General features: G+C 42.3%; 3 protein-coding genes and 1 long non-coding RNA gene across 5 annotated transcripts; 2 read left to right on the top strand and 2 right to left on the bottom strand.

The window, feature by feature from the left end:
* Positions 1-25,042: 25,042 nt before the first annotated feature.
* Positions 25,043-28,204, top strand: CITED2 (Cbp/p300 interacting transactivator with Glu/Asp rich carboxy-terminal domain 2). The gene is made up of 2 exons (XM_050972990.1): positions 25,043-25,544; positions 26,181-28,204. The coding sequence occupies exon 2, from the start codon at positions 26,188-26,190 to the stop codon at positions 26,908-26,910; it is 723 nt and encodes a 240-aa protein (XP_050828947.1). The 5' UTR covers positions 25,043-25,544; positions 26,181-26,187; the 3' UTR covers positions 26,911-28,204.
* A 20,843-nt stretch (positions 28,205-49,047) lies between these two features.
* On the top strand, positions 49,048-77,449 carry TXLNB (taxilin beta). The gene is made up of 9 exons (XM_009092809.4): positions 49,048-49,450; positions 51,375-51,466; positions 55,217-55,387; positions 60,811-61,005; positions 62,560-62,679; positions 67,681-67,755; positions 72,930-73,022; positions 74,137-74,232; positions 75,352-77,449. The coding sequence occupies exons 1-9, from the start codon at positions 49,048-49,050 to the stop codon at positions 76,162-76,164; spliced, it is 2,058 nt and encodes a 685-aa protein (XP_009091057.3). The 3' UTR covers positions 76,165-77,449.
* Positions 53,567-75,448, bottom strand: LOC115484994 (uncharacterized). Of its 2 annotated transcripts, none has more exons than XR_003945717.2 (3): positions 75,327-75,448; positions 57,547-57,666; positions 53,567-54,796 (listed from the first exon to the last, which is right to left on the bottom strand). It is a non-coding gene; the product is annotated as an uncharacterized LOC115484994 (long non-coding RNA). The 2 variants fall into 2 exon arrangements; XR_003945718.2 differs by lacking the exon at positions 75,327-75,448 and adding an exon at positions 59,699-59,762.
* A 12,678-nt stretch (positions 77,450-90,127) lies between the features above and the next one.
* On the bottom strand, positions 90,128-115,904 carry HECA (hdc homolog, cell cycle regulator). The gene is made up of 4 exons (XM_030235920.2): positions 115,658-115,904; positions 100,363-101,403; positions 97,081-97,235; positions 90,128-94,447 (listed from the first exon to the last, which is right to left on the bottom strand). Exons 1-4 carry the CDS (start codon positions 115,887-115,889, stop codon positions 94,283-94,285), a joined length of 1,593 nt encoding a protein of 530 aa, XP_030091780.1. The 5' UTR covers positions 115,890-115,904; the 3' UTR covers positions 90,128-94,282.
* Positions 115,905-132,092: the final 16,188 nt, after the last annotated feature.

Here is a 132,092-nt window from a genome sequence, read left to right as displayed (position 1 = left end):
TAGTTGATGAGCTGTTTTCCAACTTACGCAACAGTTCCTGCACAAAGGAGAAATGAACATCACAAAGTTTTCTGAGTAATCAGAAAAAAATTAAGATAAATAATTCCAAAGAAATAAACCCCTTGCAAACTTGGCAGTTTCTGTTCAAGGCAGACAGAACCCACATAGGCACTGAATGTGGCAGCATTACAGGAATAACACCTTCCTAAGGATGAGCTAGTCTTGTAGCATTTTGCCTGTATGTTAGACACAGATACACTTCCTTCACATCAACTATCGAGTGCCATGCGTGGCTTCTTGTTCCACCTCATTCTTACTTAACCAATGTATTTGCAGTGAACAAGGAAAAACCTTGGGGGAGTTTTCTGTATGGCAAGCTATGAATCATATTTTTTGGCCCTTCTTTTATAATCACAGGGTACTGGCCACAGCTGGAAGCAGAACACAGCTCTCCCTAGATCAACGGTCTGCTCCGATATGACAAATTCTGTGTTTTCATTCTGTTCCCTTTGATGTCTCTCTCTTCTCAAGCCTCATCTTGTTTTCATTCTATACATTGTATTTGGTGAATTAGACTACAAAGTCTCGCAGAAGACATTGGTTTGAACAAGACTTCAAAAAATGGCTTAGTGCATCTGGATACCTCCAGTTGTCTGACACTTTAATATAACTGGATTTTTACAAAATGATGGACACCTGCTCTTTGAAAATCAGACTCCTCTTAAGCTGTGTGAAGATAAGCACCACAGAAGTGACGCACCTGAAACTAATAGACACTTCTGAAAAATCCTGTGCCTTTATTGTGATTGATAGAGAACTGTGTGCATTTACAGAATCCTTTTAAGAAAGAGCCACATATCTGGTTCAAGGGTAACAGCCCCACCAGTTTCATATGCAACAACCTATCATAGGGCACCACTATGTTAATCTATTCTGAATAAATGAGAAGAGTGCTAAATTTTTAATGAACAGTGTTTCTACCTGTCTCAAAATAATGAAAGAATGCAAAGCTGTTCTCAGAACTTTACAGACAGCAAGAGTAATTAGATGGTATTGGCACCTATAACCTTGGACTGATCACACCATCACATTTTGTGCAGAAAGAGGATTTTTTTTTTAATGGATCTATTTTCCTAAAAGAAAATGGTTCCTTGATGTTATATTACTCAGGGCTGCAGCAGGAGGGAAAATAAAGCTCTGTTCCACAGATCATTCTGTACTCCCACTGTTCTATAAGAATACTAGGGTCCTATGGGCAAGGGACAAAGACCTACAAAACCAGAACATAAGCTCACACTCACTCCCCACCTAAGAGAAAACCTCAGCCACAAAAGAAAGTGAATGACCAAGGAATTACCACTTGGAACTCTCTATCTTATAACATGAAGTTCTGGAATGTTTTTCCTACCATGGTGCTGTTACATTGGCAGGGAGATGACAGGCAGTACAGAGGCAAGAGCTTCATGCCCACCTTGGCAAAAGCAAACCATCCATTAACAAGCCTCTTGTTCTGCCTTATCATTTGAAACAGCTTGTGTGCATTATGGATGAAATGGTATCTCTTTGCTAAAAGATAAAGTAGAGCATCCAGTCCATGACAGAACACTTGTATGCTTCTCTCATCAAGTCAAAATGGTGTCAAATTTCTTTTGTCTGTGTTTGAAATGCAGCTTCCTCTCCCAAGAACGTTTTCAAGAACACTGATCATGTAACTCACACCAGACTGTGGCACTAGGCTAGTGCAACTTACATTTATGAAGCAGAATGATTGCTCATCGTCCTCCTGCTTAATGAAATCAACTACATGAATAAATCCAATGCTAATTAAGAACACTATTTATCAGAGTATGGATTACAAAAAGACAGTGTTTCCAGTTGACTGAGTTGTGAGAAAAGAACTACCTTGCAGGTCAGCATGTGGCCTGGGGCTACTTAACTGATCCTGCCGAGCTGCTGTGGATGCTGAAGTTTGAGGACCTGCTGGCAGCACCAGCACTGCTCATACAATGTGGCTCTCTGGCTGCTGAACAGACCAGACAGAACTCTTCAGATGTGAACTAAGAGCAAAGGTCTTATTCAACATACTCAAAATACTCAAAATTGGAAATGCAGTGCAGTATTTCAGTGGTAGAAAAATTTAGTTATGAGGGGACGTACTAACTTGGTTCTATGTATCACTCAGAGCAGTTTTGTCCTGGTTGTTAAGAACACAAGAAGGAACCCAAATCAGCTTATCAGAGAGGTTAAAATTATGTAATTAAAAAAAAAAAATCACTGTATAAAGTGGGAGAGTACTGAAAACGAGGAGAGAGAATTAAATGGAGACTGATTTTAGTGAGTTATGTAGGGCATGTATAAGAAGAATCACCGAGAAAAAAAATGTGTAAAGGGCATGGCAGTGCAAAATAATATGATGTAGGACTACTGAAAACTGAACTAGCAGAGACCTTGACAGAGGATATAAGAGTGTCTGAGGATCTGAAATAGATTTTTACAAAGGCCAGCATTAAAATAAGTAGATAATGAATATGTCCTAAAATATACTTTCAGTGTAGTGGAGAATAAGAGAAAAAGATGGTAGTATAGCAAAATGGTCAAAAAAAAGGCAAAAATGCATCTAAATGAATAAGAGCTTGGCCTTAAAGGTTTGATACCTGAAAATATTCAGTGATCAAATAAACAAGTTAGTGCAAATAAGAAACACATGCTATCACATAAGGCATTTATCAAAGAATGACTCCTATTTTTGCCTTACCTGTAAAAAAAAAAACAAAAACAAACAAACTCAAGGCAGTACAGGGAGATGTATCTTTGGCTGTTACCAATAGACATTAAAATCTTTTCTCTCTTTTTTTTTTTTTTGCATTACCGTGGTTGTGCAGTGGTTACACACTGATAAAAGTCCCTAATGTTTCAGCTGTCAGATTTTAAATATGAAGATTCAAGATAGTCCTAGAGAGAAAAGTTATGCACATGTTTTATTTGATTCAGAATGAAGTACTCTGCACATCAATCAACTGTTCTAATAAATGTGAGATCAGACAAATTATAGACAAGTAATTTCTACGTTCAGAAAATCTCCTTTACTGTGACGGCTGCCCTGGGAAAAATTGAATTCAACATATATTTCATAAGACACTTGACTCCAATCATATCATTCAGGCCAACTTGTATTATACAGGATAACTCTCGCCACACTACCTAAAGGAGATGTGCTACCTTAGTGAAAAAGGTGGCCCAGTGGTACAGTTTACTCTGGGGGTTGACTGCCTGGCTCAGTGCAGAACTAGAAGTCCACAGTAAAGATTACATGCGACTGCAAATGCATCAGTTAAAAATTCATTGTGAAGAGAGCCTAGATAAAACTGTGGAGTCTTTCACAAAGGCAAAAGTGATAGGCAGGTTTATAAATAAAACAAAGACACATTGTTTTACAAAAAATACTTCTTCTTAAGCTTTAGACAGGACACATTACCTTTGAAACATGCTGAATAGACTGTCTTAAAGAATCATGGGGAGCCTAGGTTCTAACAGTTTAGCATGGGTTAAAGTTGGTTGCACATGCTAACATCACACCTCTAAGTCTTTGTCTAGACAGAGCATTAGAATAGATAACTTGTTTATAGGGTGTAAGTGTACACAATTAGATAACAAACAGTTCCAATAGCAGTAAACAAAAAGTTAATGTGCTGACAGTGGATTGAAGAAGACAGAAGTAACAAGTTTTGCTCCTTGGGAATGCCTGCTTAGCTCTCTGTTGCTTATTAATAACCTTGAAATGAATGTGGCTAAAAATATGTAGTAACTGTAAATTACAGAAATGCCTCATTTACCTAGTGAATGTGACATAGCATTGAAGCATCTGCATTGACAGAAGTACTGCCATCAATAAATGCATCAGAAGGACTTTTGGGAGCTCATCCCCTTCACCATTAGCTGCTTTGCACATTCTTGTCCAGTGCTCAGTGAGAAAGCACAGGCAATTTGCCCAAGCATCTGTGGAAAAGGTAAGGGGATTGCACACTACACTGGAAGGACAGAGACACTGAGTATAGATGACCTGCAGGAAAGTTGCATTTATAGATTCAGCCTTTCCCCAGCCTTTCTCACTAGACAACTTGTCAATGCACCAAAGGGAATGGATTCCTAAATTAGGTCAACTAACCTCATCTTGCCAATCCAAGTTTCTAGTCAGGGAAGACTAGGTTTGAATGTTTACTTTCCTAATAGCTTTATATGGCAGAGATGTTCAGTGAAAAGCTTTTCAGGGGCAATAACCATAATCTGGCAATATCAAATCAACCAGTGCCAGATTTATACATAAAAGAAAGTTTATATAAAAGATAATGAGATGTTTTCAATTGCAAACACCATCACCTTGCTGTTCAAATTTCTAAATGGGTAATATTTCAATTAAAGCAACACCTAAACTCTGCCTCTTATATCTCAGGCACAGAATTGAACTAACCTGCTATCAGACTGCCATTAGGAAGATCTTTTCCCTGTGGTAATAGTTCACCAAAAGCCAAACCATGCTCAGTCCATTTCCTTTAATCTCAGAATTGTTATATTTTTTTTACTACAACTTTTGAGGGTTACTATAAATCTCCTGAATCTTTCCATGTTTCTATTCAACTGACCAGTTTGGGTGCTGAGTAGTTTAACCCCCCCAGAACACATCATAACAACATATTCCCCAGGTTTTCAAACTTCCATCTGTGTAATGTACCCGAGTGGTGTTGCCATAGCCATGGGATATAATAGGGTGGTTACCTGTTAGTTCAGTGTCCTTATGTCCTGCTGAAACAACGTGTGAGAGGAGAGATAAATGAATGGTGGAAGTCGATCATCAGGTTCTCATCATTTGTCACTGAACAAAAAAAAAAGTAAAAACTAAATATATGTATATACCTGTTACAGATGGAGAAGTGCACAGGTACTTTCTCACCAGGTAAAAATAGCCTGTGGTATTCTCTGTGGTTATAAGATGGGCAGGAAGGCCCAGAAGGATGTTAAAATACAGAGGGAGTTTCCTCAAAATGATCCATGCTTGATAGCTGGCTTATTAATTGCAGCATGTTTTATTTGACTATACCTCCCTCTGATTCTAAAAATAGGACTGTCAGAAGGCATCGCTGTATCAGCTGGTTCCTCTCTGCAAGTTAATCTATTATACAAGAAAAGGACTTTACAAATGGATACATTAAAGACATCTAATGAAGTCAAAGCAGCTGTTTTAAAACATATTCAAACAAAATCTAGTCAATGAGATTTGGCCTCTGAATTTCATGTTGTACTATTAGGTATGTAGAAATTGAGCTTTTCAGGGGAATGAATTCTTTAAATTAAGTGAAAAGTCAGGCTATTTGAGCACCTCATTATACTGTGTATTGAAGATCTTTCTCATCCATATTATCCTATTAAGGATTGCAGTGATACCACAACTGTATTCACGGGTGCAATAAAAGGACACACACAGCACTCAAACCAGTGCTTTTGATACTTCTGTCCTTATTCAAGCTTGGTTCCTATTTATCTCAACAGAAATTTTGTCACAGGATATGGAATTAAGCCGTGTGTTTTTAACCCAACAATATATTACATCCTGCAAAAATGTAATTTTCTGGGCCTTACAAAATATCAAAGCTTCAGATCATTATTAATTACTTATGCATGCATATTATTCCTCCTTCCTACAGACAGATCCTCTTTGAAGCAGAATGGGTGCATTTCCTTCGGGCTATTCTGCCTTAAAAGGGTCAGCTTGAAAACCACATTTTTGTTACGCCTCTCAAATGTGGTATCCACAACAGTGAAAATAACACTTAAGGCTACTGGAACTGAAAGAAACAACAAAGAAATATATATCTTTATCTCTGACATTTGATTATGTGCCCATCCTAAGTAAGCTCATATAGGCATGTTTTCCACGTTCAAACTCTCATTTCTCCCTTCCTCAATGATCTCCTGCATCTTACCAGTGAATTAAAACTTTTCATAATATTTTTAATAATACACAGCATATCAGTAAAGTGAATTTTTTACAGAACATGTCATTTCTAACCTAGAATTTTTAGGAGGGTCCCTTAATAAAATAAAAAGGTTCAGAATAAAAAGGCAGGTGGCTGTAGGTAGATTTTACACTAGAGTTTTAGTGACAAAATATGGGCAAATATTTTCCATTCTTAGCCATTAAATGGATGACCATTGCATCTAATAGAAAATTCAATGCTTAAGAAATCAGGGCTTTCGTGTAAAAGCACAATCCTACTTTATTATAAGTAATTTTGAAATCTGATATTAATATCAGGGGGAGGAAGTGCAAATTGTTATTTTTTCAGGAACCAGTTTAATTCATTGTGCTTTGTCAAATCTGATTCCAATCGATCACAAACTACACCACTAACTTTGTTAAACTCAGAAAATCAAATTAACAATTATTTCTTTGTGTTGCAGAAGCAATCAATAATTTCTGGAATACCTTCCACAGTAGCACTGTCATAATGTAAATATATAGATATATATAGTAGTCATTCTTCAAATGATAAGAAATTACATCAATTAATACACTTTTCTCTAATTTAGCTCTATAATCCCTTTCCTTCACATTCAGCTTTTTCTCTCATACTCCTCACATTTTCTTTTCTGTCCACTCCCAACCTGTCCACCTATCCTCTCTCATCATGACGTCCCCTCTTTAATGTCCCCTCTGTTCTCCCTGCCCTGCCTCCTGTGTGTTGAGCATCAGCAGTACCACTCTGTACAGCAGACATTACAGCTCATCCTTCAGCCATGGCATCCAGAGCCTTTCCTTCGCTGTTGATTTGCTTCCAGGAACTGCAAAGCAATGTGTGGGTCCATGTGCCAGTTGGGTTGTCTGCACACTAAGCTGGAGAATCTGAAAAACCTGCCATGGAACCTCTTGGAGGAGTAATTTACCCACCACCCTGGGGTGCCTTGCTTTCAGAAATATGGCCACGTGGGTTGCACATAGGACTGGGAGCCCAGAAACTCCTGAGTGCCAGCAGTAGCTTTAAGTAATGATTTTTTAAATGGATCCCAACAATTCATTAATCCTCTTTGTCTCAGATTATCCACAAAGATTGGTATCATAATGCTTTGCTCACCTTTCTCGCAGAATTTTGCAAAAAATATCTTTGAGTTCCATTTATTTCAAGGGGAATTATGCTTTTCTACCTGAAGGCAGAACTCAGCCCTTCTACACTCAAGACATTAACCTCAAGTTTTGTTATAGTCTTTAAGAGACACACACAAAGTCAAAAGTTGAACAGAAGGCTATTACTCCCATTAAGGAGAGATGTGACAGGAAAAAGCAAACAAGGAAAATGAAGAACAGTGTTCCCTTAAAATTAGAACAAATTTGGGTGCCAGAATAGAAGATGGAGCAAGAAGATTCCTGCTTTGAAGGGAAAGTATGTTAAGTGCTGAACACTGAAGTGTTCATGAACACTTCATGATTACTTAATGACTGATTACTCAGTAATGTTCACAAGGTCAGCAAAACCTTGGGTATCTGTCATCTGAATGCCACTTCCATGAATTTAAGTGAACAAGATTGCAGTAACTTTTAATATCTGACGTTTTTAAAGGCCATATCCCTTTATGATATAGTTTATTTATTTAAGCATAGTCAAAATGTAACAAGAAAAAGAACTATTCATACCAAATATGCTACTCCTAGAATTGCATTCAACTTACATGACATTACAATATATATTATAACACAGAATCAGAGAATCATTTAGTTGGGAAAAGACCTTCCCCACAAGAGTATTAGAAAAATGAGTAATTAAAAATGCCAAATATATACAAGCATGAAATATACATTTTTGATGCCAAAACAAAGTTCTTATTATAGAAGCCAAATATTGAGCTATACAACCCTTCAGATTTTATGAACTAAATCTACAAATTAATTGAGTGCCTAACTCCAAGTTTAGGTGCCTCAGGTTAACATTTCAGTAGTACTGCAACCCACAGGTCCTGGTTATATTTGAGGGCAGAGCAGGTGATAACAGGTAGGCACACACTAGGCTGTGAAGCTGCTCACAGTCCTACCTCATGCCCACCCTGATGGAAATGTCACATTCAGCATTTGGTGGGGAAGGTTAGGAGGGTGCAGCAGAGTCAGGGCACACATCTGTCAGGATTAGGTGTATTGGGAAATTCATTCTGATGTTTCCTCTCTGCCTGATTCATTGAAGGAACTTGAACCTATTCTCCTCTTTCTCCAGGAATTGGTCAAATGTCAAAACCATTCAGTGTTTCGAAAAAAAAATTAGTCTCAATCTGTCCCCCTACAGCTGCTTCACTTTGTACATTTCTTGGAACACACACATGAATCTGAGACCCCCATATGACCACCTTAACTATCAGGTTAGTTTCACAGGTTCTTATTTCCACTGAGGAAGAATAACTTCAATAGCAGGTACTTGCTCAAAAATGTGCTGTGGCCTCAGATATTGGAAACGTATGCTCATATATGGCTCCAAATCAGACCAAATACAAACACAGTCTGAATACTTCCCTGGTATTTTTTTAATTAAAAAAATAAAATAAAAAAATAAATTAATAAAATTAAATTAAATTTCTCTGTCCTAACATGTGACACCCTGGTTTTCAAAGGATTTCATATTGCTTCATGGGAAATTATATAAAGAGTGAACTCCACTAAATATTCTGAGGAGAAAGAGTAAATCATCCCAGTATTGTGGAACTGGGGTCTAACCAAACCGTTCACTGAACCAGAGAAGTGCCTTCTTGCTCTGAGCATCAAAAAGCAGGGGGAAAGAAAAGGACAAGGTACTGGTCAGACCTTGAGCAAGCTAAGCATGGGCAATTAGTTCTTCCCAAAATGGTACAGTAAAGAGCTTGCATACAAACAGTGTAACAGCCATTTTGGGAGCCATCTTAGGTTGGGTAAATATTCCCTGAGCACACCAACCCACCTCCAGAATAATCTTACTTCCTACCAGCCCCAGCTCAGGAAACTGCAGTGATTGCAACAAGAGGTTATCTTGTGGCACACTGAACCATCTCTGTCTTCAAAAGCTGCCCACACAAGAAGAACTTGTCAGCAGCCTTCCACTAGCAATAATTTGGTTGTAAACAAGAAAATTTAACCCAAGCTTGGCCTGAGTGACACAAACCATTTAGTGTGAAAGGCTTAGGTTCCCTGCACTTAACCTTCCCTAAGATAAAGGAATAAATGCACTTACACCTTTTGGCCCAGTGACTCCTCACACATGGAAAGCCTCATGCTGCACATACCAGGCAGCAATAGCAAGAGGTGCTTGCCTTCATGATCCATATTCCAGTGTTCATGGGACTGGGGATTGTTAACAGTGCTGTATGAGTGTGTACCTGGTCATAAAAAATTAAATCATTCTCAAATGCCTGTTCTTTCCCTGCCAAGAGCATGATAACTCACATGGAAGTGATGTCTGCTCTGAGGTCACTTTGGTGGAAAACACCATCTTGTGACCACCCTCACCTTAAATTTGGGCTTGTCTACACATGGAGTTGTTCCTGATTAATTGTTCTTGATTCATGTCCTGTGTGGCCACTGCACCCACATGCAGCACTGCTCAGAAATAGCTGGAAGTGTAAACAAGCCCTCATTCACAATAGGAGTGCTAACAAGATCAGGAGGAATGGCCCATGCCCAGCACCTCTTGGGACAAACACTTCTTAAGCAGCACAGTGTAAGACATTCCTCAGTCAATGGCTCCAGCCACAAGACACCCTCAGAATATGCACCTAACAGAATGTAAAGAAAAGTCACAGGTACTTTTTTAAAAGCTAGTGATGTTGGTGGATGCTCTCAACTAAATATTCACTGTTCTGACAGATATCTCTGCCCTCACAGAGCTGGAGGATCCATAGGAGATAGTCCCAAACTTTGTTCAAGCTTTGCTGATTTTGGCCAAGCAGCAGAGAAAGGGGCTTCAGCTGAGTGCCTCAAGCAGATGAGGCTGCACTTCCCTCAATACCAACCCACAAACTCCCTTCTTCCTCGGTAGCCACTGGATCTTGCAGACTCCTTCTTTCTTTGCTGTGGTTTTAAGCTCTCATTTTTGCTTGAATTATTTTCTATCCACATATTTCTGATGCACAGAGACATCCTTTTTCCTCAGCAAGTTTTGGTTTGGTTTGGTTTCCCCTCCAAGCTGGGTCAATTATATAGTATTATAGAGAGCCAAACCATTATTACTCCAAGTGCCACAATTCAAAAGTACTTTCTTGAACAATTATTTACTGGTTTTGTTTCTGCTGAGCACCTACACTCAGTTCTGTCATTGAACAGAATTTAAAGAATAATTCCCAGCAGAAGTTATTAAATTAAGGTCACCTAAGCACTTCAGTTTCCTTATTTATAGAAACAAAACTAAAGAAGTACTTATATTTTCTAACCCAGATAAAACATATTTTGTAAGAGATCATATCTGCTGAAACTTTATTTTCCAGGTTTTATCTTTAAATATTTCTGGCTTTTAGTTATACAAATCCTGAACATTTCATTTTACTGCCTTTAATAATCATAATAACAAACCTGCAAACAAAAACCAGTGTGATATTACCTACATTTTCTTCATTTTTTTAAAATCTTACTTGCTAAGTTTTGAGTGTTTAGCTTTTCTGGTTTCTAGGGAGGGGTGAGTGCAGATGGGGGTTTAACTGCCTGTTTATTTCATCTGGAAAATGATATGTCTGTTGTTAGATGTGGCTTTGGAATTCTCTTTTAACAGCATATCACTTGTTTTAGACCAGGTGTTGACTGGTCAAATTACAGGAACACGAGGTATAATTCGTACTTGTCACACAGGCTGCCTTTTCTTAAAGGCATTAAGTACTATCTTTTTCACCTGATCCAGTGAAAAGATATCTAAATGTGTGGTGGGCAGTTACACCCTCTCGATGTGCCTCCACCCACATCACCCTGCGGATGGTGCTTTGTTATCTCAGCCCTGGAATCATGCTGGACCCAGCTGGAAAAGAGGCAAAGAAAGTGATGTGGGAGGGGCAGAGCTCTTAGAAACCATTCCTGGTTTTGTAAATAGGAAAAAGCAATTTTAATTCAAGATGATGTAGTTTCCAAGTGATTAAGCCAGAGAGAAAGATGATTTATTTTTCCAGTGGAATTGGAAAAGGCATGTAGGGAGTCACTAATGCATTCATGGGTCCAAACTGCCAGACAGAGGGGCCTAACACTATATTCCTAAAATCTCAGGTTAAGTCTATAGTTAGCCACTAATTTGATATTATAAGCACAGATAAGTCAATCGAAAGTATTGGTATTGAGGCCCCTTCATTTCTAATTCGAGCAGTTTGGGGAAAATTCAGACTAAGTTTAGTCCAATCCCCTGAAGTGAGCATGTGTTGCCCCAGGCATTTCCAAATCGTTCAAGGGCTGCATTACAGGCTTGGACCATCACCAGCTGTCAAAGTGGTTTTGGTGTGCAAGCAGAGAGAAGCTTCTGGTTTAGTTTCTCTGAAAAGAAGCAAAATTTAGTTAGCTCATACCAAAAACACTTTGCAAACTAAACCAGAGGACTGTAAGTGGAGACAATTGGGGAAATAACTATAAAACTGCATTGCTGCTCCAACCTGGAATGCCATGCACAGCCTCAGGCACCTGAAAAAAGAATCTTGATTTCCAAAGAAGCCAAGTGCCAAGAATACCCATTTACTGTTTACTTTACAAAACAAAAACATAACATTAAGATACATAACAATGGACAATTAATTATTTTTTTAAAGTCCCACTCAATAGAAATATTAAAGTCTCATCTATTCTTTCTAATGCCTCGTATTGATAAATTACTGAATTAGAACTCCTAAGATGTGTTTAGAACAGGGAACGGGAAGCCAAATATTCAGGCCAAAAGCTACAAAGGTCTAAGGCACTAAGCAGCTGTGTATATGGCCAGCTCACATTGAAATCACTCAAGCACAGTGAGGTACCTAAATAACATTGTGCCTCCTGTCTCCTTCTCCACTAAATAAACTAGGGCAAATAATCTTTAGATTTCTGGGGTTAGATTAATGGATCTTTGCTCAGCCAGTTATATAATAATTTTGCTCTTCCCTTCAAATGCAAAAACAACTGAGAGATTTTCAGACTGTAGATAAACTAATAATACACTGCACTTCTAGTTTGTTATTCAAGGGATGTTACACAAAGGAAGATTGATTCTGCAGCTCTTGCACTTGAGCAGCTCCTATTTGGGGCAATGGGTGCTTGTGTGGGAAGAAATGCTGTGGAAGCAGTCCCCATAATACACTTATTGACAAGATTAATCCTCAGTTTTCCTTCAAAGGGACTGCAAGCTGCATCACCGTTCCAGTGATCTTAGATGATTTCTGTGTATTTTCCCATATGGTTTTAGCAAGAAGTTTTAAAAAGTTATATGGCAAAAGCTTGATTAAAAAGAAAATAAAATCTCTAAATTGGGTCATATGTAGGACATTCCTCTTGGTAATCTCTCTGTATTATAGAACAGCCTCACAATTTAAATAGAAGTCAACCCAATTTACAAAATTGGATTGGACAAAACACTAGAGAACATGTTACAGTATAGGGAGTCATCATGCATACACAGTGCAGATGCACTGCTGAATGACCTAACTTGCCCATTTGCATCTCTAATTTCTGTGATATAATCTCCATTCCACACTGCAATTATTAGAGAAAGAAATTAATTTCTTGGTTTCAAGGAAGTTGGTAGAGGAATAGAGGGGTGAAGAGAGGAAATGGAATTTTGCAGAGCCATGATTCCAAAAATAATTCAGAAAGGAAAAATCCTGTAGAAGAAGAAGGAAGAAAGTTATGGAAGAGAACTGACATTCAGCATGCTGTTAAAACTCTACATTGCTAGAATAGTGCCAACAAAGTCACTCCTTGTTTCTATTGCATTCCAACTGTTTTGTTCTCTTCCACTATTCTTTGCCATTTGTTTTTATATTTACTGTTCCATATACCAATTAAGAATTCTTAGCAGGTCTTCCAAGCAGTAGAAATTTAAATTAGATTACAAAAAGACCTCAAAAGCAGAATGAGATTTTAAATGGATCATTGAAACTAACTGCAAAATTCTTTTATCAGAAGGGGGGGGAAGGTAATACTTTTTAAGAGTGCCTTAAAATTAATCCAAAATGAGTGTCACTTATTTTCAGCATGTCAGATTTCGAAGGTCTACTCTGAGGTTAATGTGAAAGTGAATATAAAAATATTTTAAGTTTTTTATTTGCCAAACTAGAGTACCATGAAATGAAAACTTCAGGAAACCAAGGTGATATTAACAGCACCAGCCATAAGGGAAGTACAGTACCCTAAAGTATATTCCATTGAGGTAACTGAATTGAGGTGCAAGTTGATCAGGGTAAGAGTTGCTGCTTCTCCTTCTGCCCCATGGAATAGTAAAAAAGGTATCCAGCTGATACCTTTCACAGTTCTGCCATACAGTTACTCTGAGTTGTATAAGTTGGCAAAATAAGTGGTCCAGCCTTTGTCCCACACTACCAAACTCACATCTTTCTCTCCTGCCCTATGCTGGCCTGATGGTCATATGCTGACCAGAATCACAGCTCATCTCGACACATTTATGCCTGTTATTTTTCACCAGGAAAAGCCAACAAGTAGTAAGCAAGGCAATCTTCAAAAATTGCAGTGTCTGCTGCTTGGGACACAGTGGCCTTGTCTGCACCAGTGTTTTCTTCTGGAGTCTCTGAGGACTGACAAGGCTGGTCTAACCCCACCAGTATCAGGGATGCTCAGTGCACAGCTGCAGATGGAGCTCCCTAGACAATGACTGTTTCAACCCATCCACATGTCCAAAGGTTAAACAGGAGCTGTGCCCCACCCATTACCAGTGCTTCACAGCCAGTGAATTAAAAAAAAAAAAAAACCAAACCTAAAAGAAAAAAAAGAAACAAACACCCACATCAAATCCCCTTAAGGAAGAAAGTGTGTCCCTTCCTGTGAAAGGCCTCAATTTCTGCTCTTGGGTGCTGCACCACTTCCCACACACTGTCACAAGTCTCTAGTACTTGGTGCTGTTATTTTCTGGCACCAGGTGATCTCAAATCCTTTATTTTCTCTAAGTAATTTTCCATTCCTCACACCTATGAAGAAGAGTTTTATAAAGGTGATTCACCTAAAGCTAGGTGATCCCCACACACAGTTTTGGCTCCTTCCCTGGGCCCAGCCAAGAGATTCACCATGGAGGACCACAACTTTCCTCCAGGTTCACAGTTCCCAGCTCATGGGGACACCAAGACAAACCTGCTCCAAATCCCAAAATGTGCTCAGCCACCTGCCCAACAGGCATGGCAGAAGGGGCACTTGGGTGGGCGCTGCCAGCCGAGGTGGTGGCCAGGGAGAGGAGGGCGATCCACTTGAGGACTGAGGAGTAGTGAAGGCTGTTGTGTGAGGTCTGAGATGAGGCACCAAGGATGAACAAGGCTGGGGTGAGGCAGCTGTGGGGTGGCAGGCAGAGAGGAGCCCTGGAGGGGGAAGGAAGCCCAGGCTCACACACCTGCTAGACCTGGTGTCTGAGAGAAGCCTCTCCTCCTCTCCTCCAGGCAAAACAGAAACCTGAGGAATTTTCCTGAGGGACAAGGTGGCAGCTGCTGATCAGTCAGTACCAAATTTAGTCACACAAGCATGGGATCGTAGAGTTAAAAGTGAACCCTCAGCAAGCCCCAAACTGGGGTGTGTGTATGGGGATGCAACATTACTGAGAAAACTTCATTTCTCTGTCTTTTTCTCTTTAGCTCCCGAGTGGCTGAGAGAACTGCTTCTGCAGAGATTGTTACTTGTACAAAACACAACAGCCTGCTGAAATAGATTTAGTTTATAAAGTAGCTCCCCATCACAGCAGCACTGCAGAAGTACAGACCTGAAAGTCACCTGTACAGAACACCGAAAAAACACTCATAGCAACAAAATCTTCTGGGTCAACAAACAAAAGTTTGTGAAAAGAAAGAAGGCTTTGATGTCAGTTCTTTGGATTTTGAGCAATTTTGTGAAGTGGTAATGGGGAACCAGGGGATGTTACTTAAACAGTGCAAAGGCTTTGAATAAAGAGTGTTCACAAAAGGCTACTAAGGAAAGCCAGTTGTCAGGAAGAGAAGAGTGGGTAACACCCTGCCAGTCATGGATGCAAATCCAGTTAGGGGATAGCACACAGGGGCAGAGCAGGAATAATTGCTTGGTTCTCTTCACAGCATTTAAGTAGTGGGGTGCCTCTAGGATCAATACAAACAGTGGCATTGTTTAATGTACTTATTGAGGTCCTACTAGAAAAGCTGGATCCGTAAGAGCAGTGGGCAAGACAAGGCTGGTGATGCACCTTGGTAAGCCTTGACAACACTAAGTAACTGAGTAATGCATCAGCAAAGGGAATGCAGTGTAGATGAGTGCACAGTAATGAACCTTGGAAGGCATGATTTAAACTACTCATATACACAGATGAGTTCTGAATTAATTGTAACCTTTCAACAAAAAGATTGAGGCATCAGCGTGGACAGCTTAATGAAGATGTCTGCTCAGTGTGCTGCAGTGGTCAAACTCAGATAATAAGCTGTAATAAAAAAAATGGATGACAGAAGATATTGTAACGTGATTATATAAAAAATATTCATAGAAAATTTCAGTTATCCAACTTGAGAGGGATGCAGAAGAAAAACCCGCCTAGAGAATAAACCAAATGAACTTGTAGAGGTGAATCATGCCAAGTGCTGTTTATGTCCTGAATTACTGACTGCAGTGCATCCTAGAATCTCAGCACCCTAACTGAGCAGATTGATGACTTTTAAAGAAAGAGTACATGAATGGTTGTTCAGTGAAGGATGGAATGGATGTGGCACATGGCATGCTTATGTACCTAGCTCATAATAAGGAAACATGTGAAAGGACATAGTCTTTCAATGCAGCCTGTAACTAATCTGTAGAAAACTGGTCATAAACTGTTACTGTGGTAAATAGCTTTGTTTACCACCAAAGCCAGGAGACTTAAACATACATAAAAAAAGAAAAGAAACACAGCCTCTCTGCTCATGTAAACAGAGTCAGTCCATTAACTGTTGTAATCAGTAGAACTGATTATACAAGCCACGGAGGTACCATTTCATCAGTTGTACAGAAGATAAAAATGACAAGAGCCTTCAATTTCCAATGTTCCAGAGTCGGCAGGGTTAAGACAGAAATCCCTCAGACTTATGTCTCCACCAGTGATGATATAACTGGTGAGTTGCTGCATATTAAAGTTTTGCCCTCTCTGTTGTAGTCATGAGGGAATCCTTTCTCAGGTATTGTTGAATGCCAGATGCATCACAAGTTCTCTAGAAGACATTAATGTTGGCATTGCTAGTTAGGCAGATACAGAACTTAGTGTACCAGCAGCTTTTCCTGTGCTATGAATATCTGTCTTCAGGCAAAATACATGCAACTGAATTTCAGGTGTCCTTTTAGCTATTTGTTCTCTCTGAAATCAAGTTCCCTTGTGCTGTGAAAAAAAAAAAAAAAAAGAAAAAAAATTGAGCAAGGGATTGCTAGCCGTAATACATAAGAAGCAATATGACAGTTTAAAATAGCATTAATCAGAGCTATATACTGAATTTAAGTATTAGTCACAGAACATTTTGTTGTATTCTGCCAGACCTAATATAATATTCAAGACCATATAATATTCAAGATAATACTAATACTACTACTAATGCTAATACTAATAATATTGAGCAGTCAACTAGCCTGGAGAATTCATACAAGAAAGACAATGAATGAAATGTTCAAAACATTGCAAACTGTCAGGAGTTTTGCCCTTAAATGTGAAGACTTATAGAAAATCTGTAAATTAAAATACAGAGTGGTGGATATTTCTCGAATTCTTGGAGGAGTAAAAGCAATATGTATGTGTCCATTAGTAGTAATAATTCTCTTCCTACCCTGGCATGGGAATGGTGGAGGGGGAGGGAGATTGGAACTGCAGACAACCTCAGTGAAGTACAAGGGTAGGTCAGCCTTCACCCTTGGAGGAAATATTTTTCTTATGATCTTGAAGACAACTTCAGATGGATGCAAGAGCCCTAACACATATTCATGCTATCACTGAACACCTTCTATACCATGTTTATTGTGTATGGGCATTATAGTGAGAGAAGTTGTTGGTTTTAACATTTCCTAAATGAATGGAAATTGGTTATTGGGGTGTCAAGAGTCTGCAGGGAAGAAAGAGGCAGTGGATGTGGTTATGCAAAGAAGTTGTCAAAGAATGTAACTTCACTGTGATTGATAGAATGTTGTTGGACTGCTGCCATTCACCCTGTGAGAGATTTGGTTGGGGGGTGTTGCACATAGCTTCAGGAAATGGGCTATTTGGAAGGAAAATTGCAGTGATCTTTCTGGACAAGAGCTATGAGGATTGAAAGTTTGCAGGGAAAATTCATCCTGGAGCAGAAAGGAAGCAAGAGCCTCCAAAGAGTCTTGCAGAGGTAATTGGTAAGAGGCACTGGGAGTGGAATATTTAGGACACAGGGAAGGCAGAAAAGAGAGGGGAGAAATTTGTCCTGTTGTTTGGGTGGGACTGAACACAGGGTTATTGGAAGGGTTACCTTTTGGATGAGATTAAAAATGCCAGAGTGGATCTGCCTACACTGAAGTCAGTGATGGTAAAATGACTGTTTCTACTGACATTAAGGTGGCTGGAGCCCACTCATGATCTGAAATAAATGCAGAAAACTAGGATAGCTGTAAAATGCTTTGATGTCAAACATCCGTGGCCACAGTAGTGATTCTTAGGCATTAACCCAAAAAGATCTCTGCTAGGCATTTTCTAGGAGAAAGGTATCAATTTTTTCCACTTTACAGAGAGATAAAGTGAGGTCTATGTAGGCCTTTCAGAAGCAGAAAGGAATTTGGGTGCTTAAGTCTGATTTTAATTACACTGCTGGAGCTGGGAGAGAGGAGAGAACAAATACCCTGGCTCCTGGCCTTTTGATGAGACCACTGCACAGCTATTAAAGGACTTGTTTTCCTTTCTGATTACATTTGACCATTTAAATCCATTTAAGCTTCTACTCTAAAAGGAAAAGAGTGCATGCTCAATTCTGGAGTAATTAGGTAATGTTGGTATTATGCTCTGAAGCTGTGAAGTGGTAATTTATGTAAAAGGCAAGTAGTAGTATTATTAGTGCTTGAGTATGATATCATCAGGCTGACACATAAGAACAGCAAAGTGTGAAAAATTACATACATCTGCTGTGCTTTCCTAAAAACAACTGAAACCAAAAATAATCAATTGGAAAAAAATTTGATGTTGTAGTTCACAACACTCATAAAGATATGTCTGATAAGAAAACAGGGTGTGTGTTTCCAAATAAGGGGCTACCAAACTGGAGTTTTGAGCAGTTTTAGGAAATAGAAACTATTTTGAATATTTACATTTCTTTGTTTACATTTCATTATTTTTCATGGGTTTGACAGACTTACTGTACATATTTCAGAGCAAAACTCAAAACGTACTAGAATTGAGTCTGTCGTTTCCAAATCCTAGGGCCCACGAAACAGCTACTTACACAAATGGAAACAACATTTGCTGGTGCCAACCAAAATGAAAGGCTGAAGGAAAGCAGGAAGCAATCCACATAAAAAGTGTGTAACTAATCTTGAGAGGGATAGCAGCGAGGCTCCTCTGCAGCAAGCATTCAGGAAGGGAGAAGCACAGATAGGCATCTTCTACACTGAGAATGGCCTGTCTGAGCAAGCTTAACCCTTGCCACAGAAAACAAAGATAACCTATTGGTGTTACAGAGAACAGACAATGTGAAGTGCTGGATTGAGTTGAGACCAAATTTGGAATATAAAGCCTCAAAATACAGCTTGGCAGTAAAAAGGTTCTCAACTAAAGAAAGGCAGTGAAAATCCACTGATATGACAGGTCAGACTGGAATGATTCTCAGATTCTTCATCCTTGTAAAAAATAAACCCCTGGAGAAGGTGTATGCAAAGTAAGTTGCCTAAAATGACAAACTAGATGAGAAGGTTTATTGCTTACAAATTCTCCTGAACCCACAGCATATTTCTAAAGGCCTGGAATAGACAGTGCTGCCATTACCACACAGTACACACATTATAATTATTTCATTTAGGAGAAGAACATAATCAAATCAAAGGAGAAAATGTAACTGAAGCTGCAAATGTCTGCTGACAATGTATGACACGTGACACCAACACCACAGCTGCTTGTAACCCTTTATCATCAAGAGGAGGACTAAACTACTTCCCTATTTCTTTAAATAAAAATTTAAAGTGGCAAAGTTTCTGGAGAAGCCTAAATGACCATAGTGGTTATATGAAACAACTACTTTCCTACACACTACATAACCATATTTGCACACTTGTTTGCTGTACACAGAACTCTTGTAGTCCCACAAAAGTCAGTATTGCTCATGTGATTTAGAGAGAATTTGCTGCATATTATACCATTAGGTCCAATAAACACATCCAAAGTATGTGCTTATCCATATCTATATTGGTGTTCAGCATTGCAACAGAACATTTCTCTTCCATAATAACCATTATGTTAACTTTACTAACATTTTCTTCAAGTCAGAAATATTGAAATTGCAAAGACACAATCTGGACTTAATCAATGGAATAATATAATTATATTTTTAATTATGTATTATTAAATTCCAGGCCAGATACTTACACAGATCAGTGTCTCAAGTGGACTGTTGTGCTATAAAGATGTGATCACCTGAAAATCCAGTCTCAAGTACAGACAGTTGCTGGATATAAGTTGTGTCAATTTGAACTGTTGGTGGTCTGAGAAGTTAAGATTTTGTCAACCTTATTCATACTGAGAAGAATTTTACTTCCTGCATAGCCTCACCCACTTAAAATAGAATGTTTGTATGCAGATACAAGAGAGTAGGGTACTGTGTGAAATGATCTGTCCAAAAAACGTGACTGTTAACCATGTGTATAAATTTATCTGTACTGAGCCCTCTATTTGTAACCATAACTCTTTTTTTTTTAGCATTCCAGTTCATTCTAATAATAAATTTCAATTATTCAGTGGACTTCAAATAAATTACTTGTCAACTACCAGTCCAATTAATTACAGAATGTAGGCAACAAACTCTTTAGGTGTACTCATCCAGGTCTAATACATACTTAGAAGTATGCACACTGCTTTCTAATAATTTTTAATTAAATAAAGCATCTCATTCTAAAAAAAAAAAAAAAAACAAAAAAAAAATTGAAGTTTTTCTTGACCCAAATGAGTAGTATTAGTATGTGGCTTGGTCTCCAAATGAAAAAAAATATTTGTTCATACAGCCTAGCCCTGGTGACCGCTTTCCACCTCTGTGCTCTATTTGAAGCTTGTGTTATTCAGTTTACTACAGAAGCTGCCACTGCTTTGTCAAAAGCACCTGAATGTTTCCTTTTGTTATTTCTGGTTCCCACTGATACCAAAACACAAAGAGTAGTGAATAGGTCTGTGTTGGGGTTCTGTGTGACAACGTACAAATGGAATGATGCTTGATTCATTATTTGCTTATGTGTGTGGTTCTTTTATTATATTTACATCCTCTCACGCGTCTTCAAGAAATAATGTTCTAAATAAATTTTCCCATTTTTGCAGAGTTACTTTTTAAAAAAGATACCTTGCCGTGAAATTACACTTAAGGAACACTCTCAGTTGTGGTCACACGAGTTTGAAAGACTACACAAAAAGGGCATAAAGGTAAAAAATGGAGCTTGCCAAGACATCCTCACAGGAATAAGATCATGGAGATAAAGGGTGCAAAGCCACATTCATTGTTATCAAATATACTGGCACATTAGTATCTTGATCCATCTAACAAAACAAAAAAAAAATGTGTGTGGGAAGAGAGCAGCATGCTTTGCATAGCCTGTGTTCCTTAATGTTGACCACCAATTTGATGTGTACATCTTTGGTTCCTGGCATATCAACAAGAGATGCATGCACATGAAACCCTCTAACATGTCCCCTAATGCTTCAAGGAAGTCCCTTGCCCTGGGTAACTCCTTTCAGAATGATTTGCTGCTAATAAAGCACACCTGTAACCCCAATTTTCAGCACTGTAACCACTTGCAACCAGCACAGAGATGGTTTATCCTGTCAAACCTGTCAAAGAAAAAAATAATCCCATACAGACTAATTGAGATAGTACATTCTGTCTCTTTCTGCATTTCCACTGACTTTCTCCGACTAGCAACTCTTGGGAATACAATACAAATTTGCTTTGACATCACTCCTGTAACTCCTGGTAATACAGGCCACCACTGAAAGAAATCCCCAGTGGGTCATCTCATCCATACTTGGGCTGCCCACCTGTATGTCAGGTGCAGTACCCCTCTGAACAGTGGCCTTCCCTGGAATAGCAGACTGTTGAAACAGGAGTCTAGATGCTCAGCTCTGGGGAATGCCTGTCCAGTGTCTGGACCAACAGAGGGGAGCAGTGATGGATTTAGGAAACTCATGTCTATACTGACCTCAGTAAACTGAGTTAATCCTATGTGTTCTGCCATAGTCTGGACTTTGGGACTGTTCCAACACCCAAACTTGCCATGATAATTCCTTCCCACCTGAATACACAGAGATTCTCATGACTAGACCCGTGGTTAATCTTGTGTCCAGTCTTTCCCCTCAATCCCATAAGAATAACATTTCCCTCAGTAACCCAGAAAACAGTTCCCTGTTAATAAAAACTCCAACAGCAAAAAAAAAAAAAAAAAAAAAAAAACCAAAAAAAACCAAAAACAAAAAAAACCCTGCCCTTCTCACAGAGGGAATTCCAGGGGGTAATAAAAAGGCATGTTGAGACACCAAAACAGATTTCTCTGCTTCCTGGGTGCCCATCTGGAACAAACTCATCATTTTTCCTGAGGGTGGGCAGTGAAACTAGGGACAGCCATCCAGCAAAGAGCTAGGGACATCCTGCACCACAGTTCCCTCCTCTATCCCAACTGCTGAGTGCCTCTGAGAAAGTTGGGTAGCTCAGGTAAAGCTTTGAAGAGGTCAGATGTGAGAGCAGCCAGAAAATCATGGCTTCTCTTCTCAATAGCAGAGTGTGATTTCTACAGAAAGGGCATTTCTTCCAGGATATCATTCTAATATAAAATTTCCTATTAGATAACCCTAGCAGCTGTCCTGACCTGAATTTTCCTGACTGCTTCTTTGTCAGTGTGGGAGGGAACACACAGAAACTCACCTCCACCATCATCTGGGGCAGACATTACAGAGAGTTAGGGATTACAGTTTCAAAGTTGCAAAAAAAGGGCTTGAAGATCCAAGTCCGCCCTGAAATTTGTTGTCCTGGGTATCTTGTTCCAGGGATATATTACAGTACTCAGCAAGCCTAAACATTTCCAGTAGATATCTAAAAACACACCATCTGGGTTCTCCTTTGTGATTTTCCTTTCCTTCTTTTCACCACAATCAGCAGACATTCCACTCTGGAAGGAGTACGCAGGGCCGCATCTGCAAGCCAGCCTTCCAATCCAAAATGTTAACATTCAACTGAGGATCCACTTTTGTCTTTCTTTTCCATTGTGGTGTTTGATATTCCTCAGTGATTTGTCCTAGATGGGCCCTTCAGTCACATTCTGCTTTCAGCTCTACTCCGAGTCTTCACTTGAGAAGCAACTCTAAATCCTGCTGGTTTCATTCCCATCCCTGGCCATCGCTGGCTCTCTCCCGATATGCAGTGCCCTGCTTTCTTGCTGTTTGACTGAGGAACCAACTCATATGCAAAAGACTTTGAAGGAATCTAAAGAAGATTCCTTTAAATAACCATGGCTTAGATCAGGAGTAGCAAACAAATGAGATTCAGAGTTTCCTGAGAGCTCAGTGGTGATGGGCTTATGCTTTGTCCTGCATTCCCTAAGCTGCCAGTCACAAGTCTTCCAGCCAATTCCTGGAAAGCAACCAACTGACTGTGTTCCCACTTTGCTATGGCCATAAACAATGACAGACTTGCTTTGTCTGGCACTGCTCTGCTGAGCCCTATCTGGATCCCACTGTAGCCCCTGATGGAGAAAGCACCATTCCACCTAATTCTTTGTATGTGGACTGTAAATACATGAAGATATGTTTTGTATGAGTGAAGCATCATGGAGGCTGCGACTTTCCTGCTATTGCTTCTGGCAGTCTTGCACCAATTGTCCATAACTCACTTTGGCATGCTGGCAGCTTCCAGCACCTGAAAGCTGAAAATAGGAAAGGGCATTCACAGAGTAGTGATACGATGGCTTTAAAAAGGATCACAAATTTAAAGCAGCGGAGAGCAAAAAGGCATACCAGTATCACCATGGATATGTGACATTAAACAAACCACTTGTCATGATACACAGCTGACTACTTGCCAAATGGAACAGGATCTTCATATTATTCATTGTTTTGTCCTGCTAAACCTGCACACCAATGAGAAGGAAAAAACTCCAGAAAGGTACTGTCACTTTTCTGACCATCTCTGGCTGTGTTGGAGATCCTTGTTCAGTGGCAATTACCCCATCCATCTACTGACACGCATTTGAAGACCAAAATGTGAAATCATGGTGGGCACCCTACTTAACTGCTGCAGGAAAGGGAGCTCCAGGTTAAGATAACTTCATTGAAAGAACTCACACTTTTAAAGCTTCCTGTTCTCCCAGCGCTTTGATTTCACCCCTTTTGTCCCTCACAGCTGAGGTATTTTCCTGTTATCCCATGTCTGCCCAACCACTGCCATCTGCCCATGCGGCTTTGCCAAAGGATTGCACCAGCCACACAGAGACACTCATCGATCACCTCAGTGCATCCAGGAGCCCAGCTCTGCCTTGTCTCTCGCTGAGATGAAGGCAGAGCTAACCATCCTTTAGGTTTTATAAATCACTGCAGCCAAGTAAGAACCTGCCCTACCCAAAAGGGGGCAAGAGACTGCCACGTGGAGAGCCTCTTGAAGCATCCCATCTGCCTCACCTGAGACTCCCCAGGGAGGCCCTCCTGCACTGTGCTGCATCCTTGCAAAGCACGTGGAGGAGCAGAAACCCCATCTCAGCCTACACGATGGCCGTCTTGACCTCATAGTCACAATTCTTTGTGCCGAGGGAGTGTCCTGCCCATCACTGTCCTCTCTGTGTGTCCGTAGACGGCTCCAAGAAGAAAAACAAACACGGAAGCAGAAAGCCGGGCAAAGGCACTGTGGAAAAGTGGGCCACCATCCAGCAGTTCCCTGTGGCATACCTCCCCCAGCCCCTCAGCTCTTCCCTGCTACTTGAAGGACAGTATGGCTGCCCTTCAGAAGGGAGCTGGTGGATCTGGAGCAAAAGGCAGGAGCGACGGCCTCGGGGGTGGGGGGGGCAGCTTGGGTACGCGTGGTCCTTGCCGGGGCTGTGCAGCGAGGCATGGCTCTGCCGGGCAGGGGGAACGACAGGGGACGTGCCCAGCCAGGGCGATTGCCCGTGCAAAGCGTGTGCCCACCCGAAACCCGCACGTCTGGGGTTTTTTGCCATTCCAATGGAAACAATCGCAAATAACTGTAATAAACCCCACAACACCGACCAAGGGCAAGAGTGGGTGGGCACTCGCCCTGCACATCCCGGGGGGCAGCGGGCAAAAAACAGGAGATGGAGGGACATGGGAAGTGGGGAGCGTGCCGATATCCCCGCATACACCTCCCGCATACGGCTCCCGTGTTTGTGGAAAAAGGTGGATTTCGGATCTCGGCTCCGGGGGAGGGGCCGGCCCCGTGGACGCCCACGCGGGTTCTGGGGCCTCACGCCGGCGGATCCGGGCACCTGCACCACGGCGGCGCCGGAGGGACGGACCTCTCCCTGCCCGGGCAGCGGTACCGGAGCGCTAAGTCCCACGCGTGTCGGCGGCCGCCGCGCTGCAGCGACACGACCGGACGGGGCGCAAGGGGCAGCGGCGATGCCCGGGCGCGGGGCCGGACGGGGCCGTGGGCGGCGGGAGAGCGGCTGCGAGGTGCGGGGGGTGCGCGGGGTGCCGCTCCTGCCGCCCCGCCGCGGAGCCCCGCTTTGTTCCCGGGGGAGGTGCTGAGCGCGGGGTGCACGGTGTCTTCCCGAGCCGCCTTGGCCCCTTCCCGCGTGTCTCCGAACACGCGTGTGCCCCGCTGCCTGCGCCCGCGCGCTGGGTGTTGGGTGTTCGGGTTTTTTTTTTTTTTCCCTTTTCTTCCCCCCCTTTCCCTCCCCCCCCCGCCCCGCTTGCTCCAGGTTTTACTTCTGGTTGCCTGTAAGGGTTTTGCTCCTCCCTTCTGAAATCCTATATTAGCCGCGGCCAAAGCCGTGTAAGGAACACAGCTCATTGTTGGCAAGTGCCGATGCGCCTCGCGGAGGGGCGAGAACCAGCTCCGGGGCTGCGGCAGCGATCGCGGCGCCGGTCACGTCAGCGCCGGGGAGAGGGAGCCGGAGAAGCCCTCTCTATGCTGGGTGACTCTCGCTGACTGATTCCACCGCCACCTTTAAAGGAGAGGAAGAAAGAAGCCGGGAGGTGAGTGCGGCGGTTCTCGTGGCTGGTGCCGGGTGTCCCTTTTGTGTGCAACAGGAAAAACGTGACTGTATAAACACGCGAGGAAAGGTGTTTTTCAGCTGCTTGGCTTCATGTCCTTATCAGTTCATTACCGTATTTTCACCAAAATAATTGGGACTTAATTCCAAAAGTTGCTGACAGCGGCTAGGTGGGACTTGCCAATTCTTTGCTTGTTCCGCTCAAGTTAGCGAGAGTGCCGTGGGAATCCGCTGCCTTCGAGGGAGAAGCCGGGGGGCTTGGGCGGCTCCAGAGCGTGCGGGAGGCGGCGGCGGTGGCCGAATGCGACGCTCCCCGCCGATAGGTATGCGCGACTTGGAGTGGGAATGCGTGCTGCCCGCCGGATTAGCGGAGGGGACCGGGATTTTCGTTCCGCGGGCTCTCCTTTTATTTTTCCTTTTGTACTCCATGGTGGAGCCACTGTAGATTTTTGGGAGATTTTTTTTTTTTCTTATTCCCTCCACCGGGAAGGAGAGAGGACTGCAGGACCAGCGAAGTAATTTCTGCCAGGGCCAAGCAGATGCAGCTGGTCCGGGAGAGGGCGGCTGGATGTCCGAGGAGGGTGTATTTTCCTAATATATTCACACGCTAACTTTCCAGGTGAGCCATGGCAGACCACATGATGGCCATGAACCACGGGCGATTCCCCGACGGATCCGGCGGGCTCCACCACCACCCTGCGCATCGGATGGGCATGGGGCAGTTTCCCACCCCCCATCACCACCACCAGCAGCAGCAGCCGCCGCAGCAGCACGCCTTCAGCGCCCTGATGGGCGACCATATACATTACGGAGCTGGGAGTATGAACGCGAGCAGCGGGGTGAGGCACGCCATGGGGCCGGGCAGCGTGAGCGGAGGGGACCCGGCCGGCAGCATGCCGCCCCCCGCCCGCTTCAGCGGCTCCCAGTTCATGGCCCCCCCCGTCGCCAGCCCGGGAGGACAGCTGAGCGCCAGCATGCAGCTCCAGAAGCTGAACAACCAGTACTTCAGCCACCACCCCTACCCCCACAGCCACTACATGCCGGACTTGCACCCCGGTAGCCACCAGCTGAACGGTGGCAGCCAGCAGCATTTCAGGGACTGCAACCCCAAGCACGGCGGCGGCGGCGGCAGCGGCTTGCCGCCCGCCGTCCCCCACGTCCCCGCGGCAATGCTGCCGCCCAATGTCATAGACACGGACTTCATCGACGAGGAGGTCCTCATGTCCTTAGTCATCGAAATGGGGCTGGATCGCATCAAGGAGCTTCCCGAGCTGTGGTTGGGACAGAACGAGTTTGACTTCATGACAGACTTCGTTTGCAAACAGCAGCCCAGCAGGGTGAGCTGCTGATTCATTTAAAACAAACAAAGGACTTTTATCGGTGCGAATGAAAACATTCCCCTAGACACGGTGTCTCACTTTTCAGGGCTTGAAAAGGTGAGAATCTGGAAAGCAGAGTCAACTATGCGCTTGTATAATTTTTTTTTTTTTAATCGCTGCCACTTTTTTTTTTCTTTTTGTAGCTTTGTCACTCACCTCCCCTCCTGTAGTAATAATATCTAGCGAACTCTGCCTTTTTATGTTGGTTGCCCCCCTCCCAACCTCCCACTCTTAATTTTCTCACAGTAACATGCCCAGAATTCCCAGAGTGCCGGACTGTTAGATATTAATCTTGGCAAATTGCTTAATCTTGTGGATTTTGTAAACTATGATTTCCAGTGACTTGAACTGCATTCAAATTCTGAGTGAACAGGGAAAAAAATTGCATTAGTTGGTTGCATGAACTTTGAAGGGCAGATAGTACTGCACAAAAGCTGCCATCTTGCTTAATTTTTAACTATGCATTGCAGTGCAGACTAATTTTTTTTTTTTTTTTTTTTCTGAACATGCTAAACTGGAAGCTTAACAGATGTGGGCCAAACCTTTCCAGATCAGGAAAAGTAATACTGTTACTTAAAGTCTGCTACCCAGTCCCCCTCCCCCATATGTATAGACAATAATATGGTGTGGATGGAATGTTGACTAGTGGCAAACATTTCACAGATTTTTTTTTTTTTATTTTGTTTCTGTCTTCAGCGTTTTGACACTGTGCTAATATAGTTTATTCAGTACATGAAAAGATACTACTGTGTTGAAAGCTTTTCAGGAAATTTTGACAGTATTTTTGTACAAAACATTTTTTTGAGAAAATATTGTTAATTTATTCTATTTTAATTTGCCAATGTCAATAAAAAGTTAAGAAATGCTTTAGTTTTTCTAGAAGTCATTTACCAGTATTTTTCTTCAAAACTCTTCCCCACTGTCCCTGGTAAGTAGAACATAACATCTATCTGTACAACCTTGTTGGTGTGCAAAAAGACATTCCAAGATAGAAAGTACACTACACCCATATATATGTCATGGTGAACTCGGTAGGTGAGCGGGATTTGAACATACTTACAGCATAAAGCCTCATGCGTTACATTGTAATATGCCTGTCAGTGTGGTTTTCTGAAAAATAAAGTTGCCGAGGGCGCAACTTTTTTTGTGACTTGCCAACATACTTGCTTTAAATGTAGTTGTCCAGAGTTATGATGCATAAAGTATTTATTATATTTATCTATTAAACTTGTAATTTTATAAATCTGCTTTCATTTATACAGTAGACTTTGTTCTTTTGTATATTCGTTATCTCACCTGGAAGAGCTACGTAAAAGTGTTGGTAACATGGGAAGGGAGGGTGGTGGGTGTCACCCTCTGCCTTTCTCTTACAGGGTAACACAGGATATTGCTGCCTCAGTCCAGATCTGCGTGACACTGGAACCAGTTTCATTTCGTTTCCAGTGACTTTGGAGAAGGGGAATATATTGAAGTATTGAAGTATTCCACAGTGGGACATCTCTGACCCCCCTCCCCCAGAAATTGCTGCCAACTGAAGCCACTGACACAAATCCATACAGGTCTACTTAAAATATTTTGGAGGAAAATGCCCATTATTTTAAGGCAGCTGACATTTAGTGCCAACTGTTGCTGCCTTCTGCCCTCACTCGGCCTTTGGCAAAGCTCCTGCACAAGTTATTAGTTTGGTGAGGGCTGTGGGATCAGGACCTTAATAATACATGTAATCCTGTTTAGCCATGCTTCCCAAGTTTGACAGAGGAGCAGTACCACTGAGCCTTCTTTTTGCTTACATTTTAATCCTTGTCTTCTGAATTAGGAAGAAAAACAGCATGGTGGATGTAGTTAAATTTTAAACCTGGTCACGTAAACAGGAGGATATCACCACACAATGGGAGTGTAAATAGCAGTGTTTTGAATCAAGCTGGGAAATTAAAGTGATTACTATTTCTAAGATTGCCCCAGCTGGTGAGAAAAGTGATACTTGTCCTTCTTTGCCTTACAGACACAAAGCAGCTAACACATTTATGGATGAAAAAAAAAGTAAATATTAAAGTACTAGCAAAGGTAAAAAGAAGGAGGTGTATGCTTCTGGGAAAAACTGAGATGACAAAAACGCACTCTGCAGGCAGTGACAGTCCATTCCTAGAAAACTCAATACCAAGAATTTTAAAAAAGCAACCTTCTGGTTTCAGCCAGTGATTGCTAATGTTTTGTGACAGTAAATTTTACATCAAATGACAGTAAGTCATAACTTACCAACTCACCAATAATGTAAAAGAGTGTTTAGAAGAATACAGCTGTAGTTTTAAGAGCCATTGCCCAATTTGCCACTATATAAATCCTTTTTCCATTTTAAGGCTGTTTGATCTGCGCACATTTCATCATTTCATTGCCTTCTTCTGCGGGATTTAGGGAGGGTGATTTTTCTGATTCTAATCAACTTCTTGTAAAACAGACTATCAAATTATGTGCATACCAAATTGCATAGATGTTTAAAGCTTCAATGATCTTCTAAAACTAAAGGGAATACTCTCACTTTAATGATAGGCACTTTTGCTTCATAAAGTTGGTTAAACAACAGATTCTTCACAGTTGAGACATCACTACTTAAGTCTGTCAACATTAAATCCTTCCATGCAAGTTTTTCCAAGAGTAGGCAGTTCCATGGGCATACTGGTAGAGTCTATTTGTGTACAACTCCGTGCAAAACTGAGAGCTGCTGCCCCTGAGTAACAGCAGCTACGGAAAGCACTGGCTTTGGGCAAGGCATCGCTAAGGGGTTTTATGATTCCTTAAAAGTAGACCCTGGGGAAATTTGCCAAACAATCATATTGTCTGCCTTGTCCCTTAATTTTTAATGAAGAGTCAGATCCCAGTGGATACCACAAGTGTGTATTTTTTTTTATTCATTATATCATCTACTGAGCAATATTGGGGGCCTGACCCTCATCTTGCCTACATGAACCCCTTGGCAATGCTCCCACTGGCTCCCATGGCTGAGGCAGTAACAGGCTTTCAGGTAGATTCTCTCTCTCTCCTCCACACTGCTTCCAAATAGACTAAAGTAATTTATAATTGGAACCCAGCGATTAGTGAAGGACGCACAGTGACCCAGTTCTCCAGCTCCTCACGAAGGACACTGCCGTCTCGCATCCCGCTAAGTTGCTGTCAGTACAGGAAACTTGACCTCTGTACGTTGGCTGTTTTTCAAGAACTTCCAACATGGTACATGAGATCTGCTCCTCTTTAAGCCACGGCCATAAATAGACGCGCTGCTTTATTTGGACGGGAGATCAGCCCTAAGCCGGCCCGCCACTCAGCGCGCGCTCGGTGGGAAATTAGGCACAGATTGACGCCGTCCTCCTCCTTGTTCCCCGGGAGTCAAGAATTCACGGGTGGGCGCTGGCCTGGAGACCCCAGGAGGTGCAGCTGCCCGCTCACCGAAGGGCTCGGGCGCTGCCCGCCAGGGCCGTGAGCGCCGCGGGCGCCGCGGTAGGCCCGGCCCGGCCCGGCCCCTCAGCCACCTGCGCGGGGCGGCCGCGGCGCCAGCGCGCCCCCCGGCGGCGCCAGAGCGCTCTGCGCCGCCCGCTGAGGGCGGGGGCCGAGAGCCGCCCCCGAGCCGGGAACTTCCGTCCTCGCCTCGGCCGGGGGCTGTGCGGGGCCGGGGGCCCGCAACGAGGCCTGCCGGGACACAGGAGGGGCCCGGCTCTCAGCCAGGGCAGCCGGCCGAGTGCTCGTCACTGCCCTGCCCCAGGGACCCCCGGAGAGCCGTGGAGGGAGAGCCGTGCCGGTGACGGAGACCCTCCCCAGCACTCGGCCCGAGGGGGGTGCGGGCCCAGCGAAATTTCTCGATGCGGATTTGGAAAAGAAGCACACAAGCCTGGTGAAAACCTGCCTGTTGGTCTCAGTTTTTTTTTTGTTTTTTTGGTTTTTTTTTAAGTAAAAAAAGTTATATAAACAAGGATTATCCCCTGCTTATCTTGTCTTGCTAGGGGGATTGGAAAATTCCAACATCTGGATTTGTGGAGTTCCTTTCATTTGTTTCATTTTTTAGTCACTCTTTTTTTTTTTTTAACTTTTACCCCAGGGAGATGTTTTCCGTGCTCAGTTGGATACAAAGTCCTGTACATCGCTGGTGTTCAGCCAAAGGCTTGTGTCCATGGAGCCCCACAGAAGTAGTTCATCAGGTTCATAGGTGACTTCTGCTTCAGCATCTGGCCATAGGAGTCATCCTATTCTGACCTTGTTCCTGTCCTCTTCCTCCTGCCCTCTGCCTCCGTTTCCTCCTGACTGCGTGGCACACCAGGGCTTAACGTGTGAGCTGGTACCCAAGGGGACAATACACCCTTGTATCAGAAACCCCAGCAAAATCGTGGGTCACAAGCACTGAGAGGAGGGAAATGAAGTCCAAAAAAGCAGTTCTCGTCCTTGACCCTACAGCTGTCCCTTTTGAAACCTTCATTTCTTCAAAAATACTTTGGGTTTAGTGGAGACTGGAATAAGAAATGCCAATGTTACGGTTCTGGGCTATGCACACTGACCTTAGCCAGATCTATTTCTGTGTCATCACTCATAGGGATAGCAGTGTGAACAAGGACTAGGTAACATTGACAGGAGCTGTTTAAATAAGACAAAGTATTTTTTAAATAGTCTGGCAGATATATTTGTCAGATAACAGTGCACGTGCAATAAAACTCAGATGAGGAATCAGAGGAATTTGGAACCCAAGGCAGCAGCGTTTTCTCAGGATTTCATGTATTCTAAGTGCATCATTTTGTCAGTAAAGAGGAGGTGTTTTACATAGTTTATGAAAATATATTTACACATTTCAATATGGTGTCACTATTGTGCTCACGCTCAAGATAAAGCTGAGTCTCAGTAACTGCAACAATAAAGAGATACATCAAGTGACTGAACAGATGAGCTGCTGTTATGGTAGGTTCTCTGTTACTCTCTTTGCCTCATTTTAGAAAAAAATTGCAACACCAGGTTTTTAATAGAGTTGGTTCAGTCCCTTTCCATCTGCTGTGCCTTTCCCCCTCTTAAAAAATTACAGAGGGCCAATTTGATCACAGGCCTGAAACAGATTTTGAAAGACTTATTTACCATATTAAAACTAAGCAAAACATTTTCCACCTTATCAGTCTTCGTGAAATGCTAACCACTTTTCACACCTTTTTCTTTCACTGGACCATCTTGTTATCTCTCTCTATTGGAGCATTCATTTGGCAACACATGGCCTATAAGCAGTTAAGTAAAATAAAAGAAACTTTCAGAATTGTGAAGTTCCTAAAACTGTGTCTGAAGTTATCAGTGCCAGTACACAGCATTCTTAAGCTCAGAAGCTAATTATTGAGCAGATGCTCATTGTAAGATGTTGTAAGAGCATAAGATGCTGAGGGCAGTTTTGACCAAGAGCCTCCTAAGAATTGGCCTGTGAGTTTTCTGCTGCAGGCTTCTATGCAAGCACTTGTGCACTGTGCAGGAGATGGGGACATTTCTGAGAGTATATAAAATGTCTTATCTGCTGCTATTCAAACACAAGTAATGCAGAGTATTTCAGATTCCACTCTCTCTCTCTCTGTCAGGATAAGTATTTAAAGGCTTGATACTTCAAATATTTTCTATTTACTTCAAGTTACATTATTTGGTCTAATAAGTGATATTATCTCTGTCTACAAACCTCATACAGTTATATGCCCTCCACCAACTTTACATGAAGTAGAGCATGTATTTGAAGACAGAAATGAATTCTGAGGATTTCCCAATGATGGGAAAAGACACCAAGCTTCTGCACGCATCTGCTTGGTACAGAAACCAAATAGATCTATTTTAGGTTCCTTATAGGATTATAAGGGTTATATAGTTATATTTTGGGTTGCTTATCAGGAGGCTGCACTAAGGCTAGTGTGTGATCCAACAAGGAGATGAAGGGCAATGTTCAAATACAGGTATGGGAATGAATACAAAGTCTTTCTAAGTAGCAGACAGAAAAAAATTAGTGACCACCACACAGAAAGTTTTAGGGACAAGTTCTGAAGACCAGTAAAGCCTTAACCACATGCTGTGAACTGGTGCCTATCAGTGGAGTGGTCAGGACAGGTTGGTTTTGCTCATCATGTCTGAAAAGGCATAACACTGTATGCCAGAAAAGTGGAAAATTTGAGAAAACATGAGGTATTGACATGTTAACCTTCTTTGCAGACCATTATTTACATGAAAAACCTGAATTTTCTTAGGTGAATGTAAGTGAGCAAAGCTGCTGCTGGATGGAGCCAATGAAGCCTGAAGTTTTGAGCACCAGCTTCTCTGCTCTTGAAGGTGGACACAGGATGCATGTCCCGGCTGCTGGACTGTGAATAGGGAGTAGCCCTGTTCTCATCAGTTCTCCCATTCCCATCAGTTGTCATGATGGAAACTGTTGCAGCCAAAGGATGGGCTTGAAGCCTGTGCTCAGTGCTGCTTCTAAAAACGACCTCCTCTCTTCCTAAATCCCATGTAATACACTCTCTCAGCTTTGTTTGGTGGGACTCTTTCAGTGGCCAGGAAGCACCGCAGGTCTTGTGCTTGATCATGTCCTCACTCCGGTTTAATCAGGGCAAATGTAACCATTGAAAGGACTTGGGGCAGAAGTGTGTCTCTTTTGGGATGCATGGCCAGCCAGTGTAGTGCATTATTGCAGCAGTGCCCTGGGATGGTTGTGGGGGAACAACTGGTCTGTCACAAGGCACCTTGTGACTTTGCCCTATAAGGAAAAGAGCAGCCTCTGACAGGGATCTTGCCCCAACCCTGGCTCTGAAGAGAGGGACCTGCTGCAGAGCAGCCCACCATCCCATCGCCTCACTTCTTGGTCTCCGTCTGAGCTGTCGCCTTTTGAGACCTTGCCTGACATTTTTAATAAAGCACTTTATGTGAAAGATGCCAATGCACAGATAATCAGACAGATTTTTACATGGAGATGTTTAAATTGTTGATACTTACTTGGAGGTGTTTAGTTTCAATTCACAGTTTCTGAACCAGAGCAGTAGTCATTTACCACAACAGATACAGCCTCGCTGTGACAGTGCTGGTGAGAGGCTGCAGTACTGGGAGCTTGTAGCTAGGTGTAGCTGAAGTCCTGCCTTTCTTATTGATTAAAGTATTTAAAAGAGCAGTCTTTTAATTTGATTAATCGTATATATTTTAACTGAATGAATATTGTCAGAATGAGTAGTGATGGATGCTTATGGAGCAGAGCCTTTACCTAGTGCAAGAATTGCTTCTTGGCAATCCCACAAAGCCTTCACAAAAATTAGATTAATACACACAGTGACTTTACTAGACTGATTCCTTTAGCCCAAACTTCTTAGTCCAGGGGTCTTTTTGACATGGTTTTACATGTAAATATTGCAAGCAATGAAGTCCTTTATTAGAGGACTGTGTTGTTTTCCCCCAAGCTCTGTTACCAAGGTATGTGTTTAAAGGGCAAGATTGGCTCCACAGGAATTAGTGAAGCACAGCACTTCTAAATTCCAAAACTGAGCTCTCAGTATTTTGGCCTGAGGAAGGAACGGAGACTACTTTTCTTCCTTGCCTCTCTTTCAGGTCTCTCCAGCTCTTACTGTGCTTAACAGCTTTGCCCTGAATGGCATTCTCATAACTGTGATTGTAGATAAGGCAAAGTTCAGGAGTTACATTCTATTCTCTCTCTTTTTTTTGTTTGGGGGGTTTTGGGTTTTTGTTTTTTTTTTTGTTTGTTTTGTTTTTTTTTTTTTTAATTTGGTTGTGGGGGTTTTTTGTGTGGTTTTTTTTTTTTTTGTAGTTGATTTTGGTTTTGGGTTTTTATGCTTAGCTTTCAAAAGTGGTGTTAAATTGTGAAGATTAACAGGCCTTAACTTTATTATTCACCTGTGATTTTTTCCAGATATGCTTTATAACCAAAATACAGATTAGTGATCTTTGTGTCCAGTTCTGACCTAGGCAACTGCTTGGTCAGTGAAGTCCAAGCCAAAAATCAAGGCCTGACTGATGGCTTATCCAGTATAGCCATAGCCTTGGGATCCTTTTTGGAGAGCAGGCAGTACTTTATGCCAAAACTGTGTAGCGTATTCTTAGTCTAATGCAGTTACTTCAGCTCCCCCAAAGTCACCCCACCAGAATCAGTGGACCTTAAAGTGCTCAGAACATATTATTCATTTTAGGAGGACTATGTGTTGCTTGGTCAGGTTCTACCATAGTGGTGTAAATTAGTCTTGGGTCTTTTCAGTCCTTCTTCAGAGTCTGGAGTAGTGTTGCTGGAGACACTGCTGGATCAAGTTAAAATGTGGATTGAGCACAGCACTGCAGATGCAGACATGAACCATCCTCTCTAACTCCAACACCTCGTATAACAGTGGTAATTTCAGATTGGATTACATCAGAATTCACAATCACTATGATGACTGAGAGTCTATCTGATATTCTCATTAACTTAATTCAAATATAGTGTCACATATTTGAGTATAACCTTAAAGTGTTGTTTGGGTCAAGAATGGATTAGAGAATGTTCTGATCCATATTTTGCTCTGACATTAATTTACTGGGGTTTATTACTCTTAAAATCATTCTGATGAAGAACTACTGTGACCTTATGAATAGCTTTTTCCTCAGCCTAAAGTGAAAAAACTTGAAAATGTCTTCTTTCTTAGTTTTGAGGGTTTTTTATCATCCTGGTAGCAGGTAGTCTTTAACTACTGAAAAGGAAAGGAAAGTAGATGGAAATGTGATTGGCTAATATTTTCGTAATTTTTTTCCTCCTTCACCAAAATGAGCAGCTCCAAAGTGCTTGTCAGTGGCTTTGGTCAGCCTCTTTCATTGTGAGGAAATTGTATGTTGCTTTTTAAGGAAGCTTAACTACATTCATGAATTACTTTCATGTCACATCTACAGGGGTTTTTGGTTGTTCTGCTAAAAAAGTTAGGACATAGTTGTATATAAAACTTAACATCCAAAACAATTCCCACTGCCAGTAAAGCATCCATTGTTATCAGGGAGATTTTGTACTTTCCTTTAGAAAGGCAAGTTGCCAGCTTATGCCTGCTTGTGCCAAGAGTTACCAGATTCATGACTCCTCAGTGTTTGTTGCCTGAGGCAGGTGATCATGCTGAAATGCTGTATGACTTTCTTCTTCCACTTTGTTGATGAAAGTTATGTAGAAGATTGATGATCTGTGGGTATCCTTGACACCTGATGGTCTATGAATGAACTGGGTCATGGAACAGGATTTAGTGATAGAGCCTCACAAGGACCCAGCTAGTCAAACCTTAGTTGGTGACATAAAAGGAAAAAGAATACAGATAAAACGAGACTCAAAAGAACTCGTATTTTCTCCTTGCTTGCTGTTGGCTGGCACATAGGAGGTTTCTGGGGGCCTTACTGATCGGTGTGCCCTCCAAAATCTTTTCCTCTTTGTGACTGGCAAATAAGTGAGAAAGGATAGGACTAAAGACTGTTTTGTTTTTTTTGTTTTTTTTTTTTCTATTTTGTGGTTGGTAAAACAGTCCACAGTCATATGAATTGTGACTATCATTCTTGCCTGCTCTGCTAGCTGATCTAGAGAGAAAAGATTATGGCACAGAAGCCAACACTGAGAAGCCTGGAGGTGCAACCAGACAGTAGGAGCCTGCTGCACCAGGAAAGCACGATCATATAACAGAATGGTGGCTCTGGTGATTCACTCACCGTCTATCTTACAAGTCAGGGAAGACAAGAAAGATCAAATGATGGGGGGGAAGGAAAACAAACTGAAAAAAGGTAATATTTATTAGTCATTAGAATAATGATATTACAGTCCTGTGATTTTATTTGCATTCTCCTGTGTGGGTAGTCATAGTCACAGCCTCTGAAATTTCTCTGAGATCGCACAGATTTTTTTTTTTTTAATTTAATGAAAATCAAAATTACTCATTTTCCTGGTCATGTGTACTACAGTTCCTTCGTACAGGGATAGATTTGATTGGTTAACATTTAGGCCCTGCAGTCCTATATTTACCTGACAGCCCTGCTGTGTTAAAAGCAATGTGGGTTTCAGACCATTTTTGCTCAAACTGACTGGACAGGTCACATGAATTTTTCAACCTATGTAAACCCTTTGCAGAAAGTGAAGGCACATAAAGCACACAAAGACACAACATTTTTGTGAAGTGGACATCCCTTTCACTCTAAGTATGCAACTCTGGTCCTCCTGTATTAAGCAAGCATGCCGCAATTAAAGTAGAAAAGAATCTGAGCACATCTTGTTCCCATCTGCATGACCTTGGGTAAGTCCTTATTTATTGGGCATTAACGTGTAATGCTTTGTGTCAGTTTACCCTTTCAAATAATGAGTGCAGTGTGCTTTTTGCAGTTCACTGCTGCTTGATGTTGAAGTTACTTAATAGGTTATATTACAATCTTGCATGCAAGCTACTACGCAACTGGAAAACACTGGAAGCCACAGAAGCAAACAGTAATTAGTGATATATCTTGTAATGCTGTGGAAACACAGACAATATTGCAGATTGCCTGATGATGAGTTTCCAAGCCAACTAGAATTGTTCTCTCTGATTCCAGGTGGGGGGCTAAATAGTTAATTTTCTTCCCTTAGTTCAGCAATTCCCCGTACTCCAAATAGTTTGAGAGTCTCAAATTACATAACTGCTCTGAGGCTATTGAAAAGCACTGAGATCTGACCCATCCTCTCCTTTAGCAAGCTGTTAGAGGAAAAACAACTCTTTAAATTCATAGTAATAGAGTTTTGGAGACACATCTGAAGATACCTAAGGCTATATATTATGTATGTATCTCTTTGTATACTCCTATTCAAGTCCAGGATCTGAATTAGAGACCAAACTGCCTTTCCCAGTAAATATGACTTGCATAGGCTTTTTATGTACACAGAATGAAGATTTACTGTAGTCTAACAAGCTGGGGACATTGGTGCTACCTCCTGTCTTTCAGCTTAGTAAAATATGAAGTTCACTCTCACCTGCTCTTTTCTTTATTCATCCTTTCATCTCCTGGGTTCTCTTTTCTTCTTTATTAATTTGGTCCCACAAATGTCATGTTTAATAAGGTGCTTCTGCATAGCTAGAAAACCCTTATAAAAAGTCCAGTTGACACCGTTTCACAGTTCTGATCTGCCAGTGCCAATATACCTCTTGCATCCTTTTGCATTCTCCATGCAGTGATTCTCTTTCCATGCATGCCTTAAATAGGTCATTGGTGTTTACATCAGCAGCAGTTTTAGACAGGGTAGTGCTGCCAGTTCTGCTGATCACAGGATCATTCCTTCTGAACTAACAGTTCATTGTCCACCCTGTCATTATCCTATAAAATAAAATCCTCATGAGGACTTATTTCACCATCACTGTCTCTTATTTTCCCGCTTTGTTCTACAGATCTTTATCTTTCACCACAAATATTCCCCTGATTTCCAAGCCTCATTTATCTCAATCTGTGTCATTTTCATTGTGTCAGGCCCTAATCTTTCCTCCAGTATTCTCAGACAGGTTAGTCATAACCTCAGTGTTGTTCAGCCCCCTGCCCCTCTCAGTTTCCTTATGATTATCAACAGAATTTGGACTTTTCCAGAGAAAGATGCTTGGCTCCAATTATGAGATGCTTTCCTGCCCATATACAGCTCATACAGCTGAGAGATTCAAGCCTTCAATTTCTAATTTGCTTTATTCTCTCTGCTGCTCACAAGCAGGTGCTGTTTGGGAAATCAATGACAGCTTCACACATGAAGCAGCTGCCTGACTGAGCCTTTAATGAGTCTTTCCCATTTCTAATTTTTAAAAGCCAGTTCTAGCAGCAATCTAAAATAAACGATACATATTGATAATGGAACTGATGCAAGTGAACATTACTAGCAAATGGAAAGATTTAGAAAAGGGAGGAAAAGAAAAAGACAAGCCTTTTACAAAATAATTGTCTACATTATCATGCTGTAATAGATAATTTCTTCTCTATAACTCACCCTTGACCAACATACCAATGGCATTTAAAAGACTTCCCAATACATTTGATATGTGATTTACAACATCATCACATGTGAATTGGGCGCAGAGATTTCCCCTGGCAGGCTCAGAAAATGTCTGGGGTTGATGGTTGACTTGGCCCAACTCTGTTCCCATCGTGTGTTGGTAGGAGATGATTTCGAGCTGGAGGAGTATCATTTTAAAATGAAATTACATGACAAAATAGATTGTTTCAGGATTCAGTACCTTTTTGAAGCTTCATGCCAGATTTGTGCTCACTTATAATGGTGTAAATCAGCAGTAACTTTACTGCAGTACCAGAATAACTAAAAACAGCTAATACTGCTCTTTCCCTTCCCAATAAATTACCTTTATATATGGAGAAAAGTTATTTTCAAACTGCTGATATGCATTCAGGTGTGACTGCATGCCTCACCTGAGGGTTTTCTTTACCTTTTGTGTGATTTTTCAAGTGGAGCTATTCTTGACTCTGCCAAATTCTCCAAGTAGCACATAGCATAATGTATTTATGTAGAGTCTGTCTCTTGGGCAAGCTGAAGCAGTGGAAATTGCCCGGAGAAAACTGAAACCTTGATAATTGATTTTGCTAGCTCTTAAAGTTTCAAAAGACTTGAATCTTTCCAAGAATAAATCAAAAACTGTTCAGTAGCAGACCATGGGGATTCCCTCCAGATTCTTAGAGTGGTTTCCTTGCTACACTGCAGAAATTATATTCTTACTGATGTAGATTAAGAATTAAATTATTTGCTTAAAATAGTTAAGTCTGTTGCCTGTTGGGGTTTTCTGTGTCAGCTAATTTGGCTGCGTTGTTAAGTGCCATTGGTAGCCAGGATCTTTGAGCTCTGGAAGAAAAAAGCATGGCAAACATTAAGTATATGACAAACTCTTCAGGCCATAAAATCTTATTAGAAGGCAAATCACAACCTTCCAACCTTTTTGAGATTGATGTGGAGCTAGGAAATCTGTAGAAAATTGATACAGTGTGGAATGCAAATATATTATTCCCCCTCTCCTCCTTTTTTTCACATTAACAGAGGACTAAACAGGAGAGAAATGATTCCCAAGAGACCACTATAGAAAATGTCCTATTGGTCCTGGTGTTTACAATGTTTCTATCCAAGTAAATTAAACACAGTGGAGATTGGTCTTGAAAAGCTTTTCATTGGAAAATCATAGGACTCTCCCTATACTGGTTTAGTTGTAGGTGCCAATGGCAGAAAAACCTGCCAGATTGAGCAGCCTTCTGATTTCTAGACCATTCTTCACATGTCACCGTGCTTCTGTGTCTCAAGATCCATTATGAGGGCTCTTTCTAAATTCAAATTATCTGTTTTATGTTTATAGGCATTTCTAAACTCTTCATCAACACTATACTTTCATTACTTATTTTACATACCTGGTTGTTACTGTAGATTATCATGTTATAAATATATTATATTATTATATTATGACATAAGCATATTATAGTCATATTTAAACAGAACAGATCAATGTTATTTCACAGAATCACAGAATCATAGAATCATAGAATGGTTCAGGTCAGAAGGACCATCTAGTTCCAACCTCTCTGGCACAGGCAGGGACACCTTCCCCTAGACTAGGTTGCTGGGGAACCTTGACTGGCCTTGAGCACTTCCAGAAATGGGGCATTTACAACTTCTTTAGGCATCCTGTTCCAATGCCTCACCAACCTCACAGTAAAGAATTTCTTCCTCATATCTTATCTAAATCTACCATCTCTCAGTTCAAAGTAATTGCCCCCTGACATATCACAATCTGTCCATGTAAAAAGTCACTCTTTCTCATTTATAAGCTCCCTTTAAGTACTGGAAGGTTGCTATAAGGGTTCCCCAGATATTCCCTTCTCCAAGCTGAACAACCCCAATTCCCTTAATATTTTGTCATAGGAGAGGTCCTCCCACTTTTTTGTGGCCCTGCTCTGGACTTGCTCCAACAGGTCCACACCTTTTTTGTGCTGAGCTGAGCAGGTGGGGTCTCACGAGGGCAGAATAGAGGAGAATCACCTTCCTTGACCTGCTGGCCATTCTCCTTTTGATGCAGTCCACGATGTGTTTGGCCTTCTAATGATGTTTATAATATAATTGAAATAGTGGTATTACAGCAAGTGGTTCTGTCCCTGCGCACTATAATTTGAAAAACCTGTATCTGTCAAAAAATAAACCAAAACCTGTTCAGAAGGAAAGCCATGAAAAATTCATTCAGTTTCTTAGAGAAGTTCCTGCACAATAATAAAAAATTATACTCTCACTGATACAGAACTGGCACTGAAGTAGCAAACCATGGCAGTCCGCTGATGTCTGCATCCCTGCGTGTGACAGGACTGGAAATGCTAGTTTCCAAATTTCCTTCTGCTGCTGCCTAGCAGGGTATTAGGGAATGATTTCTTTCTCTTCCCCAAAACAGGGACATGAAATGCCTAAAACATTGCAAAACTGAGACCTCAGACACTGTGCAGGCTCTACAGAAAGCACTTTCAGTCCACTCTCTCCTGAGCTCCTCAGATGTAACCATCTCAGCATGCAGAGTCCAAGTGCCAGTCGGTTGGTTGTCCTCACACATGAATTGCCTGCATGACAGTTTCAACACACTCCTCTAAATTTCTCTGTCTGAGTTTCCCTTTCCATTTCAAAGACAATTATTTCAATTCACAGTCCAAAATCCAGCAGATTCCTTTAATCTTCTGAAAATATACCCACATACTCCCCACAAAAGTAATACTGATTTTATCTGTGCTTTTTTATTTTCTGACCTTACCACAGACTGCTTTATTTACTTGCATATTTAGGAACAACTCAGAATATGTGGCTTTGTACTACTTGTAGCTGATTTTGATAACGATGGCCCCAACTAATCAGCGCACTCTGATGTCTCAGGGACATGACCAAGTTCCCAGTGCCCAGTGAATCCCATAATTTCATTTGAGCTGTGATAAGGGTTCCCATACATGCTGTGAGGCTGTTACAAAAACGAGCTGACATGTAATATCTTTAACCCCAGTGACAGAGAGCAAAGCTGAACCTGTCTTGTCTTCTGTTTGCCAAGGAGTGAGACCATGCCAGAGTGAGTTTCTACAGCTCAGCTGTTACTTAGCTCCTTGGTAGCTCAGTTGTGCATTTTGATCTCAGAGCTGATTTTATTTCAAAAGAAAAATGAACAGGGACTGGAACAGGAAAATTCTTCAGTCAAATCAGGAGGAGCACAAAGAGCCCATACAAACACTTATTTTCACTGGTATTCTGATCTTGCACACTGCCCTGTCACAAACATCCCCAGAGTTTTATCTTCTCTCAAAACAGATCCAGCCAGTTTCCATCCCTCTCCAAAAGATTTTCTACAGAAGTCCCTGACCTTGCAAGCTCACTCCTTTTCATTACCCCTAAATCAATGACTTCCTTAGGAATACTACCAAGCCACCACCAGTGTCTGAAGAAAATTGGAAGAACTGATTTTCCCTAAAGCCACAATGCCCATGCATCCCCAGATTGTAGCTGCCCAAGCAAAGTAGACAAATAAGACTAATGAGAAACCACCTCAAGGGTGAATTTTTGCCCCACCATCTCCACAAATAAAGCAAGACCTTTAGTCCTCTCCAGTAAAAGTCTGAGATGCTGCTAAAAGTCTGAGATACAGACTATTTCGGAGCTGCTAGGTCTTGGTACTGAGCTGCCCAGTACTGCTTTCTCTGACATCCCTTGTAAATCAGGCACAAAGCATTTCTGGTTCTTCTGTTGCCATGGATCAGTCTGAAGCTTACTCCAAATCATTATAGTATACATTTGTTTTGCCACCTTTTGTTCTGAGCCTCTTTGTTTTTCACTGGAGACCAAGTCCCATTTCTCTTCTCATAGCCCCGGCTGCCACTTCAGTACCAGCCTATCATTCCTCCATTGTTTGCATATCTGTGCATTAAACTGACCTACATCTCAGTGGGCAGCAGATGGTGCTTAGGTGATATGGCATCTCAAGATGGTGCTTGAGTGGCTTGTGGGTCACAGAAGTGGGAAATGCTGGTTGCTACATAAGCCGTATGCAGCTGAGCTCCCTGGGTAGCTCTCTGCTTCCTTCTATCAACAACTTTGGGCCAAGGTGAGCCTGCATGGTCACGTGCAGAAAGTAGGTCAGGCAGGTTATCTTGGCTGCAATATTTGCTTGGGAGCTGCTGGGATCAGGGGCAACTACACCACTCACCTCTTTTAGCATCACTGCCTTAATGAAAAAGTTGATCAATTCAACAGAGGAGCACCATGGTGGCTGTCACTGGAGCAATTTTCCTGTCAGGAGAGATTGGAGTTCAGCCTGGAAAAGGGACAGCTTTGGATGAGATTATCAAGAAGATAGAGACAGTCTTTATACGAGTGTCTAGCAGGAAGACAAGAGGTAATAGGCACAAGTGGAACAAGGGAAGTTAAGGCTAGGTAGAAAGAGAAACTTTTTCAGTGCCATGACAGTCAAGCTAGATAACAGGCTTCCCAGGGAGGTCATACAGTCTCCATCCATGGAGGTTGTAAAGACTAATTTAAAGCCCTGAGAGACTTAGTCTGAGATCACAGCTGAGCTTCCTTCAAGCAAAAGCTTAAACTAAAGACGTCCTGTGGTTTCTTCCAGTCAGTGAGTCTATGATTAAGAATCAGTCTGTTTTTAACAAATCCTGCCCAAATCCCAGGCTGCAAAGGGCAGTCACAGCTGGGAGTTCACATTATGGAAACTCATCCCAGTCTTTGTTGTAGACACAGAAAAATTCCACCAAGTTTGACCAATCCATTGTCAATACAGACAAATTTCACACAGCACAACGCCTCAAGTCATTGAGGGATTAAGACTTAAATTTGAAGGGTAGCAGCTGTGCAAGTATCCTTCCTTCTTACTTTCTTTTCTCTTTCTGAGGGCCCAAGTCTCTAATCTCTTGTGCTATCTCTGTCAGAGCAGGGAATAGCCAACATAGCTGGCTCATGCTGCCAGGCAGCAGGCAGCTTCCCCTGCGCCTATCAGAGACGGTCCCTGCACACTGCACACTCAGTCCCTGCACTGTTTGCTCCTCCTGTGTCACTCTGTCCTTCCCACCTCACTCAGTCTTCCTGTCTCTCTTTCCTCAGTGGCAGGATTACAGAACCTGTTGCTGGAGTGCCCTTGTCTGAGCTTTCTGCCAGGCTTTTTTCCTCTGCTCAGATCTTCTCTTTGCTGCGGTAAGTCTGATGAACAGCTTCCTTGCTGTCACTGCTTGGTGACATGGCACAAGGGCTTTAATTTAAGTACTTCCTTTTGGGAGCGTCAACCTGCATTTTCTAGGAACTGCCCTAGGAAAGTCTGGACACCATGTGACATCTGAGAAAAACAGGGAGGTATCCAAGGCTGCTAGTGAAAGAAGAAGTAAGGAATTCTTGTCTCAATGTGAGACAAGAGAAATTGAGCAGAGAAATTTAAGATTACTTTGGTAGCGCTTGTGTTGAATTGAGATTGGGGGCCATGAGTGGTCTGCTACAACAGCGGTCAAGGTTCAGGTGCCACATGAAAGGTGAGGCAGGAGGCTTCAGAAAGTCTCCAAGCCTGGTTCTGAGCCTGTATGGAAAACTGGCACAAAACCTCAAAATTTTTGTTCAGTTTTGTACTAGGAAATTGCACATAAATCATGAAGCTGTTCAAATGCAGTGGGTAGCTGATACAGCTGGTTTTATCTCTGCTTTCTAAAGTAACACATAGAGCATTGACTATCTAGACTGTAAAAAGGTACTTGTATTTTTCTGGAGGGTGATCAGAGCTACAGTGGCAGGGGCAATTCCAGGGTTTAATGTTTGCTGCTTTGAGGTGTCACTGCAGACCAATCTGGTGTTATAGAAAGATAAAAAATCAGATTTTATCATCATGTGTTGGCTGCTGCAAATATATAGAGAATATAGAGAAATGTGTGTGCATGTGAACTTTGAGCGTAAAATGCTAAATACCATCACCCATTTTAGAAGAGCTTAAAATAGCTCCTGGCTGCAGAGCAGGTGCCATGTGTCCTTCTGCTGAATATAGGGGGATGCAAAAGCTAAATATAGACCAGTCTGTAAACCCTCTAGAAGTTAAAGCTGCAAGAAGGAAATCAGGAAGCAAATCCCAGAAGAAGGAAGGGGAAGCACACTGTTTATAAAAGATAAACAAAACTCTGTGACAGTCTTCAAGGCAGCCTGCAAGACAAGCTAAGAAGAAGATGTTTAACTTGTGTTTTGGTCATGCCAGGAGGGTGCCTGGGCAGCAGTGTCAGCTCCCAGCAGTGTGAGAGGTGGGCTGGCACACCCCAGCACAGGAACAGCTTTCCCAGCAGGAGTGGGATGGCTATTGCAGCTCTGCTAAATCAGTCACTGGCCTTTGCCTACTGACCTTTTACTTTGGAAATACTGGCTGTTTTCAAAGCACAGTGAAGGCAAATTGTGCTGTAAATGTGAAATATTGAGGGATATAATTGCAGACAAACAAGCTCAGCATGTAACCAGACTGATCTGAGGCATACACCTTTTGCTGTTGCCTCTGGATGCAGCTGTGGCTAGGCTGTGTGCTCAGCTATGCTGAAACCTCCATTTCTGTCCTGAGTCTTCCCAAGTTCTTAACAGAGGGAGGAGAATGGAGAAGAGTCTTTCTCACAGTGGAGAGGCAGCAGCACCCTCTGGCTCTTGGGGTGTTCCCCACTGAAGGAGATGAGGACAGCAGTGACTATTTGTAGGCAGCAACCGCAAGTGTCAAGTTTCCATCCAAAACACCAGGGCCAAGAAAGGTGCTGATCTCACAGCTCTGGAACAGGTCCAGGATTTGGGAATGCAGGAGAAAAAGAGTAAACAAGATGCAATGCTCAGACTCAGTCAGACTAGCCAGTCTTCCCCCTTGCCATAAAACAGGATAAGGCTGTGTTGGAAATTCAGTGCGTGGAGGCAACAGTAATGCTAGTAGGAAAACTGAAGAGGTGGCCAGTCTAAAATTGGGCAAGTCTGAAAAACCAAGGAATTCCTCTTCTGAACTCCATCACCTCATTTTTAGGCATTACTGTGTTTAAGATAGAGTATAATGTAAACACCTTGGGTCTTGCTGAAATTGGCAGCAAAAGTCTTTTATGGCCTGATAAGGGAGAATTCCTTGTGTACATCAAGGTTAAGCAGGCTGGGGTACAAGGGAGAACTGGGGCCAACTGCAGTAAAAACTCCCAGCATCAAAGGCTGTAAGCAGGCAACTCCAAGATGCTGGGACTCCCTCAACATAAACTGCAGCACTGTGGAAGCTGTTGTGCAAAACAAGGTACAGAAGTCTTTACAAGCATTGTGTTTGTGCTGGAAAGCAGTTATCAGACCTCTGGTTTAGTCTGAGGAAGAACAAAATAAAATATTAGGATATTTGTTTGTGTGTGTAAATACAGCTGCTAGACCCAGTGGGTGGGCACCTTTGGGATAGAAGTTTATTGCTGTGTATCTCTGGGGTTCCTGCCTGCTCACCATTCTGGGCTGGTGGATGGAAACTCAGCAGTTGTGAATTGCCACGGTTTCAGACTGATTATAACTAATCCCTTTCTAGCTAGGAATGTATGTTAGGGAAGATTTCCTGCAAGGCCAGCTTGTAAGCATCTTGTGTCCTTGATTCTAACCATCCAGTTTCTCTTTCATTCACCCATGTTTTTCTCTTGTTACTGAGGCACATCATGCACAGATCATTTGCCACAGTATATTTAAAGCCTACAGTATTTGGAGACATGCTTTGTGATTCACATAAGAGGAAACCTTTAGCCAGAGAGTGCTACCACGTGGGTGATGAAGTTGGGAGGCAGCCAAGGGAGAGAGTTGGGGTACACAGAGAATGTTGGCTTGAGCCTTCTTACAAAGAGGGGGAGATAGTCAGAAAATAAATTAATATTTGGAAATGGAGCCTTTTGCAGTCCTGCCCTCCCTCTGTGATGAATATATTACAAAAATAGCTATTTTGATCTGGGATATACTTTCTGAGACTTTTATTCTGCCTAAACAAGACCTGGTAGTCCTGGGTTTTCTAGCTGATTGATTGCCAACTGCCAATTAGCTCAAATTAATGATTGCAACAGTAAACACTAGCCTGAACATGTCAGAGATAAACACATATTTTGTGGAGTGTCTAGCTTAGCCTTTACAATACTCTTGCTGACCTTGAATTAGTTGGCAGTCAATTAACTCTAGTTTAAAAAGATCACAAACAGGAGGCTAACATTTGTGCTATCTGGAATGATTTACTTAAATTGCACATATAGGGTCTAATTTTTCAATGTCAGTTAAACTCGAAATGAAATCAAATCAGATTGCTATAATTTTACAATCATTTTGCACTGATATAGTGACTGTGCCACAAGGAGTGAGGAAAGAATGGGACATGACTGTGTGACAGGTTTGTGAGACCGGGTCCAGATGCATTCCTGAGCCATTTCTGCTGACAAGTTGTATCTATGGGTGGACTGCAGGGGCATGGATTTATAGCTAACAGTTTTCAAGTGCTTCCTGAGCCCACTCAAAACTTTCAATTATTTGCTTGAGAGATGATAAATCATTTGACTATCTTATCTGCAAGCCTGGTCATATAACTAGAAAATCAAATCTTCAGAAATGTTGCCTTAGTGATGGCCATCACTGCACTTCCAAACATCACTTTGACTGGGGAGAATTTAAGAAGACTGAGTCATTTATTACAATGACCTCTCTCTTATCAAATAATGCCTTTGGTCATGTTATTTACAGTTTTGAAGGCTGTAGAAATTTAGACACTATAGAAAACATATGTTGCAGCCATTTGAACAGGGACCAAAATGATTCCCAGTTAACTCCATGTTTTCAAAATCTTTTAAAAATAAGAAGGCAATCACTTCACATGCTGAAAAGAACCAACCAAGTAAGCTTCTTCCCCTCTTCCCCACTGGCACCATTATCATATTATTAGGGAAAGGAACAATAATCAGTCTGGAAAAGAGAGAGAAAGGACTCATGGCTGCAAAGAGTACAGAGTCTGCAATCAAGCAGTAGTGGAGGTTAGTTGCAGATCAAGGTCCAGCTGTGCACCCCACACCTCTGCCTTATTTCAGGAGGGCAATGCAGAGGTGCCAGCAGCCTCTCCCTCTAAGAGGGAAGGGGCCTTCACTACTCTGAGTTTTCCTGGTGCTGAGGATGCTCTTGCTGACAACCTCATTACCAGGTCCTGGGTAAGCCAGAGCAGGAACACAGATATGCTGGGGGCTCTGTATTTGCCTGGCTGAGTGCAGCTGCTCAGAAACCTGAGAAAACAAAAGCTTCCCTTTGCACACGGGGAATAAAGTAGCTGAAATTCACCCCACAAAACACCATGGACTATCAAACTATGTTATGTGTGGTTGGATTTATTTCACTGTGATTTATTCTGTAGTTTGTACTTTGTCAAAGAAGCTGTCAGCAGCATGCAGCAAGTACAAGAGAAGGGTGGTTTATAGCTGTTAATCCTCTTCTTTGCTGTTATTGTGATGGTACCAAACCACGTCTCTTGTAGATCAAGCACCATGCTGGGCTTTCTAAGGGCACAGTGCAATTTTCAGCTGCACTGAAAACATAACTATTAAAATATTAAAAATATTAAAATATTTTTTGTGATTATTGACTTAAGATGTGTCAACAGGAGAGAAGCAGGAAATGAAACTAATGCAGCTCTGAAGTGAAGCTGCCCATATCGGAAGCCTGTGTTACAGGTAAACAGATCAAGAAAAGTAAACATGTGGCAAATATTTTATTCAAGGAGGAAAATAGTATAAGTGACTGGGGTGTCATTTCATGTGTCATTGCTGTCAGTAGGAATAAGAGGTTTTCATTTTTAAGTGTCAGATTTGGGTAGGCTTTTCTCTTGGAAAATATATAATTTGCCTTTCTCTTTGCAGGCAAATCACCTTCGTTATTTATCTAAGTGTGACATATTTGTCAAGCCAGAACCAATGGATAAGCTGCCATCACAAATTTCACACAAAATCACTCACATGCTGGCCAAGCTTTGGGAACATCTTGATGTCTAATTCTTCATATGGCTAGTTCTATGCCTTTAAATTAACCCTCCATTTGTTTTTCTGTCAGGTGCTGCACTAAGCATGGAGAATGACCAGTCTTCCACCTCACCTGGGCAGGACATCCAGGGGCAGAGTGGGGACAAACCTGCCTCTGGCCTGCCATCCCCTGCTCCAGTCCCCATGGAGCAGCCAAGCAGCTGGCCCAAAGAAGCCGTGTGTGACATCTCAGAGGAGCTGAGCCGGCAGCTGGAGGACATCATTAAAACCTACGGGTCTGCCACGAGCCTGATGGAGAAGGAAAGCACTGCTACAGGAGCAGACAGGCCTGAGAAGGGAGAGCCAGGCAGCTTGGAGGATGCAGAGTATGAAGATGGAAATGAAGAGAGTGAGAAAGAGAAGCTGGTTCCTGGGGATGCTTCCAAAGCAAAAGAGCCCAGCAGCAACAAGGAGCAGAAGCTGGAGAAGAAAATCCTGAAGGGACTAGGTAAGTATTTACATACTCACACAGCCCTTCTGCAAACGCAAGTGAGAACTCCCTGGTCCTTGCTCTTTACCATGTTAAGTTTCTGGTATGGATGTTAGGGACCTCCAGCTACCACTGAAAATTATAGTGATCTTTACAACTTTTCTATAACTGATAATTACTTTTGGCACTACCCAACATGTAGGCTGTATCAGATATTAGCTCTTTAAAAGTAAGAATTGCATCACACAACACTGATGTACTACTAGGCCACCCACATTGGTTAGCCAAAGCTGTCAGTGCAATGACACATGGCACAAAGTCACTTACAAGAAGGAAAACATAGCCTCTTATCTGTACTTTAGTGAATGTTTTCTTCTCCTGTCTGCTCAGATATGACTACTCACTGGTCACAACAGTAATAATGGTGCTACTGTGTGGCATGGGACCTGCAGAAAAAGTTTACTGTCATGCCCAGGTTATTTTTCATTTAGTAAACCCCTGGACTCATCATATAGTATATATGAAATAAGCCAATACATTTGTTCTCTAACACCTCAGCCCTGGCAGGGCTGTCAGCTGAGCTAGAAAGAAGTCTTGGCAAGGTTTTGAATACGTGTACTTTCTGCTGGGTAGCCACTAGAGAGCAATGTAGTTACATTCTAATCTAATATAGATGTAAATTACTTCCCTTCCTACATTTAACTCCAGCCAATCTTCAAGCCTCTCCTTTGCATGAGAGCCCAAACTCAAATGCAGACTAAGCCTGTAATGAATCACCACAGACATTCTTACAGACAAGGGGCTAAGCATAGGACATGGTATGGATTTTTTTCCTCAAAAATTCTTTGAATGTCCAGAAGAAAATTCCTCAGTTTCTACTGCCTTGGCTTTGGTGCTGTTACTGGTAGCTCATCAAGCTCAGTAAAAACCCTACCAACACACAGTGCTCCATCTGCCCTTGTGACAGTTCACAACAGGATTTGATTTTAGCTCACTTCCACTTATTTATGCTGATGCTGTAGAGAGCATTTAGTGTGAAATAAAGGATTTTCTCCAGAGACAGTACTCCTGGTCTGCACTAGAATTGAAAACACAGAAAATGTCCAGCCCAAAGCAGAAAGCAGATTTTGTCCAACAGTCGCAGGAAGGAGCATTTGGAAAAGCATGTCCAAGCCCCTGGGACCACAGGCAGCCTTATCTCCAGGGATGTCAGGGACACTTTGTATTTGATGAACAAGCAGTGTTCAAGCTCCAGCTCATACCTGGGGCTGAAATGAAAACCAAGAGGCGTCAGAGGAGAAGCAATACCTAAATGGCTGTGCAGCGATTTGGCTTTGCACGCCCAGGGAGTTATTAGACTCCCTCTGGAATACAAGATTTCTCCACCAAGCCAGGGAACTGATTTACAGGAGTATCACATAGCCCAGACCTGGCTGGCAGCACCTACACCCTCTGATTGTTTACTTCCACACCATAGTCTCTATATCTGACCTAATGTTCTTGATGTTTTGTGTGGGTTGATCAGCAAAGGAGCTGAATACACCAGACTTGATCCACTTTCACTTGCAAAGAGAGCTGTTCCTGAGCCTTTGGGGTTCAGGCCCTTTCTGTCCTATTTCAGTCAAATGTGCCATGTGTCTGACCTAATCATCTTGCAAAGACATTGAATAAAAATCAGACTACACCGGACAAAAGCATTTCACAGACAATGCTTTTGTTAGAAAAAAGCCCATTATTGAGGTCTGAAATGGAGGAAAGTCCCAGCATGTTTGCTCTTATGGGGCAAAGAAAAACTGAGAAATTTACAGCAAAAATTATTCCTTTCCTTCCAAAATGCCTTATTTCAGCCTGTGTTTTTACAGACCAATGCATCAAACAACTAATTTCATAATAGTACATCAGCTACCTCTAGCATCAAATCCCTGCTTCCTCTCTTTCTAAGGAAAAGAAGCCACCCTACTGATGCAAACTTTGAATAAGCTGAATACTCCAGAAGAGAAGCTGGACCTGTTGTTTAAGAAGTATGCTGAGCTGGTGAGTACAATGTTGGCTCTTTTCTGTGCAAATTGCCTACACAAAAAGGTATAAAAAACACATGACATGCAGCAGGGTCAAACCTCACATACCAGTAGTGTCTGTCCTGATAAGTGAATCCCAATACAATTGTCATGGTCAGATAAGTATGGGTGAAAAAGAGAAAAAAAGTAAAAAAGTGAGGTAAACAAGATTTGGGCCAGAAAGTTGATGAGGCAGAATATTTGTACTTAAAGGCAAATCTACCAAACTGGCCCACCCTGGAGACTGGTGTTTAGGCTCCTGCCTTCACCTCCTGCAAGGAGTTTTGCATGTTTCTGTTGCAGGTATTGTTTTAAATTATGCATTGGTAATTTCATCAAAATGAAAATAATACAGGATTTAGTATAAAGCTTCCTGTATTAGGAAGCAGATAATAGACAACTGAGACTAATTGTAAGAGAAGCCACAGCACAATGAAATGAAGAGTCAAAGCCCCTGCCACCATAATGTCACTCCTGTAACAATGCCACCTACCTGACTGTTCTTTCCACATTTAAGATAGGTTATTTTCAGATGAAGGGATATTTTCCTTTGTAGTCAAAGGACTGTATGACCATAAACTGTGGAAATTTTACAAATGATAAGGCTGCAGCATTTTATGCTTTGTGGAGTGCTGAAAAATGTGTGAAGCAGAACATTGACTTTTTAATTGGTTTTATGCACAGATGTGTCCATGTCTCATCATAATGTGAAGTGAAATTTAGCTTTCCGTTTTTCATGTAAAATCCTCTGATTTCTTAAATTGGGTTCAGGCTGTTCATAGTTTATCTCATGCTTAAAGGGACTTCATGCTCTCGGATTAACTGAAATAGGTTTTCTTCCTCTACAAAGCACTCTCCACTGCATTCAAATGGCATTGCAGCACTGTATAAAGCAGGGGCTGTATTGCCAGTAGCCCATGCAGGAGAAAGGTGCTAAAGCAAGAGTACTGAACACTTGTTTCTGACATACTGTGCAATATCACTGAAATAAATCATTCCTTAAATACAACAAAAACCTTGTTGGAGACAGCCTCAGCCTGCTCACTTGAAGTGGCTGAGGAGTGTATGATGATTAATGGCTTGTCAGCAGTTGGCTGTAGCTGTGACTGCTCTCCCTGCTCCCTCCTGTCCATCCCCATCACACACTTTGAATCACATCTTGCTTTTGCTGAGCTGTTTTCCGGCCAGATCAGCTCCTGGTCTGGTGAGCCGTGTAGTGTCACAAACACTTGTTGCAGCACAGCTCAGGGGAAGGTGTAGCCATGTGATAGATGGAGCTGGGTGCTTGGCAGTGCTTCCCCTGCTGCAAGTAGTGTAGCTGAAGAGGCCCCAGCAATGTTATGTCCCTGCCAGCCCATGCCCTGGCACAGTCTGTACTGTGGGTACACTGCAGGCTGGAGTAGGGGCTGGTGAAGATAGAAGCCATGCCAGGGGGGTTGGGGAAGTGGGATAGGCATTTGGGCACGAGCTCTGCCACACTACTCACCAACAGAGAACATGTCATTCACTAAATCCAGTGTGTCAGGTTAGCAAAGCAGACTGTGGTTTGCAATAGCTTTTGCTTACAAACAGCTGTCACAGAATTGTTTATAACTGGATTATTTTCAGAGGTCCTGCGAGTCTCACAAGTGCTGGGTACAAGAACAATATGCTAAAAAATAAATACAAGCTCTGACATTGTCTGCAGTTGGGATCAAGATGAAACTTTTCTTTCCTAAATTGACTATTTCTCTATGACAGCTTTCAAAAGTCAAAATTGCTTCTATTTGCAGTAAATTTTAGCTTCTATTTCAGTAATTATTCATAAAAATTTATCATTGGGGACCATTTAGGCATTCCTATTTACCAGTGTATTACCTTCTTCATTGCAAAAGTAACACCATGTCTTAGATATTCCTGAGAACTTTGAGATATAAGTTTCTAGTGCAAGTAATATTAATGGGGGAAAAAAAGCAAAAAAAAAAAAATGCATGGAAGACTTCTCATATCATGATTAATACCAGATTTATTCTGAGCCCCCTATCTCAAGCACAGTTTGAGTGAATTGTGAAATTTGGATAAATCATTATCCACTGAGCACAGGCTGTGCATGCAAAATGTGAAGCAAAAAGAACACTTTTATGTTTTTCAGCAGAAAGGGGAAGGGGACAAAACCAAACTTATGATGAAAAAATATCTCAGCCTTAATTACAGAAAATAAATTTATTTTCCTACAATACTAGAAAAATTATTTCAGCTAGTGCAGCTTGTTTAGATGCAAAAGCCCATCTAGTGATCTACAGAAGCAAAAATAGACAATACATGTGTTAAAAGTTGGACATAAACTGTAAATATACTCCAAGCTGATGAGAGCATTGTTTTGTGGTACACTTAGCTGTGATTTGATTAATAATACATAGAGCTCTCTACTGTAAACATAAACTACTGAACAACTACAGAAAACAGATGAAAGTGTAAAATATGATGCTGTTGACTGTCTTGTTTGAGCTGCACATCATTCCCCAGTGCTCACAGGCTTTCCCAGTCATACTGGGGTTAATTAGTACAAGTGATAGCATATTATTAGATAATGTAGTCCTAACAGCAACTGTTATTATTAAGGTTTGCATGTTAAAGCTCACGTGCAACTGTTTTTCAATCAGAAAACATCTGGATTTCAGAAATACTTTGCAATGTATGCACATCTGTGATATAGTGAGGAGGGTTATTGTGTGTTGGATCAGAAGATGAAATCATTAAAAGCTTCAGAGGTGAAAGACTTCTTTGACCTCACTGTTAGGGTGCTAATTTACAGTACAGGAATTTTTTTCCAAACATCCAGTGATGGACACACATCAAAAGAAATAACCAGACTGTGCAGGGGTTACCATTAGCAATTATGTTGCTGGTCCTCTTCGCCCCCTCCAAATCCACCCTGCTCCCTACCAGCCTTCTATGAAAGGCAGGAGTCTTGCACCCACAGAACAAAAGGCTCCCAAGGAAACAGCAGGGACTGTCCATGTTTCCTCCAGGAATTTTACTGAGACAAAGAGCCCAAAAGAGGTTTGATGCACCATGACACACCCCCACTGATGACATGACCTTCAGAAACACAACTGACAGACACTCTCACAGGGTCCTGTGAGCCAGAGGAGCCTGGCAAGAGGAGGTTCCACATGTCATTTTGGGAAACTCTTCTCTGAAGAGAATTCTCCTCCATCAGCAACAAAGCCCCCACATGAACAGCATTCCTGGTCTCCAGCTCCTCTTTTGTTGTTTTGTCCAGCAGGTTCCTGGATATTTAGGAAACTGCTTCTTTTTCAGGAAACTGAAAAATAAAACAGAATTAGCAACTACTGTATCACCTCATGATCTGGAGAAATCTCACCACATAAAGCACTACTGACTGCTCTAGTTCCAAATGTTGAAACAAAAATAAAAACCTCACAGATGTCCTTCAAAGAAATTCAAACCAAAGAAGGAAGAGCTAAAATTGTGTGACAAGAATGTTAAAAATTATGTTCATCCACCCACAGTACAGCCCACTTGGGACTGTTGCAGCAAGCAGGCTTGAAAATCTCCAGGTTCCTCTCTCCTATCACATTAGTGCTGATAAATAAAAAAGATTTTTTTAGAGGTTAAGAAAGTGTGAAGACTTTCCCCAGACTAAAAGAGCTCATTTTTTTTTCTATCCCTCTTTGTTTCATTTTAATCAATGTTTCCCTGGTTTAATCCCTGTTTTGCCCAGCTTGAAGAGCATCGTGCTGAGCAGAAAAAGCTGAAGTACCTACAGAAGAGACAGGCCCAGATCACCAAGGAGAAGGACCAGCTGCAGAGTGAGCACAGCCGAGCCATCCTCGCCCGCAGCAAGCTCGAGAGCCTGTGCCGGGAGCTCCAGAGGCACAACAAGAACCTCAAGGTGAGTGGGAGCCTTATCACAGTACCTAGCAATGAGGGGACAGATGATGCTGACACTGCCATCTCCCTCTAGTACCAAACCAAAGGGACTTTTGCATCTGCACATGCAATATATAATAATTACATATACACTCTGATCTTGAGGTCCGTTTACACCAAGACCCGTTTGTTTCTCATTTGGAAGTATCCCAGCACTTTTGGACACTGGGTTTGCCTACAGTAGCTCTAAGCCCTCCTTGCATTATTAGGGAGCCCAGTGCAGAGAAGAGCAGCGGGACTAACAGACCATGTCCCTCAGAGTGCAGATGCAAATGCATGTGCATGGACAGAACCACAGGAACACCAGCTTTGCTCCAGTGGACTCACAGGAGGCTGGTGGGTGCTTTCATGTAATTTGAGCACGTGGACTTTTTCAAGTGATTTGTGAGGATCAGTCAATCAGGACATTTGTCTAAAGACACAAAATGTCGAGACAGAAAGAATGCCAACATTATTTGTGGAAGTTGCTTGGATTACGAGAATCAGTTAAAAGAGAAAATTTTCAAGAGTGTTAAAATTCTGGGATCCATACACCATGTCTACCAATTGCTTGGTGCATTATGCCGTTTAAATGTGAAATTTATAATATGATTATGCTCCTTGAAAAAAAGTATGTTCAAAAAGAATATTTCTGTTGTGATCATCCTTTTTTTTCTGAGTGCATGTTATTGATAGTGTTGGTATTAGTATACAAAAGGCCTCTGCTTTGATCTGTTCAAGCCCTTTCTTTATGGGGATATAGTTATGTATAGAATTACACATAGGAGTTGTCAGCAGCAAGAATTCCACCTGATATAACCTCTATTACTGGTAATACGTTTGCATTCATTTCCACCAGCTCAGGAGTGGGCCTTCAGCGTCTTGCTCTGACTTTCATTGTGTACTGGTAAGAATACAGCTGGGAGAGGGAATAGTCACTCATACACTCAAAGTAGTGTCTGCCCTAGTAGAAGGATAAAAGCAGTTTAACACACAGGGAAGCTAGAAGCAAATCTCTCTGTGCTCAGTTACAGTCGAGCAGAACTGGTAGGGAAAATTAAATTTGTGCCTGTCATTTGTATTAGACCTGAGCTATTCCTCAGTATTGATCCACAGTGATTTACCAGGCCACCTGCGGGTAAAATCTTTCAAAAGAAATACAAACCAGTTTTAAAGTGAATTAAGGCTGCAGTGTACAGTGCTTTGCATAGCCTTAACTGATATTCCTAAGCAAATCATATCAGTGGAACAAATCAGTGAAGACTGGGGCATTTAGAAAAAAATAATTCTATTTGGGAAACATATTTGGATCAAATTTTGTTGAATTCCTCGTACTGTTTCCCAGTTACTTTATGCTTATCAATCTTCCTCCTAGAGAGCATGATTTTTCCATTCTCTTTGTATATTTTTGCACATTTCATCTTTACAATTATGAAAGTGTCTTTTCAACATTTTTTTACCTGTTGGATGGCTTTACTTTGTGACCAGGTTCTCTAAATAAAATTATAAATTTCAGGCTCAGTTCTTATTTTTATTGTGTATCTTTGCGGGGTAAGCCAGGGAATATGCCTGAGGTGATCTGGTACTAGGAAGAAGTGTTCTTATTTTCGTCACTTCTTTCTAAGAATTTGGAGACCTTTTAAGAAACCCAGAATACTGTCTTTCTTCTGGTTCCCATATTATCAGTGCAGGAAAAAACCCAAAATTAAATAAGACAGTAAGACAAAATACACTTGCAGAATGCATGAGAAGTAAAGTAATAAACAAAAAAATTCATGCTATGCTAACATTATCTTTAGCATAGTTCTTGGAATATTTGCCTTTATGCTTTAGCTGCTGGAAATTCATGAATGTCCAGAAACTCATGTTCTATTTATTTAAATGAGTGCAATTTTCTTTCACTTATGACTGTACTGAGAGGGCCCAAAACCAGAAAATCCATCAAATGGTATTTTTAAAATCTTATGCTTAAATATTTTTATTTTGGTTTTGGCAGGACAGAGATTCATAATTTTTTTAGTGCTTGGGATTAGCAGTTTGATTATGTTTCAAAACGTGGAAAATAGAAGCTAGGAGACTGTGTTATTTCAATAGCAAAGGAGAAAGCTGGCCTGCCCAGATCAGAAACCCCCTCTGACTTACCATGTGGTACATTATGTGCACATCATGTCATGTAAATGTCATCTTCACTCATCTGGTGTGTGGAATTCCCATTAACTGCACATTCGTGCAGCCAAGTGGTGATGAATATGCAATGCAGAGCTGCATTGAAAATCCACAGGGCAGATCAGAGAAGAAAAATTTCTGGTTAGTATTGGATACCAGCCTCAAATTCTCACTTACATGTAGTCCAGCTACTCTGATTATTTCCGTGCAGTTACACAGATGTTTAATTCTCCCTCCAAGAAAAGCAGAATAAAGGTTTGTGAAATAGTGGAATGTGTTCCCACTGCAATAAAGACCATCTCTGCTAAGAGCAACAGCAACTCATTTCTCTGCATGGAGTTCATGTTCTGCCAATTATCTGACAGTTTGGTAGCTACTTAGCATCTTGTAGTGACATGAACATCTCAGGTCCCTCGTCCTCCCTGCCACCAGGCATTAAGCAATGACTTTCATACAAATGTCACAAAAGTCAGCAGCTTTAGTTATGGGCTCAGTTCCAAACTGGCTCAGACGTGGAGCCCGGGAATGAAGAGCACAGTTCATTGAAAAAAGGATTCCTTGCTCATATCATCTTGGCTGATATGGCTTCAGCAGACCAATAGTCTTCTGGAGCTGCCCCAGAGAGGCATGAAAATAACTCCAGTATCAATCACACTCTTCTGTTCACAAATGATTTCATATTCCTGTGCTAAATCCCAAACTGCAAAATATCCTGTCTTAATTTTAACAAGGTTTTACTCAATGCACTCTTACATTCTTGGCAGCAAAACGTGAGAGCAAAAGCAGTATTGCACGAGGAGAAGAACATATGTTTGAAAGGGTAAACAGGGAGTGCAAAGGTTCAGAAAGGGCAAAAAGAGAACAAGAGTTTATGGCTGGTCTCTGCTCAGTGCTGTAGCCACACTGTTGCCCTTCTGCTCAGCCAGTTCCCTTTAATCTGTGACTGGGATCTCCAGGATTTTACAAATTAAGGCCTCTGAGGAGCTCCCCAGGACACATACCAGCCCCCACCCCCAAGCAAATATCCTTCTCAAGTATATTTTTCCAAAGCAGAACACATACAGAGAAATCCTGCATCCTGCAAAGAAATGCTTGCTGGCTCAGTGTCTTTAACCATGAATCTTTGTATTGTCTCTGTGCTCTGCATTGTATCCTTTTTCTGTCTCAGAAGAGCAGGAAATAAGATCTTCTGAGTAACATATGCAGAGGGTTGGGTTTTTTACATTTGCATGATTGGTAGTCTCAGGATGTCTCGTTTCACCTTGTAACAGAACTGTTTGGTGTGACATATGCACAATCCACCTTTTTTGGTTTATATTCATATGGACTTACTACTCTGGAGAGTTTTAAATCAGGTAGTGACATGTTATAAGGCTACCTGCCTTATAACAATACAACGTTTTTGAGGAAGGATGTTTTGAAGCTACAGAAAGACAACTTCAGACATGCAAGTTCAATTTCTCACTCTGACTTCTGGAAGTGAAGCACCTGCACTCTTCTGCCTGCTCAGGGCTTCACCTATGTAATGGAGAACTAAGAGGCATGAGGAGTTTTTTAAACAGTGCATCAGAGATAAAATGGAATTCTAACTTAATCAAAACTACCTAGGAGTTCAAGTGAAATTTGGAAAAAATTTCAAATAAAAATTTAAAAAATGACATTGTTTGTAAACATGCCCTATCAAAAGAAAATTAAATGTTTCCTTTTGGGAATGCTAAATCAATAGATCTAAAGCATCTTCTGAGCAGCATTTTTAACTCTACTTTGGAAGGTCATTCTTCTGCTAAAAGGATTTAAGCAAAAAGTATCTTCAAACAGCTCTATTGTTGGTTAAGCAAAATGTTTCAAAGTCATTTTCACCAACCAAGAATAAAAAATGGGAGAGCTTCTTTCATCTTGATGCAAATTTTCTGTATGTCCAATTTCCAAGCCAGGTACTGAACCAGGACCCAACCCCCAAGTCATTTGCCCAGTTCCATGTGAAATTTTTCCTTCCTATTAGGAGAGAGGGTATAATTAATTTCTGTGCACCAGGATGTTATTAATGGCTCCATTGCTTTCCTCCCATCATCCAAGGTGTTGGCATCCCTATTGCTCCCTGGGCAGCAAAAGGACAAACATGTCCTACCTTGAACAGCAGCTGTCCTAGATCAGGCTCGTGTTGTGCATGCTAAGCAGAAAATGGGTCATTTGGAATTCACCTTGCTTTATGAGCAGGGCCCAAATCAACGCCTGCTATGTCACATTCATGATACAAATTATACATTATTAGAGTCAGCTAAGGCTTTATTCAAATATATTTATAGAAAATATCCATATGCAGTGTTCCCAGAGATTTTTATGCAAATTACTATGATAGTTGAAACCTTATTAGAGTGTGCCATTTGCATGCTGTGGAGTGAGTTTTTAACGTGGTCCTGGCCTGATTCGTAACTACAGCAGATATGGTCTAGCAATTCTATATCAGGATTACCTTCCCCAGAAGGGCAGATTGCCCTGGAAGAAAATGAGGAAGAATAAAAATAGTCTGTATTACTGGATCCAAAGCAATGAATCCAGATTCTTTCTGCATTATCTTTTATATAAACAAATCTAAAACAAAAGTTCAATAATAAGGAAAAAAATTAAATCTGAATGCTCAACTTAAAAGTTTTCCTTGAATTCCCTAGTTAGTAAATTAGTGCAAATGTTTATGTCAATTAAAAAATTAGAGAAGGAAAATTGAGGAATTGGAAGGGATTCTTCAGCAAGTGGTGGATTTCTCTTGAAAATTTAAATCCCAAAGGCCATTAATTTGATATGGAGATTCCTTGTTAAAACGAGGCATTGTAAAAGGTGATTTTTTTAATCCAGTTAAAGAGAATTTTGATAAAAGAGCTTCTGATTGTTTCCACTAAATATCTTTTTCCAAAGAAAAAGGTGTGATGTATTATCATGAATCAAGACATGCATGTATGTCCTCTCCTTCAGGCTTGCTTTGACCTGAAGCTCTGCTCTACATCCATCTTTATAAATGCAAATTCTTAGTTCCCTAATTTTTTCAAGGCCACTGTGTAATTGGCTCTGTCAATTTAGAATCTTGCCTAATGCTGGAGCAGATGAAAGCAAGAAAATCTCCAAAGAGGAATGCAAACACATATAATCCTTCAAAGGGAAGCCTTATGCTACTCTGAAACGGTATTTTTCTGGAACTGCTTATTATGCCTCTCACTAACTGTGTTCTCTCCCATTTAACAACAGGAGGAAACAATCCAGCGGGCACGGGAGGAAGATGAGAAGAGGAAAGAAATAACTAATCACTTCCAGGGCACACTGAGTGAAATCCAGGCTCAGATCGAGCAGCAGAGTGAGAGGAACATGAAGCTCTGCCAGGAGAACACGGAGCTGGCAGAGAAGCTGAAGAGCATCATTGACCAGTATGAGCTGCGGGAAGAGGTGAGCAGTGCCCTGGCTGCTGGCTGGCATGGCAGCACAGTCGGCTGTCCCAGGGGATCAGGAAGCACTGCCAGCAGCCTGGCCATCATTCAGCTGTCTCACAGGGTGGCCCCCACCTTGCTTTGCCTCTGAGCAGCACCGTGGCAGCAGCCAGCCCTCCGGTCTCTGCGGTATGGAGCTGCATGGGAAAGTGCCCCGCCCGTGGCAGCCAAGGCAACCTTGCTGCTGTGTGAGAGGGGCTGAGGCACCCAAGTAGCCAGAGGTGCCAGCTGTCTGCTGAGCTGCCCCAACCCCCTGTCACAGCTCCCCCAAATCCCTGGGGACCTCCCCCAGCATCCCTTTCCTCCTTCCCAATAAGCTCCCTCTGGGTACATCCCGGCTCTCTTTCCTTTAGGCAGCCTGTTCTGCAGGTGACAACATATATATTTTGTTCCCTCCAGAAGCTGGCTGAAGAAGAGCTCTGATGTAAACTATTTAACCCTTTCCCAAAAGCAGAATATTAGGATGACAGATAAAGGAGACCCTTTGAATTTAAATAGATTATTTTTTTTTAAATTTTTGACACCAGAAAAAAATCCTCCAGTAAAATTCCAAACTACCATTTTTTTTTAATTTTATGACAAACATCAACAAATATCACAATGGGTCTTTTTATAGTTTCTAAATCCATTTACTGTGAGCCTCAGTGCAATCAGACAACATTATCATACTGAATAAAACATAAGTTATCTATCTTTACAATCTGGAATGACTGATACAATACCTGCTTTTCCAAATCTGTTGAATCATGTATGAATTCCTATACTGAATGAAGAAAATGTACACTCCTCTCCTGTGGTGTCTATGAGAAGAAAATGTAAACCAGAGGGATACACGCAGAATAATTGCTCCTATCAATTTTATCTAAGTGAATTAGGGGTGAAGAAGGCTATCAGCAACATTTATCTCCTGAAAGTCACCATGGAAGCAGGCATTTTACAGGCTAGAGGAGGCCTCTGGTTTGTTTGGTCTTATCTCCAGATCCCCACTCATGCCCTGTCACCCAGGCCCTCCGTTGCACAGGTGTGTCCAGACCAAATAGGATGTGCTGGGCTTGTATTTACACAGAGGCTGTCATGGGCAGTGCATGTGCTCCCAAGTACTGCAGGTGCAATTTGTCTGTACTATCATCCACACTGTCCATTTAACAGCTAAAAAGAAAATGTGTCCCCAGCATATTTATTATTGGTGAGCAATTATTTGATTTTCAGTCACACTCGATTCTGCTGATGACTGCATACATAGACCTTAGAACTGGCAAAGTTACTAAGGCTTTTTTTTTTCTTACAATAAATCAAAATTGATAATGTGCACCAGTTTCCCTTCCCATGCTAATTCTGGCCCAGTTTATACTTATCAGAGCTGTAACTTTTTAGTAATTGCAATAGGAGTGTCTTCTTGTTTTGCAATGATTTTGTCTTTTAAGCATTCCAGTAAATAGCTGTACATGTACAAGCATGAAGGTATATGTAGATAATTAAACCTGCACATTCAGCAGATTTTTTTTTTTTACAGCACCTTGACAAAATATTTAAGCACAGAGAACTTCAACAGAAACTGGTGGATGCCAAGTTGGAACAGTCTCAGGAAATGATGAAGGAAGCCGAGGAGCGACACCAGAAAGAGAAGGAATATGTATGTACCTATCCTTCTACTTTGTCTTTTTATTTAGCTTTAGGCCAAAACAAGCCCTGCATGCTATTTCACGAATATATTCAGGTCCAGTCTGGGGTACAGTAGCAGAAAAGTTTTTATAGCTACCATCAGTGCTCAATGCAAAGGAACAGCCACTGAAAAGTTGCTTTCATTGCCATTTACAGTTTTAGAGGCACGCTGCAGAGCAGTGGGTTAGAGCCAGAGTGTTTCAGCTAACTCACTGTTACTGTGCAGTTGGTGCATGGTGATGTTGAGTCAGGTGATGCCATTGGTTTTCAGCTGTCACTGATACTTGATACTCCATCTCCCCACACAATATGAATGCACACATCTAAACCATCAGAGAGGAGACCAAGAATGTGGGATTGATGTGAAATGGCTGAATGCTGCTATTCCCCCAGGCATCCTGCCATGGATCCACTTTTGCCATGGAGGAATCCACAGGAACCACTTGCTCTTATAAAGCCTCCCCTTCACTGTTTCCCTCCTTATACTGGTTTGCCAGTGCCTCTTTCAGGCAGGCAGGTTCTGGATCCGTTTGCAGCTTTGTCTGCTCTTCCTCCCTTTCTGGAGAGCTCTATCAGGGGAGCAGGGAAAAGTAGGAGACATGTCCTCTGCAGACACAACTGGGATGGAAGGAGGACACTCCTCCATCCGTAGTCTCACACATTTTGTGACTCAGTCAGACTAAAATTAATTTTCTCAGACTGCCTGGTATTTTCACTGCAATCCTCACATCTATAAAGGATCGGAGTTCAACGCAGGCACATGGTCCCTCTTTTCAGTGGAGGCAGCAGGTCTCAGAGGGAGTGACAGGCTCTCATCAGCTGGAAGAAAACTTTGGTTTTCACCAGTCCTCCAGCTAACTCAGGAGCAGCATAAGACATTTCCATAAAGAGAGGACATTTATTCCTTCCCCATATCTGGAAACAGATATATTACCACAAGCATGGCTCTAATGGGTATCTTAAAATACTCAAAATAGATGAAAATATGGGGCTCTAAGACTTGTTGTTAGAGCAGAAGGGAAACACAGCATACACCTCTTACCAAAAACAGCCCATAAGAGCATTTATCCTCTTTCTCTGCACTTATCCTGCAGCTGGAACACCCACTCCTGCTCAGCTTTACTCTCTGCTAAAGAGTGAGGGTGAAAACGAGCTGGGGCTTCTCTGTGCAAGTCTGCATATCACTGCATGACAATCTGTAGTCCAGCTGTCTTATTCTCCTTCACTCTGAAACCTACACTAAGCCAAACCCCAAAATTTCATTCATGACCATTGATTCTTGGCAGATTTAAACTCCAAAAATCTCCAGATGTCCAAGAAATCACTTGGACAATGGCAAAGTAAATATGGGCTTAATTTACTGATGTCACTGGGAGTTCTGCTAATGAGTACCAGATTTCAAATACTGAGGGGAAAAAAACTCAGAACAGAAGATATAAAAGACCAGGCATTGGCTCTGTGGACAACTGGCATATTTAGCCTTGTGTCAATGAACTTTCATGCTGCTCCTCTCAGAACATGAATTTTGGGGCTGCTTGTTATCTGTGACTGTCCCTGTTTTAGCCAAAACTTCTTTGTATGTATTATCCAAAACTGGTATGCACAGATTTGGTATTTTCACTTCTTTTCAAGCACTGAAAGTCATCACTGTCTACAACTGGGAGCCCAAGATTTTCTTTTGGGCTTTGTTGTGGTTTTTTTTTGGGCTTTGTTGTGTGTAAGAAATAACACGTTTGAAACCAAGCTACAAAACCTTTACACAGTGGGTCTATAGTAGTATGCACAGTGTACAAGGAATATTTTTCCCATCGTCCAAACAAATGCTTACAAATCCTGTCCTTGAGGCAGGCTGGTGATGTATGGCTAACACCACTCCCAAGCAAGGTAGATTTTGCTGCAGAAGTTAAGGCCAAAAGCCACACAATGAGTCAAGGCATAATTAAGCATGTCATGATTCATCGCGGGTAGCCCAGCACCCAGAGAGCTGGCCTACACTTGGCTCCCACCTCCATCCTATTGATGTACTCTTAGTCCCACCCACCCAGCTATTCTGCTAGTGTCTGTGGGAGTAATGTATATACATGTATGTGTGAAATCAAGGTGGTTTTGATGGGGTTCTCTCACTTAGCTGTAACTCTCTCCAGCTCAGTAATGTGCAAAGTCAGAATAGCTTCCAGAACCTTTCTCTCCTAGAATTTTCTCATCCCTGTGCATGACCTTTGCTGCAGGATTTTGCAAGTGTTTTTAAATGAAAATTATTGTATTCTTTTATCTATTTGATTACTCTTTGAAGGCTCACTTTGATGTCTTCCCATGCACTTCTTCCATGTGGGAATCTTTGCCCCTATGCAAAACTTCTTTACCTCAGACAGTGAGAGGTGTTCCCTCTCGCAGAGCGTGTACACCTCAGAAGGAGGTCATCTCATTGCTTGCACAGTTCACTCTACACATGCATCAAAGAATGCAATTCCCTATTGAAGCAGCTGTAGTTCCTAATGTGTGGTTTCCACAAAGGGACAGCTTGACCTAAGGATGCTATTTTATCACCATCCCACAACTGGTCAGCACTACATAACTGGAATTTACAGAGTCTGACAGCAACAAGAGAAGTTTAATTTTCACTAAGCCAGCTGCTGTGACTGTCTGGGCCTCCAGCAGCTACCATATCTCTAATAATAGAGTGCAGCATCACCACCCTTCACTAAAGTGCTGCTCTGTAAACACCACATGCAATATTTATTCATTTCTTGATACTTCAGCCTCCTTGTTACCACTTCATAGTCTATTAATAGATGTATCAGTTCTGATTCATTTTCTCCCAGCTTGGTGTTTGCAGATGACCTCAGGCTGCATAAGAACGTGTGCTAATTTGAGCAAGCCTCTCTGTGGCTTGCTTCCATTACAGAAGAGTTTATTAACTCTTGGATTTTTGCTGACTGCAGAAGTTATAATGAGGGTCAATAAGAAAGAGGGATTTCAATAAGAGGCAAAAGAAGCAACTTTTCTTTGCCTTCTCTGTCCATCTGTTGTGTTGTGGCCGAAGACATGGTGCAGGAGGTGGGACCTTTTCATTATTCCAGTCACATTGGGTATGGAGGTAACCCTAGCTGTGATTGAAGCAATTCCGATAAAAGTCCAATCCTTAGAAGTAACAACTGACCTCGGGACTGGGTAGCTCTGAGGGTTTTTGAAGCACATTTCATTAAATCATTCAAGCCCTATAAATTCTAAAAGGCACTCTAAAAACAGTAGATATCAAAGAAAGGTGAAATTTAAAAATCCAAATTCCATCCAGGCTTTTAATTTTTTTTTTTTTTACATGAAAAGTGTACCCTCTTCTGAGAAAATAAATGCACAAACTGATGCTCATTTAACCCATGCCAGCTCTTTTTACTGGCCACAGCATATCCTATTTGAAATTTTAATCAACAAGACCTGAATTAAAGAACTTGATTTATCTCCATGGAATCAAACAACAAATTAAATTCTCAAAATAAATATTAAGAGGCAGATATAAAATAAGTACAACACATAATTTCTTCGTAATTGAGCTGTAAAACATTCTTGTTTAGGAAACTTTCAGTGGGTCCAAATCAAAGGGCTGAATTGATAAAAGAAATATTTTTCTAGAGCCAATATCCATATGTTTATATATGCAGCAAATCTAATTCAGATAGTCTCTGTGCCACAAACAGCTGGAGACCATCAGCATTTTAGGGTTCGTCCTCAGCTCTTTTACCAGGTGGTATTTGCGTAGTTTACATGTGTTATTTCCAATAAAATGGTTTGAATAAAAGTTTTTACTGGGGATCAAATACATTTTCAGCATGTGCTTCTACTTGCCTTTCACTTCCAGTATAAGATCCCCTGACTTACTCAGTCCTTTTAATTATCAATATATTTTCAGAGCCCAGCTGTGCTATTTTAAATACAATTTATAGTACAATTTAAGTTCAATTTAGTCCAACTGAGCAAAATCCTGTGGTAAAATAACTTCTTTATGTCTCATTTCTCAAGCTATCATTAGCATTCTTTTTCTAAAATATATTTGGCCTGACTAACAAAACACTTTATAAATGTTTGGTAGACGACAGGGACATTTCTTTAACACCCTGGTAAATGTTTCCTGCTTTTAGATTAAACCAATTGCTAAAATATTACTGTGTACTTTGGAAGTGCTGACTCAGAACTGTAGCCAAGAAAGGTCTCTGCAAACCTTATTCCTACAGTTTGTTCAGCCTTGACCAATTTTATCTGACCTGTTTTATCTGCAGCCTGCACATCCTGTTTTATCTGCAGCCTGCACATCAGAACGAGATTTTGCCAAACATCTTGGAGTAGGGAAGCACACCTTCCCAGGAGAAGCTAGGAAAGAAATTGCAGCCAAGGTCCTCCTGGGCAGCCTACTTAACCTGACACATTTATCACCCTGAGCTGGAATTCTCCACTTGCCAGTGCAAACAGAGCCCAGAGATTACAGACAGAAGTAAATGTATGACATTTGCTATGCACTGGCTTTCTGAAAACTCCCAGATTTCTTGATGCAGGTCTGACTGTGACCATCCCCACATGCTAACTCACAGCTGTTAATGTGAAAGGAAGCTTGCCATTCACTGGAGAGCAGGAATTTGGCTGGAGCTGTGCTGAAATGGATGTGCCAGAAAAAATCCTAGCCATTCTTTGGAAGTCTGGTAAAGATGTGGTTAAATACCACACTTTTTATGGCCCACTCTACTGCACATTTAATTCCAAGTAGGTTTTGAACTCCTATTCAAATATGCCTATGGAATGCAATAGCCTGTCCCATGTCTCAGGATAACACTAAATAGTCTGCCTTACCTAGCTGCTCCAACTATATTCACCTGAAAGTTAGACCACTCCTTATCACAGTAACCTGAGTAGCTGGAGGATGAGGATTTCCAACTGATAATCTAGGGACCTAACAATTTTTTCTCTGTTGCCCAAAACACAGCTCCTGAACCAAGCTGCAGAATGGAAGCTCCAGGCCAAAATGTTAAAGGAGCAAGAGACTGTCCTGCAGGCACAGGTGACGTAGGAGAGGTGATTGCATGGTGTGCCTTTGTTTGCCAGTTTTTAACCCATGAGGCACATCCCAGGTAAAGTATCCAAACTACTTTCTGTGTATTCCTTCTAGCCTCATTCTACATCCCACAGACTATTGCAAAGGAAGCAGGTTATTTTCAAGCCAGCTGTAATGCTCATACTGCAAATCATACTCTGACATGTGGGTTGTTTAGTCTAAAGAAGAGAAGAGAAGAGGCCCTTTTTTTGCAAATTTTTGGTATTTAAAAGAGGTTTATAAAAATGGAGAGAGATTTTTTGCTAGGGCATGTGATAGGACAAAGGGTAACAGTTTTAAAGTGAAAGAGGAGAGACTTCTTTTACATATGGGGAATAAATGCTTTGCTGTGAGGATGGTGAAGCACTGGAAAAGGTTGTCCAGAGAAGTTGTGGATGTCCTGTGCTTGGTAGTGTTCAAGACTGGCTGGATGGGGTTTGAAGTAACCTGGTCAGTGGGAAGTGTCCCTGCCTAAAGCAGAAGGATTGGACTATGTGATCTTCAAAGGTCCCTTCTGACCTTAATCATCCTAAAATGCTGATTTATGAGCGTTTACAGTTCTCAACCATAGAACAACACATGTGCCTTGATTATTCACCATAACTACCCTTCAGGCAGCTTTCTTATACAGCAAAGCACCGGAGTACATACATATCAGGAAACAACTTTACCAAACTGGAGCTGCTGTGCCTATAAGCTTTTCTGAACTGGGGTGCAAAGGCAGCATTTTCATTAACTTTAACAGGAATTCTGTCTACTAAGGGCTTATAGAGAGGGATCTCTAGGATTTCATTGCTTAACTTTCAATAAAATTTGAAACTTTCAATAAAATAAAATTACTTGCCAAAATTACACCAGGAGTCAAGCTGGAGTGAAAGGCAGTAAAACCAAGCCATAGGCAGAATATACTACACTTTGGGAGCAATGCAATAATCACCTTGAATGTTTGAGTGAGACCTTGAATCAATGAGTGAGAACACTAGATGACATCAAAAAGAGAGAGTATCAGTAGATATTTCTAGATTTAAGAAACAGTTTTGTCGATTCTTTGACCTGTCTGTGAGAAAGATTCCCTCCAAGCAGAACCTTGAGGGGGGTGATGTCAGTCTGTCAGCCCCTCTTGCAGCTGCCAATCTCCTCATCCATCAGGAAGTGCCTCCTAGCCCTTGCTCACAGTTAATCATACAGGCAAGTTGTCCCAGCCTTTTCCTTGCAGGTGGTCTAATTGCTGCCTGTTGAGCCATCAAAAAATTTCAGTGTTAAACTGATAACCTGGACACCTGCTAAGAGGGGTTTAGTTTTTCTTGTGTTTTTTCAGATGCTGAGATAAGCCAGCGGCACACCGAAGGACATCATATAAACTGGTGCTGACAATAGTTTAACAGGTTCTGCAATGAAACCTCCAAGGCCTCCAACTGAGTCTGTCCTGACTGCAAACCTGCTCCCGATTTTCTCAGAGTGGTTTTAATTAAACTTTGATGCTCAACAAGAAGAAAAAAAATTATGCAGGCAGACCTCTGTAGACAGCTTAATGAAGCTGGTGTTGTTGATAAAAAACTAGAAAATTTGAAACAGAAAACGTGTTTTTAGAAAACACCAGTAAATTCTATAAAAGCATTGAGAATACACTTGCTCCTCATAGACTTGTGCAGATAAAAATTAGGTGATTTGCTTCCTGAAATGAAATATGCAGTTAAGTGTGTCGCTCAAGTGTGAGAGCTCTGTCACTTACATACCAGCCTTCATTTGGAATTACTAGGAATAATAACATTATTAATATTATTTTTTTTTAATTTTTATTATTTCCTGTATGGTAGCACCAAAGGACCTCCCTCATGGACCAGATGCTATAATGCAATGTGTTGTGCAAGAGTAGAACACAAAGAGCATAAAGAGCTCTTTGATACAAGCAACACAAAGCTATAAATAGATATTATGCCCCATTCCTGGAAGTGTTCCAGGACAGGTTTGGATGGGACTTTGAGCAACCTGATCTAGTGGAAGATGTCCCTGACAGTCTTTGGGTTCCCTTCTAACACAAGTCTTTCTATGATTCTCTGATTAACAGAGGAGCAGCTGCATGGAAATTTAAGAGAAGATGTTGGGTCAGTGAGATAGGGAGAAGCCACAATACAACCTTCACAGTGAGATATCACTGTTTAAGAGGAGGTGATAAACACCCACTTCTTCCTTGAGCTGGAAGGAACTGGGGACATCATATTCGTGCCAGTCGGTCTCTGGATGGCCAATGTGCCAGAGACAGCCAAATCTGGCATTCCAAATGGTGACAGGGATCTGGCACCAGCTGAGGAGGCACACCCCAACTGTGGTGGTGCTTCCCAGGATGCTGCATGCTCTCCCCAGGCATGATGCTTAGGCAGACTATTTTAGCCTCACACATTGAAACCAAATAAAAAGATAGAAGCCAGCCAAGACCTTTAATGTTTAGTAGTCAGCACAGGGCAGCCACTAAACCACGGCAACCAAGAAGAACATAACAAGGCCAAAGGGGTGTCCCCATAGTAGCACCCTCTCAGCATGGCAGTGCTGAGGAGCCCCCACTTCCCAAAGCCTTGCACTCACAGCAGTGCTGCCTCTGGCCTCCCTTCCCACACAGTCCTGCTGGAAGCAGCAAGCTGGTCCTCGTCTCCCTGATCCTGGAGCACAAGCACATGCTCCCAGTGAGTGACATCTCTCACAGCCTGTTCCCAGCCACTGTGAAAACATTCATTTATTATTCAGCTTAAATTGCAGAAGCTATTCTTAGTGCTGCGGTGCTGCTTAGGGACCCAGCTGAGGTCAGAGCTTGCCCTGTTCAAATGTGAAATGTTTTTGACCTAATTAAACAATATGCAAAAATTGTAAGAGAAAGCAGAGACAGAATTGAGCTTTTTTAAAACAGATCTGGGCTAGGAGCCTCAGTTCTCTGACTCCCACCTCTGCTCTATCACCTGGCTTTGGGAAGCTCAGGCATTTCTCCTTAGAGTTGTGACATCTCTTCCAAATGTCAACATTCCACTGCTGCACCTGGTAGCAGTGTCCCACCTAGGCTGTGGAACTTGGGCTGCTAAAACAAATCCCTCTGAGTTTTTGCTTGTGCCTAGGTCACAGCTCTGGCTACAGCCTTGTATAAATACAAATATGCAAGCTTCATGTCAGCTAGCTCTGACACTGGCGCCATGGAGTTCTTTGTATGGGTTAACCTACCGTGGGGAAGGTCTGCAGCCTGTGCCCTCCTCTCAGCCTCCAAGGACCTTACAGCCCAGGTTATACCTGGCTGTACCCTGCATTTGTGGCTGTGGCAAGGGGCACCATAACAGCTAGCTTGAACAAGCATGATACATAACATAATTGAACTGATTTCAAAATCAGAATGAAAGCCACCCCACTATTAGCAATGTTTTCTAAGTCTTCTTTTCCCAAGTAACTTCACAGTAGTATCAGGGGAGGGGCTACACCCCCTCCACACTAAAGAAAAGCTCTTAGGTAATCCTTTATCCAGCTCCCTGCTGATGTGGAGAGAGAAGCAACCAGCTCCCATCCACATATTGGAATATTGCAGGCTGCTCTTGACCTTCCCAGTGCTCTGCAGCCACCCTGCCTCATCCACCACATGTGACACCATGTGACACTTTTCCTAAGAGCTGCCAGGCTGGACAGATGAAATATCTGATGACCTAAACATTTGTAGGGATGTTCTGGCACCAGAAGGAATGGAACAAGCTGGAGCTGGTCTTCTTTTCCAAAGGAAAAAAAAAAAAACCAGCAAACAAACAAACAATCAAAAAAACAAACAAAAACCAACCAAGAAAATGACAATGACAACTGAACCATGCAGGAAAAGCTGAGAACAAGAAAATCTTACAGAAAAACTAACCTCAGATCTTTAGAACATTTGTTCCCCCAAAACCATCTGATGATTTTAGATACAAAAAAAATTGTAATAATGAAAAAATACAGCCACAGATAAACTTTTACATGGCTGCCAGGTATAAACTGATAGCAAAATTTGGAGCCTTGGTAATCTGAAATGCTGGCACATTTCAGAACAGAACTTTATTCTGCTCTGCTTCTCAGAGTGAAGGGAAACTGTCAAAAGAGGCTGGCTGGGGATGGCTTGCTCTGTCTTTGCTGGCCTTGCCTGCAGCTGCAGTCCAAAACAGAGCTGACAAGGTGCCCTCTCAGCTTGCTCAAGCTGTGGTGCAGGGATGCATCCTGAAGGAATCCAGTGCAGATTCACGGCGGTGTGAAAGTGAAGGGTGGGCTTTGTTTACATGCCAGGTAACATAGAAAGTGAGCAGTGACACTCCTCTTCAACAGGGGAGTGCAGTGAAGCACATCAAGCACTGCCTGTGCAGCTCCTGGCCACAGCCTGAGCCACCAGGTGGAAAGATGGAAGAAGGGAAACCACAACTGCAGTGTGGTGTGGGGATGCCTCTCCCCCAGCTCACCTGGACATCAAAAGCATCCTAGCCAGGGTAGCACCCAGGTCCCAGCCTGGCTGGAAGATGCTCAGAGAAATCCAGAAGGCAGGTGAACAGCCAGGCAGCCACGATGTATTGACCTCCTCTGTCAGGGCTGAAATCCCCAAGTTAAAGCTGAGGTTTGGTGACATCTGCACAGTGAAGCAAGGCTTAGAGCTCAGGCACAGCTCTGCTCACGCTGCTCTCACCTTGAGTTAATCACAGTGAATGGTCCTGCACAGCATCAGTGGGTGGACCAGTTCAGGTTAGTCCTTGCCCATGGAGATGGGCCAGGGATCAAAGCATGGGAAATGTTTTCACAAGTCTTGGGATCTACAGAATTACTTTCCTTCTGGACACCCTGTATAGGGATACCACAGCTGCAACATTCAGGAGAGTAGGGCCATCCATAACTCCCAGGTCTTTTTAAAATCCCTTGCCTGGCACTTTCTTTTCTTACTCAGTTTATTTTTCTGTAATGGAGGAATCATAATAGTCTGCAACCATAAAAAGTTGCAGAGTTTTCTGTTCTCTGATGTTTGTGCTTTCATGGCCTCCAAACAGAAATTAATTTCCATGCCCAAACACAATATTTATCTTATCTTCTGCCAAAGTAGAAGTTCACCATCCTGGATCTTCTGAATTAGTGAGGTTTTTTTTCTCTCTCTGTTAACACAGATCACTCTCTACTCTGAAAGATTTGAAGAATTTCAGAAAACATTGGCCAAAAGCAATGAAGTGTTTGCCACATTCAAACAGGAGATGGAAAAAGTGAGTAGGAGCTCATGCCTGAACTCTGTAATTGATACTTTCCTTTTAGATTTTGATATTTCTCACTCTAATAATTCTACCTGAGATGGAACCATCTCTGCACATTTTGAAGAATAATTTCATCAACATTCAAATAAGATTTAGGACACACTCAGCCACAACTGACAGCAGGTTAGATTTCAGCTTTGCAACCTGAATAGCAGAAAGGAGTAGAAAGCTCTTGATTTCAGCTAAAACTGAAAATGCCAGGAAGAATAAATATTTTACTTAAAATATAATGTGATGGTTGGGTACAGATCCCTGAGACGTACCAGAGGCAGAGTCTGGAGCCACATTTATCAGACCATGTTCCCAGGAGTGCCCAGAACTTCTGGGTGACTGACACTGGCACAGAGAGTTGGACATAGGCTACACATCTTTTACTAGAGTGTGTGGGCAAATCTGAAGCCCACAATCACTTTACACCATGTGGAAACAGTCCAAGAGACTGTTTCCTTGGGGTTCTTATTTCCTGTAATGAATGGGAGTTAAAAACCAAACACATCTACATATTGTACCTGCTTTTGGAATAAACAATGTTCTGCTCTGCCATCAAGGCTCAAAATCCTCATGCCCTGATCAGGCAGCACCTAATAATTCTTCATAGAGAGTTCTGCCTGCAGAACACCAACAGGAAAAATGGTGCTATTCAGCTAGTGGTGTGTTCTGGAGGTGCTATAGAGGGGTGACTAGTCCAGGGGGAATTTCCCTGGCCTTGAGGGCTCAGAAGAGCCTGTCATTAATGTCCCAGCAGTCTAACACTGTAGTCTGGTAAAGAAACAAACAGATTCCACCAAATGCTTTGCCTTTTGTTTTTGTGAGATTTTGTATGCTGGAAGTTGGCTATAATCAGCTGGTCCTACTGTTGGGACTACAGACTAGAGGCTGAAAGTAACATAGCAGCTACTTCAAATGAAATCCATCCCTTAACATAAATTATTACTTAGCACAGACACTAGAGCTGCTGGTAGCAGAGCTCTGAGTAGGGCCAAAGACTTGAATAAAGGGGCTGCCCTGATTTCATTTTTAGCATGGAATTTCTGTTGTGATTCAGCTTTTCTTCCTAATTCTGTAGATGACAAAGAAAATGAAGAAGTTAGAAAAGGATACTGCTACATGGAAATCCAGGTTTGAGAACTGTAACAGAGCATTACTGGACATGATTGAAGAGGTGAGCAGTCTTTCCCATCTCAAGATGCATCCTTTTCCCCAAGTAAAACTTTAACTAGGAGATGAGATAATCTGAGAGTCAGTGAAAAATTTCTTCTTGAATCGAAGGGTCTTTCTTTCAAGCTACCTCGATAATTGGATATCTTTAGAGAAAAAGACAATCCCAAATGTAGTGCTTTTAGATTGTGCAGACATCCATTGCATCCATGAGAAACTGAATTATGTAACTCTGAATTTTAAGTGCTCTAAAAATGGGTGATTCTCAATGCTCTCCCATACAAGCAAATTGGCATTAGTTCACTTCATGCTACTTTCTGCATAAGAGCATCCACCCAGGGAATTAATGTGTTCTAGCTAATGAACTTTAAAATCATGCCTTTCATTAACTTCCTGTACAGCCAGACTCTAAAAGTCAAAACCAAGTACTGTGTCTCACCATACTTTTAAATGTGCTGTCCCAGGGGCATTGCAACGGAAGTTCATAAGCACATTGGAACTCATTCAAAGAAGATAAGAGGCTGCCTGAAATTTTACCCCAAACATAAGCTGAACTGGGACCAAATCTTTCTGGTTAGCTTTGTAGCTCTGTGCCATTGCTATTTCTATTTTTATGGATTTCTGTATCTCTTGTTTCCTCACTGGGTGTAGAAAATGTTCCAATTAAGGATGCTCTTACAGAGCCCAGAAGCAAGATAAACAAAAAAAAAAAAAAAAAAAAAAAAAAAAAAAAAAAAAAAAAAAAAAAAGCAGCTCATTTGCCTCCAAATTCACACCCACACCAACCAAAAGTCTAAGCAGGCTTTTGTTTGCTTATCTGCATGGACATCCAATATGCTTTTCCATCTCTCCAGATCATCAGCAGGTATTCCTGCAAATATATTTGAGTGAAATTGATCTGAATATGTATCCAGGATGTTAATACATTGTAGTTACAGGGATGAATTTCCTCTTAAAGCTTTGGTCCAAAACACCATAGTTATTGAAGAGCAGTTGGTGAAAGCCAGCCACCTGGCAGCATCCTCTGAAGGCTGCTCAAATAATTTCCTAATTGCCAGTTCCACTAATGAATTGCATGCACCCAAACTGAGCCTGTACCTTTGCCTGATGTCTTTGACTACAGAAAGCCATGAGGTCCAAGGAATACGAGTGCTTCGTGCTGAAAATCCAGAGACTAGAGAACCTCTGCCGTGCTCTGCAGGAAGAGAGGAATGAATTGTACAAAAAAATAAAGCAAGCACAGTTCCCAGAAGAGGTGAATGGAAATGGCATCTTAGAAGAAGAAGAAGAAGAAGATGATGAAGAAGATGATACTAAAACAACCCCTTCCCCCTCTGAGCAGGCCAGCATTGAGCTGCATGAGAGTGACAAGAGGATGCTGAAGCAGCTGGCTGAAGCTTTCAGGGTGTCCCACAAGGCAGAGGAGTCCCTCCCAAGCAACAGCAGCAATCCAGAGCCCTGTGACACTGAAACATGTAATGCCATCCTGGTGCCAGAGCCTCCTGCTCCTCTCACTCCACATTCAGAGGCTGGGAAAAACTGTGAGCAGCCCAGCACGAGCACACCAACACCCACTGAACACACAGCAGTACCCACTGAAAGTATGACAGAGCCCACTGAGAATGGGTCAAAGCCCCCCAAAAGCATGCCCTCACTTCCAGACAGGGTGCCAACACCCACAGAAAGTGTGCCAGTGCCTCCTGAGAGTGTGCTTGTCCCCGCTGGGAACATGCCAATACCCACTGAAAGCATGCCAGCAACCCCTGAAAACGTGCCAACCCCCACACAAAACACACCCATCTCCCTTGGGAATATGCCAGTGCCCATTCAGGGTCCACCAAAAGCTGCAGAATGTGTGGATGAGCAGGCAGATAGATCTGTCCAGGGTCAGTCTGCGGAGCAAACAGGGGACCCAGACATGGAAGCAGTGGATTGAAGACACCATATGTCCAGGCTTGTCTTCTGCAAACCAGAGCTCTGCTTTGTCCTCTAAATGGATACTTTTTTTTTTTTTCAAGAAACAAAAATTGGTTCCTAAAATGCACTTATGTATTTGTATGCAAATGTAATGCACTTCTCTTTGCTACCACTATCCAGTAATAATGGGTCTGCAAATTTTGCTGTCCTTCATCTGCTTGAAGTATAATATTTTCTTAATGACATGGAAATACAATGAAATCACAGGATCTCTTTTTCCCAGGCATGATGAGTCATCTCATTCAGGAAAGTAATTTTAGTGTTGCATTTCCATGTTTCAAAAACCAGTGCAATTCTCATGCATATATTTAAAGACTCATCATTAATCCTATCTATTTATTTTGAGATTGCAGAAAAGGTGGCCTACTTGGACACACTATGATTTTAATAAATGAGGTGAAAGGAATCTGTAATTACAAAGTAAAATAGCGAAACCATAAATGTGGTCAGCCATATCCAAGGAGCAGTACAACAGAGGTGAATTTTTGGGCAAGGAAATGACCATTCATCTCAGTAACCTAAACACCCACAAGCTTTCAGCCTTACCTTCCATTGGTCTTTTCTGCTCAGTGTTCTATAATAGGTTTTGTTTTCAACAGAACTACAGGAAAAGGGAAAATATCATTTCTAGATTCACATACAATAACTGAAAACAGCAATTTCCAAATTGATGGCAATTCCCAAGGTAGGGGTCACAATTCTCTTTCTACATCCAACAGAAAACTGCTACATTGTCATACTATTTGGAATGACAAGGCCCACAGTGGGGATCATGCGTGTTTCCAGCACACAAACAAGGTTAGAAGTTCAGAAGTTGGTTGCAGATCCCAATTTCTAGGCAAGGAGCAGAAAGCAGAGTGGAAGGTACCAGGATGTATTCCAGAAGGATACTGAAGAATAATTCTGAGATCATGCTTCTGGACGGAGCTGTCCCTCCCAGTTACAGCCACATGAACCACAGCTTCCTCCTGGCACTGCTGCATGGGCTAATGCTCCCAGGAGAAGGATGAGGACTTACCTGTCACCCCATTCTGGAAATAGTGCACAAGTCAATAAGCCAGAAGCAAAGAACCAGGAAAGCAGGAATCTCTCTCACAGACACCTCCAGGGGCTGGCTACATTCCCATCCCCTTTCTTGTCTAACCAGCTCTACCCATCTGCCTGCCAACAGCTATTGCTTAATAATGCAGCCACCTTGTCAGAAACTGGTTTATTCTGGTGCCAAGAACAGAGATGAAGAAGGAAGGAGGCAAGGGAGGATACCTACCCAGACAGCTCTACAGTCTCAAGCAAGGAGACTAAGTAGGCCTTTTAGAAGGTTAAAATGTCCCCCAGGAATGTTCCCCAGGATTATTTTAACCTTCTTTAAGCCTAAGTAGGCTTTTTGAAAGAAGGTTAAAATAATCCTGGGGAACATTCCTTGTTTCTCATCTATTTCCTCTGAATTCCACCCAGGCCTTTCAGAGTCTTAGCTGGACAGCTTAAGAATTTGAAAAGGGCAATTAAACAAGATGTTTAGAGGTTGGAAAGGGAAATCTTACAATCAAAGAAACCCATGTTTATAGACAAATCCCAAGAAGACTCCAAAGACAAAGCAACTAGTTCAAGCCAAAGTTGAAAAGCAGGTGAACCAAGAGGAAAGATGTCATCTTTGGCACACTGTGGGAAACAGTGGCCACAGAGTCCTTGCAGCATATCACTCTCCAAAAATGGGGTTTGAATCTTTGCTTACGGCCAACATGGTCCATACCCTGGTTAAATATGTCTGTGAACTGCTTGGTCACAGAGCTGACCCTTGGAGTATACAGAGCATAAATTGCAAAAGTGCGTTTGGATATGGCCTGTAGCTATCATGACTACAGTTTTCAATTGTGAATGCCTTATGTTAGATAACAAGACCTACAGGATTTATCTCATGTCTTTAATCATGTGAAAGTAGATAATTTGAGTCTTAGTTATCTTAAGCTCCTTTTATAAACAGTGGAGAAGGAAAAGCATCTTTTGAGGACAAGTTATCCCATGATAAGACTGGCATCCAAGTCAGAAGGAATTACTTTCTGTCTGAAGGGGATCTTTCTCTTCAGATGCTAGAGCAGCCTAAGACAACTAATTAAAATTTAATATGTCTATTGTTAGGTATCTAAATTAGGCAACATGAATTCCATCAAATATTCAGATTCAAAGCCCTAAGTGAATGGCCATCTCTGAAAACCAAGCCAGTTATGTGCCGGTGAAAACATTATAACAAATCTGTATCCTAAGATAAAAAATTATACTCACCTGATACACTTCTTTTAGTTTCCATTGACTTAAGTTAGTAGAAATATAGTTTCTGTTAGAAGTTTTGTTTGTTATCAGGGTGACTTTTAAAATTAATGCAATTTATATACTTGGTAATGTTTTGGGGATTTTAATTCTTGATCTTGTTTGATTCTGTTGCCATTTTAGTAACCACCTGCATGAAACCAACTTCTTTTTCTTTAAATACGCCCTTCTTTTTCTTCAAATAGCCTCCAGTTGTTGATGTTTTCTTATACATTCAAATATTTAATGCAATAATAATGGCTTTACAACTTTAGGTTGGTTCCATTTTACATAATCATTATGGTCACATCTTTAATTATGTAATTCATGTCTCATACCTTCCAACTTCAGCAAGCAGGGAGACAAGGATCCTGCAGATAAAAACTTCCTACATGGTTATGATTTATTCTTACAGCATCATTCCTCATTAATAAATACACTGCCTTCTGGGAAAATTACTCCCACTCTCTTCCACTTTCCTCATTTTTGCCCTTGAAATTCTAACACTTCAAAATTCTAACACTCAGATGCTTGCAGCTAGCTCCTATTGCTATGAATTTCTCTCACATACCTGTCGCTTCTCTTCTTTTCTCATGTACCCACTGAATTTTCTCCCAGCAGGTTCCTCCTCGTTTTCAGTATGAATGCACACATACAATACTGAAAGCACAGAAGAGTGACCTCCATAGCTTTTAGTTTCAGGATTTGGCTTCATGTGTTTACAAGAGATGAGAATTGTAGGGAAAATTCTGGCTGATCCCAGGCTGCATAGAGTATTTAGAGTCAAACTGTGGAGATGGTTTATGTGTAATCTCATGGCCTGTAGAGCTGTGGAAAGCTGGAGTACCCTCAGTAGAAATGGAAAATCTGTAAAATTTAACCAAGCACCTCTTTATCATCCTCTGCATCAGACTGAAAGATTAAATCACCAACACAGATTTTGGTGTGCTAACCTAGATTCTCTCATTCTTCTTCAACATCAACTCCTGGCCTACCTTGCTCTTTTCTTCTACTGGTACCCAATATAAAACTGACTATGCACAGTATCCTTGTAAAAAGCCTTTGGGATGGCAGTCTGCACAGCAGCTCTGCTGCACTTCCTCAGGTGCCTCTGCACTCAAGGCATAGAAACCCACACTTCTGTGGGTTTCAACACTCATTTGGAGGCAGCAAGTGGCAGTGAGACCTGCCTCCACAGTGTTCATTATTATCATCATTATTCTAATCTGGCAGTGTCATCAGTCCTGGTGTGTTCTGTAGTTGCCTCCTTCAGTCTCACTTTTATTTCCCGCAGTTATTCCCTTATCACCAGGCACAGATTTGGGGGTGAGGAGAGGTGGTGATGATAGCTATTTCTTCCTTACTAGGAAGAAATAGCTTTTTTTAAAATCAGCATCTGCTGACATTCATTTAGTTTCTAGAATTTCTGTTTTCTCAGGTTAGATGGTCCAGGTGCCCTATGGCTGACACTGGAAAGCTTCAGCCTGCACACTGCCAGCTAGTTGAGGCTCTGAAAAACAAAGTTGCAAGCTGAACACACCTCCAGTGTCACAGCCAATCCTACACAGAAAAGAACTTAAAGTCCCAAGTGTCGAGTGCTGCTAGTCATCATGCTATCTCTTCCCATGTGTTTCCCACCAGTTTCCAGAGAAATAAAAATAAAATGCCATCTCTGGCAGAAATGTGAGTTACATCTTGTCCCCCGTGCCCCCACTCCAGGCATTACTCCCACTCAGATGCTGCACCCGCTGCCCTCACCAGTGTGCATGGCTGCATTTGAATTGGGTCACTCCAACAATTCAGGTTAAAAATACACCATCACAATCACCAAGAAGAGCTAATTTTAACTCAGATCATTGCAGTGATCCCGTTGGGTTTTTGTTCTGATGGTATCTAGGGAAACGTGACCTCAATTCTGGTCACCGTAACTGCTAATTGAACTCCACCCGTCCTTTATTCATAAAGGAATCCACACATTTGGATGTTAACTATGGAGTATAACGCTGTTCTCAGAGTTAATGGCAGCCTTTCCACTGACTATTAACAGATATCTCCTGGAGCAAATACAGAATTTGGAAAGCTGTATTTTAAATCTCAGTCTGACCCCCACACAAAAGACAGGGAAGACACAATATCCAACGCATATCGGTAATAACCAGCTGCAGCCTTTGGAACTGTCTGTTACATCTTCTGCACACAAAGAAAGCTCCAACACTTCCATACAGACACCCTGGGATCTCAAACAGGAGAGCAGGTCAAGTGCCAGCAGCAGGGTGATCACTCAAGCTTCAAGGATCAGGTCTCTTCTCCCAGTTGCTGTGGTAGAGGCTAATTGGCAGAATGACTCAGCAACATGCATGTACTGAGTTTCTCCTTTTCTCCTCTTCTCTTCTCTTCTCTTCTCTTCTCTGTCTCTTCTCTTCTCTTCTCTTCTCTTCTCTTCTCTTCTCTTCTCTTCTCTTCTCTTCTCTTCTCTTCTCACAAAATGGTATTAAATCAAAGTTTATAGACCACAGCATCCCAAAAAACAAGACTCTGCTTCTGTTACACTGGAGGCTGAATGTAATGTCAAAAAAAAGAGGCTTTTTTTCACAGAAAGAAGAGAAACAGTGAAGAAGTCCATGTCATTTTTACTAGAAGCATCCTCTATTTGTGGGTTGGTAATGCAGTGTTACCCCCTGAAATCCAAGGTCACATTTGAATTACATCACCAGAAGACAGTTTTGATTTTAAGTTTGTGCTTCTAGACCACGCTAGACTGCCAGACCACTGCACAAACCCACAGCTTTAACTGGTGCTATTCTGCACAGCTAGAGAGTCTTCAGAAAAGTCTGGATGACAGAAATAGCGGCTTGACACAGTGGGAAAGAGATGGACCTGCCACCATGAGAGATGTCTTAGCAGCAGATCTCTGCACCTGCCTTGGTCAACCCATTTATCTCACCTGGTATTTTCTGTGTCATTAAATACACCCATAACACTTTAGATGAAAATAACTGCAGTTTACAAGTATGGTTCACAAAGTTCAGCTGGCTCCTCAGAAAGGTGCCATGGTTTAGCCCCAGCTGACAATTAAATACCATGTAACCACCCCTTTACTACCCTCATCCCCACAGTGGGAGTGGAGAGGAAAATCAGAAAAGGTAAAACCCATGGGCTGAAATAAGAACAGTTTAACAACTGAGATAGATTAAAATACAACAACAATAATAATAAAAATAAGAATTATAATAGTGGTGAAACAGGAGATAACAAAGAATGAGAGAGGAACAAAACTGAAGAAAGATGAGTGATGCACAATTCAGTTGCTCACCATCCACTGACTGATACCCAGCCTGTACCTGAGCAGCAATCAGCAGCTCCTGGCCAGCTCCCCACAGTTCATATACTGCACATTTCACTCTGTGTATGAAATAACCCTTTGGACAGTTCGTGTCAGCTGTCCTGGCCATGTTCCCTCCCACGTTCTTGTGCACCTGCTTGCTGACAGAAAACTGAGAATTCCTTGACTTAGAATAAGAACTAGAGAGCACAAACTAAAGCATCATTGTGTTATAAACATTATTTTCATACTGAATCCAAAACACAGCACTGTACCAGCTACTAGGAAGAAAATTAACCCTAAAAATTAACTAAAGACAAAGCTAGGACAAAAGAAGACTGAACTTCTTCTGTAAAAGATCGCAGTGACCTTGTGCCTGCAGAACAGCAGCTGACAACCCATCCACCACATCTTTAGTTTATTATGTTTGCTGTTATCTATTTCTATGTCTCTGTTACACACATAACAATAAAGATTCTTAATGAAGCACAGCTTAAGCCACAGTTACTGGTGAATTGACAGATACTATACTGACATCCTAATTATGTATTAATGTAACATCTCGAATGATGCAGGTGTTTTGTTACAGACCTGCAGAGCTGTAGTAGGACATTTTAGTGGTGTAAGCCTTGCAACACCACAGCTGCAGGGACACTGCTTCTCTGCTTGGTGCCCTTCTACTCCAGAGAGGACTTGGATTTCTTGCTGTACCCTGGATAATCCCACAGGTACCAGTGGATAGCAGGGAGAGACATAGAATGCAGACATCAGGTGGTGGTACACCTGGAACTCCTGCAAATTTTGCACTATGATCTCTGCTCTTGAGACCCTGTGCCTCACACAAATGAATAACCTTTCTGCCTTATACTGCTGCTGGTAAAGTGTGGGTAGTGAATGTGGTTGTGAATTATTTTGAGTGCAAGTAACATTTACTCCTCAGTAAGACTAATTGCTTTCATCTAATTTAAGATGCCATTAAAAATTATAACCATGTGATATCTTATATTGGTAGGGAACTTTAGAGATACCTCCCCTTCCTAAGAGAAGCAAGATCAATATTGAAACTACATCAGGTTGCTCAGGTCCTGTCAGTTCTGAGTATTTCCAAGGATAGAGACTGCATGTCTCCAGATGCTTGTTCCCATTTTTGATTTTTCTTCACAGTGAATTTTTTTTCTTTCTATCTAATCTTCCTTGGTGCAGCCCGTGTCCTTGGCCCCTCTCCTTGCTATTATGCATCACTGTCTTCTCTATAGCCTCCCATCATTAGTTTAAGATTCCCTCTGAGCATTCTCCAGGCTGGACAAAACCAGCCCTTGAGATGACATGGGACGTTCTCATTTCATAGCAAGAGAACCCACGTGCATGTTTAACTGCAGCAGTACAGTCCCTGCCTGTCACACTGCTGCTATCCAAGTAAAGCAGCCACCATGCCCCATTCATCCACCAGCCTTCCCAGCACTTCACCATGAACTCCATCACAGTGGAAACCCTCACCTGTTTTTCCAGCATGGCAGCTCACGTGATCAGTTTCTAACCCAGCCTGGTGCAAATGCCTCAGGCAGCTTTAGATTGTTATGAAAATGCTCGAGCAAATCAAATATTTTTGAATTGGCTTTGCTCAGGGGATGACTTTGTAGGCAGCTGCGCCAGATGAGCAGAGAAAAAACTGTTGGCCAACAGGTGGGTTCATCCAGGTCCATTGGGAATGCAAAATCCTCACCCCTCTGTGGTTGCAGCTCCCACCAGATGAGTGGCACAGCAACAGCTGCTTGAGCATTAATTCCCATAGGCTCAGGCTCCTGTGCTTGATATTTTTTCTCTTGAGGTTTTGTCAAAACTTTTTGAGGCCTCAGCAGAGCAGTAATTGTTAACAATAACATTTACACAGGTGTATGAACTTTCCACACGTACTGTTCCTGCTTGCCAAGCAAAATGTTACAAGGATCAAGAAGAAGAAAAATGCAGCAGCACAAGAACTTAGTTAAAGCACACCCACACGTGCTATGTTCAAACAGAGAAAGCAAAACAAGCAAAAGTCTCTCCTAATCCTTAAAGGTTAAGAGGCTTAAGTCAGTTTTGTAAAGACATTTTGTCTTGTCACACCAGCCTATTAGAGAAGCCACTTTAGACCAGAGTAGAGTAGCACAGAACAGAACAGTTCAGTTGGAAGGGACCTACAGTGATCATCTAGCCTAACTGCCCGACCGCTTCAGGGATGACCAAAAATTGAAGCACTTTGTTAATGGCACTGTCCAAATGCCTCTTAGATACTGACAGTCTTGTGCCATCAAGCACTCCTCTAGGAGGTTTGTTCCAGAGTTTGACCACCCTCTTGCTAAAAAAAAAATGCTTTTTAATATCCAGTCTCTGTTGCATTTTTGAACCATCCCTATGCATCCTGTCACTGGATTTCAGCAAGAAGAGATCAGCCATGTCCCCCTCCTCAGGCAGCTACAGGGAGCTACAAGGTCAAAATTCAGCCTCTTTTTCTCCATACTAGACAAGTCCAAAGTCCTCCTCCACTCCTCACAGGACATGCCTTCCAGCCCTTCCACCAGCTTTGTTGCCCTCTAATGGATCTACTCAAGGACCTTCCCATCCTCCTTAAATTGTGGGCCCCAGGACTGCTCACAGTGCTCAAGATGAGGCTGGTGATGCCGTGTCTGATGCACCCCAGGATTCAGTTTGCCCTCCTGGCTATCTGGGCACAAACTGCTGACCCACACTGAGCTGCTGCCCACCAACACCCCCAGATCCCTCTCGGCACAGCTGTTCTCCAGACTCTCCTCTCCCAGTTTACACTTGTACCTGATATTACCCTGTCCCAGGTGCAGAATCTGGCATTTGGATTTGTTGAATTTCATCCCATGAATCATTATCTAGATCCCTCTGCAAAGCCTCTCCTCCCTCAGAGTCATCAGCACCTCCCAGTTGAGTACTATCAGCAAACCTGCCAATGGGACAGGCAACTGCTACACCCAGATCATTTTAAGTATATTGAACAGAAACATACCCTACAGGGCATCTCCCAGAGGTTCTCCAACCACCAGAGTCTGAATAATATATGTGTGATAACCCTTTTGAAGTCTGTTGGATGTGTACTTTTATTTTGAAAACTGCTGAAACAACTTAGCTAACAGTCATGGCTGATGAACTACGTAACTGCAAGGACTGGGGAGGCATCAGCTTGGTCCCAAAAGACAGGGGCAAGGCTAAGTCAATATGATAAAGCTCTCACATGGCCTGTGCCCTGGCACTACTGACTCCAGGGCTCAAATAAACCTTTCTGAAATATCTTCCCCTGTGCTGCTGCAGTGTGCACCTGCAGCAGTCAGAGGGAGCAACAGTACTGTGGAGGAAAGTCAGACTTATTTTGGGGACCTCACTGCTACACTACAGGCTTCCAAAGGTGGGATCCTGACATTTCTGGATCCTGTACATTTTAAAACTGACATGGTCAAGCCAGTGTAAGTTCCCACATGCACATTCATCGTGCCTTGGCAGCCATCAAAATAACCAGAAGAAAATGAAAGTTCACAGTTAGACACTATTTTTCCTGAAGATTATACACATGTAGTTGAAAACTTAGTTTACTCTCTCTGGCTTAACTCACAAAACTACATTTCCACCACTCAGCAGCTGAGCACAGAGGGAAGAGAGGACTCAGCAGTAATCTGAACAAGAAAGTCCAGCTGCTTTTCGTGTAGGTGTGTGTTTGTGCCAAGGTGGCAGCTGAGTGGTGATGGACAACAGGAGCAGAGCAGGGCTGGGCCCTCCAGCACTCCTCTCCTGCCAGCACATTTTCATCAGAGGCCAGACATGAAGCACATCAAAATCTACACAAATAACACAACTCCAGTAAGGCCACGACAACTCTGCAGGAGTGAGTGCCGGCGTGCAGACACCATCCTCAGCAAAAGCTGACTGCAGCCCACAAACTCCCATCCCATGGTGTCTTTGCATCAGGCTGTGACCACTGCTGTGGGTGGTGAGTCCCCCCAGCTCTAGTGACCTTAATGACAAGACTGAGACCAGAGGAAGCCCTTTGTGTTTGAACTGGGTTTCTCACCAGCTAAACTTTATATTGCAAATCAACTAAATGAGTCATCAAGCTCTCTTAGTCTTCACTGAAGTGCTAATCCCACCTCTCCCCCAGTTGGTTGAGTCAGAATGTCTCTCCCTCCAGCCCTGCTCTGCTGTACACGATCCAGAGAGGAACTGCAATGTTAATTCTCTCATCACCTCTTCCATGCCTTCAGCCAAATATCCTCACCTTACCATTTGAGTCAGATTTCTGATTCTTTTCTTCCTGTGAAAGGGATTTGGCAGATAAACCCTCATTAATACTATAATTCTTATTAAGAATTCCTTGCTAATGAGAGATCTGCCAAACACATGACTAGGCTAATTTGTGCAGTGCTTGTTCTCAGCAATACCTGCACTCTGAAGTTCTGGTGTCCACCAATTATCCAAAGCACTGGTACAAATCTTCTGGCATAAAGAGGCACAACCCCATTTTCACAGACTTCAGGAGACAGAGGACAAAACATGCAAAAATCCTGTCTTGGCTTCCTAGATCTCCTGCAAGCTACTAATTTCCCACTTCTTCCAGCCACAAACAGGCAGCTGCTGAAACCTACTTCTACTAGGATCTTCCCACAGAGCAGAGAGGTGGGTGGGCAATCCTGCTCCACCTGCTGCAGAGCTGGGCTGCCCTCTCCATGAGCACTGAGCAGTCACACACACCATGGTAGTGACAGCCAAGTGCTCCCACCAGTCTTCCAGTGCACGACTAAAGAAGCAAGGACCCTCTCCAGAGCCTCTCCACCTATGTGGTGCAGGGAACTTGAGCAGGCTCATGATGCTTTAGGCTCCCTGCATAACAGGTCTCACATCACTGACCTGTAGCAACAGGGGTGGCTAAGTGATGCTGCTTTTTGCATTGCTTTTCCATGACAGCCTTTTAAGGAAACAGTTCTCAGAAGATCACAAGCATAGCAGAGATGTTGGAGGCAGGATGCAGAAGCAAAACAATTGAGCTCAGCCATGTCCATGCTGGCCCTCTCCAAGGCTTCCAACTCTCTGCTCTGCATTTTATACCTGCAAGCACTAAGGTGCACAGAGCCAGGTCCGTGGGACTGCAAGGAGCCAGGTCCATGATCCCCCCAGCTGTGAGCATCCCTTCAACTCCAGCATGGGTGGGACAGCAGAGGTAAGGAACAGGGGCTCTTCCAGCCTGAGACAGAGGAAGTTAAATTCAACAAGGCACAAACATTGCCAATTTTTAAGTGAGGAACTGAATACAAAATCAACAGGAAGAATTGCCGTGAAACTTATGTATGGAAATGGCCCTTACTCTGCACTTTTTACTCCAACCAACCTGGCTGCTGCACTGCCTCAAGCAGTGGATTACACTTTGTGTGTTATTGTGCTCCCAACCATCCAGTTTCCCTGCTCCACCTGGCTGTATGCTGAGGTTTGCAGCCTGATCCCCTTTTGCCACCAACCTGGCAGCCAAACTAGCCATGACTGCACCAAATGGAGAGGCTGACCAATGGCAAGGAAAGACTTCCACACACTTCAATATGTTCTTCAGCAGAAAACAGATTTAAAAGCAGGCTATATTCAATTACTTGTACAACTGGAATATCCTTGTTACAGGGCTTGTAACTATAGCAGTCACCTAAACAAAGCTTTAAAGAAAATATTCCCTCGTTATTAAAATATTGATTTTAGATTCTGATTCAGTTTCTCAACCCTCCTCATTTCTGACCTCAGAGGTGCTGTCTGCCTCCAGGTCTTAAAAAATACATGGAAAAGGAAGAGCTTGGCTCAGAGACACCAAGTATCCTCAGCTAGTACTTGTGTCTTGTGCCAACAGAATGATGCTTCCTAAATATACAAATACTAAAGGATCAGGTTGTCATGTGGGGATTGGGAGGTTTGCAAACATTATAAAAGTAACCAGCTAGCAGGGATGTTTCTCAGAACAAGTCTCAGGCAATTAAACTGAGCCTACATTAATCACATTGCAAACGCAAAGTATTACTTCAGTTGGAACCAGACTCATTTAAAAGCTCAGGCACTGAAAAAAAAAAAAAAAGAAAATTAGGGGGAAAAAGCTGAAGTATTTGGCAATTGGCAATATACATTAAGGTCCCTTGATATTATGGCTGGATTATCTTCTATCTCCACAGACTCCATTCCACAGTTATGACTCTTCTATTAGTAAGAGTCATGCAGGCATCGCACAAAGGCAGCATTGATTTGTTATTCTGTAACTCTATCTGGATAACCAGGGAGAATTTGTTTTGAAAAGATCCAGCCATAGCCTCTTACTTTTTTCAGCTGCCTATTAAATGAGTATGTAGCCAGGAAAATGGGACACAGAAACTGTAAGATGGATGTGATCTGCACACGTTTTTCTCAAGAAAACAAGTACAGTGCATGTTTAACAAAAGGGAGTAGCTCCAGGGTTACATTTTATTATGGAGCTGAATGCAAACTCTTGAATATACAGCACCTCAGGGAGGTACATTAGGAAAGGTACAAGAAGGAAAGTATTTTCTTCATGTGAGGAAGAAGAAATATCTTCTTGAAACATGTCTGGAGAGTCCCCCCTGGATGCCACCACAGCTGGTTTGGCTCTGCAAACTAGCCCACGTGAGTTCCAGATCAGGTGGTCTGTGGATTAAGGAGCTATACCAGCTGCTTTAGCTTCTCTCCACATCCCACTGATCTTGGTTGGACATTACTAAATAAAAAGCAAATGTGCAGGAAGCTCAGTGACTAACAGATGTATTTAAGGCCAAAAAATATTCAGGTACCTAAAATACTGCAGCAGCAGCAGTTTTGTTTTATATGGTCAGGCTCAGAACAAACAGAAATTGCTTCACAGAATACAGTCAGAATAGAAATCAAATACAAATGTATCTGTGTGAAACCTGGCATGTATTTTTAGGTGCACACACCCACACACATATGCAGCCTGAATAGTTCATTCCCCTCCTCTGACACAGTCAGGGATGCATGCCTTCAAGAGGAAAATGAGCCCAGGCATGCTCCTAACCCAATCTGCCTGTGCCACCCCTATTTTTACTACATACTGTATCATGTACTGGCTTGAAAATCTTTTTATTTCAGTGACTTTCCTCCCTCCCTCTACATTCTCACAATGCTACTCAGTTTCTTCCAGCAACACAATAACAAAGCAGATCAAACCTGAAATTCTGCAGTTTAGTGCTCAGTACCAAAGACTGCAGTACTTATGCTAGGGGAACAATCTACACAACATTAGTTCTCATTTAGGTTTCCCACACTGGCTTAAGGTTTAAACCCTGACCTAAGACCCTTCAGCAAAATATCAATATGGAATCACTGCAGTCACTTCCAATTAGCAAGTGATGGCAGCTTATTTACATTCCCATCCCATGAGCAGATACTCGTATTTTAAGTAGCAGTTATCCAGAAGGCTCCTCACAATTAACATACAGGTTGTCAGTTTCAAGGTTCTTCAAATCAGCCACAGTATCTGCTTCCAAAATTAAACCTGCACCGCTACAGTGGGCTCTTTGGAGAGTGTTTCCAAATCTCCAAATCCCACCTCATGCCTCCTGAACTGTGGCACTCCTTCCCTCCCAGAAATATTTGCTTTACCTTTTCTGTGTTCAGATAGCCTTGATCACCTGCATCCTTCCTGAACTTCTCTGTGGTAATACAGAAAGGCTGAAAATCATGCTATAAGCATATGGAGCAAGGTTTGCTAAAATGGAAGATTTCATGATTCATTAGACTGCTGAGAAACCTTAGACAGGAAGAAAAGATTTGCAGCCGGGTTTCAGAGATGAAGTGTTCTGTCATCAAATGGGAACCCTTTTGCCCTAGGTGCTACCCTGGTGTGTTCTCCCCTCCAGAAGCTCTTCTGATATTTCACAGGCATCAGAGGGTACTTTCCCATTAACAGACTCCACCAGAAGTGAAGGATTCAGCACTCTGTCCTCCATTCAGCCCCACAGGCAGCAGACTGGCAATCCTGAAACCGCTCCTGCAGGACTGACTGCGCTACAGAAGGAGCATTTCTGACATCAACAAAGTTTTGGGAAGGTGACATCACACACACCCCACTGTGACCCCTGCAGTACAACAATCTTCAAAACAACAACGAAGCTCCATTGTAACCAACACCAGAAACCTGATTTAACTGTGCCCTTTAAACTTAAGGCAACTGGAGTAATTCTATAAAGAGCAGGGGTAAGAAACTGCTGCAGAGAACAGGGAAAGAAGAACCCACACATTAGCTGTCTGGTATTTATTACTTTTTAATACAGAGAACTCACAACAAAATATTCTCTAACAACACACATAAATGATATCATAACCAATTATTTTAATTTCATCAACATTCATTTGCTATGTACATATTCTTCCATCTGCAAAAGTGCAATCCAAGAATGTCTCAACAAGAAACTTTTATGGACAAGTATATTTTTGAGGGGTTTTCTCACCAATGGCCTTACAACGTGTTTGTCCTTGGTTACTAGGTACAGCAAAACGAGGAACACAGGGGAGGGGGGAAAAAAAAAGAAAAAAAGAAAAATATTGGGCTAGATGCCTCCCTTGCAGGAATAGTCCTTATTTTTCCAATTAAACTCATTATGAATACACTGCTCATTACTGGAGATGTTAATGTAAATAGACTATAGGATAGTCTATGGTCTGGCTATAAAACCCTGTAGTTTTAATGACTCTGCAGCATTAGACAGAACAACAATTTCAAGCTGTTCATGTTGGTAGATGTCAAATTACACATCAGTGTGTAAAAGATGTCAATTTTGTTAGTTATGGTCATCAAAATTTATTTGCAGACATCTTACTGAGGGATGAATTCAGTTTTACACATCCAAAATATGAAGCCTTCCTAAATGCAAGCCTCTCTTATGGAAAGGAGAGTTAACTACTGGAAAGAAAAGCATTTGCACATGCAACTCCTATTACTGTCACAAGGAGTATCGTGCACTTAAGAGCAGAATGAACCTCCAAATCCAGAGGACTGCATTCTCAGTTACAGAATATTGCAGGCAAATTTAATCTGACCATGGGCCAGCTTAAAAAGAACACACAGCATCAGAGAAAGGAAAGGCAATGAAGAATAAACTAGCCAAATAAACAAAGCAAGCAGCTCCCTAGCTTGGGAGGTAATTTCCCTTATGATGCATTTGTAAGCTCATGACTACTTCCAGTGCTAGCCAAGACAGGAAGCAACTGTGGTCTAGTTTAAGCTCCAAAGTAGCCATTAGGTCCCAAAGAAGTTGCATTTGCACTTCTGCTTGGGCAAAGCCCAGGAAACTCTCCTGGCCAAAGGTGAGGGCTGACTGCTTGACTGGAATCTGCATGTTAGAGAAAATCATGCATTTTCCAGTGACCCAAGAGCAGCTTTCAGTACCAAGAAGAAGCAGGGAAAGCCTTTACAAATTAGGGATAATTTACTCTGGAGTGAAAGTTCAGAAGAACCTTTCTGTAGCTCAGCTGGCTTCCACTGAGGATCATTTTTACAGTGCTATGTATGGTGCTAGCCTCCAGTTGAGAGAGGTGTTTTACAAGAAAACAGGCATTCCTCAAGCAGTAGGTAAGACTCAACAGCAGAATTAAAATGAAAAGCTGGCAAAGAACTAAACTGCTTTCTTAGATAGATTTGTATGTAATTCCTTGTCAGTGTTAAGACTTTACATGTGCTTTTCCCTTCCCATTTTGTCAGTCTGCTCCATTCCTGGTTTTGACTTGGATGTATTACATAATCTCTCAAATGATTATTTTTAAAGCTGACCATGTCTACTCATTTTTGATTATCACACATACAGGTCTAGAGAGGCATCCAAGAACTGAAAGGGCAGAATTATAAATTAAGCTACTCTAAGGGAGCAAACAAGTATCTAGGACAACTCCAGATCCCACTTCTCTCCTACCATGTGCACTGCACAGTGACACCCTCCCAACACTGCACAGAAAACAGCACACAATGCCATGTATCCTATGTGGGAACTGACACCCCAGACTCATGATGTGTGACTGGCACTGAAGACTGAACCTACAGTAAGAGATGTATGCTTTAATTGCCCTCTTTAATTGCTTCATTACAGGAGCTTTGTCCTTGCTGTGTGATTTGAGGCTGCTGGGACAGCCGCTGCTTTCTGTCTGATCTGGTTCTCAAGGTCCTGCCAGGCAACACAACTCCAACCTTGTCAGCCACCCTAACTCCAGCAGATTGCCCAATACACCATCAAAGCTGAAGGGCTCATCCTTCTGGAGGAGATAATCCAAATTATAATTCCATTGTTCTTCACAAGGGAAGTCTACGCTGCACAGCTAATTAGGTTTTATCTGCTAGAAACCTTCTTCCTGCCCAGGTGTGCCCAAGGCCAGGTCCTGCTCCAGTGCACAGTGGGTGCAGTGCTGGTCCCACTGCAGCTGGGCTTGGTGTAACTTTTGTGGTAGCCATGAAAGGACAGTGTTGGAAGTCTCTCAAAGCCTTTCCTGTAATTCTCCCAGAAGAAGAAACAGGTTTTCCCAAAACGGATGCCAAGAGGACAACTGCACAAAACCCCAAGAATGTGCTCCAGACCCAAAACCAAGCCCAGGAACTTGCACAGGAGGAGAGGAGCACCAGTGGTGAAGGCTACCACAGCCTGCTAACATAGCTGTTCAGACCAGCCCTGCACCACATGAGCTGGGGGGCACCCAAGGACATTGCCACTCGAACTGTGCCAACACTCTGTGCAGCTTGGCTATAACCTGAAGGGTAGCTAATGCTAAAAGGAGCTAATTCTGCAGTGGAGACAGCCAGGAAATAAACCTCTGAACTCTGCATTTTTACACACAAAGAAACATGGATACTCAGCTTGACTTTATGGGCACAATAATTTCTTAATTCGGCAGAAAGTGTAACTCTCAGTCCAGCATAGGAAAAATCACTATTTTGTCTTCTGACTTTTTTTGTTTTCTTCCCCAGGGTGGCAGACTATCAGGACCATTTTCAAGACTGTGATTTCAACAGCTACACTCTAAAAAGATTCTGATTTGGTAAAACAAAAGACTTCAGAAGGAACAAAAAATAATCCCACCATGTAAACAGAAACAAGCCCCACGCTTCTCCAGTGGACAAACACTTCATAAATACACTATCGAGAAAAGGGAAAAACCAAACATCCCTTAAATCTCAGCTGATTTGAGAAACCAAGCAAAAGATTAATCACCTATTTTGAAAAATTTATTTAAGGAAGGGAGAAATGGGAGTCAAAAAACAACAACTGCAGAGTCTACAGGGCCAAGCTCTCTGATACAAACTCACTGCTTAATGCAGCCTATTACGTACAGCACAGAGGCATGTAGAAAGTAAATACGCTAAGTTTGCTTTCTTAAAACATCTCCTTGTTTTTAGATCCTAGACTGAACACAATGTTCAAAGACAAAGGTGCAGCAATTAATTGTTTAAAAAAGTGATGACATGTTTTGTACTCAGTACCTCTCAGCTCATACAGGTCTGAGGGCCCAGACCCCACTTCATGGTTCTCCTTCCACACCAGCCACACAAGCCTGCAGCAGACAGCAAAGCCTCAGTCCCAGCAGGCACGTACAATCACATCCCCATTCAGCTCAGCCAGCTCCTTTTCTAAAATGTCTGTGAAGAAACACCTTTAAATAAAGCATTTTAAGATCTCCAGCTTGTTTTGGTATGAGCAGATGACCCAGCTGGGCACATGACAGCCCTGTTGGAAGCAGCACTACTGCCTGCACTATAACTCAGTGAGGGCAATGCACATCAAACACACATAGCAGGAAGACACAATGCCAAAAGAACTCATTCAAGATTGCATTTTCTGGCACACATTTACATTCACTTGTCATGATACCTCAGTTTACCCCAGTCATGGGAAATCTGAAAGAAAGCCTGCTGAGGGGACTGGCAACAGAGGGCCAGCTCCTGCACCCCTGGGAACCAATGCAAAGGGCTGAATGAATTCAACAGTGACAGAAACATTTCTTTCCAAGGATTTCCTATTTCCACCAAGCTGGAGGAACAACCCTATGCAATTACCCATTTTCCAACTGGACATATTTCCCTGTCCTTTACATCTCCCCACACCCTTCCTATAAACTGTATTACAACTATACAAAAAATAAACCCAAGTCATTTTTAGCTGAACTTTACCCCACACATGGGATATATTGAAAGGCCATTAAATTGGCTTGCCTCCAACCTTCACAGAGATCTTGTCAGGAGGATTCTGGTTTTAACAACATGTATATATACATATTAATATGTACACTGACAAAGAAGCTGCTCTTTCAGTTAGAAAAGAAATTAGATTTCATCACAGAATGAATCCTATAAAAAGATATGTAATAAAGTTGAAATACCCATAAAATAGCTATTACTAAAGCAAAGCTTTCGTCAATAAGCCTCCAAAACTTTAAATGAAGAAAATGGCTTCACAAAGTGGTAGTCTAGATTTCCACAGTGAGGACATTGCTGGACGTTGCTGTATTCAGAGAAATACTGCATGCCGATCCGCACATCGATTACTGGCTTCCCACAGTGCTTACAGTTCAGTCGAGCCTGCAACAAAGAAACAAACAAAAAAACCTGTTTGAAATACCCACACTCCCCTCAGCTTCTCACCCCTGGGAAACAAGGCTGTCCCAGAGGCAGTCCCCTGTCCTCCCCAGCAGGAGAAGGGGTCACTCAGGAAACTGGCAGTAGTGGGATGTGCTGGTAGGGACATTCCTCACCTGCACTGGGAAGTGGCAGGCACACACCGTGCCTTTCAGATTAAAGACCCACCAAATTCTGGAGAGTGGGTCACCTCCCACTCTGACTGATGGAAGGTAGAGAACATCAAGGTTTATTTTGTGCTGCTAAATCTCTGAATCAATTTCTCATTTCCCAGCACAAGAAGTGGTGTCTCAATAAATCATTAATGAAGCATCAAAGCTAAGAGAGAAATTTCATATTTGTGCCACAGCAATTCAACCATTTAGGTTGATGTTTGAGGATCACCTGTCTACGAAATATATCAGCATTTTAATATTTTGGCTTAACAAATGTATAACTTGATCTACTTTATCAGCACAACATGGTATTGTGTCACTTTAAGTGTCTATTTAAACATTTATAGTACATATCAGGTTATACAAACTAAACATCACTTCAACACACAAACTATTCTACAAAATCCAACTGAGAAAGAAGCAACATTAACTGGGTGGATATGAGAAATAATTCAAGGTCATAGGTGAGGATGGACAGAGCTATTAATATTCAGCTGTTGCAAAGAAGTGAGACTTCAGAAGAAATCTAGCTGAGACACACAGCCCATCTGATACAAAGAAAGCAACAGGCAGCATGAAAGCTCAGCAAGCCCTTTGGACTAATCAAGAGAAGCAGAAGGGATTTGAGACTGTAAAGAAGTTAAAGAGTAAAAATGGCAAATGAGCAGCGAGGGCCTGAGCTGCACCACAGTTTAATCTCACAGCCCTGTACACTAATGAAAGCTTCAGCTCTCCACTCAAAAGAACAAAAAGTATTGTCTAGGCCACCTTGATTTAAGGGATTTTCCTGGATGAGGAAAGGAGGAAATTATTAAAGTACTATCCCTGTTGAGACCAGACTCAAAAAGAAACAAATCAACAGCTTTACTGCTCTGCTTGAAAAGCAGAAATTTTAAGAAATACAATCTACTAGGTTATGAATTTTTATGGAACTCTTAACCAAAGTGTTTTCTCCTTTACTACTGTCCAGCACCTCAGCTAAGAGTTAGTAATCTGACAATGGTTGCAGTTGTTATTCTACATGCAAATTTGTGATGTAGAATTAAATATTTTGAAGTAAGGCACGAAATTATTCATAATAAATCCAGAAAGGCAATTTGGAATTCTATTATATACCATATTTAAATGTCATTCTTCTGCATGCACAGAATCATCTGTAACAATCATGGTGAAACAATAATGCTTATTATCTGGCAATCACAGTCACTGCAGCTAATGCTTTTATAGTGAGTTCTTATACCATGTACTGTCACACTGTCCATTAATCATGTAATTAAGGCTCTTGTATAATGAGCTCTTAAATCTTTTCTTGTACATTCAACAGAAACAATTCAGATTTGAAGCAGCTGACTTTTACAAAGATAGCAAGTTAGTATCAGTGCTTTCCTCACCTTTAAAAGTTCCTATTTTTTAAAAAAAAGTTACAGCCTCAAGAGACACTAAATTTGGAGGTAATGTATCAGTCTGTAGTTATAACTGCTACCAATACCACCTTAGCCAGCAGCAGCATCACTTGTCTTTTGAGCAACACATTTTGGTAAATACATTACATTTAAAATAAACTGTCATTTTTCATATTGACAAACTGGTATTTCAGATGGCTTTAAAGTATGCACATTACCATGAAGTGATCCCAGTCTGAAAGGGTGTATCTGCAAAACTTCTGCCCTGACCTACCACCACCATCTGTGTGTCTGACTGAGCATCTGTAGCAGAGCACTGAGTCATTCCAGAGAGATGTTTTCTTCACAGCTGTCTACCCCTACCTGCACGGCAGAAGTGTTCTGTCTATCACACAGACAATTAATTCTCTGGAATGCAAACAATCCTGCTGTCTCAGACACACTCTGGAGTAGCCCCAAGCCTTAGATCTTCCTCTCTCAAGGCATAGATTAGGTGAGTGTTTAATGAACTCAAAGTGGCCTCAGGCTGCGGTAGGTGAGTGCCATCACCAGGGTCAGCCACAACAAAGATTAAGGAGAGCTGAGTAATCTCCAAGCACAAAGGCACTTTGGACCTTTCTGTTCCCTTGGCACTTTTTTGCTACAGTTATGATAAAACACAGTTTATGAACTAAAAAACCCTGGAACCATGAAACATCTGCTGAAAAGGTGGAACTACACCTGGCACTAGTGATGCTGGTGATGAAGCATCAGATTTAATTACCAATGCATTTAAAGGGGGCTTTATTTAAAAACATAAGTGTATTAACCACTGACCCTGGCAATGACTTCAGTCTAGCTAAAGGCCATTGTACCTCTGAAAACAAAGGGACAGAGACACGTCAGCCCTCTTGTATTGCACTCATAGGTACAGGCTGGGAAAGAAGGATGAAAGGAGGAAAGAGGGAAAAGATACACAACCTTGACTTAATCTAATCAGTTGGAATTTCACCTAATGAGTCTTATGAATGGTACTAACCTGACAACAGGGAGATGCTGCCAGAATATCGTAGGTGTACATAGTTCCCAGCTGATGCCAGCTTCCATCCCATCGGGACTTGCACTTAATGCAGATAATTTTGTGAACCCCTTCTAAGCAGTCTACACAAACAGCATAGAGGTGCATAAGCCTTCCTGTGGACAGAAAAGACACATCTTAAGGAGCCAAGAAGAGAAGATTAAAACAGACATTTTCTGCAATGTGGTATCTGACCTTTAGTGATACAAATCACATCTTTTTTTTTTCTTTATAAAGGGTGAATGATAAAGTAAAAAGTACTTCTCTACAGGAAATACACAGGCTTGACTGAAGCTATAGAGAACTCAGGAATTAGTCATCACCCTGCCCACTCTCCCTTACATCATCTGCTGGTAGGTCTTAGCAGAATATTTTATAAAAGGAGTTGCTAAACCTCCAAGAAGAGATGCCAGGTTAAGCTGTAAGATCAGCTGCTATTTCCAAAACCAGAATATTGCCCTAGCTTCATCCCCACCTGACATAAGAAGTGGAGAAGTGCCGAAGATTATTAGCAAACTTGGTACAGACTCATTTAACAACTTGCTGGTATCTTCCAGCAAAGAGGGAACCAACAACCTAACAGTCCCCATGGAAAAAAAAAAAACAACAATCAGAAGAGCAAATTTTTTTCATGTACTTTCTTCTGACTGCTCATTAACAAGTATATTTACATGATATATTGCACATACAAAGACTTTAACATGCCATTCAGAACTATGAATATAAAAAGCTCTATCATCACCTTAGGCTCTGTATGCACAATGACCTTCAAAACCTGAGTTATATTTGTGTCCATAAAAAAACAAGTGGCTCTGACTTGAAAATCAAATATTTTCACTACATACACATGATTAAACTAACCAAAGAAAAATCTGAGACAGACTTTCATAAAAAAAACTAGAATTCCTACATAAATTATAAAGATCTAGCACCTAGGTTATGCCTGACTTTTAGTGACAAAACTGATCTCCAATTTAAGAGCTGTCTATTAGAAGAGGCCTGACACCAAGTACTAATTCTGCAACATACCAGATTTTGCACTGCTATGTAATACAGAGCTAAGCAGTAGTGAAATTACAGATCAGCCACAAAACAGGACTGTGCTCAACATGTGTTCACCTTGGATTGCAATTTGTGCCCTTTAGCATCAAAGCACTGAACACATCACAAACTGTAATTCAACAGACACACATCTTGTTACTCTTCTACAAAAATGGGACCAAAATATTAATAGCTTATGATTAGTCTATACCAGACACTTAGTGTCTGGTATAGACTAATCTAGTGTTTTTAAACTTTAAACTAAAAGTGTTTTTAGTTGTTTTGGTTTTTAGGCCAAGTATTTTAGAAAAACAAGAAAAAAAAGACTTCTTAAAATATACATACAAAATAGACTTACTAGTGTGAGCTGGTAAAAACTGAGTTATTCTACACTGGCGTGTTCAGGTCTAGAAAACATGATGGGGTGAAACTAAAATGTATATAATATACATATAACATATATAATCAACTCTGTTCCTTAAGTGAAGACTCAAGACTGGTGATGCTCAAACAACTCCACGCACAGCAGTTGAGCAGCAAGGTAAGTATCTTTCCCCATCTGAAGTTCTGCACCATTTCTGCACTTTAAAATACTACATTCCCCCACCATTTATATTTCAGGATACTTTTGTATTGGAAATGAGGCACCTTAAACATGCCTGAAGTAACATAAATGATTTTCTGTACTGAAAAGAAAATAACAGCCTGGAATAGCACCTTACAGCTTAATTTCATTTCAGAGAGTACTTCTGGTAAGAAACCACCTTACCCAGGACAAGGAAACAAAAATTTTAACAATTAATTATTCACTTGTCTGAACAAGTTTTTCAGATATATCATCCAACAGTTAAGTAATAACTAAGGTTAAAAAAAATAATTTCACAGTTTCATTCTTAGAGGCAAATGTTAACAAACAATGAGTTTCACTATTATTACTAAATCAGCTTTTTGTACTGATAAAATCACAAGCACATTGTGTGACTCCCCATCAAAGCAAATAAGCATCGTTATCTCACAGAGGTATATTCTGTTTATCCTGGAACTTTTCTGGCTTGTAGATTTGCCTATTGCTTTTTCTCCTTAAAGTACATTAGGCAAGACAGAAACAATAATGTTAGCGTGAATACAGTTTAGTGACTTAGTGCACAGTGATTTAAGGGAAGAAAAAAATAAAATACAAAGTTTACTGAGCAAAGGTCTGTTACATAACACATATTATGACCACGCATGGGATACAATGTATTTTATTGAAAGGTGAGAAACTTTAATGCTAAAATATCTCTGGTTAATCCCTTACCAACACACTTTTCAACAGGTAATTCCGTGCTTCTGACCACCAGATGAGGAATACTTTCTCTGACTTATTTTAGCCCTGTTGCCTGCTAGCAGGCTGCAGGACAGGCACATCCAGCCATGTACCACCCTGATCACTTAAGATTGGGCCACAGCTTTCAGTAAGAGCTGAAGCTCATGCTGGCCCACATTCATTTGTTTCTCTAAGAAGGAAATGCGTGCTGTGGTCTCAACTCATCTGAGAGCTAGGACATAATCAAGACATAGCTCAAATACATGCAAGTTTGGAAATAAGTAAAAAACCTTCGCTACTACACTGCTGCTTTAACACACCATATGAAAAGCTTACTCTTATTACATCCAACCTCTCCAGGCCTGTGTTAACAAAGGCCGGACTACAGACTTTTCTGTATTTAAGAAATAATACTTTGTTATAAAACAAAACTGATACTCTGTAGTCTGAAAGCAGATGAGAGGCACCTCACCCTCGTCAGTGGTACAACTATAACTTTCAGCCAGGCTCCAGCACAGCCTGCTTAAATTGAAAAGGTGGTTTAAAAGGTTGGTGTGCATCCTGGAGTAACGTTCCCAAGAGATAAATGGGCATGCATAAGCTCCAGAACAGATTGGCTGGAAAAACTTCCCATGGTCTACCTAGAAATCGGATCAGAACTTGTTTAGTTGTAAGCCCAAACACAAGGCATGGATCTTTCTATACAGCATCTTTTTTAATTCCTTTTAAGTGTTTCAATCTGATCCACATGAGTACTTTGGACATTACTTCAGGCTTTACAGAACTGCTTAAAAATGCAGAACCGGGATGAAAATCTGTAATGGCAGGGACAGGGCACAGAAGAAGGCAGTTCCATCATTTAATGAAACCTAGCATGACTGACAGACAACCTGTACCTTGAAGGTGACAGGGAACATCATATTCAATCTCATCATGTCTCGATGGGCTAAGGAACAGGGTCCCGTCCACCAGCGGAAACTGTTCAAACACTGGCAGCGCCCTGTGGCACAGAGCACAGTTTACAACATTCCTGTGGCTGGCACTGAGAGCAGCAAGGATGAACTTCCGAAGGTCCTCCCCTTGGCCCACCTGGGCATCGTCTTCCATCCGCACGTGGAAAGTATTCAATTTATGCCTGGGGATGTGAGTGAGCAGCTCAGACAGATCGAGCCTTCTCAGAAACTGCACGGGGGTATCGAAGTGTCCTGATCGATGTGCTTGCAAGCCAGCTGCCCCATAATCAAAATGTGCATTCCTGTACATGCCCCCCCCAGCCATGTTCTTCTTATGGGGCTCCAGGTGAATGGCATTCTTCAGGAACTCTCCCAGGTACCGCGAGGAACGAGGGCCGCTGAAGTGCGTGGGGGCGAGGATGGAGTAACCGGTGGGAGGGGACTGGCCAGGAGACACACAAGGCGAGCGAACGGCGTAGCTGCCCCCCATGACACCCTTCTCCTGGGAGTTCTGCCTGTCCATGGAGTGCCTTCGCTGGAGGTCGTTACTCAAGCCTTTCTGCGGCTTGTTGGCCGGCCTGCCTTTTTTGGCCTCCTCTGCTGACTCCGTCACGGACCTTCCCGTACTCTTCTCCAACACCGATTTCTTCTTCTTGTCATCCTGCATCCGCTTCACCTGGTACCAGTCCGTGTCCTTCTTCAGGTGACCCTGCCCACACCGACAGGAGCAAAACCGAAAAGCCAGGTCATATCCCTTCTTGGTCCACATGTTTTGGCGACACTGCTTTTCGTTCCAGCTCCTGGCTCTGCCAATGCAATTGAACTGGACGAGGATGCTGCTTTCCCACTCGTAGAAGCACTGAAGGTGCATCCAAGTGCTGTAGGGACAGTGCTCGTTGTTGCATATAACCTTCTGGTAGTCATCCTTCTCCAGGTCCACAGGCCTCCCAAAGCTACAGATCAGTGGAGTGGCACAAGGGGCTTCTGCGGAAGGTAAAACAGATACATTAATAACTTCATGGCCCATTTATTGCAGTGTTTCTTTAGACACTGTGACCAACACACCCAAGCTCTTACTAACAACCTGTGTACTACTAAAGGGCCACAAGCACCAGCTCTGGGTCACTGCAAAAAAGCAGTATTTGCCAAAAAGAGATAAGCATGTGAAAGGAGATAAGGAAATGCACAAATAAAGAAACAAGATGACACTACACTCTGTGTAATATTCAAAACCAAAGCACCTCAGAAGCACTAGCCCTCCTCAAGTATTTGTGGATACCATTGCAAGGCATTAAAAAAGCAAGGAGAAAGAACTGTGAATGTTTCTGGAGAGCTGCTTTGAAGCCTGAGAGGCAACATGGGGAGAACACACAGAGATGCCTGTTTGAAAGGCAAGTAAGAAATACAAACAAGCGCCCAGCTTTGCAATCATGGGGAGAGGCAGGAATTGATCTTTTCTGAGGGGAAAGAAATTTCTCTTTTGGGGACTGAGCAAGAGACAGCAGCTAGGGAGAGAAAGAGTGAGCAGAGAACTTTGAACAGCACGACAAAAAGCTTACGTTCCTAGTACAGAAAGGAGGGCCTTCATTACATTGCTTAGGCAAATACAGACTACATCACCACCACTGACCTTCTGGATAGCTAAATTTCACAAACCAAACAGTTCTGCAGAACAGACAGGTGAAAAAATCCAAATGCAACATGATATTTTATCAGCAAAGTAGCAGCTTTGCTATATCCTTGAGCAAAGAGCAGTTTACTTCAATTATCTCACAGCAACAATATCAGCTTCTATACAAAAAAAAAATGCTCTACAAAAGAATTTTCTGCATTTATGAATCAATGATGTTTTCCAGTTCCTCACCAAAGTACCACAGACTACATATGATTCCCATTGCTGGCTGCTCTGTTGCAGCTGGGAGGCTCAAAAGAGATTGGAAATTTTCTACTGGAGTTCTTATAAAAACTTTTTAGATGCTGCAGCAGGTTGACCCCCACCACAGATGCTTACTAAATTAAGACAAATACTTCTTCTTTGTATTTCTGTCTTCCTAATTCTTCGACTTCATCAGCAAGTACTGCTCCAACAGAGCTGCCTTTTAACCTCTGTATGGCTGCTTTCAAATATCAGCAGGCTTCTTCCAGGTCTTCCGTGGTCAAGTGCTGCCTCACCCTATCTAAAACACAGCACTCAGCTGCCTGAAGTTCCACTCAAGTCTCAGCCAGAGCCCTAGGACTTATGGCAGATCCTTGAGGAGAGAGACTGCCATGACTGAAGTTTTTTCCCCTTAGGACTTAAATTTCTACCTGATGAGCAGGTAAAAAAACTACCACTCTGTTGCATTGGTTTTAATCCCATTTTTATCACTGCTTGCACAAATAACTACATAATTTGCAGCAGAATGAGAGGTTTTATGCTCCTAGATGTACTTTGACTCCAACCTTTAGTATGAGACACACTCTCCATCATCACCTGTCCTACAGCAGTAAACCACAAATCAGATGCTCTGCGACAACAGATCTTTGCTGGGCTAGTGGTCCCTTTCCCAACAAGGTTTTGGAAAAGGCTATAAACAAACAAAATGTTCAAAGCTACCTTCAGTAAATTCAAGATTACTGAAGTTCTTAAAACGTCCTTATATCAAGAAGAGGCACAAATTGTAGGGAAGAGAGAAAAGAGAGGCTTTCCCTAGAGACTCTTTGGAAGTTCCTGCTACAATGTGACAGATATTCTTTTAGTGGTTGTCTCACATCTCTGAAAAGCCTGCTAAGAATGTGTAAGTTTGGAGAGGTCTTTGAGAAGCAACAGTTTTACTGGCTACCAGTGACTAATTTTTCTCCACTCTTTTACTGAGTGTTATTCAGTATAATGTTGTTATTATTTACTATAATGCTGTTGGCCAAGAGCAGAAGTATATACCTTACCTGCTCTGAAACAAAATCTGGCAGTTTACCAGTTCAGAGAGTTTTCCCACCCATTCTCCCAGACTTTCACTCAAGTCACACTACCACAGCAAGCATCTCTGCAAAGCTCTTTTTCATTGTCAGTCTTTCCTTCATCATATTTAAGGTTTGAAAGTACAGTTCACAATTATAGCATCCTTATACAATTGACCTCAGGCCAGTTAACTGAACCCATGAAAGGCAAATTATCAGAAGTCATGTGAGGCAAGGTACCAGAGGCACCAATATGAACAATTCTCACTTATGCATTTCCTTTATTCATCTATTTTGGTAGATATTCCTTTCCACCATTACAAGAAGGTAGCATAAAAAAGGAACATGCCAAAAATCCACTTATGCTCTCACACTGTTTCAGAGAGTAAATGTTCTAACAGTTGCAGGTATAATTATAGCTGACAGCTGAGAAAGTACTACACAGACAAGTCTAGAATTGAATACAGACACTATACTTGTTCATCCATACCAGCACAGTTACCTGACTAAAAAGGGAAAGTGTTTCCTTGATCAGCCTTTGAACACATTTTTGAGTTTGTATGCAAAAACGTATGATCTCTAGTTCCCTGAGAAGTTTACAGACTCTTTCTCACTATGTGGACAAAAAATGAAATTAATAAAATAAGTGACTGAAATACAAAAACCATCACCACAGCCCATGTATTCCACAGACTGTGTCTGCAGTTACTTAATTATGATCATGTACTGGGTGTCTAGAGGCTAAAATAAAGCCAACTTTCAACAGACTTTTCTCCCCTTTTCCTAGTCAGTCAATACTGTGGAATAAGATCTTCTCCAGCTTCTCCTTAAGAACCTACAGACAGCAGATTACCTGAGGAACTTCCCACACAGCAGAACCATGGGCAAGAAAAGGCAAAACTGCAAGTTCTGGACAGTGATGTCTTCTACAACATTTAATTTAACTAGGTGATTACAAAGTTTTCACACATTCCCTCATCTGATCTGCTATCTACACAGTGTGAGCTGGCTGGTCACAAAATCACCCCAGCAAAAGCAGGTCTAGAGCAGCTGGAAGACACCAACAGAATTAACAAAAGCCTTCCATCATGCAAAAGACCCCAATAAACTGTTAAATGGTGGCACTGAGATTGCTTTGGAAAACGTCATTGCTAAGAGGAGAAGCTGGTGTCTACTCACCTCTTCTGGGGACTCATCTGACATTTCACTACTGCCACTGCAGCTGCATGGGAAACACTCCAGAAAGCTAAGAGGTCTCTCTGCCATGTTGCCACGCTCCACAGCACAGGTTATGCCATGCTAGTCAAAGCACCTGCTTTCACTGATGCAGATTTGCTTTTATCAAGTCTGCTGGTTTGGAGAAGGCCTGGATTAAACTGCTGCAGTATTTCCACAACAGAAACTGAGAAGCCCGGCATAGCTAATTGGTCTCAGCAGAAAGTTCTGTTGTTTTCTGTAGTTTTCTGTAGTTTTCCTGTATTTAAGAAAGCAGAAAATTCCACTACTTGAAAAGCATAAAAAAACCCCAAGCCAACATTTGGTTTTGCCACACTTTTCAAATTATCTGTACAAAACAGACTGTGCAAGACCGAACATCCCTTGCAGACTTCTCTGTACCCATGTCTCCTGCCAAACATAACCATGCCACATATTCCTCCATAAAGAATAAATGAGAAGCAGAAACCAGCAATTTTTGTGTAATTTTCCCAGTTCAAGGCAAGAGATTTGCCTTAGAAGCAAAGGAGACAGCATTCAGATCAGTATGGGAGCCTCCTTGTAGGTAAGGAGAAGAGCTCTTCCCATCAATTCACACCCTTGAAAGTGGTCTGGGTTATTTAAACACCATTTTATAAATGAGACAGAACACTTTTTTTCAGTATTACAAGAGTTTAAAAATTCTTGTTTTCAAGCCCTTGTACTTCCCATAATTAGAAATAAATTTTAAGATATTCTTCAAAAGGTCAGAGCTAGAATCATTGTCCTAAAGTTTTATGATGACAGTGTTAACAATTACTGTCAAGACAGATTATGATGGGAAGTAAATAGAAATTACATGGCCAAACTGCCCATCCACACCTAAATATAATTTGCTTCCAAGCAGCTAACAGCTCAACAAGATTCTGGTTTCCAAAGCTATGAAATTGAACTTCAGGGAAAATGAAAGATTACACGGTATCAGAGCAACATCTAATCTCCCAGCAGCTCCTTTCAAAAGAATGCCAAAATAAGGATAAAAGAATTTCTGTTTAACTCTCAGTTTCAACATGGGTTTCACAGCCTAAGAGAACAAAACAAGACAGTGTGCAGTTTTGTGGAGCAGAACAGCTTCAACATAGGCTGTCAAGTTGCAACTACAAGCGTGTGCTGCTTCTTTCAATACATTATGTTTCCACATAAAAAAATAGATGTTTTCTCATATTGCTCTGTAGTGATTTGCAACAGTGATTTTGAAAATAGTTGGAAGGAGCAGTACATAAATGTCTTCTAAAACAGAAATAACACACGACGTTCCAAACATGCGTACATTTGTGCAAAGACAGCTCACTGTTTAAACAAGGTTGTGTTTTATATTTGACAGAGTCACCAAAAAATTAACTTTTCATTCAAAAATGAGAGTAAGACAGAAGACTCCGAGGAACCTGGATTGGTTTTTCTGGCTTTTTCTCATTTTTTCTGTTCAGGTTTATAAACATCCATCAAAGCCAGGAACAGGAATAGAAACAAAACATCTGAGAAATACCTCTTTCAACAACAACAACAACAACAACAAAAAATCCTCCCACACAAACTGGTTCTACCTTTTAATAAAAAAGAAAGGCAGTATATGAAGGCCATCCTTCCCATTTTATGACCCAAATGAAAGCAGCAGAACAACAGCTGCCTGAGGAACTCCCCTCTGGTGAAGTATATTAAGGAGAATGTTGTTTACTTCTGTTTACACACCCATCATAAAACCAAAGATGCACCCAGCAAGCCAAATGCAATGATTCCATGGCTTCAGTTTCGTGACTGCTCTCATTTGTTCCAAGCCCTCAATGCAGGTGCCTAAAGCAAAATTCGCTCTTCCCCTGCTACGCTCCCACATTATCCATTGTGTTAAGCACCAGAGTTTTTCAGTCAGTGGACAGAAACAGATAATTATTTCCCCTACTCGTCGGCACAGGTTTCAGCTCACTGCACAGATTTGCCATCCCTGGTAAAACCCAGGGGAGGTGTTAAACATGTGAGGCTGGGGGCAGAGGGAGAGGGAAGTGCGGTGGCGCTGGACGAGACAGCCCTACTGTCATCTTAAAACAACTGCCAGGCAAAAGGAGGTTGTCAGGGATCTGCAAAAAGAAATTATCCCCAACAAAAGGGAAAGGTCTTGGCACCAGATTTGTTGCAAAACACTTGCTGTGGCTTGCTCTTGGTCTGCTGTTACTCTAGCATCTCTTCATCTATGCCAAGGACACACCAAGTTGCCAGCACATTACCTAGGCCAGAAGGGTTCCCGTGGGACACATACCTTGCAAACCAAGCACTTTAACCTCTACCCTGCTTTCTCATGAACACTGCTCTCTTCACAACCTTACACAGCCAGGAATTGTTCACTCTGCCAGCCTGAACCAGAGCTGAGTCATTCCTGGGAAAGGCCACTCCCTACCAACCATCTGCACGAATCTTCTGAAATTCCTCTGCCATCAGCATAGCTTTATTTTAATTGAAGTCATACAATATTACTGCAGTAATACTGTAATGCAGCTGTGGAAAATAAAACACCACCACAACAAAACAGACAGAAAGAGAAAACTTGAATTAAGTGTCTGATGGATTTGCTTTGTTGAACCTTGTAATACAATCTAATATTCCAAAGACTACCAAGATGTGACAAAAGGGCATTGTCATACTCATAACCGGTTAAATAGTACAAATTGATGGCAGTACAGAAATGACTGGTCACTTTCCTAAGAGCCTAAGTGCAGCAGAAGAATGCAATAAGAAAAAAGCGTTTCAAGAGTTGATCCAAAAGGCAGGCATGGATCTTCAGTGCAGCAGCAACAACAAATGACAGCTGACAAACAGTAAGAGAAGTCTTTCAGAAGAGCTCAGCTCGGGGCTTACACTGGTAACACGCACTGATGATGACTGACATCTCCTCAAAACTTCTTGAGCAATCTTTGCCAAACGATCAAGACGAAAGCTTCCAGGAGGGAAGGGGAAAAAAACAGCACAGCAGCACCTGGTAAGCCACTCTTATCACAGGATTCTTTCTGTGCCATAAGACTCCCTCGTGCTCTTGGAAAGAGAAGCTAAGGCCAGCAGTCCAGTCACAGTAAGCAACAGACAGAGCCACTGGCCCTGCAAGGAGGAGCTGTCTGGAGTCAGTCTGGCTGATAGCTTTACATCTGTTATGCACCTACACATCGACATTGTCAACAGGTGCCAATCCAGAGCTCAGTCCTGCCCCCAAGGACCACGCAGCTGCAGGCAACACCTACTCAGAAGGGATTTAAGGAGAACAAAGCCATAAGCAGCCCCTTCCCTCATGCTTTACCCCATGTGCAAGATGTCACTAATTCTATTCTATCACTTCACATGAAGTGATCACCTTCCCCTAGAAAAGATTTCCAGTAATCTGGAGCTGCTAAACCCTGGTTAGCTGAGAATTTAGGTGATGAGACTCCCAGAGGGCTCAGTAGCTACTAGAAGCATCTCCATGCACTTCACTTATGCCAACTTCACATCTGACCTCCAAGGGAATCTCTTCACAATAAAAAAATAAATTTAAAAAGCACACCTAGCAACTTCACAGTAGCAGGAAAATACCATGGAAATCATGAAGGCTTAACTCATACTGCCACATAAACACCTTCTAACTAGCAGCACAGTCTGAGCTAATGCCTGTTTATGAAATCAGCATGTGATACAGTTATCTGCAGCTCTCATTCAACCACCCACTCCCAGCTCAACCATCACCTCACCAAAGTAAGGCAGAAAATCAAGACTGAAACTGTACAAACTAAGGAAGATAGGCACTCACACGTGCACAATAATTTTGTAGCTTGTTTACACAACCATCTGTGCTCCAAGCTGAACCTACCGCCTACGCTACTGAAACCCAACATGAGAATTCATATGGTCTTGTAGAAATCACCATCATCTGTACAATTATCATCAGCCAACTCAGCCAGTTTCTTTCCATTTAATATGTGTTGTCCAAATACAGAAAACAATCACAAACAAAAGCTTTGGCTTTTGCTTGGGATATATAGACCCTCTCTGTACAGGAGAAATCTTGCTCTAGCTTGTGCTGTGACACCTGAATCCAACTGGAAATATGCCCAGAGAAGAGACCTAAGCCTCTACCTGTATCAGTACCAGGACAACTATGCACCCCCAATACTCCCATGTGGGCTCTGGTTTGGTTTAACCAGGTCAGAAGACAATTGGTTCTCTGTGCCATAAGCAATCATGCCCCAGCTAGGAAGACTCCTCAGTATCATGTGGATTTTTCTGATGACTTCTGTCACAGTGAATGCAGAGATTAATGACTACCTCAAGACTGGTGGGCCTTAATGTGTTTTGAACACTGGCTGTTGCTTAGCCTGCACATGAACTGTCCCCACAGAAAAGCACTGTAACCATTAAATCCTCTCACTTTAGCCTTCCAAGAGCTTTTAATAACTTGAACTGCTACAGAGAACTAACCTAGGTGCTTCAAGAAACAGTCATTCTAATAACAACTCAAGCAGATTCTACTGTACCTGCCTTAGCAAGTTTTCAGTGGCAAACCCCAGCTCATGCTGGAAATAGAGATAACTGTGGCTTGCAGTAGATGCCCTCACGCCAAGCACAGATGTAAACACTGCAGGCTGGACTCGCTCAGACTGAGAGCCAGCTAGCCACCACACCCAGTCCAAAAGCACAAGAAGGCAAGAGAGAAAGGAAAGGTTGAATTAAGGGGTACCAACACCTCTTATATGTTCAAATCTAGGGGTATTTGTGTCATTGGTCCATCCTTCCCAAGTCTCAGTATGACAGACTGTATTTTATTTCCCACACTAAAGGCTAAAGAAGCTGGCAGAAACTCAGTGGGAAACAGGAGATGCAGTACTCAGCATCTCTTCAAGACAGAAGCTCCTGATGTGAAGCTCTTGGTTCCCAGACATCTCCCTCACAATGCCAGGCAGGCTCCCAGCCCTGTCATGTACCATCCCTGGCATCAGTGTGGCACACAGGGACCTCAGCTGGACACTGCTCCCACAGTGGGTATGGGCATGGGAGTGCCAGGCACACTCAACAGCCAGGCTCCAACAGAAGCTACCTCCTCTCCTAGCAGGCATCCTGGGAGACAGGAGTAACAGCAATATCCCTCTCAAGCCCAGGAAGGAAAACTGATGGACTCTGAGAGACAGACAGGAAGGCATAAAGGTTGAAGTGAATGCTCTCAAGATAAATGTCACTGAAGTCTACCAGGAAATGCCAGTGCTCCACTCAAAATCCCACATGCTTTCAAAATGGAATTACCCACTCCAGTAACTAGATTACTGCTTCAAGAGGACCTCTTTGAAATTATTTGAATTTCTAACAAAAGAGTTTAAAAAAGCCCATGCTCTATTAATCCTGTTACAATTTAGACACCTTGAAGATTAGCTGTAGTATTTTACTCTGAGATGAATGCAAGGTTCTCCTCTGGTTTTTTCCCTTACACATGGTGCAGGAAGAAAAGCAGAGAGGGATGGACTTCTGCCAGCCGTGACAGTACTTCAATATCAAAGGATGTCTCAATATGCAAGACTGTAAGCAAGGCTGAAGAAAACTTACAAATGTCTCCAAGGGCTAGAAATCATTTTGTCACTACTTCTTAGATCACTGTTATTAAGATATGGGATGAGTACAGACAAAGCAAAACTATGAGTTCAAAAACTGTATTTCCTTGTATGAAACAGAGCAAACATCAAGCCTAAACCTTATTCATGAAAGCGCTACACTTGAGCAATAACTAATCACATGAACACAGAATCTCGTCAGGGCACTGATAACCATTTTGATAGCAAATAACTTTAAAAACCCAAAATTAAATGGGTGTGTACCTGCATGCATGAAAGGATAATATTTATTTTACTCAGTAACACCAGGAACATGATTCCATTTGCAAAGATTTGCAAAACATGAACTGCATTTGCTACCAAGGCATGTAATTGCATAGTTTTCAAATCCTAAAACTAACATGAAAGTCCTTTTGAACCTGATTTGCATTGATAGAGACAGTGAAATCTGCATTCAATTGATTTCTGCAGTTAGAAGAACACAATGGTATTATAAGGCAAAATGATTTGCCCTTAGTAAATTAATAGGTATTAAATTTTGTAGTCACTGGAACAGAATAAAAACTTAATTTTCCAGGTGGTCTCACTGATACCAATGGGAATCCCTCAGGCTAAATAATCAGAAGGTGCCAATACTGAACATCACTAGAGTGCCAAACTGGAACTGGATGTTATATGCAGCAGGGAACATTTGACAGCAAATATTAATCCAGGCTTAAATACTACAACAATTCATTCTCTGAAAACACATTTTTTAATTAAACATTTCATTGATGAATTTTATGTCCATCTTTAACTATCCTACGTCCAGGATATAATTATTTCTTTTTTAATAAATCATAATTGTTGGCCCGTCACAGTGTTCAACACATTAGTCACTGTTGTGGTTACTGATTTCCCTCTCCATACACTTTTCCTACATTAGCATTTTTATTTGAAAGTGGATCTTACAAATTTGTGAAACCCAGGCAGAGTGTTCAAAAGCACTCAAATCTGACTGCCAGCAGCTTCACCTGCCAACCAAGCAATGCACCAGCCCTGCCACTTGTGCAGCTTAAGGGCTCCCCTATGGTGGGGGGAGAAAAAAAAAATCTTAAAACAGGTGGCCAGTACACTGTAGGACAGTGATTTAGAGACAGTTATTCTGTGAGAGTATTTTTAGTTTAATTTGGCTGGCTTTCATGAATTACATGTTAAAGGGAAAAAGCACAGCTAAGGAGACACAGCTTTTTCTTTGCTCTAGTCTTCCCACAGCAACAGTGCTGGAGAGAACAGAGTGGCAATGACAAAGGGATGAAGCAGCAAGATGCTAAGACAGGGATCACCAAGTCCTCAAAAAAGAGGACATGGCTCTACTGGACAATGAGACGAAGAATGGAAACAAGGCAAAGACAATGGATAGAATAAGGAATCTTAGGGTCAGAAACAACTCTATGTCAAGACTAGAGCAGAACAATCAGAGGATAAAGAGGTAAAACAGCTGGAACACAGAGTCTGAAAGTGTCCAGCCTCAGCAAGGCAGAGACAGAACAGGAATTTGTTCCTCAGATCTAAAAGTAAACCCTGTGGATTTTCCTCTTCTGATGATGGGGCAAATTATCCACAAAATGTCACACTCGTTTATGTCTGCAGACGAAGGTAACCAACTGCTGCCATCAGGAACACTGCCGTCAATGGGTTAAGTGCAAAATCCCATGCAGTTGCTGGTATAATTTTACACAATCACAGATTTTATACAAAGTAACACAGAAAACTAGCTAGAAAATCAGAAAACTAAAACCTTTTTTAGAAACTTCATTCAATCACTCTGAAGACAGGTTACCTAAGCAATGAGACTTTCTGTGACATCACATCTCACTTTCCCTGTGCACTGTGATACTGTTAAACCAGTCCACCCACACCCTATAACCCCCTCTCCATGACCTGTGCATCACTTAGTGCAGAAAATGGATGCACTTCGGTCAAGAAAGATTAATCTACCATATGGTCTGATGGAAGAGATAGGAAGAGAGGACATAGCCAGAGAATGTGAATCCCCCTTGCAGGCATCATCCCAATACCTGCTGAGTAATTGAGATTGCAAGGTAAAAAAGCCATCACATCTGGTCAGTGGTTGTGCCCTCTGCCTTCCTGATTCCCCTGTGGGAGTCTAGAACCTTTCAAGAGCAGTTTGAGCTCTGAACACACAAAAATTGAAATATCACTGAAAAACCCATAAAAAATGCCCTGTTGGGGGGCAGGAGATAAGTCTGTTGACATTTCTCAATCATCATGCCAAAAACTGGCTGATAGTTTAAATGAAAATATTGTGCAGGGATTGACGAAAAATTTATCAAAATGTAGAAGTGAACTCTCCACGATAAAGGGATGCTGTAGTGGCAGTTTCCAATCCCATGGCACAGCTAGTCAGGGCTGCACAGAGAAGCCCAGAGGAAATTAAAAATTCTATTTCATTATGCCACATGGATGAGGGTCAGAAACAATACATGGACCACACAATGAAGTGTGAAGACTTATAAACCCCCCCCCCGTCTGAATCACTGTCTCTTCATGAGCAAAGTAGGGTCTTGATGTGACTGCGTAATTAGACCATCATACTGACATCACAATGCAAAGCCAAGGTCTGCACAGACATTTTCAACTGCTAAATCTGCTGCTTTCATCTCTGCATACTTCTGTCTTGCCACATTAATGAAAGCAAGCAGGTTATGTCATTATGATCATGCACTGCATTCCCAGGGTACAGGTGGAGCAGGAGAGCAGTGACACCAGACACACACAAATTACGCTGTAGCAGCACATGGTGATGAGAATGGAGAGGAGAATGGAGAAGGGAGAAGGGAGAAGGGAGAAGGGAGAAGGGAGAAGGGAGAAGGGAGAAGGGAGAAGGGAGAAGGGAGAAGGGAGAAGGGAGAAGGGAGAAGGAGAAGGAGAAGGGAGAAGGGAGAAGGGAGAAGGGAGAAGGGAGAGGAAGAGAAGAGGAGAAGGAGAGAAGAGATATGAGAAGAGAAAGAGAGAGAAGAGAAGAGAAGAGAGAGAAGATACGAGCCTCTAGCAGCCAGAACGAGAGAGACTCCAGCATAGAGAGAGAATACACGAGATCGAGCAGAGACGACTCACTAGACGCCTATACCGATCCGAGACGCTCCCGCCAGCCGCGCTACAGCCTCGACGCTACGACAGAGACAGAGACGAGCAGCTAGCAGTAGAAGAGAAGAGAAGAGACCTGGGGTCTCACAGGACCAATGAGCCTGGGCAGCACAAGACACAGCATGCAGCTGCACAGTCCAAAAGCAGCACTGCTAGGAGAACCCAGCAGACTTAATCCACAATCCAGATAGTTTCCCACGAACAGTCAAGACTTGACTGTGCACAGCAGAACTCTATTAACCCCACCACTCACTGCAGCAGGCCACATCCTCCATAAGCTGCTTAGTGATCAAGCAACCCTCGAGTGCACAGCCTCTTACAAATGTCTGCAGTCTAGTAATGGGCTAGTTGCCTCCAGGGCGGTGGCTACAGTACAGAGCTTCATTTCACATTCATTGGGTTTGAAGACTTGAGGGAATCTGTTATCATTGTCTAATCTTTTCCCTGCACATGAGCCAGATTCCCAGTTCTGCAGCACAACCTGAACCAAAACTGTTGAAAGCTTTGCACTTCCAGAGAAAATACAATTTACCAAACTTACAGCTCAGCATTATCTGATGGGCAGTAGAAAGTGTAAAACAAAGCTAGCAAAAGTATGATGAGATGCAATGATCCTGTCAAGGCAAAGATCAGGTGTGCTGACCAGACAGTATAGGGCAAATGTTGAAGCCAAGGCTGCACCTCTGTGGTGAGAGAGTAAAAAAAAAGGGAAGTGAAGGATTTGGTAAAAGAGTCAAGGGATGCTTCTGACCACTGAAGCAATATGGAAGCAGGGAGAGAGAATAAAAGGAGCACCTCAGGTTAGATGTGAAAAAGGCAGCCTCTTCTGAGGAAGCTGGCCAGCACAGGGGAAGGCTATGCCAAGCATGTGGAACACACAGCCTTAGAGCAGAAAAAGACTGACAACCAGGCTGGCTAGAGAGCTGTACCACTACCAGCATTGACCGGCATTGCCTCCTGTGGCACCTGCAGATGGAACACCACCTCATCACCCACAGGCAATACAGCCACACCAGAAATGCACCACTGCTGCCACTTGTGCTTGAGCAAAGCAAAAATTCGAAATATTGCTTCTCCCCATCCAGAGAAAAGCCAAGGCATAAGACACCACCTGCAACATAGATGTTGGATATATTACATTACCATACTGAAGTTATGATAAAAATATTCTAGCAATATTCTAACTCCTGTTAACCTCTCTTTTTTTTTCTCCTTGTTCACTCACTTAAAGAAAATAGTAAAGAAAAAACCTGAAACAAACCCAAAAAGGAAATTCTAATCATTCTTCATGATTTTCTGGAGTAATACTCTCACAAAAGCAGTCTGGCAAAGACCTTGTTTGCTAAAGTGATTCGTAATTAATTGATAATATTTCCAAGGAAAAGTTTCCATTAAATAATACATTGGAATCAGACATCTTGAAAACCAAACTATGGCACTTGGAAGTGCCTTTCTAACATCCATAGGCAAAACTACTATCACAAAGCATAATACCAGTTGTAGCCACCCTCCCACTTTTTGAAAAGCATGGAGAGTAAAAAGCTGAAATCCAACTTAGTAGAGGAAAAAAGTGAAGAGTAGGGACTCTGCACAGCAGTTTGCAAACCTAGCAGCAGAACTAAGAGGTGGGGTTTTTTGGCTTAGCAAAACTGTAATAAAATCTTTGCATGCCTTTAGTTTTAGCCTGACGCATCCTTTTGAAGCGCAACAAACATGAATAGCAATTCAAGTTTCAGCAAGGCACCACCTTATCAAAACCGCTGCGAACCAAAATCCAACCCAGAGACCAAAGGCAGCATAAAATGGTTGATGAGAAGTGAGCACGTTGCCCTGACAAACCCAACTGCTGTACAGCGGCAAACAAAACTGACCGAAAAGCAGGACTCCATTTTTATTCGTGACGGCATAAAGCGGGCATTTTTCAACGGAGCTCCGGATCAGCCGCGGCGCGGCCGCTGCCGGCGAGCGCGGCGCTTCCCGCCCGCCGGGGATGCGTTCTGCCCCCGGACCGCGCTCCCGGGCCGCCCGCAGCCACCGCGCCCGGCTGCCGCGGGCTCCCGCCGCTCTCAGCATCGCCGCCGGGCGGCCCCCGACCTCCGGCGGGTCACCGGGCGGGGACAGCCCGGCGCGCAGCCCCCGCCCCGCCGGGTGTTTCGGGGAGATCCCGCCGGCGGCACCGGCGCAGGGCCCGGTCGACACCCGCCCGCTGCCCCGGGCACCCGCCCGCACAACCCCGCTTTCCGGGCGCGCCCCCGCCCCGCGGGTCCCCCCGCGCAGCCTCCCCGGTCCCCGCCGCCGCCTGCGCCACGGCGGGAGGCCGCGGGGCCCGGCCCGCCGCTCACCGCTCTTGACGTCTCCGGGCGCCGAGCCGCCTGCGGCCGCCGCGCCGCCCGCTCCGCCGCCCGCTCCGCCGCCGCCGCCCGCGGCCGCCGCTCCGGCTCCGCCGCCACCCGCGGCACCGCCACCCGCCGCCGCCGCGGCTCCGCCGCCCGCCGCCGCCCCGTTCTCCTGCTCGTCGCCGCTGCTGTTGGCGCGCTTGTTCTTCTTGCCCTTGCCGCCCTTCTGGTTCGGCATCGCGGGCCCGGCCGCCGCCGCGGCGGGGCGGGCGGGCGGCGGCGGCTGCGGAAGGCGCCGCCGCCGCTACCTCCGGCTCATGGCGGGGCGGCGGCGGCCGCGCTGCGCTGCGCCGCGCCCGCGGTGGGCGGCGGGGCCCGGGGGGCCGGGCCGGGGAGGGTGAAAGGCGTGTCCCTCTGTCCCTCTCGGCCGCCCGCTGCCACCGCCCCTCTTCCTCCCGGAGCAGGCGCGGGCGGCAGCGGGAAGCAGCGTGCGCTGCGAGGCGGGGCTGGGGCTGAGGCAGGCGCGGGCGGCGGGAGGGGCTTATCGGGAGAGGGAAAGCCCCGCTCCTGCCGGCACGGGCGGGGGGCGCTTGCGTCTCCCGGGAAGGGGGAGTCGCGCTCTGCCGCTGGGAGCTGGAGCTGTAGTGGCACCCCCGCCGCCGGCGAGGGGTGACGGGGGAGCGGGGCCGGGGGTCTCCCTGCGCGCCCCTCGCCGCAGCCCCGGCCTCGGCCGTGCCCCTACGGCCGCGCTCCCGCCGCGGCGTGAATGTCCAGGCAGCGGGGAACACTTGGAAAATGTCACCTGAACGTGCAGGAATAAAAAGGAGATGGAAGGAAACCAAAACAATGCGGTCTCGTGGGGGAGGGGGGGCGGGTTAGGGAGCAGAAAACCTTACAGCAGCACAGCCCTGACTTTGGATTTCTCAGCTCATGTGGTTCCTGATGGGGGTAGCTCGGTGGGTGACGGACTGCGGGGGCGAACCTCTAGGATATGAGTTACCGGAAGACTCAAACTGCTGCGCTCCTCCGGAGCAGGGCTGGAAGCGCTGTGCCTCGACAGAGGCGTTGTCGAGGAGCAGCAGCCTCATCTCCTCCGGGAGTTCGGGCTCGGTGGGAGGCACTGCGGAAAATGGGTAACTGGTAATCGCGGGATTCCTGCACCCAGGGACTCGAGGTACTGCCCGTCACCTGCAAAACAGCAGCACTCGTGACATGCCTTTTCCTCCAGGCTGACGAGCCGCAGCTCACTGCTTATAGGTGTCACCTGCCCGTATGCTCACGTTGTACCTACCAGCTTATCCAATTTGGGAATAAAAAACTGCAGCCTATCATAAGGACATTATACCAGCTCCCAGGATGAGCCGTTATTCTGGGCTTGGCAAGCTTTTCCTTGCCCATAAATTAACTTTTTTTCCTTCTCATCCAGATTCTGGAGATTAGGTTTCCATGACTTCCTTACTGAACAAGTAGACAGGCAATCAAGAAATCGAGCAGTTACATTACTGGTCTGTGACTGGTCTGTGGCTGGGAGGACAAAACCATGCCTGAGCTGTTTGGGCTCTAGAGATCAAATCAAAGTGGATGGGTCAAAATAAGTGACATCTCTCTGTTAGGAATGTCCCACGTTTTCTAAGTCACAATTTTGTCTGAAGTAACTGGGCAACCTGTTTGACTGGAACAGTTCTCAAATCTTTTCCTTTTAAAAATGGCATACATTCTGGATCATCTTGTACCTGTAGCCAGGGCCTTAGTTTCCCAAGAAAATTAGCAGCTGTATTTTCAAATACTCTTGAAGCAACTATCACAAGAAGTTTTGAGTCAAATAGCCTAGTTTCTTTGCCTGCAGATGTCAGCATTTCAGAGATATTTTTAAAAAGTTCCTTGTGTTGGTGGAAATGTTCTGACATTATGTGCTTTCCAGTGTCTTGCGTTCCCATAGTTAAATGCCCTGCCTACCTTAGTTCACAGTTTTGAAGCTTCTAAATTGCATTTCTATCTAGAAACCAGAGGAATGGAGAAATTGTGGCCAGTTTCTGAGGCTACAAGTCTGGGCAAATCCTCATTCCAGCCACCTGAGTTGCAGGACTTCAATCTGTTTTGGCAAGAGCAAATTTTACCCTTAGTCCTCTAGTGTTATAAAGGAAAACAAAAACAAAACAAAAAAAAAAAACAAAACAAAAAAAAAAAAAAAAAAACCAAAAAAGAATCTTTCCACTATTTCACAGGCACATAAATGTGCTTGCCTGCCTTAACAGGGAGTCAGACCTCCAAGAAAAACTTTTCAAGTCTTCAAGTTCCCATAAAAAGGTGCAAACTCTGTGGGTGTGAAATAGGGGCCTGATTCACATGTCCAGAGTAGGTGTGGGGTGTCAGACTAAATGGTTCTGTTTGAGCCAAGACAGCAGCTCCTGACTGTGAATCAGAAGTGCTGGAGGAGTAACTTCTATGGCTGGGTACAGAAGTGTAATATCTCAAGCATCAGTTTTGCAAAATTTAAGCATCCTGGTTCTGAAGGTCAAATCTTGGTGCTGTCCAGTCAGCCTTTAGGCCCTTGCAAGGGTCATGTACAGGGAAGACCTTCTCAGAGTGACATCACAGGCATCAAGCACAGAGATTGAGTCATTCCTGGCAGTTCTAGTAGTCACAGAGACCTGCTGTAATGTGCTGGGGCTGAAAAAATTCTTCCACCCTTTGGGAAGTACTGATGTTGCCATGCATGCTGCTTGATTTCCCTGCCCGGTCTGGCAGGGGAATGAGATTGGCACAGTCCCCCTGGAACTCATCCTGCTTGCACCCATGGTGGTTGTGGGGTAATGAGGATCCCTACACATAAGGGGTCTCTACCAGCCCCTGCACAGAGGCCTTCCCCTTCTCTGCCCCATGGAAGTAAGGTGGCTTTGCTTGGGTCTGCCAGTCCTTACTGCACATCATCAGCCAGGACTTGTCCTGGAGATACAACTTTCTGACAAGTGCAGCAAGTCTACACCAACCTGTGCTGAAAATTATCAGCAAATTATATCTCCACAGTCCAATCCTTTGCAGAAGCCTTGTTTTTCATAACTCAAATATAAGTATCTCTTTTTCTTTCTATAGAGTAGAAAAAGAGTAGTTGTGACCAGTTCACTCTGAAATTAGGTATTTTAAAAATCAGGTAATTCATTACATCATTCACACAAATTTTGGAAAACTTAACCAGATTTCTGATTTCTGTCCACATTTAGATGTTTTCCATTTACCATACTTCCTCAGAAGTTCTTTTATCAGAATAGATATGATCTCTTTAGTAAGTAAACAAAGAAGATGTTAGCAAAGCATCCCACCTTTCACTGCATTTTATTCTTGTCAGTAATTTTTTATATTTTATTCCTTTCTCTATACAAAGACCCAGCAACACTTCCAGAAAGCTGATCTTAGCATACTTGATGTGCAGCCATTCACAAATAGAACAGAGAAGACACCTTAAGACACAGCTGCAGCAGTGAAAACAGCATCACATTTGTACACTTCAAAAGAGCTGCTCATAGAAAGAATCAAGAGGCTGAGAAAATGTACAAAGTCTGTTTTCTACCAAGAAGAAAAATTCCCCAAAGCAATATATTTTAGGTTTACAGATATTGGCTGATATTTCATTCTCAGTGTAATCTCCTTTGAGGTTAAAAAATGAGCTTGAAAACATCAATAACAGAAATAAACTACTGGACCTAATCAGCATGATGGGATAGGAACAAACAAGACTTTCTCAATAGATACAGACTAGACACTTGAAATCAGGGTCAATGGACAAGAAATGAGAGAAGATAAAATAGTGCCATTCTAATTCTCCGAGAGACATATTCCACTCCATGGCTGTCAAAAAGTGTGAGAGAGAGCTAATGGGAAGATGTTGTGAATCATTTTGGAATCTTCCTCTCAGAAATATTTAGTACAAAAACCTGTATTCTAAACTTTCTGTATAGGTGCTTTTATGTAAGCATAAGTTTTAAAAGAAATTATTAGATTAAGACACTGAAGACTTGGACATCTGCAGTTCTCCAAACAATTACTTGAACAACAAATGTTCATTCACATCCAGGTTCAAACTGATCAAATAGAACTATCCATAACAAAAAATAAAATTCCTTTGTGGGAGATAAAATGGGGTACTTTGGTTGATTTATTGCTAGCTGTTACTGTCACCTCTCCAGATAACAGATCACTGCTCACCCAGCTGCTTGAGTTGACTAAAAACTCACATCTGGGCTCCAGTTAGCTGCCATTCACAAATACCCATTCTGAAGAAAAATTAGTGCCTCAGCCTCTCACTCTGCCACCCCCATCTGGGATTTCCACTGGTGCCACTTTCACCTCCCATGCCATTAGTGAAGCCCCTAGCTGAGTGCCTGGACATATCTGTGCTGCAGCTCCCCTTTCCTCAATGGCTTTGGCCCAAACTCCAAAATCAAGAGATGAAGTGACTTTGGTTCTTCTGCCCAGTCTCAGTGAGTAGTTTTGGTCCTACAAGTCATTTACCATTTTTCCTAAGTAGTGTTCTGTGAAGTTTCCAGCTTTAAAGACAATAAAAGCTGGGTTTCCTGAAGCATCTTTCTCTGTCCCTAGTGTGGAATGGTGGCAGACAGGCTCTTTGCAGTTGGCCAGTGAAGTTTGTCAGGGAAAATGTGAGCTTCTCAGCTCAGAAGTAATTTGTGACAACTGACTGAATGCAGACTCTTGTGAAGCCCCAAGTTTTTTTTCAACTCTTGGGAGGTTTGCTTCCAGACCATCACATTCATAGCTTTTGCAGCTACTGAGGGAAAATTGGTGACATTTCTCACCTTCGCTGCTGCTGTTCAGAAATTGGTAGGTGATGAAGATGAAGAAAAATATATCAATTTCACATAGTTATTGCTGAGATTACGGGCAGGGCACAGATTTTCCATGAGAATATCACGTGTCTGTGAAAACCACCTGATTTTTGGGAAGCTGCAAAACACAAAATTATTCATAACCTGGAAATTTTCCCAGTTCTCCATGAGTGTTTACTACAAAGAAGCTGATAGTTAACATTTCTTCCTGCCATTTCTTAAGAAAAGGAAAAGGAAACACAGCATGTAATGTGTCAGCTGTTACTCATTCTTTGAATAATGGATGCTATTTTGTGCAGAGGCTCCAAGACACGCATGGGCAAGTTTTCTCTGCAACTGTAGGAAGGTGATATAGCAACAGTTGTTGAAGGAGAAGGGATGGGAAAGTCTTTGTTTCTCTTTTGTGGTGTTTACTTTTGAAAACCTCAATTTAGTTTCCAAAAATCCAGTAGGGAAACATTTGCCATCCCTGGGATGAGCAACAGGCAGGGGATTAGTCTCTCCTGCTATCACTAATTATGTGTAAACGCACGGGTTTGGGGATTTATAATGAGATCTCAGGAGATGGGTTCTGCTGTTACTAATTGCTACTACTCAATTGAATGGAAAGATTGGTTTAGATATCTGTGGTAGGGATGCAGTAAAGCACTGCAGAGCTGTACATGAAATTCAGGAAAGTGGTGCTGGATGCAGTCCCTTGAACTCAAGGGAGTTGAGCACTCGTGATCAAGGGTGAAGGTCCTAACTCCAAAGCAAAGCATGAGCATGATGTTCTCCTTGTGCTGAAACTCAGTCCCACTGACCCAGACCTTATTTCTTGCTGATGGGACCAGGGCAGCTGCAGCACAGGGACAAGGTTTCTTCCTCCAACCTCCTAAACACAGCCAGTGCAGCAGGCTTACCTGTCCCTTCCCAGTGACCAGGCAAAGCCCTTTGTGGTGATAACAGTCAGCTATTCCAGGTTCCATGTCTGAAAACATTCACTGAGGTCTGCAGCAGTTGTGTATGTCTGCCTTTGCAAGATGCAGGGCAGGCTGAGCTCTGCACTTGCCGTTCTCCCACCATCCTCATCCTTATAAACAGATGGGCCTCCTGTACAAGTCATGTCTCGGTTGCATTTAGCTAACAAAAGCAACAATCCAAATCTCCACTGCCCCCACAAGGAATAATGAGGATTAGAGTCTCATCCAGAGTGCTGGAAGGCTCATTTGCATTCCTGCTCTGGCGATTCCCCTCTTTTCCATTTTGTAAAAGGACCCTCTCCCCAAGGTCTTTCTGTTCTGTTCCCAAGACAAGAGAACTAAAAAGCTTTCCTTGATGGGGGAAAGTAGAAGATCATGTACATCACATCTCATTTATACATAATTCCTGCACATCATACGCTTCTGGCACAATTTCCATTTAATTCATTTCTCTCCAGAAGAATACACCAATCGTCTCCGTGGCTGCCCTGTTTGCCGTCTCCGGCTGTGGGAGCCATCCCGGCCAGGTGCAGGGACAATGGCTGGCTATTCAGTGCTCTGCACCAGCTGGTACCCTCAGCATGCACCCAGTCTGGGTCCTGCTGCTGACAGCCTTGGGGTGGCTGCTGCTGCAGCATTAATTTTATTCCAAGAGCTAATCCTGAGTGATTGTTCTGAGAACATGCCTAAGTATAGTGCAGGGTAAGTATATTTTGTGGAAAGACACGTTCCAGGCTTTAAAACTGTCACAGAATATCTCTGTGAACTTTTAGGGGTTTTTCCCCTCAGACTCCTGGGAGCTGCTGACTGGTGCAGTCAGATAATGCCAGGTAGTGAATCACTCCCCTGCCCTCAGCATCCACCAAAATTTGTGTTCCAGCTTAAAGGTCAAATTGTAACTGAGGGCACCAGCAATAGCCAGTGCCTGATAAGAAATGTATGGATGCCAAAAAGGAGCCCACTGTTTATTTCAGCCCTGCAAAGATCCTGGAACCAGCAGGGAGCCCATTCCATTGGCTCTGCTTGTGACCACAGGAACTGGTCTGCACCAGGCAGCTTAGAGATCTTAGGACACTGCTGATTCTGGGTTTTTACTACATAGATGGGGAGAGGAGAGGAAAGGAGCAGAGAGAAGAGGATAATGAACTGATGGCATAGGAAAGAAGAGAAAATTTTCATACTAAATGTTGTGAGGCCTCTGAAGCCTGGACTGAGGATCCAGGTCCTAGTCATTTGCTTTCAGAAGCATGAAATCCATCCTTTCCCATTTAAAAAGTGAACAAAACCATCTGGGTTTTCAGGGAATTTCTGGTTCTGGTTTCAAGTCCTACTGTTCACCAAAACATTAACTGTGAGGTTTTCAAAATTGGCTTTGAACAAGATGTGTTGTAGCAAAGGAAGAGATATAATTTGGAGCTGTATGAAAGCTATGTCATTAAAAAAAAAGAGAAAATAAACTCAGAAATATTTTCTTAGCCTTGATGATGTCATTCACAGATCTCTTCCAGCTAATTATCTTTAAATTAATAATTTTCAACTAGTTGCTTTACTTTAAAACTTTTTTCATTATTATTAAATAGAGACAAAACCTACTCATAGCTATGTCTGTTACATTTTGCTTAAATTGATTGGATTTTCCTCCCCCACATTCTCAGCTCAGTCTGTGATATTATCAGTCAAAATACCACATTGAAGAATGTACTTTCTTTCCTCTGAGATTTCTGCTCACTTCCCTCGAGATGAGAGAAGGAATTTGCCAGTACTTTGACCTTTCTCTTTCTACTAATCCAGCTTGAATCAGTAGATGCCAAAGGCAGCTTAGTTATTTCATATTTTTCCAGTTTTATATGCCAATGGGGCGTCCTTTATATAGACTCAGGTCTGAAGAACAGTACATTTTGTTCTTTTACAGGCCAACAGAACAAGACAAATGGGATGCTGTAAACATCTAAACAGAACTAAAATTAATGAATAAGTGGAACTGCAAGCTTTGAGAAAGGTCATTCAGAAATAGCTTTAATTCCAATAGACTCTGTATGAGTGACTCAAAGTTGTGCACATAGCCAATTAAACCATCAGTTCATGCTGAGTTACAGGGATGGGGTCTGCTGCATATGTTTTGTGAATTATTGACTTTCCTAACAGGAGATGTGCCTTCTCTCCCCAACAATTCCACACATGTATGGTATGATGTTGAGCAAATCATCCTCTCTCATGACTTTAAAATCTCAATTCCTTAGAATGAGGGTCATTATATGGATATTCTTTGTAAAATTCCTTGAAATCCATGGCTAAAATCATGCCTTACCACTGAAAAATCAATGGCATTATGCACTTACAGAGGAACTTCTCAGAATGCTATCCTGAAATTACACAAAAATGTATTCAGTAATTCAGGAGTGTTCTAGTTAGATGAATCTGTCTGAAAAGGCCATATTCCCAGTTCAAGGACAATATATTCTTTTTCTTTTTTATATTCAGCTTTGGCCCATATTAGATATACACTCAGAAATCATTAGTATTTCTCACAAATGGCAAGTTCCAGGGGGAAAAAAATAATCAGAAATAACAAGGAAGGATGGCTTCCAAGAGAAATTACATTCCCAAGTGAATCCTGAATTATAGACAATGAGTGCCTCAGGCAGGGGGTAAGGAGGAAAAGAAAATTAGTTTTGCAGGACGCCTGAAGAGAACCAAGCAAACATTGAGTATTTAAATTAGTATTTATCTTCTTTTTGTGCTTTAACCTCCATGCCTAGCCAAAATTCAAGGTGCTGTAGTAATTTTCTGGCAAGAAGAGTAATGATAAGAGAAGTGGGTGGTTTTGACACGGGTCCACTTGTTTACAAACAAGGTACAGAACTTTACTTCCTTGAACAAGGCAAAAGCAGCAAGCTGGAGACAGCTTCTCAGAAGGGGGGCTGGCACGGCCACCCACCAGCACTTGGGACAGCAAGATCCCAGGAAATTTTCCCAGCACCATCTTCCCCATGCTTATTCACAGTGTAGCTTATGTTTGGCTTGTCCCCCTCCCTCCTGGGTCCCCCTGGGCTGCTTGATGGAGACACAATCCTGGCAGTGGGGGCTGCAGACTGAGGTCTCTCTGAAAGACCCCGCTGCTGGGCACAGCATTTAGCTGAAAGAGGCCACTGCAGATAATTTTGGTGAAAAGTTGGAAAAAAGTTTGCATGGCAACCTGAAAACTCAAAAAGGAGAAGATAAGAGTATCAAGTACACCCAATGTACTTGCTTTGCCACAGAAACACACCCTTAATATGAGGGTATTCATTACTCTGGGCCTGGCTGCTGCTTTGGACATCTGAGGTTTGTGATTTTTCAGGAGCAGGCTCCATTAGGTAACAATTCAGTAACCTTCTGCCACAAGAGGTATTTGGGATGACTTGGGCAAGATGAGGATGGGTAAAAGTCATAAATAACACAAAGATGGTACACAAATGCCATCAGCACCTCCACTTGGCACAGCCAATGCCATTCCTGTCACAGGCTGAAAGGTCTCCCTGTAAGAAGTCCTTTTCAACTTCCAAAGGAAAAGTGTGCTGGATATCACAGTTTCCTACCAGGGAATATGCATGAAATCACTGTAAATGATAATAATGAAATTGTAGCATATAAGTGTAGCTGCATTTCTCTTCACAGAGAAAAGCAAGGCACAACTTCCCAAGAATTTTCTGAGATTCACATTCTCTGAACCTCAGAGAAAGAAAAAGCAGTTCTTATCTCATTTACTGCTCCTGTGTTTTAGAACAAGTAGAAGGCATTGTAGAAAATTGTTTACCTGAAAAGAATTAGTAATTAATTTCTAGTGTGAGTGTTTTGATTCATTAACCAATTAAATCCATGTGTGTGTGTCGAGACTGTCGGCTAACAGTCACGAAATTCTAATCAATTGAGTACAGTTGAGTGCTTGTACAAATTCAGTTTAGATGTAATATAGTATAAAATGATATAGTGTAATAAAGTAATTCATTAACCTTCTAATATCCACAGAGTCGAATGCATCATTTCTCCCCCTTGTCAGGGTTGCCTTAATTTACAATACATATGTAATTTCCAGCAGAAAAAAAATCTGCTACCAACCAGAAAGGAGACCCTAGAAAAGAAATGGAGATGTCTTTTTTATTCTCTAATTTGCCATCGTCCCTTGATATCTCTGAGTAAGACTGAGGGCTCTGAAGCAGATCATTTGGGCTCCTTCTCTCTTTTCTGTAATAAAGGCCTCTGCATTACAGAAAGGAAAAGCTGGTATTGGAACCACAAGCTCAAGCAATTCTAGTGAATCCATATGAAATTTATGGAGTATAGCTCCAGGCACATGATGAAAAGGGTGGAAAGTGTGAAGGTGATATTTAGTCTTTGGAAATGCTGAGAAGAGGTGAAGAGTCTTGGAAGAGCTGAGCTTTTTTTTTTTCCTCAATTCCCTTATCTCTAATCTGAAAGAGTAGGTCTCTCAGGTATTGAGTTTAAATTTAGATTGCAGTGTTGTTTACCACTCTGTTACAGAAGTCAGATAGATTTAATGTCCAGACCTGTAAATCCTTCGCAGTAAAGCATGGAAAAGTAATGAAGTCACAGAATGAACACCAGTTAATGGAAGTGAATGGATGAATGGCCTGTGGGGGGTTCCCATTGACTGCTGTGCTGATTTATATTGTTGTCATCACAAACTTCTTGCATCATTTCTCCTTGTACTCAAAGAATATTGTTACAATTAGGTTGAAATTTGTCTTCATGGGAGGTATTGCCCTGACAGAAGGATGAGGATGATCTGTAATACAATTGGCCCCTTAAGACTGCCAGATGACATTCACTGGATCTTCACCACCACGTATAGGGCCAGCCCAGAAGTTGGAGAATGGTTAACCAGGGGCTTTCAAAACACCCATACCTCCACTAAACCTTCAGATAAAAGACAAACAACCACCTTTGTGTGGAGCCAAGGAAGGGGAAAACCAAGCATCTCCCTCCATGGCTGAGGAGGAGTTGAAAGCAGCTGCTCCTGCTGAGGTTCATGCTCATGCTGCTGGGGGTGATGTGTGCACACATTGCAGCTAATCACACTCTGTACATCAGACTGCAAAAACCAAGACAAATTCATCATCATTTCTATTTGCCAAGTAAATACTGAAACATTCATCTTTCCTACAGGAAAAGCAAGTCATCAAGCTGTCACAGGAAGAGCTGGGGCTGGTGCCAGGACCAGGAAATAGCTCTCCAAGCTCTCCAGTGCACTAGCTTTCATCCTGCTTCCCTCAGGCAAAACAACTGATCTCCATCAGAGATAAACTCAAGCTAGCTCCTCTGGAATGGGGGAAAGTGGCAGCCCACCTGTCGTGGCATCCCTTGGACCCTCTGTGGGAGGAACAGATTGCACTTCCTAACTTTTGGATACTTGTCACTTGCTCTTTGCTGGGAGGAAATGAGGAGCCCCATGCAGTAGTTCTAGGGGGTTCAGAATGCTTCTATAGCGGCAAAATAGCAGGCACAAAAAAATAACAGTGACAAACTTTGAAGGCCAGCTAATGTTTCATTTCCATCTAATTTTCCAAATTTCCTATGCATGCATCCAAAACACAGATGAAGATTAAAAGCTTCCCATTAAAAAATAAAACCAACAGCCTGGACTTTCCTTAACCTCAGAGGCATCACAGTGAGATCTTCAAAGATCCCATAGCTGATTATTTCTTTCAAAGGCAGGCCAACACAGCCTTCTTGCTCCTGTTTTTGTAGCTCAGATCATCCTACAGACTCTCTGTTTGTAGGACCATGAGATTGCCTGTCTTGATATACACATGCAGATATGGTTCAGTTTGCAGACTTTTCATCTCCCTACAGGACAAAGAAAGGCAATATAATAAATAAATAAATAAATAAATAAATAAATAAATAAGCAAGCAAGCTTTCAAACTCAGCAAAGAAAATAGGATGCTTGGACAAACCTAGTGCTCTGGAGGAGCTGATGTTTGATTTTCCCTACTAACACATCAGTAATGGTCTGTGCTACAAAAGAATGATGTGGTGCAGCTTGTTTGCTCTCAGGGCTGCTGCTACCCTGAAATCCCCCAGCCACATACTCAGGAAGGAATCCTTTCATCAAGAAGCTTTGCACTTTGCACCACAAGTATTGTACGTGCCTGATACTGCCCTTCATTATAGCCTCAGATGGGACTGACCACAGTGGCAGAAATGTGCTGACAACTCAATTTTGCTCCAGTCTGATGAGATAAGGCAAACTCACAGATTTTGGTACTTCCATTCAGGAGGGCTGATAGCCACAGCTAACACCAAAAAGTGTGGTAGAGCAAAAGGAATATGGGGAAGAGAAAATAATTTGAACCAACTGGAGGAGTTCATCTCCAAGACAGAACCAGTATGAGTGAAGGTTGTATTTATGTGCTCAAATACAGAGGGGACAGATTTTGTGTGTGCTCAAAGCTGGTTAGGGAAGGCAATAAGCTCTGCCCTTTCCTTTCCAGAAAGTGAAAGGATAACTTGTTTTGCATTAAAAAAATAACCAAAAAAACCACCAAGGAAACAGAAGAATTGCCACAGAGGGCTGCTTTTACTCCACCTGTGCAAATACTTTTGTATCCATTGGCAACAAATCTGGAAGGTCCATCTGCTTCTAGCCAACACATCAACACCCACTGATCCCACCTCACGTGCACTTATTCTGTGTCCCCTCATTTTACCAGATCATGGAAAGGGAAGAGGAGGGAGAAATCCAGTGGATTTACTCTAATCCTTGAATGCAGCTTTGGATCTGCTTTGTATGGTCTCAGAGCTATCCCCCTGTTTATATAAACAATACCCCAAGCTGAGCAGGAGATTCTCTACAGCTCATGGAGAATAAAAAGGAGAGAAGAAATGGTAGTTATAAAAAGTATTTAGCTAAGGAAAATATAATTTAATAGTGGCAGAGTTTGCATTTTATGCCAAAAAAATCCCACCAGTTTTTTCGGCTTTTTTTATGAGAACTTGCTGAAGTTGAGAAGCAGAGTGTAATTTTACAGACTCTGACACATTTAGCTGACTAGCAGAGCAAAAAAGCTTAGGAAATACCTTTTACGTTCAAAGGTACAAAATAATACAGCTTTTGGTTAGTATCAACCTGGTTTTCTACATGCCAAGGATATAAATGTAAATCTCTGCCAGGCATAAGGAGTTTTTAAGAGTGCTAATCACCTAGCCCTTTTAATAGTGTGTGAAGTGATTTGAAATCATTGGGGAACATTAATACTTTGTGGAGAGAGTTCCAGGACAGAAGACTGCAGTTTGCAGCACTGCTAAGACATATAAATCACTTCAGCTGTGGTGGAATGTGATGATTTGAAGCCATTGGGTTTGGAAATGGAAAAAAGACAAGATCTTGAAAGATTCAAACCACTTTGAATATACTGAGGCCAGTCTTACAACTCTGATTGAGATATTTTCAATAAGCATCAAAATACAAGCTGTAAAATCAACTACTTTCTTCTGGAAAACTTCCAATAAAACTTACCCTCTCTAGATCAGCATATGTTTAGAAATACTGGGTTTTTTCATACAGCAGTTTGCACTTGATGTAATCACCTGCTGTTGTGCAAACTGAGCTCAAACACCTTTTCTGATCTAGTAATTTTGTACATCATTTTGCCATCTGTGTGAAATGCAAAGCCACAATGGAGCAAGGCTTTGCTCTGCAAGGGGAAAGAAGCTGGAGAGACAACATTCTTGCTTCCACAAGACTGCCAGGCTGTAATAAGCAGAAAAAAAGATGGAAAGATGAAGGACACTTACAAAACTGTGTAAGTTACATAAAATGGAAGTGGAAAAAAGTGGGAGCACAGCAGCCTCATTCCCATAAGCAACATCAGCCAGAGTGCAGGAAAACTGTAATCTTTACCATCTCATCCTCTGACCTTGCCCATAGGCAGGCTTGAGGACTGGAGGGAAAACACATCTTGCATCCAGTTTACATATTATTTATAAAAGTCTTGCACTCCCTGAGACCTTGTACTGTGCTGATATGAAATGCTAAGAAAGGAAATCTCCAAAAAAGGATTTAGAACAAACAGCTGTTGATTGGTGATGCTCAGTAAGATGTCATTAGTGACACGGGATCAGACAGGGGGTGTTTGAAGATTACGCTTGCTTCTAAAAGCCATTGTGTATCCGCAGAAAAAAAGGAATAAAACACATTTGTAAGTTTACCAAATTATAAGCACACCAAAATCATTCTTCTGATGAAGTTTCCCTGCCTTTTACCATGACTTAGTTTAACAATAAGAATTACGTGAGGGAGCAAATTGAACTTGTATGTGCAGGTTGTAAGGCATTAAATATTTAGCTTGATTAGTTTTTGCTTTTGCAAAAGATATCTGACCTTTTCTGGAGGAGCTCAGTTGCTGCCTCTGCCTTGTGGCAGGCCTTTGCAAGTCTGGAGCAGGGAGTGGTGACATGGGGGCTGCCTTGCCTCCCATGAGCTCCATTCAAGCTTGGATGACAAGCTTTTTTACAGGTTGCTACAGTCCTGTGGCCATCTGCATTTACCCCATCAATATCCTCCAAAATAATGGAGCACAAACCTTTGTGAAGGGGTGGAACAGAGTGGGCTAACAGTACTCATACACAGATCCAGAGTGAAACCCTGCTTTCCATCTTCCTCATGAAGGATTTGTATGTTGAAATGCTTATCAACATGAAGATAATGCTTATCCATGGGTATTTAGATTCATCATACAGCACTTACATGATATGCTTTAGAATGAGCATTTCTAATGCTCTAGAATTATAAAATGCATCTTCCATACAGCCTTAATTTGGATCCTAGTGTATGTACAATGGAAGATAACACTTAATTTTTTTTTTCTACAAGGATCTTGTCATATAGGGAGAACAGTGACAAGAAAAAGAAGCAAGTTTGGGAATTAATGAGGCACCTTGCTTCACTTGTTCCGCCATGTAAGAAATTAAATGTCTATGAAAAACAAAAGGAGAGAGTGGGTCTGTTGGAATAAAGCAAGTGAATATTACAAAATTAAACCCTGCCACTGCTGCACACTTCCTCCCTGACTGTAACCACAGCTCCCTCAGTCTGGTCCATAGGTTGTGAATTGACTGTTTAGACGTGACAGGGTGGAGAAGTGTCTGAGTCTGTATGAAATGGGCCAACATTAGAGTACCTGGCAGCTCTGGGAATCAGAACAGACCAAAATTTTGCAAGAGGAAGGCCCAAAAACAGCACATGACACCAAGAAGGATTAGGTAGGTTTTAATTTCTTAATTTTATATGATACAATGTAGTTCTTACATTATAGAAAATGTCTATTTGGCAAAATTCCCATCGGGACAATTTTTAATGTCCACTCCAACACATGAAACACTCAAGCTCTCATGAAGACCAGTTACTCTGCTTGAAAACAACATCAGAATGTACTTCCCCAATTTGTCTTCCCATTTTCACTGGTACATTAAATGACTTCATTTCAGAAGTGAGACAAGGAGGAGCATTAGAAGGAATCAACTAAAATTCATCTATGCCGTGATCCTGACCAGGAGGATGCTGTTCATCAAGGAACCAGTCAGCCTCCACAGCAAACCTGAGCAGTCCCAGGCCTGTGCTGTGCCACCTTGCACATCCAGCATGGCCTTCAGCCTCAGCTGTGCTGCCCAGATTGACCCCTTGACCATGGGACAAACTTGGCCACCTCATAATTCAGAGAGGAGCCTGTGGGCAGCTTGCCCTTGGTACCAGCAATTCCACCATCCTGTTTGGCCTTGGCCTCATCTGAAAGTGCTGTAAGAAGCTCGAATGAAAACACTCTTCAGGAAAAGAGTTGGGTTTTTTTAAAGGAAATTATTTACTAGCTCAAAGGATCATAAAGGAAGAACCTTTCCTTAGAAGGTTCTGCCCTGAGAAAATACATATGGAGCCTATCTGATGCTGTGGGACTTAAGAATTACTTACTATGTTTCTCTCTTTATTCTCTTTTTCAAATGGCTATTTTATTGATCTACTTGTTACCAGCCATTCTTTCTGCAATCCAGAAAGAGCCCTGCACTGTATTTCTCTCCATCTCTTTCTCTCACCCTATCACCAACCCAGTGCAAAACAGTGTCTTACATAGATTTTTAAAAATCTTTTTGCTGTAACAGTGGAAAAAAAGTCTGACAAGAAAAATATTTGGAAAGCAACTAAATGAAAGTCTAGATGATACTGTCATTTGCACCATTGCATGAGTAAAACAGATGTTCCAGTCAGGACTGGCTTTGTGATGCATAATTGGACAAATTCAAAGGAACAATACTTACTCTGAAAATTTTCCACCAAAAACCCTGGTGCTACCAGAAAAGCCATAGGGATAGGATCTATGATCAGACACCTTAATGAGAACATCTTCTGGGGTTTATGGGCTAAGAATTCAAAAGGTTGTTTTGCCTACCCATTACGCAAAGATGGAGATATTTTGTAGTATAACAGGTATGGTTATATAGCTTGGGCATACCCTAGAGATACAAACAACACCAAAAGAGAATAGGTGCCTGTAAAATTGACTGCTGCTCTTATAGAAGCACAAACTCACACTTTGCCTTCCCCAACAAGGGCAGAGATAGTCACCCTGTTGGATAGTCACCCCA

Source organism: Serinus canaria, chromosome 3 (genome assembly GCF_022539315.1).
Source record: "Serinus canaria isolate serCan28SL12 chromosome 3, serCan2020, whole genome shotgun sequence".
Taxonomy (NCBI): Eukaryota; Metazoa; Chordata; class Aves; order Passeriformes; family Fringillidae; genus Serinus; species Serinus canaria.
The sequence above is the reverse complement of the archived record's forward strand: the minus strand, read 5'-3'. Positions and strand labels throughout refer to the sequence as shown.

Bases quoted from the DNA above. Each gene is read 5' to 3' on its own strand.
- CITED2 (XM_050972990.1), top strand. From the start codon at position 26,188: ATGGCAGACCACATGATGGCCATGAACCACGGGCGATTCCCCGACGGA.
- TXLNB (XM_009092809.4), top strand. From the start codon at position 49,048: ATGGAGAATGACCAGTCTTCCACCTCACCTGGGCAGGACATCCAGGGG. The intron at 62,680-67,680 runs GTATGTACCTAT...CCCAAAACACAG, and splicing joins ACCAGAAAGAGAAGGAATAT to CTCCTGAACCAAGCTGCAGA. The intron at 73,023-74,136 runs GTGAGTAGGAGC...CTAATTCTGTAG, and splicing joins TCAAACAGGAGATGGAAAAA to ATGACAAAGAAAATGAAGAA.
- HECA (XM_030235920.2), bottom strand. From the start codon at position 115,889: ATGCCGAACCAGAAGGGCGGCAAGGGCAAGAAGAACAAGCGCGCCAAC. The intron at 97,236-100,362 runs GTACAGGTTGTC...TTCTGTCCACAG, and splicing joins TGTTCCCTGTCACCTTCAAG to GAAGGCTTATGCACCTCTAT. The intron at 94,448-97,080 runs GTTAGTACCATT...TCTTTGTTGCAG, and splicing joins CAGCATCTCCCTGTTGTCAG to GCTCGACTGAACTGTAAGCA.